Here is a 115,758-nt window from a genome sequence, read left to right as displayed (position 1 = left end):
TGGTTTTTTTTTTTTTTTTGTGTGTGAGGCATTTAGGTCTATTTGAAGACCATTTTATTTTGTGTTTGGGATTTATTTTTCCATAATATTAATAGGGTAAGTGACATTTTTACATTAATTAGCTGACCATTTATTCATGGAAACATCGTAAATTATCTTTAGACCCATGTGCACGCGGAAACTATAAATTTTAAAAGTGTGAGGATGAATTGTTACAACCACAGGTGTCTGTGTAACTGTTAAAACTGACCTGTACGATTTGATTTGGAGGCAGGCCTGTATCATTTAGTTTTTGTACCAAATATTTGCGGGCACTGTGATTAGTTAATCGCTTCCCCACAGCAACGATTCCTGAAGCGTCAGTCGATGTTTTCGTCAGACCTGACAGATAAACCAAAAGCTCAGTGTAGTATCTACTTGCAGTTTAAAGAATTGACACAGATTTGACGAACTTTTAGAAATATGGAACCACGGACTAAAAGATCCTGTGGTGGTATAGGTTGATTAATAACACAGGACATTTATGAATGAAAGTGGGCGTGTCCAAATTGTTTACAAACATGTGACGATATTGTAATTTTCAATTCTGACCTTGACCTTAATTGGAAACATATCACAAGATTCGCTGTTTATCGACCTGTTTCCAATTTAGGCTTACCTGCATTTTCTGCCATGGTGCTCATAAACTTTCCCAGTTTATTTACGCCTACTGGCTGACTTTTGTACCATTTGTCGGATTTTTCTGGATTTGTGTTTGTTGCAATATAGTAAGGATCGTCGGGGTTGCAATACATTGGTGGACGACGGGCTTTGTACGTTTTATAGTTGGCAACAGGGCAGCGAGTCGGGTTGTCAAGGGTAGCCCAGGCACGGGGAGGGACGGCCCTTAGGTTTTTCGGATTAAAACCGGGTCTTGTTTTGGTTTGTCTTTCATTGAATTGAATAAACTCATTACCGTCGCTATCACGACATAACATGACGTCTCCCCACTTCATATCCCTATGTTCTGTCACACCCCTCATCCCAAAATGTACAGTATTCTGTAGCCATACGGTTCACAGCAAGGTTTCCGGATTTTTTTAACCAAGTTGACCGGTTGCGTAGAATTTATCTTAATCGGTGCATGAAATAGCTTCTGCTTTTTTTGGTTGATTTCCTTTCCCCTCCCTTTTCAGCTTTTTGTGTTTACAGCGAATTACGTCCATGACTTTGGTAAATTCGGTGCTAGTTGCAATTTGTTTTCCATAATCTTTTGCTTTAAGATACCTGCCAATACTACACTGGATGCCTCGAATGGAGGATGGCTCGTATTCCTCCCCCTTTTGGTTACGGACATTCATAAAGTAGACGCAAAGCAATTTGTTCAAGTGGGGAGGGGGAATGGACTCTATGGGGCGTTTTCCCCTCAGATTGGTTTGAAAGTACTTATGGAGTATATTGACGTCACTGTTGGTTTTCTTTCTAGTGTTTTTGTTCACCTCGTTATTTATGAAACCATCAATATCAAAATCGGCCAGGGAGTCATCAGACGTTTCTGCATTTTCACATTCTATGGGTGGGGAATTATGGAGTTGGTCGCGATCAAATGAAGCTGGTTCATTGTTATGAGCATTTATACATGATAATGACAGTACAGACGCAGGTGATTCTGACCTAACGGGGGTTTCACGGACATCTCTCCCGGGACAAGACGGTATGACGTCAAATCTGTATCGCGGTTCTGTTAACATCTGACCAGAGGTCAACTCAACTTGATACCTATCAAAACCTATTTTTTCATCTCGTTCGCAGATAGCCCTTACGGTACCCCTTTGCCCATCGACCAGTCTGATTCTGTCGCCAACGTTTACCACCGTGAGCCCGTCTTCATCCAAATCGGCCATTGCTGTCAAATGCAAGCAGACGATGTAAACAATCTGCACGTGTTATTGAACCACGTGATTAAAAAAGTAGTCCCGGTCAAAGTTCACCGTGTCAGCCAATAAAAACGCGTTTAGAGTTTATACCACGTGTGGTATAAACAATATGTTATACAACAGTTGTAATGATTAATTGATGCCTTGGGAGTTGAATAACACCCACCTATTGTGGTAGAAATAGTATTACAGTGACACAAATAATGTTTAATGCAAAAGTAGTATATATAGTATTACAGTGACACAAATTATGTCTAATGCAAAAGTAATGTATATAGTATTACAGTGACACAAATTATGTTTAATGCAAAAGTAATATGTAAAGTATTACAGTAACACAAATTATGAATATGCAAAAGTAATATAAATAGTATTATAATAATATTTAAAGGGCAAAAACCACTTGTGTAATATACATGGAATGTTTTGCACCGGTCAATAATATATGTTCTGTTAAAGCTAAAGCTATAAATTTTTATCTTTATGCTCAATACATCCGGCTAGTTGTCGAAAAAATGGTAAGTGGATTTATTTGTAAAAGCATATTCCATTTACAGAGGTGATAACATATCCATACCTGACCTCAGAGCTGACCCAGCATTTGTTAGAGCCTTCAACGCCGAATTGGGAAGATGTCCTCTCAAGATCAGTTCACCATGTCTTCCCCTCAGCCATTATCGTACAGCTGACGGGAGTTGTAATAACCTACAGAATATCGAATGGGGAAAATCAAACACAAATCATTTATCATGAATACGACTACGGTATATAACCTACATTGATTTTGTTTTATGATATGAATGTACATGTAGTATAAAAATTCTTAGTTAAGTAGATAGATGCCAAATCATCCGGTTTCATTCAATCTTTTATCCTCATGTGTTGTTTATGTTTACATCCCAGGAAATGTTATGCTAAATAGTAAGTTAAAATCAACATTAAATTGTCATTTTGTACTGATACAAAATAATTCATTTAGACAAATTTTCAAGTTGCAATTTCTTTTATCCTGGTTGGAATGCCTGGTATACACTTTTTGAGTTATTCAAATAATGTCAAATAATGTTTTATATACAAATAATTTCTTTTACCTGACTGTTAAAGAAGTGTGCCTAATACATATAATCTATATGATTACTAAAAACAATCTGATGAATGTAAGCTATTTTTTTATTTTTTTATTAACGATTGATAATTGGCATTCTAATTAAAATCATATAATTCTGTTAAATAAATAAAATGCTGTCGGGTTACATGTACCTTAGTACCATATAGTAAGGTTACACCAATATGTTAGATTATCGCGTTATGTTACTATTGAAAAGTGGTCTCTTCATACTACATAATTAAAAAAGTAGTCGTGTTATGTTGATACTATGTTGTTTGGTTATATAGATAGATAACCGCCATGTATCAATATATAACTATACTATTACTAAATATAAACTTATCAACTGTTTCTATGTTTGATGCATCCAGTGGCATTCTTGAATGACGATCACACTGTAAACATGCAGAAAAAACAACAACATTTAGTTGACTGAAACAGTTTATTTCTGTGATACAAAGGTTCCGATTCACCACGGAGGCTCGGTGTAGGAGATGTTCCGCTTCCTAGTGCGCGTAAAGTTAGTAACGATGTGTTTCTTGATAACACTGGGCCGAAACTCTCTCCGGATAATACAGTTATGGTTATGGGGTGGGTTCAGTTCACTGACCACGACTTCATCCGGACACCAATGTCCACAGGTAAGTATATTGAAAACGACCTCATAAGAACACAAATGTCGACAATTCATTGCTATGTATCTTGCTAAACACTTGTACGAAAAAAAGGAAATAACTTTTTGATCATTACCTCTCAAAACCTTTTTCCTTTATTATGACGACAAATAAAATAACCTCATATAATAACGACCTTTTGCCTCAAAATAATTCACCTAGGACGTATTGAACGTTCCAAAAGCGCCGACATTCTTAAACTTTAGTTTTCTGATTATTATTATTATAATATAATTTCAATGTGATGTATGCCTCGATCTGTAGCGAAAGTAGTTATTGAAAGATCTTGGATTGAAATACCCAGAGGCCTTGGATAATTTGCCTGTTCCGACACTTTTAAATCGTTCCCTCACAATGTTATTGACTGATGCCATAATCTTTTGGAAAAATTGTATGTATGGAGGCTTTTAAAAGTCAATTTCCTGTAGACTACGCCTTCTTGTTTCATTTTAAATCCATCACAGAGCAGAGATCAGCCTTTTGATAGATTTAATATTTTGATCCTATGAAACGTTTAGTCTTTATAGATACTGCTCCGAAAATATTAACCTTTTGGTGCATATTTGCGTTTCCATAATATTAATAAAAAAACACCGTTGCAGACCTTCAAACTCCACATTGCGTTGGATAGCCTTTGAGATTGTAACTATTGAGTTACCAAAATGCACAAAAGAAAATTGTATGAAAAATAATTGCAAACTATCACGTTTAAATTGGTCGGTGTGAAACATTGTAGCATAACAAAATGTTCCACTATTTCCCCTCGTCTAAGTAGCGTATTATTTACAATAATAACATAGTAACACTACAATAACTAAATATGTCGAAATACAGCATGGGTCATTATGAAGATACACAGTATTGCAGTACTTTTGTGTGGATCTTTATCAAATAAAAATTACAAAAGGACTTTGTTCAATATTAGTCGAGTAGGAAGGTGGGGTCCCCATGTACCCCAAGGATATATTTTTTAACCTAAAATTTTGTAATCTGCAGGGTATCTAGTTAATGAAATTTTATGTTCTCAACGCGAAATATTGTCCCATGGGGTCCATTGGCGGCTATTTTGGTGGCCATCTTGGATTTCTTTCGAAAATTAATAATTGGCATAACTTTTGAACCAGACATGATACAGAGACAATTTACCACTTATTTTTGGGTAATTTGAGCATAGCGAAACGAATGAGATCATTATTTTTAAGTTTCAACGAATATTGAAACCATAAAGATATACAAAAAATGTCTATTGATGCTGTAAGGAATTATAATTGCTAGTTAATATGTTATGTGGTTCAAAATTGTGAAACAGGATGTGCTATACAGAAGCGGTTATATTTTGTTTGCAGTCACAACTACATGATCTATTAATCATCACTTAAGAGCATATCTTAATCAAGCTCTTGTTCATCCTCATCTCCGTTGTGGTCCTCAACCTTCATGAACAGTTTCCACCAGCAGGTCAATCAGAGAAGCTGGTATAATGGGCCACACGACCACACTGGCTCTAAGATACCCTCCTCCGTCTTCTCCCAGCCTTGTCCAATATCAGAAGGCTTTGGGTGCCAAAACAAAGTAGCAAGTCAGTGATGCACACGCTGGATGTGTGGGAGAAGGTTGTCCGTGCACGGTGGAAGCCGGGAGAGGTCCACCTTAGAGTTGGTTGTAAGCTGATCATCTTCCCCCACCATCTTCTTCAGCATGGTACTGTGCACACCATTCACTGTCTTCTCCCAAGCGTGGCCATACATGAGACATGTAAATGTTTCGATGTCATCCATCACTTGACAAGTGTCTCCTGGTCACAGGTCTGGACGAGATTAAGCAGGGTCGCTGGGTTGGTGATCTCAACTCTCTCCTCCCCAATAAATCTCTCTATCAACAGTCGCTCCATGGCTTCACTGACTGTTTTGAGACTAAACAGGGCTTTGGAATATGCTTTTCCTTTCAGAACAATACCCAAGCAACCACTTGTAACGAGACCAGATTCAAAATGGTTTTCCGAGTAGCCTGATCCGCTGCATTTGTGATTTGTCACCATGCCCATGTAGTTCATCCCAGTATGGAACGCGCCTGGTGTGACTACATGCATCTTGTACTGCTCTGGGAATTTCCAAATGAGAGGGAGAGCTTTCATGCAGCCACCAAGAGCAAAGGTGTTGAGGACATACTCCTGACCAACTTCATGTGTAGCATCCTCTGACCGCTTCAGAAGCTCCTTGATGACTGAGTAGTCAGTGAAGGGGTGGTTTATAGGGATAAAAAAAAGTCAATGGTTGATTTCTTGGTTGGTTTGGTGCCAGTGGCTGAGATGAAGCCACCAAACCCTGGCACAAGTTGCTTCTCGCCGCTGCTTCCAACTACCCGAGCAGGTATCCAGACTCGATACTCCTTGATGCAATTCAAGTACACTCCATTGTTTACAAGGAGCGGAGTAAATACAGATCCTTCAGGAAATTTAGGACCAACCAGACTATATATATGAACAGGAGCTAGAGTCTCAGGTGTATCCACCTTCAGGGAGCGTGTCTTGTTTCTCTCGTAGAGGGGAAGTGCTCGATCTTTGTTAGTGGCATCAAAGTCAGGTTTCACCTCCTGTATCATAATCCCCCCGGTGCTATTTTCCTCGTTTGAACCATATTTATTCGTTGTTATTTTGTTCATATTTTCCCACTCCAGATGGAATACGTCGTTGCCTTCACCAATTATAATCTGAGGAGTGAGATTGGTGGAAACCTCGTCGAGGGCCTTAGCCAATGCTGTATCAAGCTCCAAACCGAAATCATAGGTCTCACAGTGACCAAGCCTACTGAGGATAGTGGTGAGCTGTTTATTACGGTAGAGATGCCGTATGGTAGTACAGAGGAGGATGTTTCTCGGTAACTTCCATTCGCCCTCCGTCACAGCTCGGCATATGCCCTGTAATAGTAACTATAACCATGCTTACTATAGGGTTGACAAAACAAAAAAACAGCACACACACCAAGATGGGTAATATCATACCTGGCCAATAGAACACAATACGTCTTATCTTCTCACTCTTCTCTGTGTCTGTATCCCCAGATATGACAATATTCAGGAATTTCAAGAGGTCACGTGGGAGGGGTTCATCTGTTGACTTTACATCTAGATCATCAGCTGTCGGAGGCCATGGAAGTGACTTTGACTCTGTGAACGCCCGCTGAATAATACTATAGAGGAGCATTGCCACGTCCTAGGTCATTGGATCCCCTTGCAAACAGGTTTTCTCTTTGAACCATGCGATGTAGATGATGCAGATTTAGTTCTAAGGCTCGAGGTTCAATCTGTTTCCATGTAGGTTCCTTCAGAATTCTGTCTTTGTCCTTGAATACTGGGAACTTAATGCATCGTTCAGTCTTTCCAGAATTTTTTATTTCAAGTTTTTCACAAAATATACATTCTGGAGGAACAGTTGACTACTTGCATAGAAGGCTGATGATCGTTTGCGACGGGAGCGTGATGTTGATGCTTCTTCCGAGACGTGTGACGTAGATGCTTCAGATGTGTTCGGTGGTACAGTACACTTTGAACGATCCGGGTTTTTAGTAAAGTTTTGATAGCAGCCGCGATGGTAGCCGATTGAGTCTAAATCTGCATCAGCAAGACTTTCCGGAATGCGATTACAGACATCCTCCATGCGGTAGTGTGAATCATATGGCATCAAGAGACGCCGGTTACGAATGCCATGGAGCTGAGCTAGCTTTTCAATGACAAATCCCTTACATGTAATAGCACTAAATGATATAAATTATAGATGCTGGATACCACTCGCGTGTAATATACATGTTACAGACGGATACTTTAGCAATTCGTGTGACCCACCACCATTATCAGTTTTGCAGTGTTTTTTTTTACTTTGGCATGCTTAGGGCTACCACAACCATAAATACATGCATATATAAGTTTCAGTTATAACTGATCATCATCCTAACACCAGTTCACTTGGCCAAAAGATGTATCATACCATCTACATACACCACCACCAATTTCATTATGCAGTTAGAATATGTGCATTAGTTTTTAAGCGGTGAAATGATTTCCTGTGAAATATGAAGCAGACAAACATGTTAGTTGTGTATACCTGTTGATTTCTATTTGTTCCAGATATTTTGGGAGGAAGCATAATTCCGTAATCCCTCTTAATATACATAAAACGACAAAAATGTTAGTATTACCTGTTAATCGATCCTCATGCACTTAATATAAGCTACACATTTTTCTGTTTTGCCCTTATTTATGAACACAATTTGTTTAAATAAGTCTGACCATAACAAGAACCATTTTATTCCTCTCCCAATGCCCAACTTACATAAAAATGTAGTCTCAGTTGTCTCTGTCTTATGTCTGGTTCAAAGGTTATGCCAATTATTGATTTTCTAAGAAATCCAAGATGGCCGCCAATGGACCCCATGGGACAATATTTCGCATTGGGAACATAAAATTTGATTTCCTTGGGGTGCATGGGGACCCTACCTTCCTACTAGACTATATGTTGCCATTAAGAAATTGTTAATGCGATGTTGACTCAAAACGGGAACCAGATTTACATAAGTTTAGGAAGAAATAATGTAAGGTATGGGTTCATAGCGTCTTATGTAAGGTATGGGTTCATATCGTCTTACTTATTTCACGATTGAGTGATAGATGTGAATGTTATTTGTAGATAAACTCTTAGACCTCATAGAACTATACAATATGTTATATTTTATACTCAGTCTTCGATGAAAGACATTTCAAATCGAGCGACGGAAAATGTTACGGATGACACACAATGCATCACCCGCTAGCTTGTAAACAGCGCCTAGTAATAAAACACAGTTGTCACTTTTAGTTCAGAGTGTTGTGTGTATCTATTTATATGAATTTTCTCTGCTTATAACAAATCCATAATTCATGTAAATGTTAGGTGTTCCATCTGTTTATTACAGGCTGAATCGATGTAATTTACATTATGTTATTTTACTATATCAAAAGTGTCTCATATAAAGTTATCAATTACTCTCTAACAATCTTTTAAATACATCTAGTTGATATTTTAAGCATTAAGAAAATCCTGCCATTGTAAATATTAGAGGCTGTTTTAAATTAGGCTGAAAATACGTACATTTTCTTAACTTTCAATACAAAACTTTTTCTTAAAATATATATTTTTATTCTATAAAAAATATTGATGGGTTCTTTATATATTTATACATGCGTTTAATTTTGCTACCAATTTTATTAATTAACAGAGGAATGTTTTCCCATACCAATTCCCCCGGACGACCCTCATTTTACAGACACCGACTGCATGAGTGTATCTAGGTCGTCGCCCGGGTCAGAGACGGATTGTACTATAGGTGGGTTTGTTATATATGTTATACATTTACATATCTTTAAAAAAACAACTGACATTTTTGCAAGGTTGGATTATCGATGAACACAACTTCAAGAGATTATCTCCATTAATCTATTACCTTATCTAATAACTATACCCGTCTTCCATTCTATGTATGTAATTTCAGCTGTTCTAGGGGATTACCCAGAAGAAAATTGTGGCCGTTTTATTAATGACGTCATAAATTGGGGAAAAATACTTTCTTTTTATATTTTAACTAATGACATAAAAAGACAAACTCAGGTTTCATGAATACAAATCTAGGACTTCCCCCTCATACTGTATAAAACAGTGTTGCAGGACATGTTATCCTATTGTAGCATTGTCTTTTCAAATGTCGTAGGACAAACTTTTCTATAGACTAGAAAAAAGATTGAAGTCGGAAAGTAGCACCAAAGTAGCCCTTGTATTAGTAATAATAATTTTAGTTTGATGTACTTACAACACAATTTAATGTTGGATAAAGTTACAATTAATCTATTTTAAAGGCACAATTTAGAGGATAACTTGGTATGATCTGGCTATTCAGCGCTTACAGGAAGGTGAAGATAGCCTACCACAAATTACTTTCCAGATTACTGAAGTCAAATTGCACTTACATCATTCCCTAAATGAAGTAATCTTGGATGCTTGTAATACTGCAGATACCTGATAAAATCAGAACATGCAATAATGTACTTGTGGTCTACTTAAAATTTGTTAATTGAAATTTATGTTTTCCTGAAAGGTCTCAGAGAGTTCTGAGGAAAATTGCTCAATATCTTTATAGGTATTTATCGTAAACAGGTAATAGTTCAAACAATCGAGTTTCGGTTGGGTTCAAACTTATTCTCGAAATCAGAGATTAAACTATAGAAGAATAAAGTTTACATTCAGATTCATAATAGGCGAACATCTAGGTTTTCTGTAATAATACGACAATATGAATACAAAAGATTCATAAGTAGAGTGTCGATGTAAATGTTTATTGCCAATTAAGGACAATAAGTTGTGTTTGCAACCTCTAAAATTCCAACTTGCTGGAAATAAGAACTCTAGCAGTTGCCTACCGCAATTAATATGACGGCTTTATTACTATAACATGTTTTATCATATTTGAAATTCATCCTCTTATGTCTAGTAATCACACAGTTTAAAAAAATATCTTTTTTTCAGAATGAACAATATTCCCAATCAACAACAAAATACCTTACATTATTTCAAGCACATTATATAAAACGGTATAAATTTTATCTTTAATAGCTACTTACACTGAAGTGAAATAATATCTAAGTGTTTATGACTTGCAGGATATAGGGAACAAGTAAATATACTCACATCATACATTGATGCTTCAATATCTACGATTCTACACTTGCGGGAATGAACTTTCTGAGGACAGGCACAAAAGGTTTGTAGAATGACTATACTGTTGACGACATCCATCTTGAATACATAATGTGATTGAAATTCCAGTTCAGAAGAAGGCATGTCAATAAAAAATATTGACAGTACTGGATACCTAAACAATTTTTCACAGTCATATATTTGCCCACAGTTTCTTGACAAAACTGAATACCTAAACACTTTTGCACAGTCATATATTTGCCCACATTTTCTTAACAATACTGAATACCTAGACACTTTTGCACAGTCATTTATTTGCCCACAGTTTCTTAACAATACTACATACCTTGACCCTTTTCACAGTCATATATTTGCACACAGTTTCTTAACAATACTGAATACCTAGACACTTTTCAACAGTCATATATTTGCCCAATGTTTCTGGACAATACTGAATATTTTAACACTTTTTCACTGTCATATATTTTCCCATTGTTTCTGGACAATACTGAATACCTAAACACTTTGGGACAGTCATGTATTTGCCCACAGTTTCTTGACAATACTGAATACCTAAACACTTTTGCACAGTCATATATTTGCCCACAGTTTTTTTAACAATACTGAAAACCTAAACACTTCTTCACAGTCATGTATTTGCCCATTGTGTCTTGCCAATACTAGATACCTAAAAACGTTTGCACAGTCATATATTTGCCCATTGTTTCTTGACAATACTAAATACCTAAACACCTTTGCACAGTCATATATTTGCCCACAGTTTCTTAAAATTACTGAATACCTAGCCACTTTTTAACAGTCATATATTTACCCATTGTGTCTTGACAATTCTGAATACCTTAAAACGTTTGCACAGTCATATATTTGCCCAATGTTTCTGGACAATACTGAATATTTTAACACTTTTTCACTGTCATATATTTTCCCATTGTTTCTGGACAATACTGAATACCTAAACCCTTTGGAACAGTCATGTATTTGCCCACAGTTTCTTGACAATACTGAATACCTAAACACTCTGGAACAGTCATATATTTGCCCACAGTTTCCTAACAATACTACATACCTAGACCCTTTTGCACAGTCATATATTTGCCCACAGTTTCTTAAAAATACTGAATACCTAGACACTTTTTAACAGTCATATATTTACCCATTGTGTCTTGACAATTCTGAATACCTTAAAACGTTTGCACAGTCATATATTTGCCCAATGTTTCTGGACAATACTGAATATTTTAACACTTTTTCACTGTCATATATTTTCCCATTGTTTCTGGACAATACTGAATACCTAAACATTTTGGAACAGTCATGTATTTGCCCACAGTTTCTTGACAATACTGAATACCTAAACACTCTGGAACAGTCATATATTTGCCCACAGTTTCCTAACAATACGAAATACCTAGACCCTTTTGCACAGTCATATATTTGCCCACAGTTTCTTAAAAATACTGAATACCTAGACACTTTTTAACAGTCATATATTTACCCATTGTGTCTTGACAATTCTGAATACCTTAAAACGTTTGCACAGTCATATATTTGCCCAATGTTTCTTGACAATACTGAATACCTAAACACTTTGGAACAGTCATATATTTGCCCACAGTTTCCTAACAATACGAAATACCTAGACCCTTTTGCACAGTCATATATTTGCCCACAGTTTCTTAACAATACTAAATACCTAGACCCTTTCGAAAGTCATATATTTGCCCATTGTGTCTTGACAATAATGAATACCTAAACACTTTTGCACAGTCATATATTTGCCCACAGTTTTTTTAACAATACTGAAAACCTAAACACTTCTTCACAGTCATGTATTTGCCCATTGTGTCTTGCCAATACTAGATACCTAAAAACGTTTGCACAGTCATATATTTGCTCATTGTTTCTGGACAATGCTGAATACCTAGACACTTTTGCAGTCATATATTTGCCCATTGTGTCTTGACAATACTGGATACCTAAAAACGTTTGCAAAGTCATGTATTTGCCCTTTGTGTCTTGACAATACTGAATACCTAGACACTTTTGCACAGTCATATATTTGCCCATTGTGTCTTGACAATGCTGAATACCTAAAAACGTTTGCACAGTCATATATTTGCCCATTGTTTCTTGACAATACTAAATACCTAAACACCTTTGCACAGTCATATATTTGCCCACAGTTTCTTAACAATACTGAATATTTGTCCATAGTTTCTGGACATTACTAGATACTTAAAAACGTTTGCACAGTCATGTATTTGCCCATTGTTTATTTTACCAATAATTACTACGGAGGAACATTTAGGACATGCACAATATTGTATTTAACATTAATTATCTCGAGCGCTCGACATGCTATCTCGCCATCCAACTTATCGTTATGATACATAACACGTTATAATTGTACACATCAATAAGAGCATCGCAAACGGTTGCATAATACAAGTCGAAGCACATTAAACCATACCTATCAATTTAAAAAAAACATATGATGGTACTTTTATTTCAATATGTAATGCATTTGGGTGTTTTAATGAAATGATTGGAATTAACTTTCAATTTAGCCTGAATTCTTGAGAAAACTTTATTGGGGCTTTGCATAAAATGTTGACGTGTTTGTACAACGATGTCATAAAAGGACATTTGAAAGCTAAGCTGAAATTTTGGCCTAGCAGAAAATCCGTTTTTCTACTGTGACAGCGAATGCAATATGTTGTCCTCTCTTCTCACAACCCCTGTACGGTATTTTAGAGGAAAATAATGCTGTATTTAATATATGATATGTCAATCAATTGAAAAATGGGATAATTTTACATATATCACATCAGGCACTACCAGTAAAGTCGATTCCGCCGGGGAACGTATCTAAATTTGATGATAAACACTTCTAACTTGCAATGTACAGCATGACTAGGGTAGATTATATATTGATTTTGTGAAATGTTGACAAGCTCTTGGAAATGTAATACGCCTACAGAACCAAGCGACAATTTGAGGATATAACCCTTTAACAAGATATAACCTTTATTTCATTCTGTTGAAAAGCTTACCATAATATACAAGCGGATAAGATGTATTATTCAAGAAGATTGATTATGGAAATTGAAATATCAATCTAAATTACAGGTAGACTAAGTTGCTTCCTGGGGAATCTCCATGCCAGAAGCCCCTTCCTCCGCAAGGGACAGCGCTTCCTTACTGTTTCTTAGCAGGTAAATTTTAGTGGTGAGAAAAAAAGTGTTCGGCGGCAAGTCGTCTTTCATAATAATATTTTCTCAAAGAAAGGAAGTGTATACGTATATTATATCGTATAATAGTGTAAATCGCACATACATATAAAAAAAAATTCGAATATTAAGAAAATCCACGAATTCATAGGTCTTCGCAGAAGTTTGCCATAAAGCGATTCTCCGAATGAGGGGTTACTCGTAATCAGCTTATTCATGTACGTATTTCCCCACGAAATGGTGGTTTTTCGGGAAACCACGAACATTGGAGTTCACGAAAGAAAATATCTTATTTCACAGTATCACGCATTTGGTCTGCTTCTCCCATAATGTCAACGTCAATAAAGTTAATAATAAACCAGCATTATGTCACATGACATGACATGACGTTATATCATCAAAACATACTGAGATGAAACACGTGTGGAAATGTATTTATTGATACACATGTAATTGTGAATCATACGTAAATACATGTTTATATAATTAAGCGATTTGGTGACGGAGATCATGAGTTCGAGGCTCGGACTTAGTGCGAGTCAAATATTGACTCCGTTGTGTTTCCATGTTATATATCAAGTTATAAAACAGACTGTAATATTTACACTTGTGATTCAAGGGTTTAATATACAAACTACTTGTCATAAGTGTTCTGTTTCTAATTTAGAAATCATCAGTATGTGTGCGTGTTGGAATATAAATTGAGGATGGCAAAATGTTGGTAATAATTTTTAAACGAAAGCTGCTTGCGACCTGAGTTTGTTTCTACTTTCCCCACATTTTCGAATTTCGAGTTATACATGTATGATCCACAATACTAAACAAACATATACTGATTATATCTTTTCTACTTGGTAAAGTGCAATGAAAAACCTCTTCCCGTCCATCTCAGTGTCCATACGCCTATAATAAGCAAGGTGACCTAGATAATCAAATTATTTAAACTAGGCAGGTTTGTTTGGGCGTGTAGTCATTTGTCTAAGTATGTATGAATGACTATGGATGCCGTAATTTCACATCAAGTTTGGAGTCTTTATCAGTTCTGATCGACCCTGTTAGCAGTTGTCCTTTTTGTCTATTTACCCTGGATGCATTTACCTTGGCCAGAGTTGCGGATATTTCCCGGCTTAGCGAAAACGCACGAATGAATGAAATCCATTTTGGAAATAATCGATACAAATTTAAATTGAAATATTTGTATATTTCCTGATCAGACTAGGTTGGTATTTATATTGGACAGTTGGTGTAGAAAGTAAAAATGATGCATGTAAAGCTGTTTAGCAAAACGTTCATACAAAATTATTAGATTGCAGGCGATCTACGAGTCAATATAGTTCCAAGTCTGGCAGCCACCCATAACACTTTCTTACTAGAGCATAACAGGATAGCAAATAAACTACGTAAGATTAATCAACATTGGGGCAATGAGATTTTCCAGGAAACAAGGAAGATTATTGGCGCTTTTATGCAACAAATAACATATAGGGAGTATACCAATACTGTTAAATGACGAAATGATGACAGAATATGGCCTGAAAGTAAGCACTGGGCATGACGACGTATACGATGACACGGTGAACGCTGCGACCAGTAACGCATTTGGCGCCGCTACCTTCCGATTAGGACATTCACAAATACCACATTTTCAGAGCATAATGGATACAGATGGAGAAAAAGAGACCACAAACCTAGAACGTACGTTCTTCACCCCGACTATGGTGCAACACCCCAATGATAAGAACCAGCCTGGAATGTTTCGTTGGTTGACAAGAGAACCTGCAGCACGAACAGACAGGTAGACACATTGTGAAAGTTCGGTTGTATTTATACCCTAAGTTAAAAAAATCAAACCGACCTACAATAGTTAATAGTAACTACTTTAGAAATTGCATGTTGATTTTATTTGTTTAAGAAAAAGGAAAGAAAAAATTGCATATGATATTTTCTTTCTTCAAATAATAACAAATAAGTGTGGTTCGAGCATAAAACAATTAATCATGCTTGCTTGTGTCATATTTGTTCACAATAGAATTTTTGAAAAAGCCATCCGGGACCTGCTCTTTGTGGATTTTGAACAACATAGTTTCGATTTAATGGCACTCAATATACAGAGGGGGCTTGACCATGGAATCCCGAGTTACAACGATTGGAGGGAGTGGTGTAAACTCGACCGAGCAACTTACTTCGGAACAGGCCTAGGAGGACTGGTCGATCATTCCCTGGACAACGCCAACCGACTTAATACTGCTTACAAGTAAATATAAAATAAATGGATAGAGTTGCCTACTCTTTCCCTGTAATTTTCCGTCACTTTCAATGCCCCTTAACAAAGATACGGTGAAGAGCACTCCTTTCATCTTGTTTCCCGAAAAATGTAAGTATAATATGTAAAAATATTACAAACGTATACCGCAAATTAAGAAGATTAAGTAATGAAATCCTCTTTTATCTAAATGTACAGGTTAGAGAAATCTTACATTTGAAAACAGTCGTCAATGACGCGAAGATTTATTCGGCTAAGCGTTACAAAGTCTTAGAAACTGAATTCTTTGAAGGGTGTTACTTACTAAGACAATACAAAGTTTTAATAGAGGGGTCATACTGAACCAGGCTAATACTGTGATTTTCATATGATATTTCATGCTCGTTTCCAATAATACGCGTGATCTGTAAGATGAATATTATTCTAGATATTTTTACATTTCATGGAAAATATATAATACCATCCTACATGATTTTATTTTTACTAGCTTAGATTTGCTAAAATAATAAGTTCGAGTCACGTTTCGTCAATTTGATCAGATAACAAAATTATAAGCATATATTCTATAATTTATAATATTGTATGACAGCAAGTATCTCTATTGAGACCCTTAAACTCGTGTATTTTATGTACTCTTAAAAACGTCGATAAATTGTGTTTATTTATATTATTTGAGACAAGAAGTATTAAACGTTTAATTTTCAAAGCCGGACAACTGGTTGGTATCTGACTTCCCCTGCAATTTTGGCGCTAAAGGCTGTTTATTTATTGAAAACAAACAAACGAACACACCGTACATTTTAAACACAAGTGATGCAAGAATTAAAAGAGTTATTCGCTGTGCGCACATATGTTCATATGTTACGCTCACTTTCGCTCTCTGCACCCCTGGAATATGTCATAGCAAAATCGAAGGCTCGGTGTGCATCGCCTTGTGGATGAGATGAGAATGCTAGTTTGACCCTTTGGTGTACATCAACAGAATCTCGCGGTCGCGTAACGGTAAAACTTATTCGCTTTGAAGTCGGGCGTCGCACTTCTGTAATCTTCAAAGGACAGGTATCACCCAAGCGACCTGTCAGTTTGTTTTTACCTGAGACCAATCGATTAAGCTATGACATATTCCAGGAGTGCATAAAGCGAAAGTGGGCGTAACCCCTGGATATCGAGGATGACATATGTTGTACATGCAAGCAGGTCTGTAAAAAATATCTATATATATAATGCTTCTTAATATACCCTTGTTTCTGTTTCTATAGCCATGTGGATGACATCGAGCTGTTTCCTGGAGCTGTTACAGAGGAACACGCTGAGGGGGAATATTGGTCCTACATTTGCGTGCATGATAGCACATCAATTCAAAAACTGGAAAGTCGGAGATCGGTTCTGGCATTAAAGGCCAGGAAACACAGGGTTCACCAAAGGTATATGATTCTGAATCAGTTTTTATGCTACATACAGTAATGAAACATTATCGGATCTATTCAAACTGTCACTGATTTGAACCAATATCAAATAAAACGATAAGACATCATGAACGCAGGATACAAAAATAAAATTACCTAGACAAAAAAGCTTTCCAGTATCACATTTCTAAACATGAAAAATATTTGTTAAAATATATATTTTAACTAAGAAATGATAAAAGTAAATGTAAAAAGTGTCAAAACGTTGACTCAACATGATGAGCTCTATTGAGAGACACATGCGCTGGTGATACATGTACCAAAGAAAGACATGACATGAAAGCTAAAGGCTTTTATTGTTTCAATATAGTAAAACAACTGGTGTTCAAGAAACTTAAAAGGAAATATTGCAATATTTTTTCTTTAAAACGTGTTCCGTTTTGGGTATCTTTATGTTATGTAGGTTACAATTTAAGGTAATGATACCAAAAATGTAATTGTCTTTAAGAGGGAATACCTGGTACGTTATTTATGAGAAACTGACATTAAACGGTCAGTAATACCTGTATGAATTTAAACTTATCATAACACAGTTATTTCTGTTAAATGTTACCTGTTTGATTTGCCGAAGACATTGACCAGATTAACATTGCCTGTGCGCATGAATACATATTTGCAATTTTTTCAAAGGGAGATAACTATTGACATTTTAAACAAAGATAAAACTTCTCTGAAATTTTACATTTTTATTGAATCTACACGAAAAACCAAAAACGATCAATTAGCAAAATATTATCAGCTTTTTCTGGCGGTAGTGACATGTACTGCCATAGAAATGTTCCTTCCAGCTACTTATACTGCCTTTTATGCAAGTGCCAACCCCCGTTACAAATCCGGTGTATCATCCACCCATGTGGTCACGTCATATATAAAATGCAGCCAAACAGTCAATTGCCATATCAAATGTGGTTCGTCCTTTTCAAGCCACGTCTGGTTACCTGTCTAATTAGACATTCAATTACTGCAGCTTCACATTCGGATTCCAGAGGATGTGAAACCTCGAAATTAAGCGGTTCTTAGCTTCGAGCTAGTTAAAAGATCGCTGCCGTAAAACTCGTAGCTGAGCCTGCGCACTGCGTCTAAATATAATTCTTCCGCAAGGACGCATCAGAAAATTAAAATAGGTTATTTGTATTTTGTTTCTTCATAAGTTGGCTTTATTGAACTGTCAGCGTACAACATCATTTTGTTAATGGTCCTTCAATGACGGACTATGTCTTTTTTTACATACATGTAACGTCAACACATAGACTTGCACAAGCTCAAATATCTGGAAAATCTATCATTATGGACTGTCACAAGTTCCAATTATTAAAAAAATAGATGTTGATTGAAATATAAGCATTGGATTTTGCTTTTGTCGATTTCATGGGTTGATGAATTGAGTTGGTCTAGGAACAAATTCAACATTAACTGATTCTTGTTCAAGACAATCTCACTTCATCACCCAATGAACTCAACCAAATCATGATTCAATACTTAATTGAAATTATCTATCATATTTTTTTCCATAAAGCGCAACTGAAGCAAATCAAGAAAATGACACTGGCAATGATAATATGCCGGAATCAGAAGCTGAAACGCATACAGAAGAACGTCTTCCGTAAGATAGACGATGAAAGGTAAGACAATTATAGTATAACAGCTAACTGTTTTATATATATATAATTGACCCGGCACAAAGGGTTTGAATAAATGTTACTAATTGACGACATACATTGTACAGGATCATGTAATAAGTTAATGATCATATATAAATTCGCAATGATATTCCGGTAACGATATTTACTCTGGCAGTAATATTAAGCGTTTTTCCCCACCCATTCATACATAAATTACAGTATTATAATGGTAGTAAGTTAACAACATAATGGTTTTTATTAGCTACATCTTTGTCGACTATTGCCATTATTCGAAACATCTGCTCGTATATTGTATGCTCTGTATTTGCCATAACCGTTAGGTAACTCAAGCAACATGTAGTTTGATTTATATTGCTGCTTTGTTTATCACCAAAGCGGGTGTGTTTTATAGTGTTTTCTATGATGGTTTTATACCTGCCCATATATACTTATTATTCTATCTTGTGCAGCATCCCTCTAGTGAATTGCAGGTCTTGAAGGATATGAAACTTACGAAATGGAAGAAGGATCCAGCAGTTACCATCCAGAAAATGCAAAACTCTGGTAATTCTGTTCGATAACGGTGTATATCGTAAAATACGTTGTGTATACGTAAAGTCTAAATAAACAAGTCTGAAAGGAACATCACGATGAATAATGTTCCTGTTTATTTTAGTATTTTTCAAACACTACATAAACATATCAAGTCTACTTATGAATATAACGGTCGGATTGTGCTTATATAGATTCATACAAATGTTTAATTTTAAGATAATTAAGGAAATGTCTACGGGTCTTACCAACGTTTTGTTCTTGCGTCATAGCTGCTAACGCATGCGCTTAGCACGCCATATCATTGTAAACTGAATGACTTGCCGTTGAAAATGATGGCGAGTGAAAACCGTTAAACGTTAACTACGAAGCGAAGAGCAGGATAACGTAACGGAAGCATTATTGCAGATGGGAAGTATTCTAAGGAGAAAATAACTGTCCTAAAAAATAGTGCGGTGCATGTATTCTTCCAGACAGCCGGTACGAAGTTGAATAAAGCTGAAATAGAATCGACAGAAATGCTGTTTATGTTATGAATAAGTATTTAAAAGCATTGACCTCGCTAATTTGGGACACAGATACACTTGTTTGTTATGTAAATGGTCATGGTTCAAAAATAATTTACTTCGCATTTCTATATACAGCAGTTTATGCAAAAGGCATTGATACGTGACTGGTTAGTTTGATTTTGATATGGGGCCCTCCAAGGGATAATTGTTGTGATCTTGTACAGGACGGCCACGGTGTACTCTATTCTCTCCTCTGTCGGTACTCGGGGTCACATACGATACGTGCGTTATTATATTTACAATGTTATGTACATGATATACTGGTCGTTAGATTATCGTCTGGCCCAAGGGAGATAACCATATGATTATGTTACATTTCCGGATATTTGACATCGGCGATTCCTTTCTGCTTCGTTTCGTATCAATCTGTATGAGAGAAATGTTTGTTTTGGAAGTAAAAGCGAGAATAAAGATGCTTGTCAGTAAAACCCTCCCAGAATCTTATTTCTCAACATGGTAGAGGATCCTAAGAGCAAGAAACCTCTAGCTCACCCAAGCAATTTGCGGTCAAACGATTCTGCGAGTTCCTCAGGCTCTGTAGGCTCATCAAACATGTTATTGCGCATTTGTACTATTTGTTTTGTTGCGCTGTTGCGGTCGGCAATTGTTTTCAATGCACGTGGCCTATCTTTATCGACAATCATATTCGTGCTTATGTCAAGTTTATACATGTATTAGGCCTATTGTGAATTATTAATTGACTTATTTAAAAAAAAAACATGCTGTTGTAAAGCCTCCCGGTGTTGGGATTGATGACATTTTTGATTTATTCAAAACACGTGTGGACAATCTGCATAACACAATTACAGAGGATTGTCCCCAATTAGTGTTACTAATTACACAGCACAATCCATCAGCAAAAATTATCATTGGAACAGTGGCACCAAAAAGTTTATATAGCTGTGTTTGTGCTTTTCCTCGGAAATCTGTCCTAGTCCTATCAAGTGTCACCCCGGAACAGCTTTCGAACATTTTGTGATGAAAATAAACAATGATTTTATTCAAGGTAACACAGGAACACACCTGTCTCTACACACCAAATTCAGGATACATCGCCCGAGAGGACAGACGTCAAAATTTGTTATGGTTCACTACCTTAATAAATGTTGTACAGCCCCCGGCCGACATGAATAGCTTACCATGAACAATATATCACCCGTAATAACGGACAATAGCCCCTATGCCACTGACTCTGTTGAGGAGTGTATTTCAGAAGACGCTTTTTTCACCAGGAATGAAATACAGGCACCTGCTGATTCACATAGCTCTAGTACACCGAACCACGCAAATCATGATTGGGACTTCATTTTACCGAGCTTATACGCACATTAAACCCCGATGTTTCTACACGGAAATTTTAAACTTCAACATGGCTAAATCAATTAGTAGTACTAAATACACCGGATATCCGCATGAGAATTGAGAGAATTGTTTGAGCGAATTAAATTCTTATGCTACACTAACCAACTTGGACTCAAATATAAATTCACCTCGCAAAGTTGCGGCATTCCATTTGCCCAGGCTTAGCATGGTTCAATGCATTGGAGAGTTCTTCAAAGGAAACATGGGACGGCCTTGTGGAATCGTTCAAAGACAAATTCCTTACTCTAGACTGGAAAGCCAAAAAACGTTAGTGGAAAGCAACATTTTTCAAGAACTCTGTCTTCTACCTGGCCAGCCCTTGGAAGGCTTCCATTGTCAAGTTTTGGAAAAGGGGAATTTGATAGGCATACACCATTTTCAGATACTTTCAAAAATGTATTAGTGGCTTGCCTTATGAGCTCGCGTTTTTTGTGTTCGCGCCGGATGTCCACGTAATCTTGACACTGCTCTTGCATCTATAGGAAACACAGTGTGACATCAACAACATATAACTTCGGTATATGTGCGGCTTCTATTAAACCCAGGGATGACCTCACTGAGTTGACGACACAGGTGCAGACTCTGACTGACTTGGTCAAAGAACTCGATGTTGGCTAAATACAGGGTACAGTGCAGCAAAATATGAACAAAGGAAAGTATGATTAGACAAAGTGGTCCCGGACGAAAAACGTCTTTCTCTTCATTGACGACATTTTTCTTGTAAATCTAGACAAAGCTAAAACTGAGGCAACGAAGACAAAACAACTATGCACACAACTGAGCACCAGGCAGACATTGACGCCATATAACACACAGGAACAGCGGTTTTCCCAATGATATCAAGATGGCGACCACAACACTTGCCCAAAGTCTTCACTACATAGTATAACTTACGTCACTGCAAAACCTGTCTCACAAACCTGTCAATCAACAGTCAACTGGTGATCTCCGTTATTGCTGTATTAGAGTCAGTTACTGTATTTTTGAAAAAAAGACGACAATGGGAACAAGTATACAAAAAGCTAATGCATTCGAATAACATTGTTACATTAGAGATGTTATCAAACTCATAATAAACGTCTAAATGTAATTCTGTGATGTAAATATGTGGGACTTATACTGTAGTCTAAACATTAACATCTATTAGGAAAGATATATTTTGATCACCTCTGAGAACGAATGAACGTATAAATCATATAATACCTAAAAACAAAGGTTTGACGCATACTTTACTAAGTTGTTTATGTACCAGCCGAATTGACCAGTAGCGTGCATATTGGGTTGATACATTGAAATATTAACATTTGCATGGCCTTGTCATAATATAGCCTCTTTGAAAGCTGTGTCGTTGATGGGACTTTAATTAACATACAGCCCGAGACACAATTCTTAGCGTATTAATACAACACTGACCGGAGCTACAATATCCAATGTAAATAAACATGACGGCTGCTGAAATATCGCTGGGCATTGTGAGACTTGACAATGTCATTGTAAATTTATGTGCAAATGGGCGCATTATGTTATTTGCTTTTAAAGCTGTGTCACCTGAAACCTTAGGTTGGGGTATCTTCAGACTAACTTGTTAGACACGTTTCCTGTTTCAAAACTCCTCTATTTACTGTTGAGGACGGATCTATTTGTGCCCTGACACATGTAAATTGTCATGGTGCATTATCAGACATGTCTATTTTCCTACTTTTGTGGAAAGTCAGGGCTCTCATCTGACGTTGATATTCCGGCGGTTAGCTGCTTTATAACAAGCATGGTCTGCTACAGTACGCGTGCGCTTCATCTGTCTAGAAAAGATATTTTAGTGCAAGTATCTCATTGACACTGATCGGGAAACCGTACTCTGTTGGCTTGTTTTATGGAAAACGATACCTAAAATTTGTTAGTATAACATTATAACATTGTACCTTTTGATTTGAGACAAATTATACAGCAGCCGTACAATGCCGTCATCAATTTATCATCGTTTATAAAATTGAATTGTGACCTTTACCATTATAGTTTCTCAAAGGGCAGTGTTTTAACTTCAAGTTCTAAGAGGGTATCCATTCATTGTTACTTCTGCTTTTTCTTTCATTACCTAGGCTACAATTGTTTTTCTAAAGCTTTTATTTTCCCTACAGTCATAGTATTTTCAATATTTGAAATCCAATCTTGTAAGTCTTCAGATGTTTTGACTAGTACAATCTCCTTCTAAATTGTCTGTGAGGGAAAAATGTAAAGAATTGATAAATAGAAGAAGAAAAAAACCCCAAAAAACCCGTCATTTTGTAATGTGAAATTCAAAGTCGATTGGTAATAGTTAAAAGTTGCATTTTACCGTTCAACTGCTTTGATCATGCGTATCAAAACGCAATCAGATTAACGCATTTATTTTTATCTCCGTGTTTTACATTGCCTTTTAAAATCATGACATTATGAACAGCATGAAATGGTATAATACTGCTTCAAAATCATTAGCAATCATCGGATTGGTGAATTCTTATTACAATATTGCCATAAAGGACTAGGGGCGTTGAGGGTCATTTCCGGCCACATCGGGGATTTAGAATTAGTTGTTATATTCGTTATCGAGAATATATTAGGTACGCTAATACGTATTTTCATAATAAAATTTGTGAATATCGTCTGTTGTGCTCCATTTGGTTAAAAATTGCAATTTTGAAGGAAATTAACTAAATACTTTTCATTTTTTTTAAATCCTGCGCATGCACCAAACAAATTAATACTTGACATGCTTGAAAAACTGTCATACCAGTGTTCATTGTCATACCAGTGTTCATTGTCATACCAGTGTTCATCGTCATACCAGTGTTCATTGTCATACCAGTGTTCATTGTCATACCAGTGTTCATTGTCAGTGTTCATTTTCAGTGTTCATTGTCATACCAGTGTTAATTGTCATACTAATGTTCATTGTCTTACCAGTGTTCATTGTCATACCAGTGTTCATTGTCAGTGTTCATTGTCAGTGTTCATTGTCATACCAGTGTTCATTGTCATACCAGTGTTCATTGTCATACCAGTGTTCATTCGTAGAAACGTATTGTTGTTTGTCATATGCAGACGCTTTCATTTCTGCATGCTAACTGTCTAAAAACACCATATTTTGGCTATTTTTGCATAGCAACGCAATTTTGTTGCTATGGTAGGGCATCTACGTATGCGCGTTGAAAAAAAATCTGCACCAAGAAAGGTAGCGCCAATTAATCAATACGATGTTTATAATAGAAATTGGGAAATAAATTCAAGTTGAAATTTTCATTTTGTATAAGGCCAAAAATGACCCATAACGCCCCAAGTCCTTTGTAAACTCCGATTCATGTATAACTTCCGGATTTTTTGTGTTTTTGTGTGTGTGGTAAATGTAGCTGTAATTTACGATAATGATACTATGGAAAAATATTGTACGTTATTAAAAAATATATGTTCCGATGTATTTCGCTCAGTTCCTGCACTTTTTGCAGTATGTCAATAATTTAGATACCCTGCATACATGTGAATATTACAGTTTTTAAGAATACCGAAGGCAAAATATCCGATGTTAGGTGAACTCCATGTTTTAACAAAATACACTATCCATAAATTATTCCATTTTCGTGTAAATATAAAAAGGAAAAATATAATAATAAAATCACTTGCTTTACGTTCATTATATGCATATGGAAGCAAATAATTAATTCAAACTTCATAAGTTTGCCAAGCTGCGTCTTCGCTGACTACAAGTCGATGACAATTTTTGAAAAACCAAAAATCATTCAATCAATTTTACAATGATTTCTTTTCGTACATAAGTTCATCAATGTCGCATAAATCTATTTTAATATTAAAGTACACTCTGTTATCGGTAATAATCGTTTGGCTTCTGTTGGTCTCATGCAACATGGATGCAAGCTGTCGCATTGGTATTACTTCACACAAAAATATACCTAAGAATCATGTATTTATATGTATCAAATACAAAACATCTTTATTGCAATATGCTAAGCACCCATGCAAGTGCTTTATATGTAACTTTCATTACTACAAGGATTGCCAACAGAAATAATATCAAAAGCATTATTGCGACAGATTGCCTGTTAATAAATACTGGGTTTGCATACAAAGTCCTACTTGAGGTTGTAGGAGGCATGTATCCTGGAAGTGAAGGGACCACAGTTTATCTTGGTTTTTTTTAACTTGACTTAAACCAAAGGTAAGAACATTTAATTTGATAACATTTCGTAATATCTTTTGTATTTATCACATTTTACACTTTCATGATTTGATTTTTGGATGAATAATGATTGTATCGCCCCAACAAAAGTTACAATTGTCATCATTATTGTCAACCACTGAATTCATATCTGATTAAAAACGATTAATTTTATTAAATGTTCAAATATTATTTTAATACTTTTAAAATAATAAAAGAAATAAAAGAAAACCGTTATTATTATATCTTATATATTATTATGTAGTTGAAAGTCTTTCTCATAAACTTGACGAATGTACGGTTTACGTCAACAATAATGGAAAGTAACTAACAAATACAGTGCTTGAGTTCTTGAAGTGTTTATATTTCCACGAAGTACGGTACTAAACTGCTTTCACAAGAATCTACGTATGGTTACAGTATATTCGGAATGAAACTATTTCTAGCCCTTTTTTGTACAGCAAAAAAAGGCTGAGGCAGCAAATTCGTCATCTGAAATGTTGATATTATCAATGCCATTAATTTCAGGTAGTTTTCAAACTTTTTCAATGAAATAATCTTAATCAAGGAAAAGGATTATCTCTATTAAAATATTCATTGCAAATTTTATTAATAAATTTAAGCATTGTATTTTCATTGCGAGCAAAGCGTGGTTTTGATTTATTTGAAATACATTAAACTTACAGCTGCAACGTTAAATTGAGATACGAAATTTACATAAGAATATTTATATTAGTTAATTGAGTGTTCAAATGTATTTATATATTTTGTTTATATAGATGTATCCTTACGAAATATGACCTGGTGGGGTGTCCTGCTTGGTGTCTTCGGCAGTATGTTTCAGTGAGGTAGCACTATAAAGTCGACATCAGCTCCGAGCTATCACAACGAGACAAACACAAACATATCGCAGCCTCCCAAAACACTTTCGCATGCACTACATGCATGCATCTTGCACACAGGGGAGGCCGTCCTTAAATGCCGATAGCTGTTGATAGGACGTTAAACAATAATAAACCAAACCAAACCAAACTTAACGTATTTACTTTGAAGAAGTTACATTACTATGGTTTACCTGATTTGACAGGGCGGGTATTAGCGATAATGTAGACGGTGGATACTTTTCTGAAATCCCTTATCTTGTTATCCTTGCCCTTTGTAAAGGTAATCAAGTAAATACCTCCATTGGTCCTGTTTTGTCCTAATTTTACGATCTTTTTTACGGTTTCGATGACATTAAATATTCTCTTATTTTTTCTTTTTATTCATTTAAGTTTAAAATTAAAACAAATGCATCTTATAGAAATACAAACTATTTTCCTTCAATATCCTAATTTTAAAGACAATGTTTTATTTGATAAACTAAAGGATCCCTATCCCAATGCGCTGCCGTTTGTTTCTACACACAGTGACCTCCCCATTACCTCCGTTTGTAGCACATTTACACTTCCGTTGACCAGGATACTCAATCTGTTACAGCGTTAGTATAATAATCTGAAATCAAGGGTTCGATCCCGGTCTCACCCCGGCAGCGTTATAGTCATGACAATTTTTTTTAACAGTTTTCAATACTTTGTTTTAGTTTGGGCAGGTATACAGGGATACAGGGATCTTTAAAATATATCCACAATGAAAAATATTCAAACTAACGACCCAATTATTATTATGAATTAATTATTATTTCGACATATTACACATTCTTGTTAATGCTGTCCTTCCTTTTGGATTACATATCAGACTAATCATGTAAACGATATATTCTAGTATATACGTACAGCAGTATAACCCTGATATACCACCACCTTCCGTTCAAAGACATTTTGGCGGTACAACGAGTTTGGCGGTACAACGAGTTGTCACTGTTAAATGACAGGTTGATGAACGCTTGTTTGTTTTGGGGCACACATCCAACACCAATGGAAACTCAAATATACACGTATATGTGCAATATTTAACTGCACACATTTTTTTTAACATACACATCGTTTTTGAAAGAATAAGAAGTTCGGAAATAATGATTTAGATCTGGTTTTACGGTCAGTGTGTCACACGCAAGATATTCACTTTACGAGTACCGCGGCGAGAGTCAGTTTTACGTGCCCGTATTTACAGATTTCCTTACAATCGTCAAGTAATATCTGCATAGCGGTTACAATTTTCGCATTTCTCTACTGCAAATGCCATCATTTCTGTACGTTAGACTACGTAGTCAAGTGTAAGTGTTCGACTTAGTAAAGAACCGTCTAAATATCCTGTTTCTCTGCCGCACAACCCAGGCGGACATCGTCAAGATTCCGTCTCGTCGGGATTTTTTTTACATCAAGATTGTCCTCATCCGATTATAACTGAGTGGTTTGCCAGCATCTAATCATTTCAATAAACGGTCTGATAGTCAAACGTAAATCGGGATCGAGATAAAGTCCGTTTGGACCTGTTGTAACACGGCGATCGCTGAAATCTGCTTCCGCACCAGCCAGTACGTCATAGTCACGTGGCAAAACAATACAGTATTCGCATGGTGAGTATAACGGCGGCGTCTCGTCGGTCTCATCAAATCAATTTCGATTTGTTGGTGCAATTATCATCCACAGTCCGGCGTTTAATTGTAAAATAAATTGAATATCTTCACAACCTGTTGCCTATTTTTGAGAAGCCATGTGAGAAGTCATATGATGTGAATGAATGAATTAATAACCGACAGAGGTAATATGGTAAAATGTATTCAGATGTATATTAATAAATTGATTAGACACACATACAACATCTAAAATTGGCCCCCGGGACTGAGTCAACAGTGAAATAAACGATATTTGAGGTTTCTCTTGTGAAACCAATTTCTATTATAAATACTTACCACAGTCATTATAATGCATATTTCAACCCTACTTTGGTCTTAACATACGTAAAAAAACAACACGCCCTCCCTGGAGAACCCGTTGAAAACCCCACCAATCAGACGGCAGGATTTACGCACGTGATCAGACACGAAGCCATGCTTCCCGCTTCATAATTCCAAAGAAAGGTAAATTTCTTTGATAGAGCGTGGCGGTGTTGTCGGGGGCCAATAAAGAGGTTTTTGAACGACTGTTCTCAAAAAATTGTGGCATACGGCGGTACAGGTGTACCCGAGTTTGGTGGTACAACGGGTGCATTTGCAATTGTAAGTGTGGGGAAATCGGTTCTGACACAATTGATGGCGGTATGCGAGTTTGGCGGTACAACGGGTAGCGATACATCGGGGTTATACTGTATAACTCATATGTTTGTGTAGTTTTATAGACTTAAAACCCATTTAGTTAAGGTCACCCAATCCACCTTTCATTGATATTATTTATGTTTCAAAATACTGATGCATACTATATATCAACAAAACAAACGAAAAGTGACCGCCACTTTCTTTGAATCACGTCTAACGAGGGTCTTGCCAACAGGGGTCAATTAGTGGCCTATTTTTTGATAACATTAGTTTCCACCTGTGCTCAATGATGATCAGGCTGCCGTAAACACATGTTATTTTCCCATATTTTGGAATCCTTCATTGTCGATTCAGGTTTTCAACCGTTGTAAAAATTATAGCATTGTTAAATGACTGTAGATAACCATATTTTCCTTTAAATTCGTCACAAGCACATTAAAAGAGAAGTAATATATCGCATTTTATTTTTATACCCTGTAAGCTGGTACACTCTAGAAATTCAATGTCCACATTATCAATATGATAGCCCACTGCGGCCGTAATTTTGATATTAACATTACCTCAACAAAGTATATCTAAAGAAAGCATACGAGTATGAAACATACAATGTATTAGACGGTTTAGACGTAGCATATCAATGGCGGACACTGTTAACAATGTGATTAATTTATATTTAAACATTGCAATAATGTATTACTTGTGTAAAGCGACTCGTGTGAAGCAGACTGGAGTACATGTACAACATAAACTACTTCGTGGTTGAAGATTGCTAACTCCATCATCGAAATTAAAAACACCACGAAAATTATTGATTTCACAGTAATCTACATAGCCATGGTGGCTCTACAAAAAGCAATTACAATTGTATACTAGAAGGTTCCGTTGCCATGGTTGGGGGCGCCGTTTTGGGCAATGCAAAATTGGCTAAATTGGCCCTTTGAGAACGTTTTCTGTCCTTATTGGACGCTTTTTCTTCGTATTCGTAGCATATTTGAGCTAAAATATACTTTTTTATTTTAATGACAAATACAGGTGTTCATGTAAGTTTTATAATTCATTTTACACAAGTTATGTTTGTTCTAGATGCATTCAATAAACATGAAGCAGTTTTGTCTTGGTCTCCTGATTTGGGAAGCTCTCCTCATCTCTCCGGTGATGCCACAGATGAAGATGAGTGACAAAGAAATGGAAACCTTGATAAGAGATGCTCTAACAACAGCACGAGACTCCATGGAAGACATGACCCCAGGCAATTTATCATCACGGTTTATAGTCCGTACTAATCAATGCATTTAACATAAAATGATACAAAAACAAAGAATTAGAATCAGCTGGAAAATATTGGTAACCTGAATGAATCTTTTATACCCATGCTATAAAACGAGTTTCTTTTCCTTAAATATTCATTTGTTAAAAACTAAAAATTAAATATTTTTTTTAGAAATGTATAACTAATTCACGTGATTACCAGAAGTTAAATTAAAAAAAACAATTTCACTATGATTTTGATGGAATCGTTAAAAAACTGCATAAACATGACCATAATTTTATGTACGTTATGATTTTTTAACAAGAAAAAAAAAAAAAAAAAATCATCTGATGGAACCGTCTCAGTAATACTATATGTACCATATATCTAGTTAGTTACAGCTGTATAAACATGCATGGATAGGCTTCATATTGTTAACATCATTACAAGGAAAGAAAATCAAAGTATGTATCCTCGGATCGTGTCTGATTTACAAGGAAACGGAACCGAACTATATACAAAAGCAGATTTGCAGCTTAGTCTTTGCTATTTAAACATCTTTTCATTGAACTTCCGTATAGTTTACGTGAGTTTCCTTTCACCTTAAGTCACACAAAGCTGTTACTTCGTGTTGACGCAAACGCAGACACGCAGAAAGTAAATAAATCTTCTCATACACGTACAAAAAAATGTGACATTTCCCTCTATTTGCGAATTTCTATGTTGTATTTCAAATGGAAATAATGTCTATAAAAGCAACATGTTATATGGCGTGAATCGCGTCATCTAAAAGAAATATGAGATTAAAGATTATGTACAACGATATGTTGTTGTATTAAAACTGTTAAATCAAGTTAAGTAAGTTTAGTCAATATCAAATACACCATGAATAGCGTATATGTATATAAGTCTGCAAATAAACACTGCTACGCTGTTCTTGCTTTAGCTGTGGCAGCCGTTAATACAGGAACAGAAAGCAGAACTTTAACAAGTGGACAACAGCTACTTCTCTTCGGATTTGAAGATGATCAGGCCAGGGAGATCGCAAACATGGCTACCATTAATCTTGCTGCAACTCAAGCGATAGTCAGGGTGTAAATATTTGCAATCGCATCTGTAATCATATAAGTATATGTAACACGCTACTGCTAAGATTGATATATTGATACAGTGCATTTGTGGTATTTATTGATATTTAGACATTAAATGGGCAAGGTAAAGGTGGACTTGTATTCATTATTCGGAAAAACTAATAACGAATAATTGTCCAAATTTACTTTTCTCATTTCATCCGCAGATCAGAATGGGTTAACATTTGTTTAATTGATTTATTTTTAGCCTTGTTCTGAAGTAAATAGTAGTTACGCTAAGGAGTCAAGGACATGCAGATTATTTTACAAACGGTAAAAAAGAACTATCAGAATATTTTTAAATAATCGGAAGGCATTACGAACTTACAGTTTGCGATTAATTTAATTTCAATCCTGTTAAATATCTTGATTATTGAAGACATGATCTCGTAGAAACATTTATGATTGTGTTTTTTCTTGAATCGTCGATATATATATTCTGTTTTCGGAAACAAAACAGTGGTAGATTTTCTTAAGCACAACACTGTATTGATTTAAATTGAGATTCAAATAAATACTTCTAAATAATATTATATGGTATGTGCCAATGTAATGTGCATTGTATTGAATTCGTTTGATCGTTACTTCTTGTAATATTATTTAACTCAGTTGAAGCAGTTCTGTTCGCTGCAGTTGTTTTTGCAAAAAAACAAAAAAACAAAACAACAATTATCAGAATGTTGTCCGTATTTTCGAAAAATTCTGGCCACCATTACATCTGTTATTTTATTTGAGTCTTCTTCTTTTTGTCTTTTCGCGTTAATTATGTTAAAAAACAAACGCAAATAAAGTTTAAAATTAACAATGTTTCAATGCTAAAGATATACAAAAGCTACTATGTGATAATAAAGATAAGATAAAAAGTGCATTGAACTTTCCATGAATCTTCATGCAAGCTTTGAATAAAAACAACATTTCCAAACCTATTTTCAGAACCAATGCATCCGTTCCGGTAATGCGTAAAAACACAAGAATTGTGCAAATGTTTAAGAAGATTATGGTCGATACATGTTTTAAGACGGACGTATCTTGTAATCTACTGAATCCTTACCGAACCAGCTGATGGCAATTGCAACAACATTGATAATCCATCATGGGGAAAATCATTCACTCCAGAATTGAGATTTCTTCCACCGAACTATGATGATGGTGAGTAGTTATTTTTGTCCTATATTTATCTAGTTCAACCTGTTATAGAGAATAGTATTGAATGATTAGCATACTGGTACGATTATGATTTATATAGAATGTATACATCGTGTTAACTGTCTCTATTTTTATATGAAATTGAATGTATTCCAATGTTGATAAATGGAAATACGCTTCAATGTCAACAACAACAGAAAAGGAAAGAAAAGAAAAGAAAATTATATAACTTGTTAACGGAGGGTCTCCGAGCTTTTGTTGTGCAACCTACTCAATTACGCATATGCTTGTATAATATATTGTAACAAACGCTATATGGCTATTACATATACCATGTTGTGATAACGACGCATGCTTAATATCAATTGTTTAGTGTTATTACAAATGTGTTAAATCCATTACATGTGTGCTATTACATATGACACATATGCATTTCATGAGTGCTGGTAAATTGATAACGGATTATACACGTGGATCACATGTCTAGTACTATTATAACAAGTTACACATGTTAGTTACTAGTGTTGATTTTATAACAAATACAACATATCTATTACTAGTGATGATTTTATCGTAAAGGGTACTTTGTTGCTTGTGGTCCGGTGTTACAATACATATCCATGTCGTGTGCAATGCCATTTAAACTGAGTATATATTTGTTGGTGAAATAAACAATACAGGTCAATTCCGTGTGTAATGACGCGAGTATATGTATGTTCGTGACATAACATGTGATATTTCAATTTGAGACGGTGTTATAGCTTATGAAAAAACTTGATTTCACATCCATATAGTATTGTTATACAGTACATATATAGATTGGCTGTTTATCGTATTTACGTGTAAACAATCAATATATCAATTGGATATAAGGCCTTAGAACCCCCCTTCTCATCCTTTTGATCCAATCTATCATATTTTATGAGTTTGAAAAGGGAAGATGAATAAGATATCTCTTTTTGCTATGCTATTTATGAGAACAGTTAATCATAGTCTGATATGATAAATAAAACGCTCACAAACAAATGTAATTTCAAATTAGGTTTATATAACAAAGATGTATTTGATTTTCAAACTGTATGCATGAAGTTTTCTTACATTTTAAAATTTAACATATGATTTGAGTTTCCGACCAGACGAAATATTTCTATATGTTTTATTTATTATATTATATTTACATTCTGTGTTGCATTTGCCTATATGTCGTTAGTAAACCAAATTGCAGTATATGAGACTGTATACTACAATTTACAGTGATACGGCCAGTGTAGGAATAAACAAACATGGCCGCCCGATACTTTCGGTATCAATAGGCCTATAGTCGGAAACATTCTGGGTTCGTTAGCATTTAGCAATATAGGTCATCGCAAAAAAATAAAGCAACTTGACAAATTATGACAATATTAATTTATTATAAGATGTGTAGGTACCACAAAATTATTGTAAGCGCCATTCTAGATACGAAATTACCAAGTTAGTCAACGTCATCACACAGGGGATCGGTTTCGAGATTTTGAGTTATGCCTAACATCAGTGAATAACCACAACACTAAAATTCAGCATTTCTAAAACCTTGTAAAAGTCGAGGGTATCGACAAGGTTTTAAAATGCTTATAAATACCTTTTTAAGTGTTGTGGTTTTTCAGTGATGTCATCCATTACTCAAAATCATGAAACCGACCCCTGTGAACGTCGTCTGCTAGCGATGCTAATCTGACTGATTAGACATGGAATCTATTTCAAACAAAATGTCCTTGGATTCGTTATCACATACTGAAAGGACCACTTTAATTAAACGTTTCCGAGTATATATGCTTCTGATAATAACGTAATATTCCAGTCGAAGGAAACATAAGCGTTTCCGAGGAAACCAATCAAGTCCGTTCAGCGCCGCATCACTTCAAAATACATGTAATCTATCAATGCGCGAAAAACAGCTTTAATTTTAAACGAGCAGAAGTTATGCAATTATTAACAATTTTTCAACATAAACACACTCAAATGAAATAAATAATAAAGTTAAATTTGTGTTCAAACTATTTTATGTGCGTGTGGTTTTCAATGACACGAGGGACTATATTATTTCTTCTGGAAATGTCGGCTGTTCTGGGATTTGAACTTACTGACGTCACTGATATGATAAGCGGGAAATTCAAACGTATTTATGCTTCAGTTACTATACAAAACAAACTCTATACTTATAAATGTAAATATAAGCATTGAACTGTTACCAGATGCAGTATACAGTCGATGTGAATGCGGTCACATTCATAACTATAGTGTTTGTATCAGCAATCTCTGCTTTTGCTTTCGCGGTACATAACGTGACAACAGCTGCAGCAACAACTACACCACCTTTATACCGAATGAATCGATGTTTCTTTAGAAAACAATTTTACAGTTGAACACTTTACAATGTACAAATATAAAAAGAGTGTTAAAATATGTTGCTTATTGAAGAAAAGAAATCAATTCGTTATCACAAGTATGCAATAACCTTGCCCCACTAATGTGTTACACGTACATTTTTTTGATGCGTAATCTGATATAGTACAACTTACGTTAGGAAGTGAATGTAGTGGCTTTGTTTTCATTGTGATGTTACGTCAAAGGAAAACTGAAATTAATTACAAAATGACAAATTCAGAAATATACAAAATACGGTCCATATGTTCTTATATCATATACATGTAACTGTTATAAAATGCAGAGTATACATATTTAACGGGAATAATATACAGAGTATGAATATTTCATGGGAATAAGTTACTAGTTGCTAAGCAATGACTTGCATTATTAAAATATATGTGTGTCTTCAGAAATCATATGTTATTTACGTATTTGAAAGTGAAATACATTGCAAAATGATGGTTTCAAAGGTGTAATGGCCATGATAATGGGCAGTTAAGATTTTTACAAAACTTACCCGTCCGAATTTAAACGTTGCAAAACTGCATTGTTGTATCATTGGTGCACTTGCGTTAACTTACCCGTTCGAATTTAAACGTTTCAAAACTGCATTGTTGTGTCATGGGTGCATTTACGTTAAATGATTCAGAATGTATTCATGACTACGTTATAGAGGTTATATAACACAACATAAATTTGGTAAACCAAATATTACTGAATGTTATGCTCCCTTTTCACCAATACCACGTGTGAAATACTTCAGGGGTTGGAGAACCCAGACATAGGCAAAGAATGGATTGCCACTACCTTCTGCACGTAAAGTTAGCAACAAAGTATTCCGTGACAACACTGACCCGAAACCGTCACCAGACAAAACAGTAATGGTGATGGCCTGGGGTCAATTCATCGACCATGACTTCATCAGAACACCAATCTCGTCAGGTATGTAGTTATGTTTATTTATTTTAGATATATTAATAAATCATAAAAGAACCCATGGAAACATCTTCAATATGGGGTAACGATTGGCTAGATTAAAAACAACGTTCATTGTAACGTCATCATGTATCACGAAATGGAGACAAAGATTAAAAGGAACATGATATTCTTAAGATGAAGTTTATCCAACTTTCCAAAATGTCATTTTAAAATAAAATATTTGCACACTTACAAATATTTTATTTTTGCGTTTGTTGTTTAAGGACATGCATTATGAATACTTTATTTAATATCTTTGTAAACATAAAGCGTAAGCCAATATGTGTGGACTTATCGCTAAGATTATCTAAGAAAACGTGAGATTTATATCGTTGTTTTCGCCTACCTTTATTTCGCGTTTTCGAAAAAGTCATTATTTTTGGATTATGTTAATAACTCAGAGTAATATAAATCTTAATCTATACGATGAAATTTGTGCTATTACGATTGGTCGTTATTTATCACGGAGTTCAGTCCCCCAAACTTGCCGTGAAGAAGATTTAAAAGTGACAGTCCCTGTTCCCTTTTGTTGGCGAATTCTCCTTAGGTGGCCGTTTCATATCACCTAAGCCGTGACGATGACATTAAACCTAATCAAAAGAATGTCCTGTGGACCGATAAGCTACTTAGCTATGGCTATCTACCAGACAGACGTCAAACCACACTATAGACACTACGGTTGTCGGCATGACCTGATTTCCCACTTAACATTTTTATGTCTTTCATGATTTAAACCTTGTTTATTGTGTCTTATACACATGAACTTATTGATCGGTATACAATAATCTTTTATCAACATTCGCCGATTCGCCGAGGGTTTTCCTAGGAGCCATGGCCTCCATCCGTTTGTCTTCATAACCCCGCAGTTTCTGTTGCAGTCTTTTTGTTTCAATTCAAGATTCGATTTTTAAGTATCTCTGAGCTTTGCAATTGTTTGGTCTTTGCTAACGTTGCTATTGTACTGTTTCAATGGCTATATTATAGGCCCTGGCGGTGAGGAGCTTGATTGCTGTGGACCTGATGCAGATTCAATGTGCGTTTTTGTTTTAAATAACGTTTACTATTATGTTTTAAGACTCTTTTGCACATTTGTACAATCAAAGACAATCAAAAATGCCAAGAAATGTAAATATTTATACATTTCCTTACATTTGTTTAAAAATAAAATATTGAAGATCTAGATACATATATATTGAAAGTTCACTCTTTGAAATGGACCAGGCTACAGGTATATGTTATCTTTAATATGTAATGTAATGTTATTTTTCACAATAGACCAGACTGCTTCCCAATAGCTTTACCATCGAATGATGCTCATTTCAACAAAACATGTATGCCGTTTTCTAGATCAACTGCTAGTACGGGTTTGGACTGCATGCCAGGTAAAGAGAAAATCTCCACCGAAAACGATTGGCGTACATCTATATCGGTCAAATGCTAGATTTACAATATAATACTTCATACTGTGTTATATGATCGATAGGAAAGATGTTAGATCAATCGAATACCAAGTAAGATCTATAATGTTCAAAAGAAAAACAAGTAAACGAACATACAAATTAATCTACATGTAAAAAAAAAAGTTTTAAGAACAAATACAAACATACTTTTTTTACTATTTGTTTTTTTTGCGGTCCCGAAATTTCTCAAATTTTCTATAATTGTTAATTCCGCGCAATTAATTTTTCGCAAATTTCATATCTAGTGACCATTTCAAAAGTACTAAAGTAAGGATAGATTATTTTTAATTGTAAATGTTTGCGTTGTGAAATTTTCGTATTGTCGCATTGAACAAATAAATGCATTGAATATGAATATGCATATAGACATGTATACAACTTTCTTAATAGATTTTAGTGTTTAAGAAAACCCATTAAAGTTTTGCATTAACAAGTATAAAACTAATTAAACGTTCTAAAGGTCCTTGTTATTTAAATATACAGGCGATAGAACATTTTAAGTTGTTTTTGTAGTCCCTCATATGCGCACATTTTATAAATTCAAATGCATAATTAGCGGGTTTTTCAAACATGTACCGGAGTCTACACCGATAATTGCATTTATATTTGCTTCATCTACACAGATGTCGATCAACAACGTTGACACCGAATAATAACATCTATACACTACTTAATTTAAGAATATTTAATTTATTATATATTTAAGATATCACGCAATGTTTATCGACAATGTATAATTGTTTTAATAACTATACTTCATGACATTCACGTGTATTTTCAATTTGTTTTAAATTACAACACAGGACAACGCGAACAGCTAAATTCTCTCACGTCGTACATAGATGCTTCCAATGTGTACGGGTCTACACAGGATCAACAGGATTCGCTAAGGACGAAATATCATGGTATGCATAATATTTTGGTGAAGGACGAAGAGAAAAATATGAAATTCAACTTCCTGTTTTCAGAAAGGTTATTTGATACATTCCTCTTAAATGATTACGCTTAGTAACTAGCAAAACTGAGGTAGTCTATTGACGAGTTTACCATAATCAAAATGTACACGAGCATGTACGTCAACTCATCGAGTACCATTGAACATATACTGTATGATTATTTCATTGTGTAAATAAAACGCTTTCTACTTGTTGTTAAACGTTATCCTTTGGGCAATAATTGATTTTTTTTCCTATATGATATGCAGGAACACAGAAAATTCATATTAGGACCATCATAATATGGTTGCATTATGAGGAGTTGTATATTACATTTTCTCTCATTTCCATGTGTGTAAGATAGAGCTGTCCAGGGTAAGAAAGGGGTGTAGGAAATTTCTATCTTACACACAATTTCACGTGGCGTGAGGTCACAATGACTCGACATTGACGTGACGTCATGAATTGGGAACTCTCCGATGCCGCAATGCGGATGAAGCGACGTGATGAAATTATAAACCTTTTACGATATATTTACCTTACACGTTAGAAAGATGTGATTAATTTTCATGTGCAAACTCTGTTTGTCAATATGGGATATGCTTAATCCGGCATGCTGATTTGTTTTCGAGCTAAAAAGCTCTGGGGGGAAATTGATATTTTCAAAATTGTGGCCAGTCCAAACGCGTTTTCATGGTTTCTGAGCTTATTCTGGTGGTTGGAATGAGAGAAAAATACTCTTTCATGTCCATGGGTGTAGGATAGGGAAATTCTTCCCTCGGGATTTTCAAATGTACACTCCTGGACATGACAGAGTCTTAAAAAGATGTATGTACCGTTACCTATATTCCTCCAAAGGGGCTGTGAATGAAAATAATAGCTTACATTAGAATATTATTATCCCTATAACAGGTGAACTTATCTCATTAATATACAGAACATCGAAAAAGGCATCACAAAATCATATTGGCCTTCAAAATGTTGAGATTTCCCCACCGCAGTCTACCATTGGGGCGAATCCATAATCAATGAGCTAGGTTTAACCTAGCTGATGCTTAACTAATGTATGTGTGTCATCTGTTCGCTTAAAATTGAATTAATTAATCGGTCAGTCTAATGATAGAACACCTGAATTGAACATATCAGTATCGATCAATATGAAATCATTTATTATGATGGAGACCAAATTACCTGAGGTTTTAAGCGAAAACAAACTAGTGGGCGAGATTAAGCATACCCCGTTTTACTAAGCAAGATTAGCGCAGAAATTTTAATCACATTATTCTGACTTTTAAGGTTAATATAATAAGGTAGTGCATACCTTCGTCACAATGGCTGTTATAAATCGCATCTTGGCATTGGAATTTTACCGATTTCCTGATTACATCTCCAGATTATTATTTGTGGAATGTATAAAAATACATATTGATACAATTGAGTGAAAAATAAACCATGAATCGGTGCGGAGCCCCAACAATAATGCAATTAGAAAATGTTAAACTGACAATATTACGAATAAGTCAGCAGGTTGGTCAAAATAAACAATCATGCAAATTATCAACTAATCAATCTCTTTGCAGAAAGTTATCTATGGAAACCTGCTTTTAATTATTTTAACAGGTGGGCTGAAAATGAAAGGGAACGGATTACCGGGTAGGCCAACAGGCTGTGTAATAGACCAAAGTCCAAACGATTACTGCTACCATGCAGGTAACTCTTTTACTTCATCGCTGAGTTGTAATTGAACCATTTTAAAGCAGCGTTTTGATTTCAAGATTCAACATCAGTGTACAATCATTCTTATTTCCTTTATCATTGTATTCCAATCAGCTCGTATTCGAGGCGTGGGTATCATATTTTGCACTATCAAGCTGCTAGTTTTATTAGTAACGTTACTAAAAAGTAATCGTTACATTTCAATTTATTACATAACCTTCATGAAGTGTTTTTTCTTTAATTGAGTATGCCTTTAAATACATGGTACAAGTTCAGGTATGAGTATTCAAAAACGAATTATCGATGCTATATAGTTATTTGTTGTAATGATTATATCATTAAGAAAAACACCAATACCACTTCGTCATTTGGTCTTTTGTTCTGTAGGTGATGAACGTGTTAACACAGTTCCAAGTCTGGGCACAACTCACATCATATTTCTACGTGATCATACTAGGATTGCAAACGAATTAACGAATATCAATCCTATGTGGACAGATGAAATCATCTTTCAAGAAACAAGAAAGATCATATCAGCATTCAACCAACAAATAACATACGGTGAATTTTTACCCGTTCTACTAAATGAAAAGCTGATGAAGAATTATGGGCTTAACAATGCGCCATGCCATTCAGATGTGTACGATGAGACCGTGAATGCCGCCACTGGTAACGCTTTTGATGTCGCTGTATTTCGTTTTGGACATACACTGATTCCTCATTTTCAAGGATTGATGAATGACGACCTGGTCACGATAGAAAAGTTTAAAACAGAAACAACATTTAATAGGCCATTTCTGATACAGAAGGCTAACGGTACAAACCAATATTTCATGACTAGGTGGATGACTGTAGGTCCTGCAGGTCGCATGGATAGGTAATGTATTTTTCATAACACGTATCTTAAAAAACACAAGTAAGCTGTCAAGCAATGTTTTGAAGACGAGTCGGGAAATAATTTGTGTTTAACGATATTTGAAATGTTTTCATTGTTTTACTGAAATTAACATTTTATTCAAAATATCTCAAGAAGCGTTTTATAACTATGTAGTTACCACGTGATGTATGCCGTCATCAACTGTAGACAAGTGTCCGGGTTTTGTATGGTCGTGATGTCTACAGAAAACACATGATAAGCAATTCAGTGATTCGTCTCATTTTGAAGAGTAAATACGATAATTATCACCCTAGTAAATCACTAGCCGACTCGGCAAACGAGAATTTATCTTGAGCTCATTCGATAAAGCGTATTCATAAGGCTTCTTTCAGGATAGGTATGCTATTAGAAATCGCAAAGAACATTTATGATAGTCAAACAAAGCATATGATTGCTAAATTTAATACTTTTAATGATATATTACTTTGGCCATAAACCCTTACAACTTATTTAAATGTGGCCATTAACAAGAAGATTATTTTAAGAAAAGCTTTGAAGAAAACGATGTTCACATACAAAATGCATTATCTCGTTTAATTTGACATATAGATACTTTTGCAGTATATGCTTCTATGTACAGTATATGCTTGTATTATGATATACTTATTTTTTTTCAAAATGCTTAAGTTTAAACAAATTGGTAAAATGTATCTTTTCCACAGGATATTTGAGAAAGCTATCCTTGACTTACTGTTTGTGGACAGCAATGGAGACAGTTTCGATCTACCGTCTTTAAATATTCAAAGAGGACGTGACCACGGCACCCCTGGTTACAACGACTGGAGGAGGTGGTGTAACCTTCCACGGGCAACCCACTTTGGCTCCAACGCCGGTGGCCTGGTTAATCACACTCCCGACAATGCAATGCGACTTGGCAACGTTTATCAGTATGTGAACTATTGATTATTATTACTGTTTAAGATTTATTTGCGTTATATACATGATATGTCTAGTACATGTATGAACTATATGCGGGAATTTAATGTCTTTTATTCATTTGTCATGTACCCTGTTGTTGATTAACCCAAACAGATAATCGGAAGTTGTTATCTGTGCTAAGTATCTGGGAAAGTCATGTTTATATATCTGTGATTTTTCAACCCAATATGAAGGCAATGACATCATTTAAAAAAACGTTTTTTACCAGTTTTGCTATTTTACTTCGTTCTCAAAACAATCGAAATACGCTATATTATGTGCGAACCTAACCATGTTCCAAACAAGAATATTTAGCTTTAGCTGCAGTAATCAGATAAATTATATTGCCTGTTCGTACATAACTAATGTTTACAATTGCTTCAACATGTGATGTCAACCGCATATATTTCATGGTTTTAACACTAGACTGGCACACTTTTTTGACAATCTTTTTTTAGTCACATATAAAATAACGGATATTATATTTAACAATTGTACATGATTCCTTAAATATTGTTCATCTTGTAAACTCACTTAATATATATGTATGAACACAGCTACATTCGTGATAAATACGTGTCTTTAAGGTGAAAAGAAACTTAAATAATCAACATAGTCCTGGAAGGCCCACATAACTATAACTCAAAATCTATAAAACTATCGCACAATATGAAGAAGGGAAATATTTACGTAAATATTCTTGAAAATGTACATGGAAAATAAGACCAGATGTTCCAGAAGGCACAGCGTCAAAAATATAACAATGCATCGTCCGCAGACTACATGAAAAGATGTAAACAAAGAAGTAGTAATAACTGTTGCTCTATGGTTCCCTCTCATGGTTCACGTATAAAATGTTACGTTTCAGGGATGTTGACGACATCGATCTGTTCGCTGGCGGCATCACAGAGACACACATAGAAGGGGGTGGAATCGGACCAACGTTTGCATGTATGCTTGGACGGCAATTTAAAAACTTCAAAATTGGAGACAGATTCTGGTATGAGCAACCGCCACAACATTTAGGAGGAACTGGTTTTACGAAGGGCAAGTACAAAAAAATCAGGCAACTTTGATTACCATTATTAGCTCACCGGGTCCGAAGGACAAAGGTGAGCTTATGCCATACCGTTGCGTCCGTCGTCCATCCGTCCGTCGTCCGTCGTCCGTCCAGCCGTCCGTCCGTCCGTAACCAATTTCTTTAAACGACTTCTTCTTCTTAACCACTGATTGGAATTTAACTAAATTTGACTGGAAGCATCCCTAGGTGGTGGGGATTCAAAATTGTACAAATGGTGGGGCTGACCCCCAGGGGGCTGAGAGGCGGGGCAAAAAGGGGGCAATTTGGCTTTATTGCTCTAAGCGACATCTCCTCTGGAACTAAGAGATGGATACGAACCATATTTGACTGGAAGCATCCCTAGGTGGTGGGGAATCAAAACTGTACAAATGGTTGGGCTGACCCCTCATGGGGTTGAGAGGCGGGGCCAAAAGGGGGCATTTTGGCTATATTGCTACAAACGACTTGTACTGTAGAACGATGCACTGGATATCAATCATATTTCATCAGATGCATTCATGGGAGGCAGGGATTCAAAATTGTCCAAATGGTGTGGCTGACCCCATGGCGGCTGAGGGGCGGGGCAAAAAAAGGTTATTTAGCTATATTACTTTAAGCGACTTCTTCTCTGGAACTAAGAAGTAGATATCAACCATATTTGACTGGAAGCATTCCTTGGTGGTGGGGATTCAAAATTGTGCAACTGGTGGGGCTGACCCCCCAGGGGGCTGGGGGCTGGGGGCTGGGCCAAAAGGGGGCAATTTGACTATATTGCTATAAACGACTTCTTCCGTAGAACTATACCATGGATATTGATCATATTTGGTCGGAAGCATTCATGGGAGGTAGGGATTCAAAATTGAACAAATGGTGGGGCTGACCCCCCGGGCTAAGGGGTGGGGCAAAAAATGAATAATCTTGGAAATGGTTGAGATCCCCACCATATAACCATATATACAATTGCTGAGTATAAAGAGAGGAATGCACATTTACTTCCAGGATGGCCTTAGGGTCTGGCCCCACCCTCGGAGACTCAACCCCTGGGTCATAACTTTGAAACGGTCAAGATCCCCACCCCAAAACTATATATACAATTGTTGGGCATAAAGAGACGAATGCAGTCTTGATATTAGAATTGATTCTGGGGTCTGACCACAACCCTAGGGACCTAGTTTATGTGTCACAGCTTGGAAACAGTTGAGATCCCCACCCCATAACCATACATAAAATTGCTGGGCATAAAAAATCAAATACAGATATGCTACAAGGATTGGCCTTGGGGTCTGGCATATTCCCTTGGATCTCACTTGGAGAATATTGTGCCATGATTGCTTTGATATCCAGGTGAGCGATATAGGCCCTCTGGGCCTCTTGTTAATTATCGTGATACATTCTTTATCACATTTTTACACAATTGATTTAACTGTATTTGACGGTATGTAGCCAGTCCTGTAGTGATTTAACATATCCTGCAATCGTAAAATAAAATGTACTTCGTCAATAATAAACATATTACTCGCAAAATCCATTTTATTCTTTTAGTCACAATACATATGATGCTTTTCTTAAAGAATAAATACAAATAAATAACTTATCTGCAACTCATAACTAGAACACTAATCCCGATATTCTTCTGTTATTCATTATATATACGACGCATCATCGGGACGTTTGTCACCTCAAATCCTCAGGGAGATTTTATTTTGTATATTTATTAATAGTTTAATTATAGTAATTCGTCGCTATGTGATGCCCGCTGTATGTACCCGACACAGCTATGTCGCAGCAAACAAAAATGTTAAGCGTTGAGCAATATAGCAATGCAGGAAATAATATTCACCTATTACACAATTTACTATGAATATTTTGCTGAAGGACGTAATCCGTTTGTATTATAGGGAAACGGTTTATGTCAGTTGTGAACTTTAACACATATTCACGATTATAATTCGTCAAGAAGTTCTCGTTACCTTAAGTTGTTCATGGAGTTATATTACAATAAAAATACTAATCATTAGAGGTTCCTATATACTGCTCTATCACCATCTATATTGTAGGTTGTCTCAAAGCGTTCATAAATGATTATCCGTAGTTAAACATGTAGGGCTCGTGCAACCAGCCAATATCTTTCTTAACTCAATCGCGCTCACAGCTAGCATTCTACAATTCTACCACTGCCCAACCACATATTAATTTACAGCTGAGTTGACTTGAACAAGCGGGGTAAAGTTTCTTGTTCAATGATACAACACAGTGCCGTGGCGTGACTCGAACGGATTGTTTATTAAAGAATGATATACCAAAACATGTACAGCACATATATCAATTTTGATTATTGAATACTAAATCACAAGGAAATTGATTTAAACGTGACTGAATTTAGTTTAATCACTGAGTTTTTTCTGCATCGCATTTTAGATATGTGTATTAAGATGTGGTTATATTATCTTCACATCCCAGTTGCTTGAAGTTAAGAAAATATCTGTAGCAAAAATAATGTGCCGAAACCAGGGCCTTGACCAGATCCAGCCGAACGTGTTCCGTAAGCCAGGTTATGAAAACAGGTAAGAATATGCAAACTTCGTTTTTTCAGCTATATGTCGTAAAAGTAACTTGTGTTTAATGAATAATGGCTGCATTATTACCATGTGTACTTTATCCAAACTCTGCTTATGAATGACAGAGTTCCTATGTAAAATACCCGGCTCGGAACTACAAAATATTCATTCGTTACGTATGTGTTTGAGTTAGGGAATATCAACCTGAGGATGCAGAGTTTTGGCTCAAACCTCAAAGCATTGGTTGTGATCCAAATTAACGTTTATATAGAATATCCCTACTCATCATACATACTTTTAAATATAGTAAAATATTTAATATTTATCCTTCAGAAACACATGAATGCATCTTTGTTGCGTACATGTAGCTGCCTCGTTTGATGTCTCCATTATAAAATTGAAGCCACTGTAAAAAGTAAATTTTACTAAATGTGGGATACATGTATTAAGAAGAGTTTTAGTAATTTCTGAATATTGAAGTGCTGCTTCAGATTAGTTTTATTGCCCTTCGTTTTTATTAGAATTAAGAAAACAAAGTAAGAAGCTACTTGAACTGTTGAGAACACAGCTAAGTATCCTTCGAAATTTAATATATCTGTTTCATTCTTTTGTAGCAACCATATGGTCAAATGTGACACACTACCAGATATGGATCTTACAAAATGGAGCGTAGCTAATAATGGCGCAAACTCATGTAATATCTAGAATAAATCTATTCTTTCGATATACGTTGGTTACGGACCTTACAACACGAAGGGTTAAGAAAATATATTTAGGATAAATTTATACATAATTGATTTTCATACCATAATTGATTAATCTGAAAACTTGTCGTCTTTACATATTAATTTCATTTAAATGACTTAAGACGTACATGTATTTTAAGTTTAGATCTATATGTTTATAACTCGAAAGCATATTCGGTTATGAAATATTGATAACGTAAATTGATAAGGAACAAATGTAGAAGAAATCTATACAACACTCCAGGAAAACGTCGTCAACATTCTGGTACAAGACTTGTGGTATTTTTTTTCTACTCTAATTAATAAAATATCTTACATTGTAATAAAATGTAGTTCTTTGTACGTACGCGGTCAATACTATTTAGTGTATAAATTAGCAAGGGTGTAGCGATACATAAGTTCTTACATAGCTGGATGATACCATATCATGGAATAAGACCTTGGAAAAACTCTATTTATTCATACTTATTTCGGTCTATATATTTTAACTATCTGAGAAAAGTGTGATGCATTTTGAATACAAGTGTTTAAATTCAAATTATTGTAGTACAGTTTATCAATGATATGCTACTGGATCAATTGTCGATAACGATTTACCATTGTAAGTTTTTAAAAAATATTTTAATATATGTCATTGAGACAAACAAAGTCTAGAACAGATGTAACATGGAGGAAATCCGGATTAGTAATTATATTCACTGGTGCATTTTCGCATTGTAAAAGACATATTTGCAGCTCAACTCAACGTCTTTCATTCATTTGTTCTACATTCTTCTCACCAAATATTGAAATTATGATCTGAAATTAGAATTTGAATTCATTTGTTTCTTATTGAATCTCATGTCTGATTGTCATAATGACTAAAATATGGAATACAGCTGATTTTTTCTATTGTTTAGGCAGGTATGAAAGGGTGATTGTTTTACATACAACATTAGCGGTAGTAATAAATTGTAAAATCGAAAGGACATTTCCGAAACCTCGAAACACACAAGAGAAAAATTTCCCACTACCGCTTTAATCAACTTTAGCCATCTTGTATATAAAAAAAATTTGCAGAAATAAATAGTTTAATTTTCGAATAAGCCAAACCTGAGAAACTCTACAGAGAGAGAATGTATAACAGTATACTCTGGTGTAAATGTGTACTCGGTGGATGATGATTCGAGAACACGAAACTATAGGCCGGTGTTGACATCGGGTTTGACAAAGCGGTGTTTGTCATGGCGGAATGTGCATAAGCTAGACTCGTCACTTTCTTCTGGATAATGTTGTTGGTAGTCGTGGCCTGCGTAGGCAAAGTTTCATGCCGGCGTCCGTCAAGTTCGTAGAGATTCATGAATATTTCAGCAGGTAAATTTACTGAATGAGCGACATACTTTCTACTATTGAAAACATTCATGTTAATTCCCTATATCGTCATATGATACATCGAAAATCCTTGTCAGTTTGCACTATGTCAGATTGAAATCGCCGATACCGTTATGTCAGACAATAGAATGTGCCAATGTTGCGATAATAGTCTAGTCCACTCGTTTAGGTTTATTTTTTCAAGGCACTATCATACTTATGATAAAAAATAAGACAAAGATAATAAAAAAAGAATTAACAGTAGCTCTAACAACTTTGTTAACGGTGAGGTAAGTGTATGTAACGGGAGACAACTCGAATGACAATGGACTTGAAAAATGGGGATTTGAAAAAGCAGCTGTTCATACAAATATTAACAACTGTTGTTTGGGTAACATGTGCTTCTATTAACCAATACCAGGACTTGTAACAAAGCACACACTCAAGTTTGGAATTGTCTCTGAATGAAGTGCACAATTATGAAGTCATATGTGTATGGTAATTAAGGAAAACTGTATATTTAACTACAAATGTATAACACTTCTTAACCGCAACACTTAATTCGATTTCGAATTGTGAGCACGGACATTAAAATGCATAAATGTTAAATGTTTCTGCAAATGATCCTCAGCTAATGTTAAACTCCCCTTACCTTGATACAACGACAAGCCTATTTTGATTTAACACACTAAATACTCCGAACTGTCTGCTTCAATAAGTGCCAGTTTTCATTAAATTAATCCATGTTAATAATTCCTGGTACTTTTGGTACCACTGATAAACGACAAAAATGTTTGCACAATGTCATAGATGTTAACTTTAGTTTTCAAAATTGACATTTTCATTACTGTTTATAATTGGCATAAAAAGAGCTGCAAATTGACAATTAGCCCGAGAATCGCTCAGACCTTGTAGCCTGAATGTATTTATGTACAGTTAACATGAAAGACGGATATTTAAATACGTTATATCCAAAGGATGGACATTTGAATTGTTACACAAAATTATATAGGAAGCTCCCCTTTTGTTGTGTTTCATTCTACATCTGTTTCGGAACGGGTTGGACTGTAATTGTCATTTGGGTGACCATTAATGACCACTGATATATCCTTAAGAGATGCAATTGCCACATGTTGCGAACAATTTACTGAATGTGTGTGTTAATGAGACTTTGTTATGAATAACGTTTAATACATTGATTAATTTGTAAACTGTTTAAAGATACGTACATTCGGGTACATGAAGGACTCCCAGGATGCAAGCATAAACAGTATGCAGTCTTGCGAGCATTCCTTTCCAGAGAAGGTGCAACATTCTTCACAAGGTGCTTTGAAATAACAATCTGAAAGGTTTATTAATGTTCTGATATATACTCAATGCAAATACATCTAATTTTTCTAGAAAATCTGAAGCATTTTCTTTAAGGAAAAATAATGAACCCAAAAACCATAATTTTATACCCTGGTATGAGCCTGGAAAAAAGGCGGAGTAGGATTAACAATCCCTTTAGATATAACTAAATCTTGTTCAGTAAACTGCACATTTCAAATACTAATTATGACACTCGAACACAACTGAGCAGACATTAACCAACTTACTGCAGAAAGTGACATACAAAATTTTAACAGGGAAGATCTGTGGCCTGGTATTCCATAAGCGCTTCGGTTTGGTTTGTTTGTGTCTAACGTCCTATTAATAGCTATGTCATTTAAGGACGTGTCAGGTTATAATGTGGAGAAAAGCCGAAACCATCGACCTACGGTCAGTACCTGGCAAATGCCCTCACGTAGGACTCGAATTCGCGACCCAGTGGAGGAGGGACAGTAGTAGCAGATTGGTAGACGGCTTAACCACTTTGCCACCACGGCCCCCTTCCACAGGCGCATTTCTGCCTTAATGAATAAAGCAAATGTAATATCAATAAAACATGATGTCATGATATCACTCTCACGCTAGAGACAATGACGCTATGTTAAACATTACATGATCAAAAAAGAAATTGTTGAAATTAAAACCTTTCTGTTGGTACAATCGGGTGTTTAAATTAGTTGAGACATCGTCAATGCAGCGACACAAAAACCAAACTAAAAAGTCCATAAATAACGACAACAAGATCATGAAACGCGCAATGAACCCAAACAGGAACGGGAGATGAACAATGTACTCCTTGAAACCTTGTCGTTGGAGGACTCATAATCATCCTATAGCCGTATGCTTCTCTGACTGTTTCTGATAGCGATTCTATTGAACGCTGCCAAAGCTAATTAGCAAACCCTTAAACACTCCAAGAATACAAATGAGAAACTAATAGATGGTTATTAAAACTTATTTATTTCTTTTTGATGTTACTCTAGAAAGGTAATTACCGATATCGTTTGATTTGTATCAACAAATGAGGCAACATGCTATCTTTTCTCTGAATATTCCATGCGTACGATGACTTTGGGGATCGAACCCCGGCCGCCTGGATGAATTGCAGGAGTGTTAACCACTGGATCGATCCGCCGCCAATAAAGTAGTATAGATATGATACAAATGAACATTAAGTGTTTCTCATAAACGTACGCTGGGTATTCATCAGGGAATCCTGGTGACGTCATGTACTGTTCTTTTTTTGTCGTCATCAATATTTCGTTCTTACAATCAAACGTTGCTGTAAGAAATTTATTGTTCGTGAGCTTTAGATTATCAAATAAATATATATACTGACGTTTGGTGTAAGTCATCCATGTATAACCAACTGAATGGTACAAGTTATGCAGATATCATATTACTAATGAATAAACATGTAAAATATATGTATTTAATTTTATGAAATGTCAAGTGCAAGAAAATAGAAATTTGTTTTACGATGACGAAAAAAGTTCGAAAGACAACTTTAAAAGGTCTGACCTGGAAAAAGAAAGTATCCCAAGTTTTATAAAAAGTGCAGCACAAACAGAATAAATGCTTACAATTATATGTGTCATTACCGGCGTTTTAAAGCCATGACATAAGGTAATTTCTCTCAACTTCAACGATAATCGAATATAAATGTTACTTTACATGGGTATATTAACATACATATGCAACATCTCATTACTAATGGTTCTTATTTCACAAATTAAATCCAGTTCTAGCTTACGTTTTGGGGTGGTTATAGCCAGTAGTGATATGGTAAACCCCCGATCTCCTTTCCCCCTATGTTGCCTGACGTAAATACCACCAATGCTTTTCCACTTCATGCGTCCTTCAGATCAGAACTCGCAGATCGCTTTCAAAAGTTGTATACAAGGGCCGCAGTCTTGTTCTTGACTAGACCTAATTATACGTTGAAATATTCATTTAGATATTAGGTACAAGATTTATTAATTACAGAGGCAGACAGAGTGGAGAAAATACGTATCACATATCAGCTCTTGATCAGGAACAGACGACGGTTAGCTCACCTGTAAAAGAGATACAATATAAAGGGGTACCTCCCTTCTCCAAGCTGTGCCTAAATATATCAAACAAAACAAAACCGAAGCAATTTGTCGATTTGATTATCATTTCGTATATGTATTGCAACTAAATGTGCATATGCTTATACTGTAGTCGAATTGACAGCGATTTTATTGGCAGCTCTTATGCATGTTGATTCATACAATAAGGAGAATAGACATATTGCGTCCCCTCCTGCTGAAACATAAGAAGGCTCATATCGTCTGTATGACTAATGCTGATGTATACCTGTGTAGGTTAGCTGTTTATGTGTCATTATGATAAACATCTTTCTTTTTAATAAAAGGAAGTAACAACCGTTAAACCATAAACACTGGATTCTATACGATACTTTACATTATTAAGTGTTAGCACATGTTACATATCTCTGACAGAATAATTAACTTCCTGTTGCAACATTTTCAGGAAAATTGACGAGTAACGGTCAATTAGTAACGGTTTTTCTACTCGACTTATTTACCTGAGTCAGTTACCTATTATGCTTTAGATATTTTAAATTGAAGGGAGATTACTCCACGTTTTGAAAATTGAGTGGAATTCCGTAGTGTTTTATCTTTCTCCAATTGCTCAGGTTTTCCTCAAGCCCGAAAACCTGACACGTCCTGAAATGGTCATAGATGTTATTAGGACGTAAACAACACACACAAACCAAACCAACCATAACCAAACCATTGACATTATTTTATGATTTTAATATTAACCTATACTTCCTATACCACCTATGCCCTCGTACATCAGCTTTACTTTCTATACCAGCTATACCCTCATACATCACCTTTACTTCCTAAAACATCTATACCTCCTACATCACTTTTACTTCCTATACCACCTATTCCCTCTAACATCACATTTGCTAACTATACTTCCTTTACCACCTTTACTCTCCTTCATTGCCTATACTTCCTATACATGTACCAACTTTACCTTCCTACATCACATTAGCTTCCTATTCCACCTATAACAACCTACATCACATATACTTCCTGTATCACCTATACCCTCCTACACCACCTTTACCTTCAATATCACCTATATCATCCTGCATCACCTATACTTCCCATACAACCTATACCCTCGTACATCACCTTTACTTCCTATACCACCTACCTTCATACATCCCCTTTACTTCCTATACCACCTACCCTCGTACACCAGCTTTACTTCCTATACCACCTACACCTCCTACATCAGCTTGATCTCATATACCACTTATACCCTCCTACATCACATTAACTTCCTATAATACCTATACCCTCCTACATCACATTAACTTCCTATAACACCTTTACCCTCCAACATCACATTAACTTCCTATAACACCTATACCCTCCTACATCACATTCACTTCCTATAACACCTATACCCTCCTAAATCACATTAACTTCCTATAACACCTATACCCTCCTACATCACATTAACTTCCTATAACACCTATACCCTCATACATCACATTAACTTCCTGTAACACCTATACCCTCCTACATCACCTGCATCTCATAATCCCACATATGCCATCATGTAGATCCCATATTTGTTAGTACTATGATTCATCTTTAACAGACTGTAAAAAACCCAAAAACAACTAACCAGGAATTTCATTTGGAAAAAGAATGAAATTAAATTTTGAAAATGATATTGGGACATTAAATTTACTTATATTATGTAAATAAATGCATATTTGATTATTTAATTCATTCATTTAGCCCCGAGACAATGCTTAATTGATTTATATGTCACAATGGTATTTTGATCTATTACGACAAGACTATTGTTAATTTTATCATCGTGTGCTAATTGCACATGTCAACATGTCATCACAGTGAAGTGGTATCACAACTGTTTGATCGAGAAATAACTTCATTAAAATTAATTATATCATGCACTTTTCAAATGATGAATATACTTTATGGAGCCAATTTGATAAATTATTTTTGATGAGCCTAATAAAATAGTTTGATACCAATCTTGCCATAACTTTAATCTAAACTGATATAAATACGTCAAAGCGATGAAGAAAACAGTAGCAAAGGCTAATAAATTAGAACAGATATTAGCAATTGCGAACCACTAATGGATTTTGAAGAGTATTGTTTTAACTTGTCAAGTTAATACATGTACAGCTTTACTACTTTATATCACTATCATATGTCTAATTTAATGTAAATGTCATTTGCTACAGTGTACATAATGTAGGGTATCTTGAAAGATAAGAAAGGATAAATCATGAAAAAACCCGTGGATGAATTCTGAAAAGAAGTTGAAGTATGATCATAAAGCGTCTTATGTATAAACTTATTTTATGTTTACCACATAGTATTTCAAATTATATTGATGCGGATAATGAGGCAGAAATGCATGCGTCCACAAATATCCTATTTAATCATATTAAATAATGATAAGGAACACATTTTAAGTAGGACATTTTTAAAATGTACTTTATTGTATGGGCATCTTTGTATGTTTGCTTATAATCGATTTTGACATATCATCTGGTTTTGTTCGATTATACAACAATTGATATTGCTGACAAGGAGGTAAAACTCATTAGCTTCACTAAACAAATGCTCTGTCCCTCGCAAAATTGAAATATTGCTCGCTATATCAACTAGTATGTCCATAAGGAATAGTAATGATACATGTTATATTGAAGACATTATCAGTTAATTTACCTGTTTTAAGAAATATAGTGTTCATCACAGCGTCAACTCACATAATCCAGATTAAATTTCAGAAACTTTATACAAAACTGAAGAGACATAAAATAAGAGAAAATAAATCATATGTTCTCATCAAAAACCAAGCTTCTTTGACCATGTGATCAAGAGTTTAAGTCACCTGTCCAGTTAAAGGTCACATGACTCACAGTGCTTAAACACTGTAATAAATGGCTTGTATAACATTTAAGGATTAACTTGAATATATTTTTTATATTATGGAGATATAACACAAAAAAACGGAGTGTACTCTAAATTAACCGCGAAGCTGTTTATGATGAGAATACACTCCGGTTTTTTTGTGTTATAGCTACTGCTACACAACATAAAAAATATATGCAAGTCAATCCTTATAATTTAATCTACTATACACAATCCCTGTGGACATCCACTTTTAATGATGGACTCTTTTCTCTTAGAAATTATTACGCCGTTGTATCAGCAAATCAAAAGCGACGTTACAAACGGCAACGTCATTTTTTACGTTATGGGTTGATAACATAAATTGTTAAGCCAATGAAAATGCTTGTTACAAGCAAGATTAAATTATATATCCATATCGCACAACTAGTGAAATATTTAAGAGTGACGCTTCAGTGATTAATTTATAATGGAAAACTCCCAAACAGTCAAACGTTCGCCCTGTGCCGGTATATTCCCAGTTTTGATTTTTATACGCATAGTTTTGTTTCTCATCAGGGGATAAAAGGATATGAACGCTGTTATAGTTAATGTGCAATTGGTCGACCCTTCACATGTGCAATCAATTCACGAGTTCATCAAAAAAGTAGTTGTTAGTGTTTCTTAGGCTTGATTACTTATTTTGCTAATGCTTTGTTTGGGGTTTACGTCCTCGCAGCAGCCAGGGTCATATAAGGACGAGAGTTTGTGACACACCATAACCTTTGCCTATAATTTATACTTAACATACTCAACAAGTGAATTAATGTTGTACAGTGTAGTAGTTTGATAAATCACGACAAAGAGTATTTCTTCGTGTACTATTGGATAAGGTGTGTTATATTACAAGCCTTAGTATGTCCACGACGCATGTTTCGGCTATTAATATCGCAATTAACAACACGGAAATTGAATTATGGGGTCAGCTGTTAATTACATCTGTCAAAATTATGCTAATTTCAATTTCATATACCGAGCATTGATTTTTCGTTTGTAAACCTGTAGTATGATATAGCATAGTAATACTATAGTATCACCCTATACAGTTATACATGTACGTCATGTAATGAAATAATTATATATTTGTCCACTTAAAAAACGAAATATGTAATTCCATTTATATTAAATTATATTAATATAATGAGCTTTTTCATGACCATAAATGTTTTTTCTTAAATAACCGATTATCATTTTTCATTTTTCCAGTGATGGTTTAGAATAAAATTGAAAGGTCCATCTCTAGAGGACATTGGTACGCAAAAAAATGAAAAGATTTCAGCACACGCAGCAAAATCGATAATAGAATGATGCACATAAATAAACCTTCCAATCAAAAAAATAATCCAGTCAACAGCAAGAATCATTACACGTAAATGTATTCCAATGAGTCACTTTCGGGTATTTCCATCACATTGGGAAGAAGTTGCATATTAATAAGCTAAAGTATGGTTAACGGAAATTTGCAAAATTGCCCTTTACAAATAACGAATTTTAAAATACTTATAGCTAAATCCTGATGTGTGTTGTATATCTGGACATATTTTGAATATTGTTTCTGCTATAAGGTGTACAGTGTTGTATGTGTTTCGCAATTACTAAGCCGTGTAAAAGTTAGCAGTTTCAGAGATGAAAATGTTAGCTTTGTACAACATATGGTATAAAGGCCTGACGTCGTTTTATCGCTTAAAAACCTAGGTCACAATGACCTAGGATGTGACATTTATCATCATGAACTATTGTGATATCAGGATTCACGGAGGAAAATTGAAATCATATGTTAAAAATAATCTTAGACAGAATAAGAACCATCAGATAGAAACAGATTCCTCAACTTGTAATGTCTGGTTATCAAGTTAATCTCAAGTATTTTACTTTCATAGATATTTTTTTTATATTAGCAAACATTAAGCCATTAAGTAAACATGACATCCGGTGGAAGTTCTGCATATGCATTTAATATATATAAAATACTTTTACATGCATCGATTATGCTTGTAACCAAATTGAAAGAAGAATTCTTTCAAATTTGTTTTTTGTCTGCATGCATGTATCCTTAAGTTTATTACATAGCTCGGCAGTGATTCATATTTCATTTATAGAGTAAGGCAAATTGTGGTGCCTTGTTTTTACAAGTCGCACGTGCTACATTTAAATGTAAAGATGGGATTAAAAGGTGCATTTTTCTAATTTCATGTTCAAATTCCGAACATAGCACATTTTCAAACACAAGACATCTGCATTGTCACGTTCTGCCTAGACGTAATGTCAAAAACCCACAGGTGGTGTTGAGGCACTTAGCGGTCGTCATATCGTTGAGATGTCTAAGCTTATCCGCATAAAGACAGGAGTAGCCGTGGTAAGCAGTCTACCTTGTTCGTTTGCCTGAGATTGCTGAATGACGTAAGGAAGTACTATAATGATATATTTAAGAAACATTCAGATCTGAAACAAGCACAGGTAAGTCAAAATATGTATTTCATAATATGTATGTCATCAAATATTTTGAACGACAAAAAATGTATATAGTGTTTTCTCATTACACATACTATTATCAAATATATCATCAACTTCTGTATTTCTATCAGGAAATCTGAGCGAAATACAACATGATATGTTACAACTGATTCCTATTGCTAATATAATATGTTTGCAACACCTATGTGCAATATCATGACTTGTCAATCATTGTTGTGTCTGTTCAATTAGAAAAAATGCTAAATTTCACGTTAGAATTAACATGATAATGAATGCATGACCTATTTATGTCCTGCATGTCAGTGTAACGACCTACGTCGTGTTATGATCTATTTAGCAACTTTTCTGTGACATTTATCGCCGTGTAAATGAAAAAGATAATATAATCAAAACAATTTACATGCTCGCTGCATGTACTCAGCACATCATTATTGTAATTAATACACTGTATTCACATGTTTTTAATTGTCCTGAAAAAATAAAGCAAAAAATGTATTATTTTTCCAATAAAATTAGTTTTGCATTGCAAGCATATGTTATTAATGAATAAATTTCTGCAAACGTAAATTCTAATTTTAACTCTTCTCGAACTTAAGATATTAACCTCACTAGTAATTGTACTAATTCCAGTTTCTTTATTTAGTATCCTTTTGTATGTATTGTGAGTGCGCTAATTAATCAATTCGCTAAACAGCTAAAATGGGTAATAAGCTAAAGTATGAGTCGGCTAAAATAAGTAATTTTGCTGTACTCTGAATATGCAATTTAAAGAAGTGTGATGTAATAATAAAGTATAAAACAGTACGATTATATAAAATACATGTCTGTTAAAATATTATGAAATATAATAAAAATGCAATGATAAAAACGTGTATTTTATGGGGTTTTGTTTCGTTTATGTATATTTTTTCATAGAGAGATGGACATAAACTACATAATACATACAAGCACGCTCTACTGTCACGATAGAATATATAAAACGTCTCTTATTAATTCAGCAGGACGCATTGATGTAATTTTTTTTATATTTCTTCAATTCTTATAAACGTCGTATTATTCATTTCTGTCAACTTTAAAGCATTCTAAAAAATTCGGAAACGTAATCTTAATTCACTTTATCATATGTTTGCTGTCACTGACGTTGTTGACGTAAAGGTATAAAATGTTTATCATAACTTTCTGTAGCATTACTCACAATTAAAGTAGGGAAAATGTAAGAAACTGTATCATTGCTTGGTGTTTGCCAGCTATAAAGTAATACTAAATATTCGGAAACATAACCTAAATTTAGTCTATTATGTGTTTACTGTCACTGTCGTTGTTGACGTAAACAGTATTAAATGTTAACCGTAACTGTCTGTAGCATTACTCAAAATTTAAATAGGGATAATATAAGACATCGTTTCATTGCTAGGTGTTTGTCAGCTATAATTTTATGCTAAATATATTTTGAAACGTAACCTAAATTCGCTGTATTATATGTTTTCTGTCACATTCGTTGTTGACGTTAAAAGGATTTAATGCTTAAAACAGCATTTTCTATCATTGCTCAAAGGTAAAGTAGGGGTATATAAGAAGTTGATCAGTGTTCGTTGTAAGTTGAATTTAAGTGTGATACATATACATGTTTATACAAGAATAACTCTAGATATTCATTTGTTAGTTATATAGCTACGTTGATAATGGTTTGCTATTCCGTAACAGTACACTGTAATAAGATAACATAACATTTGTCCTTTATCTTGTACTTTATTATTTGTTTACAGGACGGTGCACTTTAACAACCAAACTGTCGCTTTCTCAATACAATTCTGTATATAACATTGTCTTACTTTGCACCTGACAATCTTTATCAATTAACATTTCTGTATATAACATTGTCTTACTCTGCACCTGACAATCTTTCTCAATAACATTTCTGTATATAACATTGTCTTACTCTGCACCTGACAATCTTTATCAATTAACATTTCTGTATATAACATTGTCTTACTCTGCACCTGACAATCTTTATCAATTAACAATTCTGCTTTCTGTTTAACATCATATCTCAACTGCACGTAAGTATTACCAAAAAAAAACCTGCGTTCATAAGGTTATGATCAGCGTCATATTAAAGCTTCTCCTCCTGTCCCGAATAACATGCGGCAACCGTAAAAAGCTAACATTTTGGTGGCGTAAGGCTGTTACAGGAATATCATTTGCACTGACGACATAGATATTTCAATATCGAACATATGAGGTTTAATTTAAGATAGAAACTCATTACATTTATATTCATTTGTACACAGAGACACTTTTTTTGGTATACATTTATTTCTTTTCAAATAATAACATTGAAAGAGGATTCCTAAAAGAAAGTAAAAACATATCATATTACAAGTTCTTACATCACAACCTTTATTAAACTTGTATTATGAACGTGACAATTTCGATTCTCCGATCGCCTACTTTCCCTTCCTTTAAAGCAACATCGCTGCCTCCCCGCCTTTGATGTTCACAAGACGCAGTTGATTCAATACTAATGTAAATGTCCAAATTATCAGGGTTTCGTTGACATTTTAATATTGTTGATAGACAAACTCAGCATAGTATTTCGGAATATGCAATTTGGTAAAGACTTAAAGTAAGTTTATAGTCGTTATCATGGTATCATTTAGATATTTTTCTATTATCTGGTTTAATATGAATATTTGGGCTTATACTTTAGAACAATAGGACAATAGATTGTCATTACTTCAATTGAAACAAATTGTACGAAAACAATATTAGCAAAGAAAATACTACGCTTTGGCTGACGATTATATATATCATTGACAGTATTACATAATGTCAGATCACGAAATGAGATGATGTTAAGCAAACGTAACATATATAATCAATCAAATTCAGATGGGAAACAACAAAAAGTTCCCTCTGACTTGTCAGTATATACAGATGTTTGATCCACTTACAATGGGGTTTCTGACCACTTTTTAATAATCAAAGTTTGTAATTGTAATTAATTAGTGTCTGGTGTAGGCGCATTGAATAAAAGGTCCATTATACATTCCTGGAAAATGGTCGATCTCGGATGAATGATTACCTTTGAATGGGACGAACATGCAAACGATATCAATTTAATTTGGGGTTAATAGTTGCATCTTAATAACAATCTCATCTAAATGAGATAAATCTGTTTTTAACATTTCTGATATGGGAATAATTCGCTATACTATCAATGAGAATAACGAATTTCGTTTAATGAAAGCGCGAGCACTTTGGTTAAAATAAAAATGACCCTGTTAGCCGCAGCTATACTGACTTGAACTAATAGGTATGGTTCAGCATCTTGAATCAGACACAGAATGCTAGACAGGCACTTGTCAGAAGGACACACATTGAAATTTGTTAATTTGATATTAAACGAAAATAGAATCACGCTTCCGATTGCGCAAAAGAAAGAGTTTTACTCTTTCTTTTGGCAAACTTCATGACGTTCCGTTTGATGGCTCATCAGATGTTATTTTCCTTCTCACAGTTGACACGGATTAATCCGTGTATGCTGGCCTAAGACAAATTTTATTTTATTTTTAAATTAAATGGTTGTTATTTATAGGTCGGCTCTTTCTTTTCGGACGTAGCTTTACTTTGAATTAACCTATATTTTCTTGACTGGTTCAATATATGAAGCAAATGACCCATTATCTTCCAAAACACATGGTCATGTTCCTCTGTTAGTTTTCTCAAAGCCTCCTGTAGTGTTCATGTTTGTTCATATCTAGTTTTATCGCATCTGTTGACATTTCGGTATTTACTTCCAATGCTTTTAAAAGGTAATAATTGTTATTCAACAACAAGACATCATCGATATATTTCAATGTCGAAATGTATGGTTCCACATTTGGATATTCATTTTGCAAATGCCAGCAAAACGTTAGAATCTTCAATATTTTGATTTAAGAGAGAACTGATTGATAAGTTGTGACGTTTTGTCTTATGCTCTACTATTTAGGGTTGCGGAACAATATTTCATGGACGGTTAATGAAAGGCTAAACAATACTGTCAAGTTATTTTTTCGATCGTTTGATATTTAGCTGATTCACACAAACATGTCAAGAATGTCCTTTCTCCGGATTTATGTTTCAAATATGCCAAACTATTTAACTGTTTCAGGAAAGTTACAATGGAAGGTTCAATTTCACTTATCTTACTTAAAACATTGTTGTTGTCGTTTTTTCTTACTTTAAATGTAAAATCAAGTATGTCTTCTGAGCAAATTTCACAAAAGTGTCAATAGAGTTTGGTCATCATACCTGTGGTACATTTTCAGTAAACACAAACATTTCAAGGAGTTTGTTTGGGTGTTTTAACATTTACTGATGTAAAAAAAATGATGACAATAGGTCAATCTCTTGATCAACCTATCATGAATCACATACTAGGCAGAATATGTTACAGTGAACATTCAATTTCATTGTGCATATGATAAAACTTCTAAGGTGGGTCCATTCTTTTGGAAAAACCCATGTCATTTTTTTTAATAAGGCTTATTTTCTTGCGTTTTTTACGTAGATTCCCTACATGAAAAGTAAAAAAGGGGGTTCCCGACCCACCTTTTGAGATATTTAAGCTGAAATGTAGCCACTTTTCTGAAATGTCCCCCCAAATTATGAAAATTGAGTAAAAATATGTTTTCTACAATATTTACAAAACTTAAAGGGACTGGTCGGGGAAGAAAAACAAAATAAATGGGTCTAAATGCGTTCTCTGGCCTTCCAAAAGTTAAACCACGGCAATATGATGGTCGAGTTCTGCTTTCAATGTCCAGTTTTGACCACTGAAATTTCGGGGAAGCCCCGCGTAAATTTAGCGCAGATCTATTTATATATGTCACGTGTTTGTTTCGAAAGTGAGGCAGTGAAGATAACAACAATAGCACGCCGTCATGTGCCATGTCGGACTCAACTAGAGGACAAGACAGGACTATACGTAAAAAAATGTTTTCAAAGGTCATGTATGATGCAAGTGTAGTATTCCTACCTATATGTTGTTGTTATATATAACGGTATTGATACAATGTACCTCGTGCCTGTCATGACTTTCACATGCATCTTTTTCTTTCGCCGCGATGTTTACATTTGGCCTTGTTGATGACGCGCGTGCGGTAAAATTAGATCACTGATCTGGGTCAATTGAGAGTTTTAGACTGTCAGGTGACGATTTAGGATTTCTTTAATATAATTATAGTTTTTACTCTTAGGGAGTGAATTTCAGCAAAATTTGAATCGGTATATTTCATAAGAAGGTATTTAAACATGTGTATGCCATTTTAGCAAATATGACATTTTTTCCCCAATCAGCCCTTTTAAGTTACCACCGAGTTGAAATTTTTAAAACATTCTGGGATGTACTATCAAAAGCAAAAATAAAACAAAAACAATTATATTTATGCATCTTCAAAATGCAATTTTTAACAAATTTACATCGAACAAATGCATTAAAAACAAGCAAAAATGCTATCAAAACCTATGTCAATTTTATAAAACTTTGACAGAAGACAACCACGTATATATGCTTTTCGGTGTGGGGTTATCGGTGAAAAGTTTGCAATTTTGGTCACTTGAAGTTAGAACTCTGTTTCCCCACCCCATTTTGCCTATTCCTGTTTTAATGGGTAAAAGGCAAAATTATGTCATATTGTTATCCATACCGTCAAAAATAGGATCCTTTATCGGGTCCCCACACTTATGTTTGATATATGTTAAAATCAAGTAGCATTAATGCTCGGAAAATACATAAAAAATCAATATTCCGGATTTTCCTATCCGTATTCCGGATCTTTGGACGGCCTGAGGGTACGGTATTATAAACGAAATCATATTTCTGTAGTCAATGCTAGCGCACCATTTCAAACGTGATGTGCTTGATTTCACTGTTTGTTATGTAGTTTCTGTACATGCAGGTCGGTATATAACATTCATATTGAACAAATATTTGCTACTTTTACAGAGTCAACGTCTAATTATTGCTGAAGATGCATCGTAACATAGACAATCGAGTTCAAAACCCGGTACAGACTACGAGCGGAATATGTCGTTTCCGCATTACAAGTTTCCGGAACGAAATAATTAGTGTTTTACACTTTTTGTATACACTTAGCATTAAAGACTGTTGTCGTCAAAACTGTGTTTTTAATAGCTGATTTTAATACATGAACCATGCTAAATGTACAAAAGTTTTACTTTTAAATTGTTAGAGATACAATCAGGTATGGGATTCTGAGATTAATATGAGGAGGAGGAGGTGGGGAGGTGGTTGCACATTAACAACGCACTTGTGTGTGGGTGGGTGAGAGAGGGCCAAAGCTCCTCTGCTTACAAAGTTTCCAAATGAGCCCAAAATTATCTGGTTACACATGGTGAACTGTTATAAACACCTGTGAAATAAAAGCGAGATGTACATGTGATATTCAAGCTAGATTTTGGATTCTTATACAATGTAGTTCTATGGACTTTCATTCAAAACACAAGAAAACATATCTTTAATTTGAGAATAAACTACAAGTGTAATATCAGGTTCTGATTATAAATCTGAACCAGAATTCCAGAAAGAAAATTCACAAAGAAATAACTTCTTGGAAAGTATTATTTACCAAGTTAACTGACTATGTATTTTAGGATTTTTATAACAGGAGAGAAAACCCCTGAATAAAACAAATTTTAATATTTACATTGATTTTATTCAAATCACTTTTTTGAAACATAATACAGAATAAGAAATCGAGATAGAAATTAAACTAATACTGCATAATTATATCTGGTCTTCAACCAAACTTACATGAATTATAAATATTGATAATATACACATGCAGAATGCAGTCTTATTAAAATTAGACAAAAGTGACTTTTAAAAACAGCTCATTCCACAATCCATATTGAAAAATATGACATGTATAATATGTTTTGCTAAGTCTATGAGAAAGTAAGTCAGCCCACCAGTGTCACATTTTCAAGTTTTAACACCATTACATGTTTCCTTCAACATTTTAATTAATCTTTTGACTAACATATCACCAGAAATCAATCTTGGTGAACGCTTAATTCAGGACAGAGACTCAACATACTGAAAGAGGCGTTAGCAGCAGTTATTACACATTCAGATTTCAGTATACCAGGTATTGCAACATAAGGACTTCATTGTCAGACATGTTTGTCATATTTGATCTGACATTTATTAAATTATCTGTTGTTATTACCTGGTTTTGTACGAAACTGTAATAAAGTTGTTTCTATTCATTTTTCTTGTTGTAATGATGACCTTTGTCCTTATCAACACAGTTCTTGTGGCTGATAGGGACAGGGTTAACATTTTCATGGTCACCAGATACAGGTATATAGTAATTGTCTATGATTTGATATATCCAGTTTGGCCCATTGTATTTTACTTTCTGTCCTTACTTCCTGCAATGATAGAAAACTAATTATGCATCTTTTAAAATATTACTCTAATTTGTTCAGATATGAATTAAATTTAATCTCATTTGAAACACTGTACACAATACAAATACAATAAGAAACAAAGTGATTTGTTTACTTATTTTAAAATATTTCATGGAAATTGGATCCTTTGATGTTTTTAGTTGAAATGCAACCTGATAAGATATATTCTTAACAAATTTCACTCCCTAAAACAGAGATTGCATGTACATAGGAAAAGAGTCATATGATTCACTGAAAGCTGAATTAACCTACAACACACGGAAAAATGTATGTTTCTATACATGTTTCCTATTATAAGGAACAGGTCTTTTGAAATATTTGAGAGAGAAAAAAAGAAAAAATGAAAATGCCTGTTATGTATTCATGTATTTATTAACACTGCTTTTCTTAAATCTAGAAAGCTGGTCATGGCTCTTGTTAGTACCTGATCAGAGCATTGGTAAATTGGGTTTATATCATATCACCATATCACTGCCTTACGGCGCACATAACTGCATATCACAACTCGTGCTTGTTTACAGGCATATCATAACAAAGCCCCCCCCCCCCCCCCCCCCAAAAAAAAATTAATAAAACCTACAGAGTCTGAGAGACACGCACATATGTCCTACACGAAAAAAATATTTAGTCAGGGGTTTGCTGAGAGTATAATAAGAAAGTTAACAATCTGACAATTACACAAACGCCTGTACACTGTTTTGAATATGACAGTATATATTTAACTCATTGTAGAAAGTGACTGAAACTCGTCTGCTCGTGTCTGAATGGTTCGGTTCGGTATTGGTCCTTGAGGACATTGACGATAACTCGAGACATTGATTTTCAGTTGCAGTCTTCAGACGCTCTTTCGTATCACTTGAAGTTGTTTACACTGCCATTTCCTGCGCAGTGGCGCTAAATTTGATAAGAATGGACCCACCTTAATCAAGCAAGCACATTTATTTGTGTATAATGTATTCTATATTTTGGTTCAGTGCGACAGGATCGGTTACATGTAAGAGGAGAAAAATATGTTCGTGAAACTTAAAAGATGAATGTTTACACAAACAGGTGATAGCACCTTTTAAATTTTGTAATAGATTCCTCATGTCAAAAGGACTTACACTGCTTCGTCCTTATAGGATTCATTGGTGATACTAGAGGCAAAACCGTTGGACTCCGTAAAACAGAAGGGGCAGTCATGACAGTTGTCATCCTTTTTATACAAATAATTTAAAACAGTTTTAGAAACAAAATATTTTGGAACAAATGTATTGCTAAATTAAAAAGAAATCAATCGAGATTTAAATATAAAAACGATTCCTAACCTAAATCCTTTTAGATGTATTCCTAAGTAATAAGAACGAAAGCAGAAGAAACATTTATTTTATAGTATTTTAACCGGTACAGTACAGTGACAGCATATATCATTTGATTGTTTCTTTCTTTTTGTGTTATTTTCGGAATGGTTGTATTATTCGGTTTCACTTATTTCATTCATTTCCCCAATGTATTTAGTAGTTCTCATGGATAGTTGTTGCAATCACTATATTTCATATTTAGAATTAAATACAAGGACCACTTATGTCAAATTTCCATATTTTGTTACGGTAATTAGGAACAGTCAACATCTGCCTCGCTTGTTTTATAGTAAGGCGTTGACTTTGGTTGGGTATCATCCAGGTCAGATGACAAGTGACACACTTACGATTGACATGAAAGGTAAAAAAATGTAACTGATGAATTTATATTGCTCACGGTCTCGACTCTAATGGTCAATGAATTTTAAATCAGATTTTTTAAGTAAGCTTATATTAATAACTTGTTAACTTACATACCTTCTCATTAGAATTATTTATGTGTATGTTTAAGGGCCATTTGAAATCAAGCATGGTAAGCTTAACGACAAGCTAACGTAAATTTACATGATGATATTCTAACTACTGCATATTAAGATGTCTTTATTTCTTTCTTTAATGAGTGTTTATTGCTACGTATTATACTAGGCGTGTCGGAGTGTTCCGTAATTAATATGTTTTGCATGTTAAGAAGTGTTTCTTGACTCTTGTCATTATGTTGAGACTTTGACTAAGATGACAAAACATTTATTGTTTTATTTGTGGTAAACAGTCGTGCTAACAGCTATGGGAACTGTGTCCTGACATGACATTACGTACTTACGTTGTCGTCCATTTTCTTACGATTTGTTGAATGTTTTACATGTAGCAATCAGCATTGTCAGGAGTCGTGACTCTAGGCATGCAAATATACATTGGGAATTACAAGGGTCACTGTGAACGGACAGTCACAGGTGTTAAACAGATACAACATGTTTATGTTATGGCAACTTGACCCAGGTATAAAAAGAGCATCATGGTTTCTTTTTGTTACAATGTGCTTCAAGCACTGGTTACAACAGGCTATAGTGTGCATCACACAATGATTAAAATTCACCGGAGAAAAATTTTAACAAAGAGAGACAAAAGAGACAGAGAAAAGGGCAAACAGATACCTATCTACCAACCTCCCTCCCATCCTCCCTAGTCGCTTTTTACTATAAAACAAGTACATAAACAAATTGAGAAAATGACAAAACAATGTAACATATAGGTGTTTGTACAATATAGACAACAACCGTACTTATAGACAACACAGTAACATTTTAACTGCGACATGTATGTTTACACGAATTAATGTATATTTTGATAGACATTTCCCGTCAACAAACAACCAGAATACATTAAATCTAAGGCATATAATTAATTGACCTGTCAAGTTTGTCTGTAAAACGCGTTTTTCTTTTTTACGGCTTTAGAATGTTTTAAAACAGCACATTATTTAGTCGTTTTATGTTTATTATTTTTATTATTTGCACATCTAATTTTTACTTTTGGAAAACTACTGTACGTACTGTTAACAAGGATTTTAAGATGATGAACATTTTTAGAATACTGGATATGACTTTAAAATTTAACGACCGCAAAACATTCGCATATACATTTTGTAAATGATCTAAGATTGTCATGGTTAGGAATTCGTTGAAAACACATGAAAGTCGTTTTACTTACAACGCATTATCATTGTCAAAACATTAATGACGCGCGCAATAATGACGTGCGCATGCATTCCATTACTGAGCGGGTTTATAATAATGCGCTTTCAAAATATGTTGGTGATGCCGTTATTTTGTTATTCCAAATGAAATTAAAAATATCTTCAAATACAAAATATGGTAACGTCAAAGTACTAGGTACTTGTAAAGATGGCTGACTTTCTTAGTATTGACTTTATCCTGTTTATAATTTCTATTTGTTATTTCCAGCTTGAATAAAAATTCCTTTCAGTTAATATAGTAACAAACCGATAAAGGAAATAATTCGCTTTACAGACGTAGGCAACCAATGTACACGCTGCACAGAGTTGTCAAGACAATTAATAAGACTATATGAGAGAGAGCAAATAATTGCCATGGAACGTTTTAAAAATAAAACATGTTTATATGTATAATTCATAATGTTGCTTTTGGTTATAAACTTCTAAACGGGATTCAGTTTTGTAGCGTTTGATCATAACTTTTATATATATATATGATTATATATAACATATGGACAAGTGGTTGTCATCTTTCGAGAAGGTTTTACACACACGATTGATGTTTGGCAGGAATATATATTAAACAAAGTCCATACTGAGACGCATTGTTCCCTCACCAAACCTAAATGAAGTCCATATTATGCAAACTGCAACATTTCAAATGGACTTGTAATAACAATGCTACAAATGAGTTATTTGAAAAAAGTAATATGCTGTTTGCTCCTGTAAATTCAACTAATCATAATTTGTAAAACATGATACCAACATATATACATATATGGAGTATCAAATTATTTAAAGTTTTGTACATGTCCGTTAGTTTTGCGAAGGAATACCTTAGGTGATCATTCCGTTATTCTTTATTCAAACAGGATTGGGTAAGTAAAACTATGTATCTCGTGTCCCTCCATGAAGTAGTCTCCTTCCCGAGACCACCTGTTTCTAACACTTATATATGATTAATTAATAAGGTGTAATTTGACATATTGAAATGGTGATTCCTTGTCCAAATAGACGAATACGAGATATGCTAACATCAGAGAATAATAATGCAGTATTTTCTCATTTCAAAAGTGTTGTATTTTGATGCCATACACACCAACAAGTGTTGTATTTTGATGACATTCACACCAACAAGTGTTGTATTTTGATGACATACAAACCAACAAGTGTTGTATTTTGATGACATACACACCAACAGGTGTTATATTTTGATGACATACACACCAACAAGATGTTATGATAATGCAACAATCCAGCTTTACACCCACCCACACACACACACTCACACACACACTTGGCATGTAAGTTATGTCTGAAATTTTTATAATGACTTTTAATCCCATAACCGAAGCCTAAATTATAAACATGCTCATTATAGAGGATTTAAATGGCACCTAATTGGGAATCTATTAAACAATGGTAGAAATTTAGCAAAACTGGTTCTTGTCCACACCTCTAAGATATATAATTATAAACGACTGTAACCCTTTGTGATAAGGAAATTTTATTAAACTACATATACAAAATAACTTAAGAATGTGAATTATGCATTACATTTACATCAGAAGTGCATAACCAAGATAGTATCAATTGTTTTTTAGGTTTAATCGTATATTCGATCTTGCAAAACAGCTACGTGTGGGTGTTTTTCTTATTTTACAGTATATATGGACTCAACAGTCTGTCGTTGTAAGACGTCAGTCACAGTGTTTAAACTCGGTTAGTGATATACATATGTAATATACAAACAAGGTAGTACAGTATGTGTATAAACGTGGCTATTATATTATGCAGTAACTAACAACATTTTAAAATGTCTATCATTCATTTTCTAGTAACATTTATTATTCAAGAATAAATCCTATTTGTATTCTATACATATAAGACATTTTACGATAGTTAATATGTTTCAACTGTCCTCCGAATTACCTTACGTAGTTTTGAGGCAGATTCAACGTCGTAGGAAGTATGTCATAGAACAAAATAACGAACAGACACAAAAAGAAGTGATGCATTAATAATATCTGTTGCAATAGTTCGAGAAGAGATATAGAAAAATGGTAACTCGATAATGTGTTTTAGGTAAATAAATATATTCTACACTAACTTATAAAAGAGAAATATGCAAGATCAGCAGATCAATATAATGTATGATGTAATACATGCATTTGTATATTGTCTTCCTATTGGCGCCAGCTAGCCGTAAACAATTTGGGCAGAGTGTATTAACCATTAGACATAAACATGTGCAAGGTCAAAGGTTAATAAACGTACACGTCCTCTCATTTGTCACAAACACCGATTTTATTCATCACAAACCTGTATCTTATTTACCTCAACCCTTGCTTCCTATTGCATTCATCTACTTTCGTATTATATTTCAGAACATCTTAGCATTTGAGCGTCAGTTACTATTCGAGCCAGAAACAGACCAACAAGACGTGACGCCATTACGATGTGGGTGTTACTACCACTTATTGTGCTTCTGTCTATAAAAGGTAAGATATTGTGTTAATTTCATTATGATATCGAACAATTTGTCTTGTAAGAACAAAACCACAAATGACAATACGCTGTGTTAACGCTGTGTTTCTGTCTTTGTTGTTCTTAATAACCGTTTTCCCCCTCAATCAAACTATTATCAGGGTCAGTCCGTTTTCATTTGAATGAGAATCACACCATCATGTTTCTGCCAGTTTAGGAAATATATACAAACCTTCTGCCAAAATGGAGCTGGTCAATATAGACGATGAAACCAATGATGGCTATTGTAACATAGCATTGTACCTTTGGAGTATATGGTTATGTGTTCCATATTCATGAACCCGTGTTTGGCATCGATATAAATTTTGTTTTTGTGGAGAAGAATACCTGAAATAATATTCAGTTTTTTAAAAACCAGGAATCATTTTAAATGTCGAATAGACATATGTAAAATTATGGTCGTGTATCATAATTAGTAGTTGAATCATATTTTCACTTTTCCGTTTGATTTATGAATCAATGTATTGGCAACGACAAACTGTTTTCTTCGAAACATATTTTAAAAAGTGCAATATTCTTGTTTCGTAAACACGGGCGAGTGCATTAACAGTGCAACTTTTGTTTTCGTCTCCCATTTTTATGTTTATTCACTATGATTATTGCGAATCGTTTGTTTGTTAAATGGACCTTGTGTAGATAATTAATTACAAGGCCGTCTAACATACGATCATTAAATACAAAATACTGGCAAAATGTAAACTCTCGCTTTTCTAAAACCTGTGATAAATTACGGAATGATGGTTGAATAGTGCCTCGCAAATCACTTTTGTCAAATTAATTTAAAATATTATAGAATCAATTTTCATCTTAAACAAACCACGTTCATATTACGAATAAAATTCAATTTGTCTGTAATAATCAAGTGACTTGATCGAAAATATTGTGAAAATGACATTTTCCGATAATTCATCAGCATAACTAAACGTACGGTCCTGGAAGGAGGAAAAGGTCATAAATATACAAAAATCGTTCAAAGCGATATGTTTTTCACCTATTGACTCTATTTCATTTTCAGGCTCAGAGAGCCAGCAGTGTCAATGTGAGTCCTCGGAACCTGTTTGCTTTCTAAAATATGAAAAGGACTGCAAGATGTTTATATTTTGTGTAAATGGAATTTCAAATTTGCGGCGATGTGCATTTGGGACATTTTTCGATCAAGAGAGGGACCTATGCACGTTTTCTGCCGAAGTTGCATGTGCTGCAGGTAGTTGTTGAATACATCTTACGACCAAGCGTATTATGGTTGATAACGGTTTGTCATTATATTATGAAAAATATAAATGATTTATCATTTGTTAATACGATATTAATATACGATCATTTTCCCATTGAATTTGCTAAATTATTTTAAATTTTAAATTCATATTTTGGGTGTATCTTCCTATCTATATGGTTTTATACAATCCTTATATGTTAAACAATTGAATTTCATTTTGTGTCATTTATTTTCGAATTTAATTAAAAAAGTCAAAAACACGCATGCATGTGTCTAATCCACTGATATCATTTTAGACCCATGTGTTAAGGAACCATCTTTGAAATCTTATATTGATGGGGATGGCCACTGCAAACATTTCTGGCGATGCGTAGAAGGTAAATCCTCACCTTTCTGCTGCGAAGAAGGAATGGGTTATGACGAAGGCCTAAATGCATGCGTTCGTTCCGACTCATGCACGGAAAAGTGCGAAGTGGGACCATCGGAAGTAAGCAACACTGATGACAATAAAGAACAGCAACAGCAACAACGAGAAACAACACGGGCTATTGTTCACGCCCCGACTACCTCCCGTCCTGAGAGTAAGTACTACCAAGTTTGTGTTGAAGAGAAACAGACAGCGATTTTAGAAAACCTTGCGTTATGTACCGTACCTAAGTGTTTTAGGACTCACACAACTAAATCATTAACTATATGTTATTACAAAACATTTTAGCAAATAACTTTAATATTTGAAGTTCAAAACCAGTAACAACTGTCTAGATTCATAAATACATACCTTGCAAAGGCTACAAAATGACTTTTTTGGTAGGTTTAGTGCCATATTGGAGTGTCTCATCGCCAGGTAAGTGACAACCGGAAGTTTACAAGTAAAACCGGTGACCAATAACAGAAACGCCCCCAGACAGTTTGCCCCTTTGCAAATCCGCACACAGACATGGATATATATCAAAAGTATACATTTTTCAAAAGTTAAACATCTGAACATTTCATTTATCTAAAAATCTGTCATCTGTTCCTTATTAAACTCCTTCAGTGGCCAGTAATTAGCCGGAACTTATTTTAGATAGGAACTACAAACGTATGAAACACTTGCTTTTGGCTGATTTAGTTGTGTGAGTCCTTTATATGAGCCGGCTTATAGCGAGGCTTCTACAGCATGGAACACGCTCTCAACGTACAGATAGTTAAAAAAAATATCGCAATCATACAAAGGGAATTTCGGAATTCGAAAGCAAAACAAAAATATCACACAGAGAAAACAAGAGACAACATGTTTAATGAACGACTTCGTGAACATTCACAAAAGGCCAGACGATGGAATAAGTGATTCGGTTCAAGTAAACGGTACCTCACATTCCACCTGAAATGATAGTCTGATATATCCCAACGTATGTTGTCGTAAACGGCGACTCAGCAGGGACCAATTCGGTATTGGGTGTTTTCAGCTTAGGATACTCAAAGGTGGGCCAAATCTGGTCCCCTGTCCCCATTCAAACAGTTTGTATCTATGTTTTGTCTTTCCTTGCTTATCTTCTATTTCTTTTGACCATGTTTCGTGTCAGGAACTCGTCTTCATACGATCTAAGCATTTTGAGGACATGGACACCCATATTAACAAACACGTGTATTCCATCAAGTCAAGAACAGCAATAAGATCACCAAGTATTAACGACACCGACTAAATAGGAAACAGACCATTATGATTACAGTGACACAGGAGAATAGTTTGTGTATCCGTATATAAATGTTGTTTTACTTCTGTCAAGTGTATCAAATGATATTTTATCTACTTGATGTGGATAAGCTGTAAACTTTGGGATGTTTTCCTAATAATGTCATTGTTAATACTTTACAGACATACATCATTTTGAGTTAGTAATACCACCCATTTCCGTCTGATTAGATTATGTAATAGTAAATAATGAAAAAATATGAGCCGCCGCTTTAACTAGCATACATTTTAATAAAAAAGAGATACTGTTTGTAATGCAAGAGTTTGATAGTAATATTATCGCGGTGTCAGCATGGTTTTAAACTTGATTTACGCACTCAGGACTTTAATATCTATTGGCTATTATATGATCACTGGTGCTGCATTGATGTATAACGGTTTTATCATCAAAGTGAATTTTGATGAATACTATATAAACATATCATAAAATGAATATTCTTATGTTGGCAGCTGTGGCTGGATGTAGGCTCCGCATGATTCGTCACAATGGACGTGGGTTTTACCATATTGACAGGGAGAACGAACCACTTATGTGTCCTGAAGGAACAAAATTCAGCGAGTCGTCTTGTGGTTGTGTTGATTCTAGATACAAGCCAAGTAAGTTGCATGCGTGTGTCAACAAAGGTGCTTAAGCAGAAGCACATCAGTGTTTCATTTCAAGTCGGCCATTAATGTATACGATTTACCAAATAATATATCAATGACCAAATAAGTCAATTGCAATGATATTAAAAATATACATACACATAGTCACATTATATTTTCAATTAATACAATACAAGTCTTAACCTTACTATACCATATTTATCGTACACATCAATCGAAAACCCGAAAACAAGAAATAAATATACATTGTTAATAACGCCTGGTAATGTTAAGTACTCTATTTTTGACCATAATATGTTATAAAGCTATAGTGTCAGTTCTATTTAATATTCTGTTGATATTTTGTTGTATTTTCAATCATTAGCGTGCAAGCTGGAAGTCCTTATCTCATTTGGGAAATCTGATGGAAAAATAGAAAATCGAGCTACGTCCATATTTATCGGCCATGAAAATCTTGACATTCTACGTGGTTTTGGACTATTCAAAGGTGATTCCCAAATAAATGTGCCGTTTTACACTGGAAACGATAATCTATCAAGGAAATTCGGATTCCAAATACGTCTCTACGTATTGCAGCCCAAGACTCCAGACATACAAACTCTGCTATCAAACTGTAATCGAACTGACGAACAAATGTCGTCACTTGAAATTAAGCTTGATCCCTTACAGAGGACGATGCGATACAGAGCTAGAAGTGAAGACGGTGGCTGGACAGAACTAGTGTTACCATATAAGGTAGGCACGTGTGACGTATTATTGTATGTGTTAAATTATGTTTGGATGAGTTTGATTCTGTGATTTTTTATGTATTGTACTTAACCAATGCATGTAATACTATCAGCAGTTTCATAATTTTATTTTAAGTGTCATTTATGTTTGATATATATTACTATACAAATTAACATATTTTACTAAACTTGAGGACCCTGAGGGATATTAAAATTTGGCTAAATCAGATATAAATCTTCAATAAATAAAGTATATTACTATAAATAGCTTACATGAAGGGTCTTATTATAAACGTCTATTCAACTTGTTATGCTTAATCGTCATTTTCTGATGGAAAAACTATTTTTCAGATAGACAATATTTTGTTTTGCATATGGTGTAAATAACGCTTCACGCTCATTATTATCTATTTCAGTTGAGATGTTATGTCCAAGTGACAGAGCTGCTAAAAATTAATAAACTACAAATAAATTCCACAAATAACACATAAGGTGAAAATATTTGCACGAACTTGAAATAAAACAATTTCCACGCATAATTTCAATGTATAATTTTGAATTCTTGACATAGGTGAAAATATTTAATATTTATTTTGTAAGATTTATTGAAGACATGAGGTACAGTGAGACCTTTTAGAAATAAGTTAGCGACCTGTGCCTCTTTTACTTCAAGAAGTGACAAAATCCAAATTTTACAAAATGTTTTCATGCACAAAATTATACTTTACTTGTTAGAATTACAATGCATTAAACACAGTTTGTGGTCTTACCTAAACTATTATTCATCCATTAAACATACAGTATGCAAATATGCGGAACATAAAGTGATATTTCTTGTTTAATAAATACATATTTATACAATGTCCACATCCTATTATGCAACTGAACCTATGTACCATATAACTCATCCGATGTTTTCAAGGACATGTTGCTAGGTCATGAGCAATTTTAAAACCCCAAATTTTAAGCTAAGGTTTAGCGATATTTTCTTGTTGATGAAAGTATCGAAGGTGATGGCTTAGAAGCCTTTCGATGATTCATTAGGTTAATCGGATGTTAAGAAAAAAACTTCAATCTTGAATATAACATATTTTTGTAAATACGGTGAAAGCTGTTTGTGTATGAAGACTATTAATTGCGGTAGAATAATAACATGAAACCTGTTGATAGCGTTTGCTGTCTTTGCCTACATTCCTCGTGTAGCCGAAGGTAGTAATATAGCACCATGGGGGCTAATGTCTACATGTTTAAGCAGACGACATACTTCACTTTCACAATATCATCATAATACGATAAAAGGTGCAGCTTCATTTTTACAGGACACACTTTCCCGACAAATTAGTTTAATGATACGTTTTCTGTTGTATTTATCATCAAATATGCCAGAAAAATAACCTCTTTTTTCTCATGAGGGGTTTGCGCAAGAGTCTGCATTTGTTTGTATATCTTCGTCCCCCATTATATTTAGATTACATGCAAAACTTCATAATGTCCATTTTCTTTTCTTTTTACGTCCAGGAGAAGGTTTGGACCAATGTTTTGTTTATATTCAGCGGAACATATCTACAGGCAATGCTACAATACGTTGATCCAGTTACAAATGATGTCGTTGAGGAGGTCCAAAAACGTCCATTTACAAGTAAGTTTTTACCTAAAGATATTAACAGTATCCCGAGAGAATTTTGCCAAAGATACATTATGATTACGTTACCATTGTATATTTCTATGGTGATGAGTTTCAGAATTTCCTCTCTGAGAAGAACAGGTCTCCATATTTCAGGTTTAAACATCATTAATTTTAAGGTGTATATATTTATATATTTGATTTTCAAGATGCTGTTAATTGTTTTGAGTCATGCATATAAACCTTCAGGGAAAGTCAATTAATAATGTCTACAACATTCCGGAAAATTTACGTCACAAATATTTTTATAACAAAGTATTAATTACTTAGGCAAACATTGTATCAAGCACATTGTCATAATTGTATCAAGCACATTGTCATATTATATTTATCAAGAAGTTTATCTTATTTACCAACTGCGGTTGTATGTTTAAGAAATGTTTCGTTTGCATATTTCAATGTTTTCTTTCAAAGAGTTTATTACGTTCGATCATATGACTTTAAGACAATATGTTTACCTTTGTTAATGATACAAGTGTCGTCAGTTGTACAATATGTTAGCATTATAACTATTAATGATCTAGTCCTTATTGATATTTGATTAATTACCCATAAACTACGAATACAATATGTAAGTAGTATTCATCACACAACGTGCTCTCGAACAGGTTTATGCCATTATTTTCAGAAATAAAACAAATATGAACAAACATATCATTAATGATCATTTGAAATGTTTCATTTGGTTTCTTATTGTGCTGATAAAACAATATAAAGCACTGTAAAATGACTTATTTTCGTAGGGATTTTAATGTTATCTCTTCGTCCATGGCTTATAAGTTCACAAAGTAATTACAAGTTGGACTTGGGGAGATTTTCTGTATAAGTGGGAAGTCGTAATTAACGAATGTATGTACCCTCGAAATATTTTTCGGGGGAAACCTCGAAATTTGGGCCCACGAAAATAACTTAATTGCACAGGATGCTTCGAAAATACATTTTATATTTTGAACATTCACTTCTTGTCGATACCTCAACAACCTTGACGTGTTACAGATACCCTGAAGGTCAGTCCGGGGCCATTGAGAGTCGGCGGATGTAGTGGAATGGCCGGTGTCAAGGCATTTGTGGATGAGGTAGGTATGATGCAAATATGTCAATGATGTTACCTGTATTTACTTGATAGTCGCTGTCGCAATTTCAATGGCTCAATCCGAGTTACTTATGCTGGAATTGCTTATCAAAACATACATTTCTTAATCTTGCATATCCGAACCTTTAAAAATGCATATTTAGAACGTATGCGTCAAAAGAGAGACGTACAGGTGGTTAATTGCTATTCTAAGATTTTTTCAGAATTATGGATATTAAGTTTTAGAATGAAAGGCAGCTAGTTTTTATTTTTCAACCAGACTAAATACCGCTATTTGTTTACATTCAATTATTTAAACTTTAAACCCATGTGAACATATTTCAGTAATTGTTAATACGTGTTATATTGGATGCAAACAAAATGTCCGTTTTTGTTTTATAATGCATATTTCATTGACAATACATTTATGAAAGTCTAATGTTTAATTTCAGATTGCAGTGTCTTTTTGCAAAATGGACTTCCCAGAAAAAAGCAGACCTTGATTGTTATTTGCTCATTTTTTCTATCCGTCACGTACACTGTACATATAACTACGCACATGCACACAAAACGGGATGTTATTTATACCACACATAGCTGTCCTTATTTTAGAATGTAAGGTAGAACATTGTTTGTCCGGGTTCTTCTGTTTGCAACATACTATATAGAGCAATGAATCGTTTGGAGTAGGGGCACAACAGATATGTCACTTGGATACAATACAATAGTGTATTGATGTCAGTATTTTACCAAATATTAACTTTCCGTTTTCCGCTCTAATGTATATAGTGATATCTTTATTACATTCTACTTGTAAACTCTTTATTCTTAATAACAGTTTTGCAACAGATTTAGTCGGAATAATTAATACTGTAATTGCATTTTTTATTATGATGAAATAAAATTAAAAACAAACATATATCGTATTACTCCGTTAATTTATGTAACCGGATATCCTCTTATACATTGGCGTTTCTGTTAAACATTCATGCATATATCCCTTTTGTGTGATTTTTAATTAGATACAGTTTCACCTTATGTCTATGGTGACAATGCACACTTGTTGTTTGATCACCTGTTATCCCGACTACCAACTGGTCCTATATGATTTCCCTAATACATTAACTGAAGGTCAAGGTAAAATCTTCTATACTTACTCATCTGATATCTCTACTCTAGACCTCCTTGAATCGGTACAGTTTTGGGATGTCTCACATATTTGACCCCTTTGACGTTAATTGAATGCAAATATAATTCCATTCGTCTTTAGAAACCCATCATCGAAGATACATGTATCTAATGGAGAAATATCGATATGACCTTAGGCTTTAAAGAATTCTTGAAAATGCCGAAGATATGCAAGAAGGATGACATCACTGCAACAATAATATATTTTTATATGTATCGTCATCAACTGGATTAACATAAAAGAACGACCAAAGTACTGATCCCGGCGTATATGTTCTGTATGGAAAAGAAACTAGATAGTATATTTACTGACATACGATATAAAACAAGGAAAAAAACAAGTTGAAATTCTGTTATACAAAATTTCAACTTGTTTTCTTGTAAAAGCGAGCATGTGGGAATAGAAATAAATGTTTAAGAGAGTCGAATGATGATTCGGTTGATAGCTTTTGTGTAATCTCCATGCCGTATAAACGCCACACACACACGACACTAAAAGTCTAATCACTTCCACAGCATTTCTTGAGTCAAAACACTAAAATATAGTGGAAATGATTTTCTAACATTATGAAAATAATTTGATATCATTTGTTGTAATCACTAATCAAAATGCGCCACTGTTGTTAAAGCATGCGCATGTAGAAACTAGAACATAAACACCGATCTCATTTCTTGCAACACTTAAGTTAAGATCATATTATCAAACAAGAGTACCGCGGGGCCGAACAATATACGCCCGTCGAATGCCATATAGAGTTATATACTTTCTTATATTGAAATAAGATCTGCATCATTCAAAGAGTGGTTAGCTGACACGCTATAAAAATGTAGGAGAAAATCTCCGGATAAAAAAAACAAATACTGAAATGAACAAAGGGCAATCACTTTTGCAAAAATCGTCGAATCAGAATTCTTTTCAAGGAAACACAACAACACATCATGATTTAAATTTAGCCTACGAAGTTTCAAAGAGATCCGTTGAAAAATGTAGGAGGAGATTGCCGGCAAAAATCAAATACTGAAATAAACAAAGAGCAATAACTTTTGAAAAATTGTCGAATCAACATTCTTTTAAGGGAGACATACATGTAACTTCACATCATGAATACAATGTATTCCAAGTTTCAAAAAGATCCGTTGAAAAATGTAGGAGGAGATTGCCGGACAAAAATCAAATACTGAAATGAACAAAGGGGCAATAACTTTTGGAACAATTGTCGAATCAAAATTCTTTTAAGGGAGACATACATGTAACTTCATATCATGATTATAATGTATACCAAGTTTCAAAGAGATTGGTCGAAAAATGTAGGAGATTGCCGGACAAACAAAAGTTTACGCCGGACGAACGGACGGACAAGGCCATACCATAATACTCCCGTCAAATTTGACGGGCGTATAAAAAGTAGTGTCAATAAAATACAACAAGGAAGTTTTGATATTACGACATTCATTTATTCCATTTAGAGTCAGATGACAACAAAATAAAGGACTTCTTTCTGCAATATTATATAAATCTTCATTCATTAGTCATATAATCGCGCATATTACCGACTTGTAGGAAATATTTTTCGAAAGTTTTCATCCGTTATGATACGGATTGTGGCACTGAAGTTTGACTGCATAACGGATTCGATAGTAGTTTCACAAAATATAATCATCATGTTTCTGAAGATATCGTTTTAATTACACGTGTCAATGATTCTTACGCATGAGACAATATCATGGTTTCAGTTGAAGTCGTCCATAACATGTCTTTGAAACAGTGGTTCTAATATTGAACATACACCTTAGATTCCCCAGTATTATTTAAGCCTAAAAAGAAAGAGTTCTGTCAAACTTATATTAAACTCCCTTGTTAAGGCATACACCTAGATATCTCTCTTTCATAGTTACCTCCCTTGTCAGGGTATTCATCTCTCACGCTGCTGTTGTTTACTATTCACATAGAGCAACATTGCCATTTTGGTTAACTGCACGACTTGCAGTTTACAGTCCAAATTGTGATCCCCGTAGACTCGCTTATTTGTATTGATATTTCTTTTCAAATACTTTCGTTTCTAACAGCTATAATTCTGTAGAATACATCGGGGCATCTTATGAATATATGTGTATGGATCATTTCTGTAAGGAGAAGAAATATTTCATGATGGAGTCAATGGAGAAGATATACCTTGACGTACTTTTTAACTTATGCATTGACATACCCCAGTTACAATACAAACATCTATTAATGCCGTATAAGGGAGACATTTGCCTTAGTTAAGTATCCAAAATCGTTTACAGAGTCATCTGTCAATGTTAAATACATTGTCCTCTAAATGCACAAAACTATAATTTCGGACAGAAATGAGAACAAAAGCAATTAGCTACTACGTTACGAAAACAAAATATTTGGCAGACTTTCAGGTTTGTTTCTACCTTCCTGTCATTCATATGTTCCGGTTAACGATGGCGAGTTATTGATACTTTGATTTCAATTAATGAGTGATATTCCCATTAAGAAAGTATACACAAAATTAATCGGTAAGAAAGTTTTCATATTTCCATTGTTAATTTTTATATTAATAAAATATACGTCTTAGGAAAAAATCGCAATTAACAATTCACTTGCAGTGTAACCAATGTACTTACATCAATTATACATGTACATCATTAATAACACAAAATATACACATAAAAAGCGATTACAAGGTGACAAAAAAATAGAAAATAGATTAGTATTAGGTTGAAATATTTAACAGCAATCTATATTTTCTTTCAAATAACATACATGATTGGGACTATATTTTCGTTACATATACGATTACTGCATGTGGTTTGTCACAGTGATTTTCTTTTGTATTTTGATTAATGTTTATCGTTGAACATGCACCTAGTATGGTTTTCAAGATCCCAATTACACTCAAACACTCATCTATCAAGCTTTCACATTATGCTATAACAGTTAAGAGATTCGCAGATTAAAAAAAAAATTGTATATAATTACACATAAAAATGAACATCATTCAAAAACACACATCATTTGGTACTTAGGAAAAATCACACTAAACGTTATACAAATCATCGACGATCGTAATCATTATAACAAAGTATAAAAATAAAGCAATACACATAAACAAAAACATGTCAATTTAATTCAAAAATATAAAGTTCGAATAGGGAATTCCCTCAAATATAAGGAGTTCATCCACAATTTTAGGCATACGTTATAGAAAGTATGTGACCAACAAAGATCAAAATGTGATGTATTGTCTTAGACCTCATAAACACCTAGTGCGATTCGAAAGAGTAGTGCTGATGCAAACAAAAGCATGGTTATTATGCTTATTTTATTTTGCTCTAAGTTGCGAAGGAGACTATATTTGATTATTTTAAAAGATAACTTCAAAGTATAAGTGCATTGGTGCATTATGGTGCTGAACATACGATAACAACAAAATTCAACAGATAATAGCATGATGATTAAAAAAGGTTACCTGATATTAAAAAGACGGACACCTACATGGGTAAGATCTAGCAACAGTTACCTACTGATATAAGAAATAGTGAAATAGTACATACAAACAGGTCCCTTTTTATAGCTATTCAAATGCCTTGTTACACAGCTACACAGATCTGTAAATGACAGTGCGTATAAACAGCATATCTGGAACGTATTCATGAAACCGTACTCATGCTCACGCATTGAACCTGTGCTCAAACCAACTTTCTTGAAACTAACTTAAGTCATGTAAAACGATCAAAAACTGAAATGTAAAAATCGAAAGAAAACATATACATGGCTTTAAATCTTTTCAATTTTTCCAAAATCATTGACAAAAATAAAATTATATTATTAATTTATAACCAAAACAAAAAAATAGTCTTGAACACACATGAGAACGATTTCATAAATAGACCCTGATCTCTGTATTAAAATCAGAAAACATAATAATTTGATATTCAACATTTTTTCCGTTCGAGTTAAAAAAAAATCTTTTGCAATGTGATTAAAATATCTTAGGCAAAAACACAAGGATTCAGCGCTGATTTATTTCCATTGTCTTACTTTTTAGCCACGTGACATCGTGACAGAGTGTTCAGATTTATACATTTTCGGCATCGAGTGACACCTTCTTTAATTCGCTTGCATCTCCCGGTTCGCTTGCAGCAGTTGGGCCATACTTTGTATTGGAACTGCGTCGTCGTTTCTGGATCAAGACGACGGCTATGATTATAGCGACACCGAATATGGCGACAACAACGATGATAGGAATGATGCAGGACACCATATCACAACCTGTGCAAAAATTATAAAACAATCATAATGTTTGTAAGATATAAAGCGGGTATTAAGTTCAAAATAATATCTTAAATGTGTTTACTATTTTGTCATATCTTCATTAAGCACAGAAGGAATGTTTATTATTGAAACTGCAACGTAATGTCATTAAGAATAAGTGTTATTATATGGACGCTGTCAAAAAAGTGCTTCCGTACTGACATTCGCTTGAACTCTATACCTCAAACGAATATAAACAGGTACCAGTTATCTGCAAACTAAAAGATATTTGAGGGGAAAATCATCAATTGCACATATATGGCTCACAAATCAAAATATTTCGTTTAACATCCTTTGCACATTACATTTCGTCGACTTTGCACTTAATAAGGATGTACGATAAGTAAGTGCCGAACTTGATTAGGTTCATCATACATGTAAGTAAAGCTGATATTAACAGCTAAACCAAATAAGGGGCCAATGCGGCCTATACGCTCACAATAATTTCATTTCAGCCTTATTAATGACAAAATTTTCAGACATTTGCAATGAAAATAACAATAAAAGATGGACTGGTTTTAGGTCACAACTATGAACTAACATTTCAAGTAAGTTTCAACAAAACATAATGATCTCTCGAATTAAATTCAAGCTATCTCTGAAATAAGAATTTGTCAGTGAAATGTGCTAATTATTTGCACCTACTTTCAGCATAATCTATTCAGCAGAACTATTTCAATTTAAATGCAAAATGGAGTTTCAAAACGGAATCTTTGGCAGCCATGTATGCGTTCTTATCCAATCCAAAATTACAAAGCTTTCTCTGAACAATGTATCAGCCATTTCAGTAACATTTCAGCTTAATCCGATCAGAAGAACTTGTGTTTAAATTCAACACTGATTATCACGATGGCTTCCATTGCGGCCGGCCAAGAAAAGATTAATGGACGATGCACGACTGAAAAAGACCAATGGCGTAAGCAAAATTGCTTTGTCAAATGAGCTACAAGTTTTCCCAAATGATCTAAACGCGTATTATTTCGTTTCGATTTGAAAGCATTACTCAAATTGTTTGAGTTGCGATAGGAAATTACCGATGCTATTTTGATTTTTTTCATTGCATAAAACATTAATGAGCTTAATTGACAAATGCGCATGCTTTAATCAAACACATATTTCACATCACTTAATGAACTGTGCAATACAAATAATGTTTGTTTAAAACAAATGTGTCATAAAGCAATAATAACAACACACAATATATACTTATGAAAAAGTTGAAGTACAATGTTATTTGCTTAAACAGAAGATTAATGTCTAAAACAAGCTGTGATTATATTGCATACAAATAAAGTGTTAACAAGAATAAAAGGACGAGTTAAAATACAATGAAAGAAAACACACAGAGAGTGCTAAAGTATTTGGTATTGAAATATTTCAGAGCATGCGTACATCCTAAAATATGTGCATAACCTTCAACGCAATCATTACTATTAGCCTTTATTATACTGTTCAAATGATTGTGTATATTGACAATTAAATCCGACACTTGTGTTTTGATCACTTGATCAGAAGAGATAATTTTTGCATTAAAGCTTTAAACCTCTCAGCGGATTAAGAATACTGTAGAAAGTAGCATGTTCGTTAAACCAGAAATTGTATCGAACAAGAGCCCTGTGTTCAAAACCTTTAGACCTGTGGGGTGTCCTCCGATTTCTTTTTTGATCCAAAGATTGAAATCAACACTTGGCAATGACTGTAGCGTATGTTCGACATTTGCATTCAACAGATGAGGTGGAATTTAGCATTGTTAGAAAGATGTCCAACAAAGCGACTAGGTTGCTATCTTTGATTTCAAAATATCCGAAGCACATCCACACGAAGACCACAAGAGCAGACCTTTTACTAATACTGACCCCTCTAGAAAGTTAAGAAGTTGTAAATGTCCCGTTCAAATTGTCTAGTCATATTTGCTATTCAATAGATGAAAATATTTGGAGCTACAAGAGGAGCTGCACTTTCATCAAATGCACCAGGTGGAAGTTTAAAAAAACCTTAACCTACACGCCAGGAGTACAAGTTTAAACACAGGGCCTGTATCGCTCACCTGGATAGCAAACATGGCATAATATTCTCCAAATGAGATCAAGGGAATATGCCAGACCCCAAGGCCAATCCTTGTAGCATATCTGTATTAGATTTTTCATGCCCAGCAATTTTATGAATGGTTATGGGGTGGGGATCTCAACTGTTTCCAAGCTGTGACTAAGAAACTATGTCCCTAGGGGTTCGGTCACACCCTAGGGTCTATTCTAATATCACGACTGCATTCGTCTCGTTATGCCTAGCATTTGTATATATAGTTTTGGGGTGGGGATCTCAACCTTTTTAAAGTTATGACCCAGGGACTATGTCTCCAAGGGTGGGGCCAGACCCTAGAGCCATCCTGGAAGCAAATGTGCATTCTTTTCTTTATACTCAGCAATTGTATATATGGTTATATGGTGGGGATCTCAACCATTTCCAAGCAAAACCTTTTTTTGGCCCCACACCTTAGCCCGGGGGGTCAGCCCCACTATTTGTACAATTTTGAATCTCTGCCTCCCATGAATGTCTGACCAAATATGATCGATATCCTTGGCATAGTTCTACAGAAGAAGTCGTTTGTAGCAATATAACCAAATTGCCCCCTTTTGGACCCGCTCTCAGCCCCCTAGGGGGTCAGCCCAACCATTTGTACAATTTTGAATCCCAACCACCTACGGATACTTCCAGTCAAATATGGTTGAAATCGATCTCTTAGTTCCAGAGAAGTCGCTTAAAGCAATATAGCCAAATAACCCTTTTTGGCCCCGCCCCTCAGCCCCCTGGGGGGTCAGCCCCGTCATTTCTACAAATTTGAATCTTTGCCTCCCATATGAATGCTTTTGATTAAATATGATTGATATCCAGTGCATGGTTCTACAGAGGAAGTCATTTGTAGCAATATTGCCAAATAACCCCTTTTCGGCCCGCCCCTCAGCCCCCTGGGGGGTCTGCCCAACCATTTGTACAATTTTGAATCTCCACCACCTACGGATGCTTCCAGTTAAATATGGTTGATATCCATCTCTTAGTTCCAGAGAAGTCGCTTAAAGCAATATAGCCAAATAACCCTTTCTGGCCCTGCCCCTCAGCCCCCTGGGGGGTCAGCCCCACCATTTGTACAATTTTTAATCCTTGCCTCCCATGAATGCTTTTGATTAAATATGATTGATATCCAGTGCATGGTTCTACAGAAGAAGTCGTTTGTAGCAATATAGCCAAATAACCCCTTTTCGGCCCCGCCCCTCAGCCCCCTTGGGGGTCTGCCCAACCATTTGTACAATTTTGAATCTCCACCACCTAGGGATGCTTCCAGTCAAATATGGTTGATATCCATCTCTTAGTTTAAGAGAAGAAGTCGCTTAAAGCAACATAGCCAAATAACCCTTTTTGGCCCCGCCCCTCAACCCCCAGGGGGGTCATATCCACCATTTGTACAATTTTGAATCCCCACCACCTAAAGATGCTTCCGGACAAATTTGGTTAAATTCCGATTAGTGGTTAAGAAGAAGAAGTCGTTTAAAGAAATTGTTGATGGACGGACGACGGACGCCACGGTATGGCATAAGCTCACCTTGGTCCTTCGGACCAGGCGAGCTAATAATGACCTTATGAATTATATTGGACAGGAATGCCCAATACTTATCTTAGTAAAATCGCTGTTAAGTGGTTTTGCAATATCAGTCTTTTAAAAGAAAAGTGGAAGACGGACGAAGGCGACACGGTCCTTTTATGCACGCATTCGGGTAATATCCTCATATTGTGTTCCTAAAAAAAACATGACAATAACAAAATACCAATCAAGTCATTTTACAAACGTGAATGCATATTTCTTTATTTAACATACATTTACGTCACTTCATTATATGGTGTGGTAAGTCGGATTGGATGAAAACAACCTACTTTGCGTCGGTTCGCATCGGTTCTCGCACAGTTCCATCGAATCAAATCGATTTCCGTTACCCCTGCAGCCGCCATACATGAACTCCTTGCATGCCTTACTAACTGTGTCATATCCATATTTCTGGATAGCTCCCCGGCAAGGTCCTGTGACCAGTGGCAAACCACATCCATCTTGAAAATGAAATAAAATGATTGTTGTTTACAGCATATGACTTAATTTTGAGTGCGGGACCGGAAATAGTATTTATTGAAGATTTGATTAAAATCATAGTATTCCCGACAACATTCGTCGGTAATTATCAGGTTATCACGGACTGTCCTTGGTCCCCCACATTTGATGTTTCTCTTTGGTTCGACCTTTAGCATAATGACATTAAGGAGAAACAGGGTAAAATCATTAAGTCTTCCTTACTTAGGTCGGAGGAGGTTTATGAAGATATAGCGTATGTAGGGACATTTTAGATGTGCTTGTCTCTTTTTGAGAAGGCAACAACTCAACACGCAAAATTAGACCTTATAAAAGCATTTAAAACTTGATGTATCCCTGAATTTAAGGCTACATGTACTAATGGTATGTCGGTAACATATTGGGCTCAACTCGTTTACCAGTTTCAGAAAAAGGCCAAAGTCATTTCCTTTCTTAAGATGGTGTTTCCGAAGTTGTCAATTACTCTAGATCTGTGTCTATATGATCTGGTCAAAGATTTAATACATTTTGTTTTTGAGACGCAAAGCAAACATATAACTGATCGCCAATGTGGTTTTAGGTTGGTCCTCCATCGATTGTTTATGAGCCAAATATTGATTTATACTCTTTGAAACATTGAAACAATTTAATAAAGTCAATACCAGTCAATAAAACACATGGATACTTGTCCTACGTTTCTAACTCCGGATTTTGGAACATATGGATCACTAAGGCTTCAAATATTACGAATTAAGAACAACATTCTTTTGATTAAGCTTGGATCTCAATGCGTGACCATGTCGTACATGTGAGGCTTACAACATTATTTATCCATAAACGTGAAACACCAAAAACTACTTCGCCAGTAAAACATGCGCATCAAATATATTCCACTATTTGAACGGCAGTCATTATTTGTATTTAACTGTGGTATGTGAGATGGAAAGTTAAAATAAAATACGATGATTTATATCTGAATTCACTTGAATGTAACTGCTATAAATCTGCCATCACCTAAGTGGACATTTATTATCCAATATAAACAAGATGTGGTGAATAAATCCTCTCCTAAAAATGTTGTAAACTTTATAGTAAGGAAATGTTTATTTTCAAACAATTCAGACAAGCGATTTTCATGTTTCTTTTCCTTATATACACAATAAAGTGTGGAGCAACTAACTGTCAACATATTTATTTCAGTTTTATTTCACCCTAGAACTACGAGTCTATGGCTCATTTGTAATATTTCTTCCTTATCGCAACGCATAGCCAATTTTTTTCCAATACACCAAATTAGCTGTTTAAAAATTGTGATAAAAATGTTGAGTAATTTACTGACAATTCATCAAAATTACGAGTTGACTACTACTGGAGTGTCAGCGTTTCAGTTGACGAACGCAATGGAATGAAAACGCAATGCAAATGGAATGAAACACTGCCTTAACGGAACGGAACGAAACACAACGAGAACGGAACGAAACATGTTTTTCTAACATGAAAACATGAATGGTATTGAATGAAAGTAGGCGAAACGAAACCGGGAAGAATGACTGAAAACGAAATTGAATGAAACGATCTGGGTTAGATAGAAGATAAAGCATTCGAATCGATATTTCCGTTGTAATCTATAGGGATAAGCTACGATAAATGAGCAGTAGATAATAATTATAAGTAAATAAATGCGCAGTATATGTATTTATCCCCTATGTATCGTTTCTTGCCCATATGTAGCCTTGTGTGTAAATAGTATCGCCTTTAAAACCAAGTGACATAATAATGAAAGAATCTCAAATCCTGAAATATCTGGTTTGAATTTGAATTCAAAATTAACTGTTAAAACATAACTGTAGGACACAAATCTTAGCGATATGATGAATCAATTAAATTTAAAAATACCAAGTGTAACATTAAAACTAAGTTTAAATATGTATACCCTCTTCATCATTGGGAAGGCACTGTGTTTCACAGTCCACCATGGTGTCAAAGCGATTGGCATTTCCTCCACAGCCTCCATAGACAAATTCTTCACAACTTTGTGTAACGTCATTATAGGCGAATCTGCTGAATAATCCCCGACATGGCCCAGTTTCTTTGGGTAAGTTACAGATATCTACAATTTCAAAAAATGATTAGTTAAAACACTTGACCATACATAAAACGATTTTAAGACATGGAATCAGCAAATTAACTTTAAACTATCCCAGTAACATTAAACTAAAAAACAAATAGAAAAACTAGGATCACTTGTCAACGTATACAAATCCCAGCGATATGTTGAATCAAATAAATTTAGTTATACCAAGTGTAACATTAAAACTAAGATTAAATATGTATACCATCTTCATAATTTGGAAAGCACTGTGTTTCACAGTCCACCATGGTGTCAAAGCGATTGGCATTTCCTCCACAGCCTCCATAGACAAATTCTTCACAACTTTGTGTAACGTCATTATAGGCGAATCTGCTAAATAATCCCCGACATGGTCCAGTTTCTTTGGATAAGTTGCAGATATCTACAATTTCAATAAATGACAAGTTAAAACATTTGACCATACATTAACCGATTTAAAACACGGAATCCGCAAATTAACTTTAAACTATCCCAGTAACATTACACTAAAACAATTATAGAAATACTACGAACGCTTGTCAACGTAAAATAAGATGCACAACCTAGGAAATCATGACCGTAATGTTTTCACTAGACGTTGTCTATCTGCTTAAACATTCACTTAGAACTTGAAAATTGCAAGCTTCACGTACCATTCTTTACTTCGCCTTGCGTATCAATATGGTCAGCGAGAAGTGGCCGAGATCCGGCTATAAAAAAAGCAAAAATATTTAAAGTGCTATCAATGAATGAGCTAACTTGAAACGTTTAGAACCAAATCATGACATACAAAATAAATTACCATCGAGTCTATTGCTCTGGCATTTGGCTTGGCAATCCTCCAAAGAGTCAAAGCGATTAGAATTCCCACCACAGCCACCATAAATGAACTCTCTGCATGTCTTTTTCGCCGCATCATATGTAAACTTTCTGAAATACGCCAGACAAGGTCCTGTTTCTTCTAGCTGGGTGCAGGTTTCTTCTGAGACAAGAGAAGGTAATTAGATATATAATATCAGATAAAAGTTGAATATTTGATAAATAGAGACATTTCTATGGGTTGGTGAAGATCATCACGAGGTTTTCAAGTCTTTATTACAACAAATGTATGCACATGACTTAATATTTCGACCACAATAAAGTAAATAAACGAGAGAGCCGTCTGTCAACCGAAAACAAATCAGGAACGTTGTTGATACACAAATCATTTTCATTAGGAAGTGCACGTGCTTGTAAAATTGTTGCTATAGCAATTAAAGTCGGAAGTCGTTACCTCAAAGTTAGCATCAGAACGATTCAATTATAGACACGATGACCTTCGGCTATGACAAACCATAACCAAATTGAACAATATTCTTCCTCTCCAATACGGCAACCCGTAAATCTAGTGATTATTCTTTAGTTCGGATGTGACATCATACTTTTTTTGGTAAGAATGTCCTGGACTTTTGATCGACCATTCCCAAAAACATTAAGATTTATTCTCTTCTCGGGGTAAACTAACCTAGCACGTTTCAGTTTTTTGCGATCATTTGTTTTGACATCTTCCATCCAGACTATTCACTTATCTTATAAATTTCTTAAAATCAACAGAATGTTTATTCTCCTATAGGGCAACTTACATACAAAATCTGAGCTTTGTCTAAACATTTTTTTTAAACCGAGTATGTAGACAAACAAATCCTATTTTTAGTAACAGTAACCTTGACCTTTGACGTGAAGATCCAAAATAGTTGTTCAGAAGTGAAGATCCTGAAAAGATCTTCTCATTTAAAGCAACAACGACCTTAAACTTTGACAAAACGCGCCCAACGACAATAGATTTCAACGTCGTCGTCGTCGTTGTCAGAGGCAGAGGCAATCCTTCTGTATCAGCCGACCCTCTACCAGGACTGGGGACAGAAACCGACCATACCTTCACCATTTTCTTCAATAAAACCTTGAAAGTCCTAGTACTGTGGTCGAAATATATGTATGTATAGGTGTGTGAATGCTTGTGTTGTGATCAGAATTAAAACGAAAGTCCCATGGGCCTTAACGGTTATCCGAGTTGTGGTATAAGTAAATAAGTATAAGATGTAAAATTACTGATAATTGGTAATAAACAAAAACGACAAATGATTGTTGGAAGAAATTTTATGAAACCTCAGTATCAAATATACAAAAAGGCAATACTGTACCAGGAGCAGTGAAACATCAAAATAAACAGAAAACCTTCCGGAATACCCACAGAACACAGACGGAACGTTTCCTGCACCAACCCACTTTGTAATTTAAATAAACCATCTAATCTGACTGACATGTTTGATGAATGTAACAATAAGTGCAACAAGACATAAACAAGAGGCCCATGGGCCTTAACGGTCACCTGATATATTTATACAGAGAGTTGAGTTTGTTTTTAACACGAACAGAAATATTATTCAGTGACAACAAACAATAAAACCACCTTATTCAATATCTAGCATACAGATTTAAGACTAAAAAGTATTTGAAACTAGCACCTCTGATTCTAAACAAGGAAAATGAAGAAATTTTAGCACACGGACTTCTTTGGGCCCCACCGTACAGCCCTTGGGGGTAGGGCTGGCTCAAAATTTTCAAAGTATCAAACTGTCAACTCAGGGTTATAATTCCAATCAAGTTATTAACATGTAATATTCAAAGTATCGTTTGCCATTATAAACCATTGCCCCTCCCCCCTTCTTTTGAAATTTCAGTCAATTCAACCTTTTTTGGCCCCACCCATCAGCCCTGGGGGGTCAGTCAGGGCTTATATGTGCATACCATCAAACTGCTATACAATACTGATAATGCTAACCCAAATTGAATTACTTCCAAAGAAAATTAAACAAATGTTGGTCCAAAATGTGATTTCCCTATATAAACTATAGTAAATATCACCCCCTCCCCAGGGGTACACATGAGACTCCAGGGTCATAAAATTCACAATTTTGGTAGGGCACCTTAAGTTCCTTCCATCTATGAAGAGTGTTTGATTCTACCATATCTGGGTCTTGAGAAGAAGATTTTTGAAATTTCAGTCAATTTGCCCCTTTTTGGCCCCGCCTCTCAGGCCCCTGGGGGCCGGGGACCAAACCGGCATCTATTTTTGTTGACCTTTGGCCATGGAAGGTTTCTGCAAAATTTCATTGAAATTGGTTCAGGGGTTTTGGAGAAGAAGTCGAAAAAGCAAATTGTTTACGGACGCACGACGGACAAAAGGCGATCGCAATAGGTCACTTGAGACTTTGTCTCAGGTGACCTAAAAATGCACATAAGTTGTACTTTGGTCTCATTTTCTTTCAATCCATATACACTACTTATTTCTTTGTGTCTACGTAATGTATCAATTATATTTTAAAAAAGAGAAGCTTTTATAAATTTATGTATTATTTATATAATTTTGTCTTTGCACTTTTTAAGTATCAAAGCATTTAAAGAATGCATTAAATAAATATATTTAGGTATACATACCAACTTTTCTTTGCATGGTCATTTTCTCCTGTATATGTGCCGCGATAAGGTGTACCGGTGACGAAATCGGCGACTGCTTCTATTTCCGAGCTTAGCGTGCTTATGTAGTGTATTCGAGTAGTGCTTACCACAAACAAACCACAAATATTTCTATTATTGACAGTAGCGAAGGATATTATAAATGATATCAACCGCGATTCGGCAATACCTTGTAGTCGTGCAAGAAAGACGGAACAGTAACTAATCCGGTATTAAAACTTTTACATAAAGGTAATTTTTACACATATGCTTAAAATAGACGGGAAGTCAAGTCTGAGTCAACAAATTTACAACAGCATGTATTATTGGTTGTTTAAGTGGTATTTGACAAACAGGACAAGCACAAACATACGTCAGAGTATTTATTGGATTACAACATACACAAGTACTTTAACAGCTGAGTGAAGTAGAAAATATCATTCCAGAAGACAGCATGTAGAAGTATCAAGTAGGTCATAAAACCAGTTCAGTGACAGTACGTGGGAACCAGACATGGCAAAAGTTTACTGATCTGAGTCACCCTCATCACTAAGACCGGCACTTTTAGGATCACTGTTGCTACTGTTCTCTTCTTCATATCCTGTATGTCCATGGTTGCATCCATGACGGTCAGTTTTCGGTGTACTCTCTGAAATCATAAGGGTGAAATCGATATAATTAATTTTTTTTGTTTTACGAGGATTACAAACAACCATTGACTACGTGTTGTTCTCCTCACATGTAACACATAAATACATAATATGACAATTATATATGAACATCAATTTCCACAAACATCCACTGTTCATACGAAGGCACACCTACTTATGACACAAAATCCACACTTTCATACACACACATCGTCATATAAATACACTAAACGAGCGAGAGAGAGAGCGAGAGAGAGAGAGAGAGAGGGTTCTAAAATCGTACAGATTACGAAATGTAATTGTTTTTGGCCTCTTGACAAATTAGCAGAACCATTTATCAAAATGCTACAAAGTTGTTGGGGCATCAGATAAATAATAAGTGTTGGGTCGACATTTGGAGCCAGGATATCAAATGTTAAATCTCTGTTGCAAGTTTGGCAGGTTGGTTTTACAGAGTTTAATGTCCTATCAACAAGCAAGGTTATCTAAGGACGTGATGTTCAAAAGTCTATCATCATAAAGTGTATACACCTCACTTACAAAATAGAATACAACAGACATCCTTTCCATATGTGTTCAATATTTTTATAATGTTTTTGCGATCAATGTGGAAAAAATACACGGCATTAATAAGACTAAACCAGGTTCAACTTCTAAGAAAGGTTTCCATCTTTTTAAACGTATTTTGTAGGGAAAGCATCAACATTTAATATCAACTTTCTAAAAATACATTTCAACACAAATATGACAATATATGGTAAAATCATGTTTATATATCACTAGAACACAAGACGTACCTTTAACCTTTTATTCATGGATGTATGCACCCTCGAATGATGGTAAGAAAGTAAACCATCATTCTGCTAGGAGACGAGGTAGAACCCAGAGAGGAAAAGCTCAGCTCCAATGCAAAATACCCGATAAATTATATCGAACGGAAGTCAGAAAGTGATTATAATATACCTGCGAAGTTCAAAAGCAGGAACGGGTAATGAGCATTACATTTTCAATGAGAAAGTCTATGATTATACATTATATAACAATCTATAAAATCAAGAATAAAATGGGAGTCTACAAAGGAAATATATTAGTTACTGTCAATAGAGTGAGAATGCAAACATGCAAATTAATGTTTCAATAAAAACGCCGAATTGTTAATCAAGCAATGAAAAATTTCTAACCATAGAACGTGAAGCTGAGTGTAAACAAACAAATAAACAACGTGTAATTCAGACAACCTTATATAAATATAAGGTTGCATGACTAAGTCAGTCAAATTAAATATCCCTTTATAACGGCAAGACGCATGAATCAATCTGTATGAAATCATTTTGTTACAGGGCTTGAATTTAATGATAAATGACATTTAAGAAAATATTTCTGAGTAAAAATTAGTTAATGGTTGAATATGAATTCATGTTATATTCCAAACACATAAATCATGTCGATGATATAACATCTTATTTCAAAGCAAATGTGTTTCTCGTGGCAATATCAGATAGTCATGTCCTGGATACAGGAGATTTGTCTGCAAAAGCAAATTTATAATTTTAGCTATCCATGTAAAAAACACATACAAATGATCACCTAAATTCTAGCCCGGCGATTCAATGAAAGCAAGCCATATGAAATAATATTACCCATCACCATAATTATAAGTACAGTAGTCAAATAAAGTGGAAAGCGCATGCAGATCATTGTGTGTACGTTTTACTTTAAAAAGTCAGCATCAAATATAAACACTTTATCGTTTTAAACGCATACAAATAGAGAGCAAGGGTATTTGACCGTAACAAACATGAACTAACTAGAACGTAATTTTATAATCTATAAAAGAAAAATCACAACGTGCATATGACAATACTTACGATTGCGGAGACAGAAACGTGCGACTTGTTGACAAAGATGCGACTTACATTAAACGTCTGTTAGAACTAACCTGTGGGTGGCGCAGTAGTTGTTGTTGGAGGTGGAAGAACTGAAACAATTCATGTACAATTTACAATTACAAAATCTTTATTGCCTGTTTGTTTGTTACGGGATTTCGGGCATTTGGCGACAATATCAAAATAGGGCTAAAATGGATTTATAATAGTCATCATAACGAAATCTCATACTATGGACAGCTTATATGTCACCATCCTGGATACTCCAGGTGTTCCGCTCATTTTCGCTCTCTGCAACCCTAGATTATACCAATGCCATATTGAAGGCACTCGGCTAACTATTTGATTGGTCTCGGGTAACAAAAACCTAAACAATCGCTTTGCAAATATTTGTCCTTTGAATATTACCGAGGAGCGACACCCGACTTCAAGCAAGTCAAATTTACCGTTAGTCGACTGCGAGATGCTGTTGATGTACATCAAAGGATCAAACTAGTCTTCTTGTCTCACCCGCAATTTGGTGCATATTGAGACCTTGTGTTACCCACAATTTGGTGCATATTGAGACTTCCATTTTGTCGTGACATATTCCAGGGGTGCAGAGAACGTAAGTGAGCGTACCGACGGTTACCTCAAACTACCATTGGAAACATCACACAAATACGTATAGGAGGGATGAATAACATTGAGTTGTGTATATGCATAACGCTTGTTATGCCATTGTGCCGAGAATCAGTACATTTGCGCCATTATGACGAATGTACTGTGTATGTATTGACGCAATTAACAAATATTAATTGAAATCACATGAAAATAAAACGGATTAGTACAGTTCTTATATCAAGATAACAAAAGTAAAAGTAAAATAAAATAAAACGGATTAGTACAGTTCTTATATCAAGATAACAAAAGTAAAATAAAAATACAGTATTTAATTCATAACTGAAGCAAGAAGAAAACATGATATACAGTTGACTTTATTTACCTGGAAGTACCAAAGAAATATCAAATAAGACTGGTAATGATCTGTGACAATTTCTTTATTTACAAAAGCATTTTTTCATGCTTTTATTCATTTCCGTTACAGTATAAACTCAGCACATCATTTCATTTTTTCTAGCAAACTAAAACGCCCTCAAAATATAATTTACATCAGTACTTACTCGCTCTGTAAGTTAACACAAATCCTCCATACGAATCCGAATCGTCCCCCTCGAAGTCAAGCTGAACCTGGTTATTTGCTATGGTGTGGGTCTCTTGGACCCAAATATTACGTCTACACACCAGTAATTCCGGGCTGTCCCTTTGGCCGGCTAAGCATGTAAAAGGTATCACTTATTGGAAAAGATAGTACTTAGTATACTCCAACATAATAATGTAGATGAAAAACAGTACGCTTCATGTAACCTATAAATTCATTTTCCTTGATATGGTCGTGATGAGAGAAATATTTTTCCTTTATCATTATCAAAGCAAAGCCCTGCTGTGGATTTCCGCACAAAAACGTCCGATTATTTCCTCCCCTTTTTGAAACATTTTCCATTTCTCCCAACTGATACATTTTGATATGTTTTTTATCCACTCCCAATAACACTGATCAAGAAAAAAGTCTGTTACAATATGAGACAAATTTTATCAAAAACTGTTATAAGATATTTACGTTTCTTTGGATATAATAAATATATGTATATGTTTATCAGAATAAAAAGTAAATTTCCCGTACAGTACATATCCAGTTGGTATTCGAAGACTGAAAAAGAGATCTAATGCGTATTTACAATAGTCATAAATTAGAAAGGCACAATGACATGATGAACTGGTCAACTTGAAAAGGGGTGTGACTTCAGTACAACCTCCGGTCCCTCTACCTCTTTCTCCAACTCTTCAGATCCACTAGCCACCCCAGTCTTTTAAATGTCTTGCATATAACGTTTTGATTTTAATATAATAGTACATGTAGATGCAAGACTACTTTTCATACTGTATATGTATAGCATTGTGTAATGCTGTACTATCATACCATGGTCTTGTGTTGTTTTGTAAATACTGCATATGTTATGTTTTTCTCCAATGTGTTTTAAAACACAATCAACAATAAAGAAGTTTTAGTCTGAATCTGAATCTAGGCATAATCGGATGCTTACAACAAAAATAGAAGGAACTAGAAAAAACATTTAAAACATACAAGTAAACCCACTCTAGCTATATTGAAATGAAGGTTTACGCAATACCTAATCTAAGATGATCAATTGTCCATAATATACTGTTCCCGTTCGCAATTCAAATCACGTCGATATAAACAGAGAACCAATTTAATTGTGTTTGCATTTCTTGTAAATCCGTGGATATCAATCACCGCTTTAACAGTTTTCGCACATTGTCAAATTTTGTGATAATTGCAAGAGTTGTCCTATCAATACTTACGCAGATAAACAACGAGTCTGTCATAGTTACAGATGTCCGGCGAGTCCCCCACCTCAATGTCAATCATTGAAAATGTCAGTTCAAGAGTAGCAGACTCTGGTGCTGAGATGGTCCAACTACATTGCTCGGACCTGATAAATAAAGATGTGATTGAAAACATGTTTTACAACAGCACCGATCCTTAGCGGTGTGTTGTGTGCATAACAGTGATAGCTGAAATAACGCAATAACTATTCTGTATTAAACAGTAAGTGGTCTCCCTTTGTGAAGATAAAACATTCCTTCACATACGTAACTGCAATGACACAATAACGAGTCTTCAAGAAATAGAGAGTGATTTCCCTTTATATGAATGTTCATTTTGGAAGCGTTATTGTTTCGTCAGAAGACGTGAGAAAAACTTAAATAATCAAAGTGATAATAATTCGAGGTTCTTCTAAACTACTTTATCACAACCTAGGTCGTAAGTGGTCTCAAAGCGATTCACATGATATTAACCGTGGTTATAGGGCCTTTGCAACCAGCCAATATCTTTCTCAACTCCCTGTGAAACAACCGGTACTGCCATTAAGGCGTTCACAGCTAGCTTTCAACAATTCCAACACTGCCAAACCACTTACTTATTTACACTTGAGTAGACTGGAACAAGCGGAGTAAAGTAACTTGCACAGTGCCGTGCTGTGACTCAGACCCCCAACCCCTGGGTCAGGAACCCGCGTCCTACCACTAGACAACTACTACTTACGTTGGATACAGGCCAGGGAATGAGGGAGACGTCAAAAGCTGTGAATCAGCAGTAGCTATTAGGGTCTGATTCACGCACGATACAGCTCCGGCTGGAAATATTTACAAAAATTGGATATCACTTTCTCATTCGTATACATTTTAAAATTGCAAAAAAACGATTTTCAACTCATTATTTGTCTGTTTTATGTTTGTTTACTAATAAAAAGCTCTCAAAATCGTAATCATGATATCACCGACGTATGATTTTATAGATAATTTTATAGATAATTTTCTTAAATCCGGCAAACCTAAATCCAGCAAAAAGGTTTTTGTTAAAAACAACTGAGCATGTTAGCAACTATTTAAATTCAACGAAACTTACATCTGTCTGATCCTGCAATGAAAAAAGTTTCGAAAGTCTGTCGAGTTGTCTGCGCAACGGTTCCTGTTTCAAACGTCACAAGGATGTTTGGTGTGTCTACACTGGCTACATTCTGTGACGATCCTACACCAGTATGATTGACCAACACATTAGGGTCAGATGTGGTTGTTCCTACAACATTCCATGTGAACAAGCATTTACATTTAATAGTATGATAATGGTTCAGTATAAATCGAACTGTTCTTTATATGTGGTCCTGTTAATAGTACGTGAACGCATGGTCGGCTTAAGGACTTTAATGGACTTAAATATCTGGAGAAAATACACTTCTCCAACAAGCACTATAACTTTCCTCACTCTCAACTCATTGGATAAAAACTGCTCAAAGGTGGACGACTTTTTTGGCTATCACTAGTTGGTAACATTCTAGACGTTATTTCATTGGTCAATCTTCTAACTATGAGGTCAAGTAACAATGCATTTTGACCTCAACTTCCTCTGCAAATTATGTCATAAGTTTCTTTCACGGAATTTAAAACATCCTTCTTCTCCATATTGAACTTAGAAAATGACACTCATTAAAGATATTTGTGATACAATATGACCACTGCTTAAAACCATCTTGAATCAACAAAAACAGTCGCAAAAAATAAATCGGTACATCACCTGCATAGACATTGAGAAGGTCATCAATACCCAGGTTGATATTCGTGATCTGGTAGGCAATGGTACTCTCGTTATTGACAGCCCTAAGCGTCCAGGAGCAACTTAAACCACTGTAAAATAAACACAAGAGCTACAATACCCTACCAGGCGGCTGCCAGCATATTCTTGATATTGTATACATGTAAATGTTTAAATTCGTGGGCGTAAATTTCCATATCTATCACAATGAACATCAATGATACAACTGACACAGGGCAGAACCCTGTTGCATAACGGCAGCAAGATGTTTAATTTCACGGGTGTAAAATTTCATAGCTATTATACATAAACACGAGGAATAAAATTGGAAGCAGGGAATAACCCTGGCGTATACAAGTCACCATATATAAACTGATGATTAGGATTTTTGTCATTTAAATTATTGTTAACCGTTCGTACACTCTTAAGTTGTTTCTACAATTCATGGTGCCAGACTCTTTCCGGTATTTGAAATATGTTCCCTAGTTATTTTATGTAGCTATTAGTTTGATGATGGTTTCGGCATCATTTCGGCCAATTTATAAAAGTATTTACATGATTTGGCTAACCACAGCACCCTATGTTTGACCATTTTACTTACTTCTCAAAACCTGTATCGCTTTCTTTGAAGAAACGCTTCACTTGGAAGTCTTCTAGTGCTGTGTCAATAGGGACGCATGTCCCCTGTGCGTCCACTGGTATGAAAACAAATAATACAGTTATTTTTCCATCATGTGCCTATTATCGTAACTGTTAAAAAAAACTTCACTCGCGGGGTAAAATACAACTTCAATCAGCTGAAAGTCCTTCACAACTTAGGGTAGCACGTTCTTACCATCACTCAATATGATCACTGTCAAAACATCTAAAAACCGCAATATCTATACCTTCCTCATTTTTAACATTTTCATCAGTGAAATATAAAAAAATATCAGTGTGACAATGTGTAAGGGAAAATATGACTGTGACAATGTGTAAGGAACAATAAACCAGTCTTCTCAATCGTGAAAAATATTTAGTTTTCAACGGGAAACCATTACACTTGTATCTATCCTCTATGCATCTACTTTCGTTCAACCCTGGAATAGAGCATGATCAAAACGAACGCACCCGCTTAGCTATTTGATAGGTTTCAAGTTAAAAACCTGACCAATCCGGTGCAGAGTATCGAAGATAGGTGCTAGGGTGCTTTCGCTGCAATTTGATATAGATAGGGCGCTTCACAACTGTTGCAAAATAATAACATATACTCACCGTTACCTAGGAGCATGCTGGACAAAATCATCAGACCAACTAGTCGCATCTCCATCATGTCTGTAAAATAGAAAAGAAAAAAACCCGGAAACGTAAAACGAAGATCCCAATACGGATTAAAACAAATGTAAATAAAACAACAACCATTCTTAACCCTCCTTTAAAATACATTATGTGTGATAACCACAGTAAAAACGTACAGACAAGGCAACTTTCCGAGCGCCTGGTTTTGCCTGCCATCTTGTCCCTGTTCTTAATTAGATCTGGTGATAAATATTTGAAAGATAGACCCAAAGCCGAATGCTTATTGAAAGGTCTCTATCGTGCTTTGGGCAAATATGTTTATATTGTTGTTTCGTTTAATATCAATTACATGAAAACACACTAGCATACCTTACATTGCCCGTTTATCCCGTACATGTATTTTACATACGGCTTTTAAAAGGCACTTCATTTTCTTCTCCATCATAGAAACCGAATATTTTACATGGTAAGTCAAAAACCATTATTTAAGCCTATAACAGTTATCTTGCCACTACAACACGTTTATGATATTTCACCCGTCATTAAAAACGTTTATGGTGCAGATCCATATGGACTGTACAATAATGTTCATATTTTTCCTGGTGTGAGAGAAAAATACACGCTTGTTGTTTTAATTGGGGTTTTATTTTTGCCCAGGTCATGCGTAAAATACATTTTGTCAAATTGACACATGGATTTGTTTTTAATTTTTAATTTTTATATGTAATGTCTCACTGTTATTTTTTCATAACACGATGAGAAATGACTCACTAGGGTAATAGGTAAATGAAACTGTGGTATGGATCAAATAGCAAAATTGATGTTTTCTGCCGTTCAGTCTGGTAGCCTGTTAAATAAATCCTCCCCCAGAAAACGCCTGTACAGTTGTCACTGCTGCGTCCCTATCAACACTTGAAATCTCTATCCATTACCAAACTTTAAATAGCCCTACGAAAGTCTGCAGTAGTTATTTTTGTGACGCATGTTTTCCATTCAAGCTTACATGTACAATGTACATGTTTTACGGAGAAAATTCAGTTACGAAGTCACCAACTTTCGCGATTCGGGTAGGCTTATTTTTACGAGTTGCCTCCCTTGCCCTTATCACCTAGAGAGCTTGTTCGGTAATGCGGAACAACCGGTTCGTCTGTTTTAGAATGTAACATTTTCGGGTATATGCAGGCCTTGCAAGGCTTTTTCAACGCTCGCCTTAAAGCACCATCAGATTACTAGGTCCGACCTTATTTCATAAACGAACAACTGTGGTCCCACCGATTCAACCGTTTGGATAGCAATAAACGAAAACGGCCCAAGCTACAAGGGACTTGGTTAGCGTTTTATTAGGTTTAACGAAGTCAATGAAAACCAGTAACACACGCCGGCCTCGATTCGAAGCGCACACGCAATTAATTGCATTTAAAGAAACTCAATTCCCACAACGACCCGGACTTCGTTGGTTGTCGCAAGAGATAACATCCCCGCTATGACCAGAACTACCTAGATTGTTAAAGCCTCCTCTGGTTGTCAGAGCAGACAGCATCCCCGGAATGAAAGGGGCGATCTCTGGTTGTTAAAGCAACCAACATCCGAGTTATGATACGGGCTTTGCCAGGCTGTCACATCCCCGCTGTGACCTGCATGGGGCTTCTCTGGTTGTCGCAAGAGATAACATCCCCGCTATGACCGGTACTCCCGAGATTTTCAACGCGTCCTCTGCTTGTCAGAGCAGACAGCTTCCTCGGAATGATAAGGGCCTAGCTGTGTGTCACAGCAGACAACATCCGTGTTATGATACGGGCCTTGTCTGAATATCACAGCAGACAACATCCTTGGTCTGATATACGGGCTTTGTCTGGATATCACAGCAGACAACATCCCTGTTATGATACGGGCCTTGTCTGAATGTCACAGCATACAACATACTGGGTCTGATATACGGGCCTTGTCTAGATGTCACAGCAGACAACGCCCTTGTTATGATACGGGCCTTGTCTGCTTGTCACAGCAGACAACACCCCTGGTCTGATATACGGGCCTTGTCTGGATGTCACAGCAGACAACATCCCTGTTATGATACGGGCTTGTCTGGTTGTCACAGCAGACAACACCCCTGGTCTGATATACGGGCCTTGTCTTTATGTCACAGCAGACAACATCCCTGTTATGATACGGGCCTTGTCTGGATGTCACAGCAGACAACACCCCTGTTATGATACGGGCCTTGTCTGGTTGTCACAGCAGACAACACCCCTGGTCTGATATACTGGCCTTGTCTGGATGTCACAGCAGACAACATCCCTGTTATGATACGGGCCTTGTCTGGATGTCACAGCAGACAACACCCCTGGTCTGATTTACGGGCCTTGTCTGGATGTTACAGCAGACAACGCCCTTGTTATGATACGGGCCTTGTCTGGTTGTCACAGTAGACAACACCCCTGGTCTGATATACGGGCCTTGTCTGGGTGTCACAGCAGACAACACCCCTGGTCTGATATACTGGCCTTGTCTGGATGTCACAGCAGACAACGCCCTTGTTATGATACGGGCCTTTTCTGGTTGTCACAGCAGACAACACCCCTGGTCTGATGTACTGGCCTTGTCTGGATGTCACAGAAGACAACGCCCTTGTTATGATACGGGCCTTGTCTGGTTGTCACAGCAGACAACACTCCTGGTCTGATATACGGGCCTTGTCTGGGTGTCACAGCAGACAACATCCCTGTTATGATACTGGCCTTGTCTGGATGTCAAAGCAGACAACATCCCTGTTATGATATACTGGCCTTGTCTGGGTGTCACAGCAGACAACATCCCTGTTATGATTTACGGGCCTTGTCTTTATAATAGTATACAGGGAAAAACTAACTACAGTAACAAGGCAGTTATCATAAAATTTGTTTTCTTTTACTTTATACATCAGGACTTCAGGCAAGTCAGTGTTATAAGACACCCATCTTTATAAGTAACTGATACTATCACTGGGCTACAAGAGGACGATAACACGTTTCCTGAACAAGGTCACGGGTAATTACTCCTATTAGAGATCACTAGCTCAACGGTCACGATGTTTAAACACGAGGACCAACTTGTTGTAAATGTTGCTATTTGATTCGTGTTATAGCCGGAGTATATCATTTATATTATTTCCAACGTATTGTATGATACACTATATCTTCTAATATATTTGGACAAAATCCCCCGAAACATGTTACTAATCGCAGGGAAATTCTGCGGGAAGATACATTTTCTTTTTATCCAATTTCCATACTCGATACTCCAGAGGTTACGCTCACTTACGTACGCTCTGCAGCGAGCGTAGTTGCAAGGCGTTTAACGCCCTATCAACAGCTACTAAATGATAATATAGCTGCATGTGCGTGACCAATTGTCTATATAGACGATGCTGATTTATTTAAATCACATACAGACATGGATATTTTCCCAAAAAGTTTCGGATATATCAATTATAATAAAAAATGTCAAACAATACCTGGCATTTAATTATCATCTAATTTTATAAGTTATTCGGGTAACCAATAAACTGATTGCTGTTTTAGTAACCCATCTATGCATTTTTAAATCACACAGGTAGGACGATGACACATCAACAGGCCGAGATATAACGGCTTGAACAAATCCGTGCAGAAATTAAAAATGTCAAGTGAAAAACTTATTTTTTTATGTTCAAATTTTCGAGTTTACTTCCATGGAAATGTCCCGGACAAGATATTCACCTTGTGTTATAAGACGCGCAGGTTGTGAACTGGATTTAATGTTCATACTTTCAAAAGGGGCGTAGCTACAACTGTAGCCCTCGTTCGGAGTACTAGTGGATTCATTTGGAAATGAGTCCAGACCAGGACCTTATTTAGTAGGGGGACATTTGGTGCAACAATCAGTGTTTTCTCTGTATACACTGTAAAGATTACATAACAATGAGGGAAAATAAAATGTCCACTACTACCTACAAATGTACCTAACCTATTTTTAGCCTAAACGGTGAACACGACTGTAATATTGTGTGGTCTGACAAACGCTTTCAGTCTTGCATCTAGCACAGGGTGACTAATTCGGCAATGAATATTGATGAACGAGATGGTTTCCATGGAAGCACTCGACAGTTCGATTACGTGCACAAACACCTGTTCCCCATCGACAAGCACGGTGTCCCGGACAGACCTGTTAGCTTAAGTTGTATCAAATAACAAGATAGTGGCAGTATATGTGTTTAATAGAAATAAAATATGAAACTTTGGAGCGACGCTGAATTGTTAGCACGGATCTTCAGATCGATATAAATATCTCACGTGTGAAAAAACGTCATATCTAAGTTGATACCATCTATCTATACGCTTCAGAAATTTGCCAAGTGTTAGCATTGTTCTGGTTTTCAGATAACATTACTTGCATGAACGTAGTCAGGAAGGTTTGTACTTTGTAAAACGTTTTTCAAATACATATAAATAGAGCGAAGAAATAACTTGCGTTTACGCTATAACTGTGTTTGTTTGAAATAAATCAAAGATATTTGGCTGGGTATTGTAAAACGAGGTACTTAAAGGTACTTAAGCCGACGACGGGGACACGGAAATATCTTGTAATAGTAAAATAAAAGTTAGTTTAGACTCAACGGTCTAGGCTAGGTAACAGGAAACCCCGAGAGTACACTCTTTTGTTATACTGGTCATGTGTAAGGCAATTGACGAGCTAAGGCATTACAAACGTGTATACACATTTGAATGCAGTACATACGATCTATTACATAATAAACCACCGCATACTACGACGGATAACTATACCGTTTTCGTGGTTTTGTTATACATGATCATGAGTTGTCAAATGTTATAGAGCAATTATCGCAAAAATAACTAAACGATTTATATACCGCCATACAGATAGCGGCGTTTTCTTTTCGTTTCGTTTCTTTCTTCTTCATCCTTGTAAACTTGTATACCAAGAGAAGAATAGGTCTTTTTGTGTTAGCTGGGAATGTAAACTCGAGTATTTGAGTTCCGGAGACAGTCATACAAACAAACATTTCTGCTATTTTTTCGTAATGTACCCTATAGCGTCCAACGTTATCTACGTTACATATGCATATAATTATATATCTATCTACATGGAATTGGAATTTTCACAGTGCATTTATTTGTTGACTCGGGGGGAAAAAATGAAAATTTATTACTTAGCCTCATCATTTTTTTTAAAATTGATATACAGAGAGTGGGACGTCTTACATTAACTTTTATAATTCACATGTTCATGGAAATTTAGTTATTTTAGTTAGATTGTCACTTGTGAATGCAAACTAACAATACATCAGAGACATATCACTATCAGTTGTGATTTTGTAATACATTAGGCCTAGAGCGACTGTAAAGATTTTAAACAAAAAGTACACGTACCCTAGACCACGGACTTAGATACAGTGTAGCAGTCTAAACCATATATATGCATCATATCATACACATGCGTGCACAATACCCTGAAGAACACACTACTTAGTGAACTAAAGGAGAGGATAGAACCTATGTATGGGACTGTACAGGATGGTCAGGATGGGATATTTGTTATTTTCTTGCACATCTTAGCTCCGGAAAGCTGTACGTAGGCCCAGAGACTAATACACAATCTTACACAATTGCCAGGCACACACTGTCATCCTAATGAGAGCCTGGCGGAAATTCGTTAAGTGACTTATTTTGTTCTTTCTGATTTATACCGTTAATACCATCACCTAACAGTAACACGTCATTATTGCATTATCGTGTGTGTAGGCCGACTACTTTCGATTTCACCCGACCTTTCCCGAACACGTTAAACAAACCATGTATTATGTAATGCATCTGATCGTCATCTGATCGTCGAAGAATGCACGTTTGATCCCATATCAGTAGACAAATGCAGCAAATGTATGTGTTTGTATGCGAGTGTATGTAAACACGTACACCGGCCGACAAGAGAAGTGACTCAGTTCCCGCTCTGTCTGATGATAATTCTCATGACCTGGAGGCTAGACATAAATCATCAAGAATATTTCAATGTTTTTGAACAGATACACACATTCTATTTAAAACATGTTCAGTACCAATCACTATACATGCAGTTCTCTTTAAAATTATACATGTAGCATGGTTTACTTACCGGTAGTATCTGTGGGAAATCCGCCAAAATGTAAACAACAGCACCTTCCGTACCGATTCAAAACACGTGCTTTCGGTTATCCGCTGCTAGTATGTATTTCTAAAAATATGAAGACACGTAGACGTAAGTTAATGTCTGTGTATAAAACGTATAAACAGCAAAATCAACAGATCGGACGTTCAAATAACCTAATGTTGTGGCACAACAAAAGTGATGCATCAATGAGCATCGCGGTTAGGGAGTGTCTAAATCTTGGAGCGAAACCCGGAATAGAAAATTCCGGCCAAACCTAGACCATACATACATGTAGCGTATGGTCTGTGTAATAGAAAAACAAACAAACAGAATCATATGATAAATAGATATTACGTAAGGAAATAAAACACTCACCGCAATGTTGTGGCTTTAAAGTTGTATATCTTAGCGACTGTTGTGTATATATGTAGTTATATATGCTTTACGTTCGTCTGCAGGGTTGGACACGCATCAATTAAAGCTAGTGACGTGCTAGCTGCAGGGCTTGACGGTGTAACATACCGACCCTCTTTTGTTTATCGTACACGAAGACACTTATGACGGGAAATCATTCTCTTTATCGAGTGGTATTGGTAAAGGTCACTCAACACTAGACAACATTTTTATTTTACACGTTTTGACAACGTTATATTTATCCTCCGGTAGAAAACTATATTGTGCATTCGTTGACTTTAGAAAAGCCTTCGATTCGGTGTGGCGAATAGGCTTGTGGCAAAAACTACTCAAATGTAACATAACTGGTAAAATATTTAAAGTTTTAATTATCATGTATTCTGATACGAAATCTTGTGTGAGAAATGGGAACGAAATGTCAGAAATGTTCACTTCAAATGTCGGACTAAAACAAGGTGAGAATTGCTCGCCTTTTTTATTTGCATTATTTTTAAATGATTTAGAAGACTATTTATTGGAAAAAATGTCGATTGTTTACTAAAGATTGATGAACTTTGTCATGATTATATTGGTATGTACGTAAAGCTTTTTGTTATTTTATATGCTGACGATACAGTGTTAATGTCAGAGACAGCAGATGGTCTACAATCAATGCTAAATAAATTTCAGGATTATTGTGAGAATTGGAAACTAACGGTAAACACACAGAAGACAAAATTGTCATCTTTTCTAAACTAAAGAATACTAACAGATATCGATTTCTATTACAGGATAATGAGCTAGACATTCAAGATTCTTTTCCATACTTAGGTGTTCTATTTTACTATAATGGAAGGTTTGTAGTGGCAAAAAAGCAATTAGCGGAACAGGCCCAAAAAGCACTATATGCCGTATATAAGAAAATAAGAAATGTTTCGTTACCCATTGATTTACAATTCAAATTGTTTGACTCGCTAGTTGCTCCAATTTTGCTATACTCATCAGAAATATGGGGCCATGAGGATGTTAGTATACTTGAAAAAATACACCTCCAATTCTGTAAACGAATTCTTGGTCTACGCAGAAATACTTGTAATTTTATGGTATATGGAGAAACGGGCAGATACCCTATTGAGGTTGATGTCAAATTAAGAATGATTAAATTTTGGTATACACTTACCTCGAGTGAAAATAAGTTGTCTAGTCGAATGTACAAATTGATGTACTCATTACATGAAAATGGACAAATCGAGTTTAAATGGTTGAACTATGTTAAACATATCCTGGATAGCGTAGGTCTAAGCTATGTTTGGATCCATCAAAAAACCTGTCTGCCCGATATTACTTATTTAAAAGCTGCAATCATACATAAATTACACGATCAGTTTATTCAATCCTGGTTTAATAAAATTGACACCTCATCCAGAGGACGATTATACTCTACATTTAAATATCACTTCGGTTTAGAAGACTATTTGATCAGATTAAACGCAAAAGATAGGAAAATTTTCTGCAAATTTAGAACTTCAAATATTAAGCTTCCAGTAGAAAAAGGAAGATGGGTGGGAATTCAAAGACAGGACAGAATATGCCCACTTTGTAATACTGGTATTGGGGACGAGTATCATTACTTATATACTTGTAATAACGACACTTTAGTCAAAATAAGGGAAAAACATATTCCGGCCTATTTTTATACAAGTCCAAACCAACATAAAATGAAAGGAATGTTCACAATCTTTAATATGAAATTGTTAAAAAGTGTAAGCTTATTTGTTCAAAAATTAACAAAAGTACTTTAGTGTCTCTATTCTTTAAGTTTTTCTTTTGTTTGCTAGTGACATTTTTATAAGTTGAACACTGAATTATTTGTATGTAACTACACGTATATATATTTTTTATGTACTATGCTATGGTATAGAATGTTTGCCTGTCATGCACTCAAACTATGTTATATATACATGACCTCTTGTTACACACATTATGTGTGTCTGAGTGAAATAAAAATCTTGAAAATCTTGGTAAACAAAATGAATTAATTTCCAATTCTTGCCTCAAGAACAATAATTGATAATAATTAAAGTAACAGATATTACGACCTCTCTTTCATAAAGCTTAGACAATTTTCCCCAACATAGAATAACAATTTAACCACTGCACGAATGTATGTATCTAGGATATATCTTACACAGCTATATGATTCTGTAAAAAAAATCCACAGTGGAATCCTATTTCCGGTTTTCATGTCTAAAATAAATAGGTTGTGTATTTTATATTTTTGAAATATTGAAACAAGCCATATTGATCTGGCCCAAACATTATCACAATAATTCCTTTGGAATTTACGTAGAAATGAATATTTAAATAAGCTTTTTAGTAGATCGTTTGGACAATATTTTCCGTGAAATGTTAACAGCGGGATACAAAGAAAATGTGATACTGAGTCCTATTTTAACCCAGCAGTTAATCAAAAACATTTACATATCACGTGTCTATCGCGTATTCAAAGTCAAAGGACGAAATATAGAAATGTTCCAGGAACGCACACATTCGACTCTTGCTCAGAACTACAAAATGTAATACAGCGAATTATAACCGCTATCACAGCAAGAAGATACTGGCTGACATTATAATGCTGAAAATACAAACTAAATTGCTTTCATAGATGGTCAAAATACATCGAAAAATAGGCGTGTCAATCTCTTACATGTACGTACATTGTAGTACTGCGTGGTAATTTTTTTTAACTATTTCCCCATTGATCACAAGTTTTTCAGTGGGCTTCTTTTGATACAAATGAAGAGAACATACACCACCATTATTGCTTCTCTAATCTGTGTTAGCGGCGTGTTCAGATTTGTCAGGTATTCTTGTGTTGCACTAGAATAGTCAAATTGTTTTGCATGTCATGTATTCATGTTAAAATAATGCATTGTTTTTTGCTTTTTATTGTTTGTTTTGTCATTTTTGTTGATGTGTTTTTCTTTTGTATTCTGCTATTTTCCCTACGTTTGAGCTGATGCATTGGTTTATTTACTACGGTAGCTGATTTGTGCAGTTTCGTTATTCCACCTTTCGCACCGAAAAGCCCCAATAACAAGCAATCTTTCATTCTCGCTGTGTCATCTTTTATAGTCGAAAAGACGAAAGAACGAGACAGAAAGTTTCCGAAAAGACGAAACAAAGAAATTACACAAATTAGCTACTGCCATTTGAGGTTTTGGTTGTGTTATCTTTCCTGCGTGATTGTATCGCTAATATGGCGTAGCTTTATATATATTTTCCCATTGATTTTCTTGCCTTTTCACGTGACTGCTTATTTTTTTTATTGTATATATGCCCTGTCTTTTTATATATTTTCCCTGTCATTTCTGATGTTGTTTTGACTCCTGTGTCTGTGCTGTTTTCAGATTTTTGTCTAAACGTGAATATCAAAATTATAAGTCCCTGTAGTAAGACGAAGTTAAGCATCTCATTTGGTACTTTATACTTCTAATAAATAGCGTCCGTTAATGCAATCGTTACGGAAAGAATTCGTATGTTATTATCACCCTGGTAAAAGAAAACCCGCTTCCTACCGACTCGGCTAGGGAGAATTTCTCTTCTGCTCATTCGATAGATTAGTAAGCCAGAGGTCCCGAGTGATTCCTAGCGGAGACACTGACACACAATGACATATGTTACATTATGAATGGGGTATTAGCTCACGGTGTTCTATTCACTTCAAGAGGACCATATCCTCGTTCCCAGGTGAACATAATTGGCGTAAGTGCGATTTTCACCTGGGACCGAGGATGGAGGACCACGAACAAACTATATTATCATTTATTTCAAGTCACAACGACACGATGTTGTGTCATGAACCATTCAGCATTTTATAGTATCAGCATTCCAAGGATCCACGATGAAACTAATTAGATTTATAATATTTCGTGACTAATACAGTTATATGAACCAAAACGCAAAGGAAAAGATAAAACAATTCTATCTGTACAAAGAAAATGAACAATAATATGAAATAATAATCAGTTCAATATAAAATGATTTGACCAAAATACGGGTTATACAAATGTTAGTATAAACCATATTTTATTTCGTAAAGAGCCATGGCGGAAATCTGCCCATATTTCCCGAAGTCGGCATTTATCAAAACGGAAAAAAAATATTAATGAATAAATAATTTCTAGCAGCGAAAATCAATAGAATAGACATAAAACCAAATATATATGCCATTAAACATTTCAATGAATAATGAAATTAATGAAAAAAGTTACCTATACATGCATTCCTGAAGTACCCGTGTATTCACTTTTATCGAGAACAATGTAAGAAAATGTGTCAAATCTCCAAAATAATGCCATCTATTTCCATTGAATGAATCATAACTAAGCACGAAGCCAACAAGGCTGACTGAAGTTTGAAAAAAGCATGCAGAGCAAGTGAGATTTTACCTGTACAATGTGCACCATTCAAAACACCTTCAAGTTCTCACTCAGGTAATCTGGCTTGTATCAATAGCCTTGTTAGCTTCATGAATTATTATAAAATAACCAATGAAAATACATGAAATCGTTCTTTTTGAAGCATTTTCTTACATTTTTCTCGTTAATAGTGAAAACATGGATACTTCAGGAATGCATATACAGGTAATGTTTTAATGAATTAAAATATTTAATGTAATTTTGGGCCACTCAAATTCTGACTTCAAAAGTTAAAAAGGGTGTGTCAACCTTTGACCAATGAAAATTTTTACCAGAATCTCGGTAAGCCTCGTTATGATGTCACAAAACGAAAGCACTGTGTTTGACCAGACTCTCTATTCGGCGTAGCTTGCGCAGGCAACAAGAGTCTGGTTGAACGAGACTATGGGGAAATAGGCATAGCAACCCGCCATAGCTCTTTGCAATTACAATATACAGGACATTTAATTATTACATACATGAAATAGGTTCCAGAAACGAGTTATTAAACCTATATCAATCTGTTTCCTTAATGTTAGATGTTAAGGATCCCCGTACCACTGTCAAACACTGTAACTAAGTATTGGAATCTATTTTTTCCCCGGCATGACTATAGCTTTGATAAATCATTTCTGAAATGAAAACCATGCATTGCGGGTCTTTTAAGAGAAATAGTAAAGATGAAATAAACAAGATATAATCAACAACAGCATTCTGAATGACCGTGATTCAAACCCTAGACTTCAAACTGATATACCAATTAGCCGGTTGAGCTCAGTTTTATCCAAACGGAGGATAAGTTATACAACTTGTGCCTAATTCCTTTGTATACTTTTGTCAATGAATATATTTAGGTTAAGGTGAGTTAAGGAGGGTCTACGGTATATACTAGGAAAAAACCCACAATGCAATGGAACAGGGATCCTTAAATGCGTAAATTGTAATTGAATTATTTTTGTCCTTTTGAACTTTTACAAATCGTACAAGTATCATAATATTGCACAGCGGTTTATATATATTAGCTTCTATGTCTTACCAATATTGCCAAAAGGAACGTTTAATGGTATGGATTGAACGAGAAAATAACGACAATGGCTTTCCTGACCATCTGTTACAGCGACAACACCCGGAGATCAAACGTAGTATTCAGAGCAAATTTGACATATCATTGATTTATGATATATCTTCACCAGAAAACTGAGGCGAAATTTCAGATATGAAAAGCTCTCTCATTTTTAATTTCTCCGGTTTTCTTTCTAAACGTGAGAGCAGGTTTCAAATAGGGCGATAAATATGTATGGTGTTTTTGCTTATCAAGCCCGAGTGTCAATAGCCACTCCAACACATATGCCATATGCAATACATAAACATGTATATATTGATGGCAAATCAGACCCTCGCTGACTCCGTTTTAAAATACAAAATATCGAAAGTAAGGCCTGTTGAGATTGTTAAAGGGGCTATTTAGTGAAATACCACCATTAAAATCGACTAGATACTGAAAATATAAACATCCTAACGAAATTTCACGTAGTTGATAATGACGTGACCTGAAGCCGACGTCCGGTGTGGTCAGTTTTTCTTTTTGAAAAGCCGGTGATAAATGTAAATAGTGTGACTGAAATAGCGCAATATCCGAGCCTTTCAGTTAGTTTCAGTTTAAACCAACTTACATAAAGGCCAGCAACATATTTACAGTGTAAGACAAGTTTACTAACTAAAGTTACTAGAAAGCAGCTTTACATTTTTTTTCATATTTCGTTCCTTTTATGCCATCAGTTTAGTTGATATATATGCTGATTAGAGAGAGCGTCGATAATGCTGTTATAACTTGTGTGCCCAACCAATTTGTACTTTTGTATGGAAATGAAAAACGTTTAAACTAAACAGCAAACGCGAAGTTAATATTGAAGTGACGTCATAAGGACAATATTAAACTGTTGTTTTTAAAATTAGTAACGCGAGTTAATACCATAAATAACCGACCACCACTCCATGTGATTATGAACTAGTGTTATCTAATATTCTACCACGTCTGTGATGTAATGACGGTGTTCAATGGTTAAAAAGAGTGTATTATTGAGCGATATACCATGCGCGTGCCAATAACCAATGCACGTGAAATAGTGCGCACGCATGCTGTTCCAACAACCTCCCCATATTTTATCATGAATTAACAAAAATAGCATAACTGTCAGGCGGGATCAAAATATTTGACAAGCCTGCCATTCAAAAGATTACAAGGATCTATAGACCTAAAGTAGTATGTGGGTCCGTGCAGTGAAAATGGTTTATTAATTATTGACATTTAAAATGTACAGGTCTGAAGACAAAATGGTAAAGTATTAATTACTTCTGATTTTACTTCACTAGGTAGTGCCGTACATTTCACGATGTGTGCAGTGTGTGTATGTATGTACTGTCAAGCGTTGATTTCATGTTTTGACGAACGATGTCGATAGCGTGCCAATGTTTGATTGATTGAAATAAACATCGTATCTGACGTCACACGTGTTCAGTTGTTTCTGGTCTGCAAAACGTCTGCTTTCAAAAAATCAAAGTGATGTCGAGCATTCGCCTACAGTGTACATACCGTGTGTGAAGAATTATGTTGCAAAAAGTAGCATCGGTCTGAACAGTGGTCGGTGAAGGTGAAGGTCGCGTCATGATCAGCCGGTCAGCGACTTCCATCACGTCATGGCAACCAACTAAATATGCCAACTCATGTCAGGCCTATCGTATGATGTTGTATCACTGGCACTTCCAAGAAAACCCGCTTGATATCGGTACGATGATTTTAGAAGTAAACGCAATCCGGGAATCCCAACCCTATGCACTGAGAAATGTGGGCACGACATTGATCAAGTTAAAACACGCGCAAAAGAACAGCTTCTAATTTGCATTTCATACTTGCTGTATACGGTCATACATTTTTAAAACTACTTTAGTTTATGAAATTGAGGACACTGATGAACATGGTTGGTGTGTCTGTGAGAGAGTGTGCGTCGGATTTCCCAACGTTATGAAATATCAAACCTGACTGTATCCAGTCTCAAGTGAGGTACAAAACCAAAGCGAGGGATTTACCACGTTACCCCGCTTTGTGAACATGGACCTCGGTTTAGGCGCACTTAATCATAGTAAAATCGATGGAGCTCTCGATGTGGTTGGACGTTCGTGCTCTGATGTTGAATATATAATGTATCTTTGAAGCGATGCTACATTTTGTGACCGAGTAAACAAAAACGCTCTTAAATCTTTCCGCCAAGAAGCTTTCGATATTCGTATATATTCTTGTCTATTGACTAGAGGTAGTCTAAAACGTGTTGATGATGTTGCGTGGATCATTCACATTCTTACTTAAAGAAAGATAATCTACACATCAGAGTTACAGTTAAAGTTAGTTTCCAATACTGGAGCCGATAGAGCTCCTCTACACTGGACTCAAAAATTAAACAATATCATATAAAGTTAAAGTTCATTGTTATTTGAATTTGCCCTATGATCATAATTAAGTTCTTTATTCTGCCAAAGGTTATCTGTTCTCTTCTTAAAAGTATTGATATTTGGAGCAGATACAACATCTTCCGGAAGATTGTTCCGGGTTTAGACTGTACGAAATGTTAAGTAGTTTCTCCTCAGGGATGTTGTTGACTAATATGCGAATATTTTTTTCGAGTTTCCTCTTGTACTATTTCTGACTGATTCCTCACTCCAAAGCTTAACAATCTATCGTAAATTCTGTTTACAATCTTGTACATTTCGATCATGTTTCCTCGCAGTCTCCTTTATGTAAGTGCTGGTAGTTTTAATTTCTTACATTTTCCTGGATGCATCTTGATTAGCCAATCAGCGCTAAAATTTCCCATTACATCCAAATCTTTCTGTAGCGAGTCCTTATCCTTCGGTTTGGTGATTATCTGAAACGATTTTCGTGTCGTCATCAAACAAAAACATGTCGAAACAAACTGTTTCAGGTAGATCATTTACGAAAATAACAAATGAAAGGGGGCCAAGTACTGATCATTGTGGTACCCCAGAAGTAACAGGCTTCCATTCCGAGTGTTCATTATTTACTTTGACTCGTTGGGTACGATTAGACAAAAAAAATATTCCCCACATATCGTATGGTGAATTTCTATAATCTGGTGAACAGTAGAATGACCTACCTGAGAAAGTGATTGACCGAGACGAAGTAGAAGTCACTATCACTTTCTCACGGCCTTGATTATGATATTAGATGTTAAATAATGTTTTAATTATTAAAAATGATAAAATGTGTAAAAATTGTATTGAGGTAAAGTACTGCATTTGGAAGGGAGCATTGCGACGTTACAATTAAACTGATGTCATAAAGGAATATAAACTTGCTATTTCTAAAAATAGTAACAACATATGTTTATATCACAAATTAACAACCTCCACGTGATTATGATCTAATCAATGAATTCGAAGATGTAGGAAAATGTGTCATATATAGTCTTTATATATATATACGTATTTTCTGTCTTTTTCTTATAGATTGTCTTTATTTCTCCTGTTCTCTTTCTTTCTCTCCTTGATGTATCCATTAATTAATTTATGTTTTGTTAAAACTGGTCATACATTTCTGTAGTTACATGTAAATACCGTAGATATGGGTAATAAGGGTCATGACACGTCATTTATTATGCATTTATTCATTATCTGTTTGCTTAATGTATAAAAGTGATTGTAAGCCTTTGTTTTTGTTTCACAATTTTAACTTATACTATTATCCATATGTTGTAAAGCGCTTTAGAGTAATTATACTAATTAGATAGGCGCTTTATACATATTTTATATTATTATTATTATTATCCTTACAAGCTAACCGGTAATAAGATTTATATATAAATATATATATATNGGTTTTCTTTTATAAAAGCACTGGATAAAGTCTCGAGTGTAATCAGCCCAACAAAACTCAAAATATAAGTAGTGCATTTTATAAACTGATTTTCTATTCAA

General features: G+C 35.1%; 4 protein-coding genes and 1 pseudogene across 5 annotated transcripts; 3 read left to right on the top strand and 2 right to left on the bottom strand.

Moving 5' to 3' along the window:
* The first annotated feature begins 7,370 nt into the window (after positions 1 to 7,370).
* Positions 7,371 to 17,329, top strand: LOC110457089 (annotated as a pseudogene).
* A 12,676-nt stretch (positions 17,330 to 30,005) lies between these two features.
* LOC110457088 (peroxidase-like protein 3) lies at positions 30,006 to 42,861 on the top strand. The gene is made up of 7 exons (XM_021508189.1): positions 30,006 to 30,156; positions 35,664 to 35,783; positions 38,083 to 38,184; positions 39,835 to 39,924; positions 40,318 to 40,807; positions 41,530 to 41,754; positions 42,654 to 42,861. Exons 1-7 carry the CDS (start codon positions 30,006 to 30,008, stop codon positions 42,859 to 42,861), a joined length of 1,386 nt encoding a protein of 461 aa, XP_021363864.1.
* A 13,148-nt stretch (positions 42,862 to 56,009) lies between these two features.
* LOC110457119 (protein PIF-like) lies at positions 56,010 to 77,412 on the top strand. 2 transcript variants are annotated; one of them, XM_021508225.1, is made up of 9 exons: positions 56,010 to 56,232; positions 69,293 to 69,406; positions 70,468 to 70,656; positions 70,965 to 71,249; positions 72,854 to 73,000; positions 73,374 to 73,744; positions 75,256 to 75,376; positions 76,418 to 76,497; positions 76,946 to 77,412. In XM_021508225.1, exons 2-9 carry the CDS (start codon positions 69,364 to 69,366, stop codon positions 76,994 to 76,996), a joined length of 1,287 nt encoding a protein of 428 aa, XP_021363900.1. In that variant the 5' UTR covers positions 56,010 to 56,232; positions 69,293 to 69,363; the 3' UTR covers positions 76,997 to 77,412. The 2 variants fall into 2 exon arrangements, with proteins under 2 accessions (XP_021363900.1, XP_021363899.1); XM_021508224.1 differs by having other exon boundaries at positions 56,010 to 56,333.
* A 1,702-nt stretch (positions 77,413 to 79,114) lies between these two features.
* LOC110457060 (papilin-like) lies at positions 79,115 to 91,996 on the bottom strand. The gene is made up of 7 exons (XM_021508157.1): positions 91,707 to 91,996; positions 89,032 to 89,211; positions 88,883 to 88,939; positions 88,456 to 88,632; positions 88,053 to 88,229; positions 85,933 to 86,103; positions 79,115 to 81,963 (listed from the first exon to the last, which is right to left on the bottom strand). The coding sequence occupies exons 1-7, from the start codon at positions 91,726 to 91,728 to the stop codon at positions 81,770 to 81,772; spliced, it is 978 nt and encodes a 325-aa protein (XP_021363832.1). The 5' UTR covers positions 91,729 to 91,996; the 3' UTR covers positions 79,115 to 81,769.
* A 94-nt stretch (positions 91,997 to 92,090) lies between these two features.
* LOC110457061 (cubilin-like) lies at positions 92,091 to 106,194 on the bottom strand. Its single transcript, XM_021508158.1, has 10 exons — positions 105,902 to 106,194; positions 99,731 to 99,790; positions 99,078 to 99,171; positions 98,459 to 98,568; positions 97,793 to 97,963; positions 97,430 to 97,520; positions 96,685 to 96,815; positions 95,424 to 95,573; positions 94,314 to 94,352; positions 92,091 to 92,373 (listed from the first exon to the last, which is right to left on the bottom strand). The coding sequence occupies exons 2-10, from the start codon at positions 99,786 to 99,788 to the stop codon at positions 92,249 to 92,251; spliced, it is 969 nt and encodes a 322-aa protein (XP_021363833.1). The 5' UTR covers positions 99,789 to 99,790; positions 105,902 to 106,194; the 3' UTR covers positions 92,091 to 92,248.
* Between the last annotated feature and the right edge of the window lie 9,564 nt (positions 106,195 to 115,758).

This window comes from Mizuhopecten yessoensis, unplaced genomic scaffold (genome assembly GCF_002113885.1).
Source record: "Mizuhopecten yessoensis strain PY_sf001 unplaced genomic scaffold, ASM211388v2 scaffold9023, whole genome shotgun sequence".
NCBI classification, from domain to species: Eukaryota; Metazoa; Mollusca; class Bivalvia; order Pectinida; family Pectinidae; genus Mizuhopecten; species Mizuhopecten yessoensis.
Note: the sequence above shows the minus strand (reverse complement) of the source record. Positions and strands in the feature narration are given on the sequence as shown.

Coding starts and splice junctions, on each gene's coding strand:
- LOC110457088 (XM_021508189.1), top strand. CDS start 30,006: ATGAAGCAGTTTTGTCTTGGTCTCCTGATTTGGGAAGCTCTCCTCATC. Junction 30,157..35,663: donor CATGGAAGACATGACCCCAG/GCAATTTATCAT, acceptor CTGCACGTAAAG/TTAGCAACAAAGTATTCCGT. Junction 40,808..41,529: donor CCTGCAGGTCGCATGGATAG/GTAATGTATTTT, acceptor TCTTTTCCACAG/GATATTTGAGAAAGCTATCC.
- LOC110457119 (XM_021508225.1), top strand. CDS start 69,364: ATGTGGGTGTTACTACCACTTATTGTGCTTCTGTCTATAAAAG. Junction 69,407..70,467: donor TGTGCTTCTGTCTATAAAAG/GTAAGATATTGT, acceptor TTTCATTTTCAG/GCTCAGAGAGCCAGCAGTGT. Junction 73,001..73,373: donor TGATTCTAGATACAAGCCAA/GTAAGTTGCATG, acceptor TTCAATCATTAG/CGTGCAAGCTGGAAGTCCTT.
- LOC110457060 (XM_021508157.1), bottom strand. CDS start 91,728: ATGACCATGCAAAGAAAAGTTG. Junction 88,940..89,031: donor CCAGAGCAATAGACTCGATG/GTAATTTATTTT, acceptor CTTTTTTTATAG/CCGGATCTCGGCCACTTCTC. Junction 81,964..85,932: donor CCGATGCGAACCGACGCAAA/GTAGGTTGTTTT, acceptor ATTTTTGCACAG/GTTGTGATATGGTGTCCTGC.
- LOC110457061 (XM_021508158.1), bottom strand. CDS start 99,788: ATGATGGAGATGCGACTAGTTGGTCTGATGATTTTGTCCAGCATGCTC. Junction 99,172..99,730: donor CAGCATGCTCCTAGGTAACG/GTGAGTATATGT, acceptor TTTTCATACCAG/TGGACGCACAGGGGACATGC. Junction 94,353..95,423: donor TGTGTTAACTTACAGAGCGA/GTAAGTACTGAT, acceptor GAATTGTTTCAG/TTCTTCCACCTCCAACAACA.